Raw genomic sequence first — 126,636 nt, forward strand, 5'->3', positions numbered from 1 at the left:
CTGGCCTGGCAACAAGATATTTGCTAGTGACAAGACTATTTGGGATGGGGGATGGGGATTTATTGGGTAACCAGCCACTTTCTGCTAGAATCCAAGGCCCATTCCATGAGAGGGAATGTATGCCTATGTCTTAGTCAGGGTTTGTATTCCTGCACAAAACATCATGTTTTGTGCAGCCAAGAAGCAAGTTGGGGAGGAAAAGGTTTTTTCAGCATACACTTCCATATTGCTGTTCATCACCAAAGGAAGTCAGGACCGGAATTCAATTCCTGACCAGGAAGCAGGAGCTGATACAGAGGCCATGGAGGGATATTCTTACTGGCTTGCTTCCCCTGGCTTGCTCAGCCTGCTCTCTTATAGAACCCAGGACAACCAGCCCAGAGATGGTACCACCCACAATGGGGCCCTCCCACCTTTGATCACTAATTGAGAAAATGCCTTACAGCTGGATCTCGTGGAGGCATGTTTCTTAAGGGAGGCTCCTTTCTCTGTGATAACTCCAGCTTATGTCAAGTTGACACACAAAACCAGCCAGTTACACCTTATATAGTTGATCAAAAGCTTATGACTAAGAAGGTCACATGCCCTAGTGGGGAACTTACTACTTTTGATGTGACTTATAGCCAAATTGCCTTCTAAACACTTATGTTTCTATGCCCAGGATGGTGATGCTCTCATCCTGAGCCTGAGGGCAACCATTAATTCAGAGTCTCACAGTTGGTTAAGTGCTGGGAATGACTGTTGAGTGCTCAGCCCTAATCAGGTCATCTGCATCGCTTCTCCAAGGCTTTAGGAACATTGAGGAAGAAGGGGTGGGAAGGTAAGAGGAGTGTTACCAAGCTAGCTATGACTTGGTTGTTGCAATCACGAACACTCAGCAGCTATAGCTACCTGCACAAGACCTAAATGAAGAACAAACAAAAAAGCATGAAATGAGAGAGACTATATAGGAAGAAGTGGATCTGGGAGGGGGTAAGAGGGAATGATTGGAGTGCATATACCAATTCATATGTGTGCAAAATTGTCAAAAATTAAAAAATAAAACTTGCCGGGCGGTGGTGGCGCACGCCTTTAATCCCAGCACTTGGGAGGCAGAGGCAGGCGGATTTCTGAGTTCGAGGCCAGCCTGGTCTACAAAGTGAGTTCCAGGACAGCCAGGGCTATACAGAGAAACCCTGTCTCGAAAAACCAAAAAAAAAAAAAAAAAAACAAAAAAAAAACTTATAAGAAGAGAGTCTTCTGATATTTTGTCCTACCGCAGATGCCCAGAGCCTGGGACTACAAGGTAACAAACTCTGAGATAAGATAATAATATGCAAAATTGTGTCTGAGATGGAGCAATGGTCAATTCACACATTAGCGGGAGAAAGAAAAGCAAGGCTGCAGGCTGTGTAGCATTTGGAGGATGGAGAAGCAGCTAAGGGCTTAAAAAGGCATCCTGAGTACTCCCTCAGTACTCACAGAAAAGCCGGACAAAATGGAATGCATCTGTGTTTTCAGAGCAGAGACCCGCAGACCCCCAGAACGCAGTGGCCAGCCAGCCTAGTCAAAATGGTGAATGGCGAAGCAACTGAGGCAGTCATTAGCCTGTGGCTCCCATAGGTGCCCAGATAAGAGCCCCTGCACACACCTGTGCACACACTCATATACCACGTGCACACACTCCAAACTGTAAAAAGGAAAAGAAGGAAGGAAGAAGAGGAGGTGATCAGTCTTTGAATAGAGGGTGTGACAGAAAGTGACAATAAGAGCAGATAGGAGGAGACTGGGGATGTAGTTCAGTGTAGAATGGTTGTCCTGTATGCACAAGGCTGTCTGTACTCCTCAGTAGCCCAAATGACATATGCTACCTCTTAGCAGTCCAAGCAGAGGACATAGCTCCCCAATAGTTTCCTTCCTGACCCTGGAGTTACCTCCAGGTGGGTGTCAGGTGCTGTGATAGAATCAGAGCTTCACTATTTTTCATTTTATTCACTATGTGTGTGCGAGTGTGTGCACACCTGTCACAGTGTGCCTGTGGCAGTCAGAGAATAAACTAAGGGACACAGTTCTCTCCTTTTACCATGTGATTGCTGGGGATTGAACTCGGGTTGTCAGGCTTGACTGTGGGTGCACTGCCATCTGGCCAGCCCCAGTCAGCCCCAGCCAGCCCCAGCCAGCTCCAGTCAGCCCCAGATTACCACTTTAAAAAAAAACTATTTATTTATTGTGTATACATCATTCTAGCTGCATGTATGCCTCCAAGTCAGAAGATTATTGTAGATGTTATTACATATCTCATTATAGATGGTTGTGAGTCACCGTGTGGTTGCTGGGAATTGAACTCAGGACCTCTGGAAGAAGAGCCAGTGCTCTTAACCACTGAGACATCTCTCCAGCCCAGGTCAGACCTTTCAAATCAGTGACTTACTTGTTGGCAGTCGGTTCCTTTGCTAGCATTTATGGAGGTCTTAGCACTAAGCTCATGGCATCAGCACCACCATGGTTTGTGCCCTTAATTCTGTACAGTACATTCAGCTTGTGTGGTGTGAAGGTTTGGGGGTGCAGGAAGAGCAGAGGTGTGGGACTCTGTCAGCCTTTTGAGTTCAGTCTACATGTGACCTCTGCCTTTCAATTTCTATGTAGCTCAGGGACGGTAATTGCACCTATATGATGGAATCTCTGTGAGGATTAAATGTGTTAATGGGAAAATGCAAAGGGAACAGTGCCAGGCCCGCTGTAAGTGTCTGATGTTATGCTCAGGACAAGGCTCTTTCTCAAGGGCAGTCATGTCACCAGATTGATATGGTCCAGCACGACATAGCAATAAGAGACAAAGATACAGGGGACAGAAAGAATTCCAAGCTGGGGTGATTCTTACAGAGACCTCGCCTGTCATTGGGGCAGATTCTTTCTACTGAATCAGCGTCTTGTCGGTTTCTAAGCCTTACCAGGGTTTCATTTTCTTCCCTCTCCCACAAGAATATGTCAAACCCACCTCGATTTCCCAGGCCTTTGGATATCCTCAGAGTGTGCAAGATGCAGTGCCCCCCATGTAATTTTGAAGGTAACCTTTATCCACATCTGACGATCTGCCAGGGATTAAAATCTTTGCCTGGGACAAATGAGACTAGGTGTCTTACGGAGAGAAAAACAAAGACAAATGTCACCCCTCTCTGGACACAGATATACATTAGCCTGTGCAGCATGTGAGCCTCAGAGATACACTCTTTCTTGTTCATTTAAGGGTAAAAAATGATCAGCAAGAAATCAATTAGCATCTTCTACAAGCAGGTCCTAAGCCCTTGGTACCCATTCTTTTATCCCCTCCTCTGCATACAAGCAGCATCTGTTCTGGGGATCTCGTCCTAATTGGGTCCAACCTGTTATCATTTGCTTGGCAAAGCCCCAAGAGAGCTCTTCCTTTGTCTCCAGACCAGAGGAAGTCCATGGGGGATGCCTGGCCAAAGGAATCAGGGGTCAGATGCAGAAATGACATCCATACATCTGAGACACTGATTTGCGTGCAACAAAAATAGTTTTTACTTAAGTTTCATATGGTCAATGATTTATGTGGGCTGACCTGATCACTGCAGTGGAAATTAATTCCATTTGGTTACATTAAAGAACAAGGGCAATGGTGGCTTTAAAAGGCTAAGGACTTGCCTGAGGTAGCAAACAGAAGGGAAGCCAAAACTTAGGCCCTGACTCTCCTGCTCTGGCCTCTGCACCCAGAAGTACTGTGCTGAACAGGCACGTCTCATGTCCACAGATTCAACCCAGTAAAGACTGGAAATACTTAATTTTTCTCGACAGTGCTTAGGATGGAACCGAGGGTCTTCTTTCTTCTGTGTATGTATGTATGTGTGTGTGTTTGTGTGTGTGTGTGTGTGTGTGATATATGGGTAGATGTGATGTATGGGGGTGAATGTGTGTTTCTGTGTGATATGTGTGTTCATGTGTGTGATTGTGTGCATGTATGGGTGTGTGTGATGTATGGGTAGGTATGATGTATGGGTGTGCATGTGTGTCTCTGTGTGTGATATGTGTGTGCATGTGTGATGTGTGGTTGTGTGGGTGTGTGGATGTGTGTGATGTGTGGGTAGTTGTGATGTATGGATGTGTGTGTGTGTGTGTGTGATATGTGGCACTGGTATGTGGAAGTCAGAGGGGTTTGTTCTCTTCTTCCACCATGGGGTTCAGGAATTGAACACAGGTCTTTGTGCTGATACAGCAAGTGACATTTTGTTGGCTCAGAACCCCAGGATCTTATGCAAGCCAAGTAAGCACATTACCACTGAGTTATACCCACAATGATCAGATTGAAAAATACTTGACAAAATTCACTTGAACTAAATACTAAATGTGTTTGAAATTTTTTTTTGTTGTGTTTACCCCACACCACTATTTAATTTTGTATGTCTCACTTGGTCCCTCCCTCTCCCCCTCTCTCTCCCTATGCTTGTGTGTGTACGTGTGTATCATACTTCATTGTGAGGAATGCACATGCCATGGTATACAGTGGAGGTCTGAGGACAGTTTGTGGGAGCTAGCTCTCTCTTGCAGGTCTCAGGGATCGAACTCAGGTGGTCAGGCTGAGTGGCAGCCTTGACTTGCTGAGCCATCTTTCAAAGTCTGGCTTATTTAAAAATTAAAAACAATTCTAATCAGCATATAAGAATTAGGGCTCATTATGGCATTTTTAGGTATAATTTGGTTTTCTTAATCCTCACATTCCTCATCTTCTCATCCCTTTCCAGTGGCTTCTTCTCTTCTTTCCTTTCAGTGTTTTATTTCTGCCCTTCCTCCCTCAACATCTTGCCCCATCTCACAGCCCCCTCTCTGGTTTTACATCTTGTCACCATGCTTTCAGCGATACAATAAACATACCCAGTTGTTTAGCATTTACATTAAATTAGGCATTGTACGCAGTCTAGGGATAAGGTCATGGTGCTGTATGCCTGTCATCTCAGCACTTGGGAGGCGAATGCAGAAAGATTATAAGTTAGAGGCCAGCCTAGGCTATATAGTGAGTTTCTGGCCAGCTTTGTCTATAGAATGAAAGCTTGCTTCAAAACAAACAAGCAAACTAGCAAACCATGTGTATGTAGACCATGCATTATCCTATGAACTGGACACAAACATCCTTGGATGTTGTGTGTGCAGGGACAGATTTGTCATGGACACCAAGCATCAACTGACTTCATCTCACCTCTGCTGCCCCTTGGCTGCACTTAGAGAGCTAAGTTGACTGCCGCACTGGAGCAAAGGTTCAATCCAGATGCTGGTGCTGTAATAAGCCCCAAGCCTTCTCTGCGGCCTGCCTGTTATCTGCAGGGAGCTTAGATGTGCCCTAGAGACGGAGGGTCCTGATGGTGCAGAGTGAGGCTTAGCTGCAGTGGAGAAGTGCTTAGTCACAAGAGGCTGCCTCTGGGCAGCTCTGCCTCAGAAGATTCAAGATAGGTATGTAACTAAGATGCCAAAGGCAGATTAATATCGGCCATTAGAGGAAAAGGCCTGAGCCCAAGCCCAGAGTCTTAAGTAAAACATGCCAGACCTCTCACAGCAGTGCCTTGTGGGAACTCTTTTCCTGAATGAGGGCTGACATTTCCTCCTCTCAGATTGCAGCAACCATCTACCTGAGCCAGACGATTAGAGCGCAGCACTTTCCCAAATGGGCGACCTGCAACCTGCTTGGGTTCAAGTCCAGATGCCACATTGAGATTCTTCCATTTCTTTTTTTCTTTTTTCCTTTTTGGTTTTTCGAGACAGGGTTTCTCTGTTAGCCCTGGCTGTCCTGGAACTCACTCTGTAGACCAGGCTGGCTTCGAACTCAGAAATCTGTCTTCCTCTGCCTTCCGAGTGTTGGGATTAAAGGCGTGCGCCACCACGCCCGGCGATTCTTCCATTTCTTATAACCCATGGTTGCTCATTTAAATGTCCGCGAGAACCAGACAAGTGAAATTAGCAAATAAGAGAGGAAGAGTCCAAGTGAGCTGTGCAGCTCGCCATAGCCTGTGCTGCACCTTCGGCTTGACAATGAGTAATAGTAGCTATGTAATGATTTATATAGCTATATATATACTCATTTATATAGTATATACAATAGCTATATAGTGATTTTAAATAATGTAATATTAACATGTGATATATACACATATACATATATACACATATACATATATACACATATACATATATACACATATACATATATACACATATGTATATATATATGCACATATATATATGTATGTATATATTGTTTTGTTTTTGTTGTTTAGTTTGCTTTTGTTTCTTGTCCTGGTACTCTTTTTTTTTTTTTAAAAGATTTATTTATTTATTATATGTAAGTACACTGTAGCTGTCTTCAGACACTCCAGAAGAGGGAGTCAGATCTTGTTACAGATGGTTGTGAGCCACCATGTGGTTGCTGGGATTTGAACTAAGGACCTTTGGAAGCGCAGTCAGGTGCTCTTACCTGCTGAGCCATCTCACCAGCCCTTTTTTTTTTTTGTTTTTAAACTTATTTATTGTAATTATATGAGCACACTGTAGCTGTCTTTAGACACACCAGAACAGAAGAGGGTGTTGGATCCCATTACAGATGGTTGTGAGCCACCATGTGGTTGCTGGGATTTGAACTAAGGACCTTTGGAAGAGCAGTCAGGTGCTCTTACCTGCTGAGCCATCTCACCAGCCCCCCCCCCTTTTTTTAAACTTATTTATTGTAATTATATGAGCACACTGTAGCTGTCTTTAGACACACCAGAACAGAAGAGGGTGTTTGTGATGGTTTGTATATCCTTGGACCAGGGAGTGGCACCATCTGAAGGTGTGGCCTTGTTGGAATAGGTATGACCTGGTTGGAATGGGTGTGTCTGTGGGTGTGGGTATAAGATCCTCACCCTAGTTGCCTGGAAGTCAGTCTTCCACTAGCAGCCTTTGGATGAAGACAGAACTCTCAGCCCCTCCTGTGCCATGCCTGCCTGGATACTGCCATGCTCTCACCTTGGTGATAATGGACTGAACCTCTGAACCTGTAAGCCAGCCCCAATTAAATGTTGATTTTTATAAGAGTTGCCTTGGTCATGGTGTCTGTTCATAGCAGTAAAACCCTAACTAAGACAGTGTTGGATCCCATTGCAGATGGTTGTGAGCCACCATGTGGTTGCTGGGATTTGAACTCAGGACCTTTGGAAGCATATTCTTTGAGCCATCTCTTCAACTTCTGGTACTCTTCCTATAGACCAGACTGACCACAAACTCAAGAGATCCACTTGCCTCTGCCTCCTGAGTGCTGGGACTAGAGGCATGTGCCACCATTACCTGGCTTTGCATTTGATATTTTATGAAGAACATTCTGGTTGCTCCTCATCCTTTTGAAACAAGGTGGCTCTAGCTAGCACTGACTTCACCTTCTTTGTCCTATGAGGCAGGTGTCATGATCCCTGGATTATAAATGGGAAATGGGCAGAACAACAATATGAACTAACCAGTACCCCAGAACTCATGTCTCTAGCTGCATATATAGCAGAAGATGGCCATCACTGGGCAGAGAGGCCCCTTGGTCTTGCAAACTTTATATGCCCCAGTACAGGGGAACGCCAGGGCCAGGAAGTGGGAGTGGGTGGGTCGGGGGGAAGGTATGGGGGACTTTTGGGGTAGCATTTGAAATGTAAATGAAGAAAATACTTAATAAAAAATTGGAAAAAGAAAAAAAAAAGGAAATGGAGGCGCACAGGGGTCAGATGACTTGCCCATAGTCACACAGCTCAGTGCAGTTCCAGAACTTAAACCCGTGTCTTCATCATGCCCTATCTAACAGCTGTGCCCTTGCTGTGGTACCTGGCACATAGCAGTGGCATCTGCAAGCCATCACTTATATTACCACACTAAGTGCCATGGGGGAGGGGACTGGGGTGAGGACTCCCCAGGTACTGGCTGTGCAAGCCTGAGGGTCTGAGTTCAGATTCCTCCGAACCTATCTATGTAAAACAAGATGTAGAACTGCATACCTGTAGTCCCAACGCTCATACCGTGTGATGGAGAATGAACGTAGCAAGATGAGAGGTGGGGACAAGAGAATCCCCAAAGTTTGTGGGACAGTTGGCCTGGTGTACTCAGTGCTAGACAGCAAGGACCCTGTCTCAGACAAAGTGGAAGGAGAATGACAGGTGAGGTTGTCCTTTGACCTGCACACATGTGCTATAACACACATAAACATACACCACACACACTCACATAAGACACTCACACACTCACATATATACTCCATACACTGACATACACACTCACACACTCACATACATACCCCACACACTCACACACACCACAACTCATACATACACACTCACACACACTCACACCCTCACATAACACACCACACACTCACATACACAAACTCACATACACACACCACACACTCATATACACACTCACATACTCATATACACACACACTAATACATACTCTCTAACACACACATACACACACTCACATACACACAGCACACACTCATATACACACACACTCATACATACTCACCACACACTCATATGCATACACTCACACACATACACATACTCACATACTCATATACACACACTAACACATACATACTCTAACACACATACACACTCATAACACACACTCACACACACATATACACACAGCACACACTCATATACACACATATACACACCACACAGTCACACATCACACACTCATACACACACACACACACTCCCCCATATACTTTCTAACTCTCTCTCTCTCTCTCTCTCACACACACACACACACACACACACACACACACGCACACGCACACGCACACAGGCACATCTCCATGGGAAGTACAGAGAACAACCTGACTAGACATTCCTTATACCTGAAGTGGAGCGACAAGACACTCACAGGCCAGTGAGTCCACAGTGGAAAGAATGTGGCCACCGACTCAGTCGGAAAGGAGGAAGTGAGGTTTTGTGCACAAAAGATCTGGGACACACCGATCAAACAGAGAAAGCAAAGAGAAGATGCATCTGCCCTGCTCAGCCTAATCTCTGTCTATTTGTCTCCTGGACTCTCAGTCTTAGATGCTACAAAAAGTCCCCTCTTTTACTCGTGTGTGTGTGTGTGTGTGTGTGTGTGTGTTGCTGAGGATTGAGGAGTTGATGCCTAGTCTCTCTTCAGCATTCTTTGCCATTTTAATTTGTTAAGTTTCCTAATTGCCTAACTACTCCTGAGCAGCAAGCTACGTGGGAATGCTGGGGCTGGTGTGTCCCCTTTCTCCTCCTTCCCCAGCGTTGCTCCCCCCATGCTAATTCAGAGGGCCCAGCAGCCTGCATCAGACTGTAACAGCTCCATTTCCCTCCAAGATTAATAATTATGACATTAGAAGGGTGATCTGTTGCGATTCGGCCTTTCTATTTGCAGGCTGGTGGCTGCATAGCAATGGCATGATTAGGCAAATGAAATCAGATTGGCACTGTTAGGAAATATTTACATGGCCAGAATGCATATGCTTCAATCTCATTGTTCCCATTATTAAGCCATTTTATAATCTCATAACATTTAGACTCACACTTTGCATTTCTAATTAACTTGAGGAGTGACTTCGCTGGGAATTAATTGCAACTTGTGCATTCTTATACACACAAACTCGTCGAGGAGCAAACTCTGGTTGGCCATCATGTAACTCACCCCCAACATGGACTCTGAGCTGACTTCTGTTCTACACCAGCCTTACTGTCAGTTGGGAAAAGTGGCTGGGGACATTAGTTTTCATTAAAATCGGGCAGCAAATCGCATGCAGGAACAGTCTGAGCGCAAGGGTCCCCTCGGAGGAGCTCGCCTCCTCCTCACAGCCGCTCATAAACAAGCTGTCTGATGTGGGGCAGTGGATGTCAGCCTTGGGATTTAATGAATCAATAACACCGCTAAAGTAATAACAGCAGCGTCAACATCTGGAATGCCGAAATTGCTGTCCTTTGAGCCATTGATTTCCCTCCCTCCCTCCCTCCCTCCCTCCCTCCCTCCCTCCCTCCCTCCCTTCCTTCCTTCCTTCCTTCCTTCCTTCCTTCCTTCCTTCCTTCCTTCTTTAATTTTAATCTATTTATTTATTTATTATATGTTAGTACACTGTAGCTGTCTTCAGACACTCCAGAAAAGGGCGTCAGATCTCATTACAGATGGTTGTGAACCACCATGTGATTGCTGGGATTTGAACTCAGGACCTTTGAAAGAGCAGTCGGTGCTCTTAACTGCTGAGTCATCTCTCCAGCCCAATCTATCTATTTATTTTAAGTCAAACTGACTGAAGACAACCTTGATCTCCTACCTGATACTCCTGTTTCTACCTCCCAAGTGTTGGCATTACTGGTGTGTACCACCACACCCTAGTCTTTATTGATTTCTAATACAAGGGTCTAACTATTCAGCCCAAGCTAACTTAGAACACGCTATATGGAGTCTGATTCAAACTGACCGAACTCCTGCCCAACCTCATGAGCACTGGAATTAAATCCATGTACTACTACCTGGTTTACCCAGTTTGTGTTGTTTCTATTTAAAATAGTCTCTAGATGAAGAGTATGCTATACATTTCACACCTCAGGGTTGGACAGTTAACATTTGAATCTAATCAAAAGTGCATTATCCTTGAAGTGGCTTAAGTCTGCACTTTAGTGATCTTTATTTTCTTTTATCACGGGATTTTTATTAATATTCACAATTGATGTTAGATTTTCTGGCTAATAGAATGGTGTTCATGGTACACTGATTGAATAGACATATTGACAAGGACTTTTCTCTTTTGAATGGACAGAAAGCATCTTTTGAGCATGCCCAGCATCCAAACCTTCCACATCAGTGCTTGTAGTCTAACATGTTTCCTGGTCCTGTTTCAGGAGGCTTATAGAGATGTGGGTGTCTGGTTCAGGATGGGACATTTTCTGAACCCCGGGAGTGTGAACCTGGCTTGCACAGTGCTAGTATGAGTGAGTAGTTCTCAACTGCAAAGAACTGTGCACACCCTCATTGCCCTTTCAGAGATTCTGTCCACATGTGTGAGGATGCTATTGCATCTAGGGGATAGATAGAAGCCTTAGGCATTGACCAGACTACTTATAACTTCACAACAGAGAATGGCCCAGGGGTTGGAGAGCTGGCCTGGTGATAAGAGCACTGGCTGCTCTTCCAGAGGACCAGAGTTTAATGTCCAAAACCCACATGGCAGCTCACAACCATCTTTAGTTCCAGTTTCCAGAGTAATGCTCACTGGTAAGTTTAAAAAGTAATCAAAAGGGGTGTGTGTCTTAATTAGGGTTTTACTGCTGTAAGCAGACACGATGACCAAGGAAACTCTTATAATGACAACATTTAATTGGGGCTGGTTTACAGGTTCAGAGATTCAGTCCATTATTGTCAAGGCAGTAGCATGGCAGCGTTCAGGCAGGCATGGTGCAGGAGGAGCTGAGAACACCTTCATCTGAAGGCCCCTAGAAGAAGACTGGCTTTCAGGCAGTTAGGAAAAAGCCCTTAAAGTCCATGCCTACAGTGACACACTTCCTCCAACAAGGCCACACCTCCAAATAGTGCTACTCCCTTGGCCAAGCATATTGAAACCACCACAGGGGACCAAGGAATAGGTCACCTCGAAAGGCAGAGACACCTGTAGACCCAAATCCCAGCTTCTCTACTTTTTCATGTATGGCTGTAATCACTGGCCAAACCAGAGTCACTGCTGTTCAGAACAGAAAAGGCCAGAAGCATGCTCTCCAACGTCTCTGCAGGAATGACTTGTTCACACCTTTCCCCTAGCTGCTGGGGTCTTCAAAGTCATCCTTCCCCAAATCGTTCAGGACAAAGCACAGACCTCTGCAAGCTTAGCGCGACAGGCTTGCATGGCTAATATCCCATACGTTCAAAATTGCCCACCAGATTTGGGAAAGGAAAGAGAACGTCTTAAACATGGAAAGAGTCTATTGTAAGAGAGAAGAGGAGAGTGGAAGCCAGGTGGGAGGGGCAGTGGCTCTAGAGGGGGTTCCGCAGTCTAAGGTTGATGATTTGGCGCATACCCAGACTCTCCTTGCACATTCATATCGATCGCCACTCTCTTCTCGATACGAAGGAAACAGAATCAGCTTAGATGCCCATCAACAGATGAAGTAATAACAAAAAAAAGTGGTGTGTAGACACAATGGGATTTTAATCAATCATAAAGTCGAATGGAATTGTGAGATTTGCAGGACAATGGATGGAGCTAGGAAAATTTGTATGAAGTTAGGTTACACAGACTGAGAAAGACAAACATTGGAAGTTCTCTCTCATATGCCTACCTTAGCTTCTAATAGTTAAATATCTGTATCTTGGTGGGAGCAAATAAATGCAAAGGTCTGGAAAAATGGAAAGGGGTGCAGGAGACTGCAAAGGGGACTTTAAGGGCAGTGATGGGGAAGATGATAGTGGGGACAAAATTTGACAGCATCAATGGGAGGACAGAGAGATGAGGGCAGAGCCAAGTAGGGAGTATGGCTGCTGGAAATCACCTAAAATATGTGTGAAAATTCCATATGGAAGCCTGTTAGATAGGTAGACAGACAGACAGACAGATGAAAGTTCAAGGCTGGAGAACTCTGTCAGGTCCCTAAAGCCATCTCAGACAAAAAGGCCAGCATCCTCCCTCATCCTGCTCTAAGGGGTAGGGAATAAATGCCCTGCTCTATTCCGTGAGTGGAGTCAGTTTGTTTTGGGGTGGAGTAGTGGTTTTCAACCTATGGGTCACGACCCCTTTGGAGGGTGGAGCAACCCTTTCACAGGGGTCACCTAAGATCATTGGAAAACAAAAATGTTTATATTATATAACAGTAGCAAGATTGCAGTTATGAAGTAACAACAAAAATAGTTTTATGGTGTGTGTGGGGGGGGGTGTCACCACACCATGAGGAACTGTATTAAAGGGTGGCAGCATTAGGAAGAGTGAGAGCCATCAGAGAAGGGGAATTCTGGCTGGCTAAGATTTTGACAAGGCATCAGGTTTCCCCTTTGGTCTCTGAGTAGGGCTATGTCGACAGAACACCTGATGGTATCCACTACACAGGGCTCCTCTTCCTTCTCCCAGGACTGTGCAAACCCTTGTCCTCCACCCAAGCACTTGGCACGCATGTGCTTATCCTACCTTGCCTCCCACAGTCAGGTGTGGCATATGCACAGGTGTGGCATTTGCACAAGTGTGGCCTCAATGACCCATATAGTTTTCACCCACAGTGGAGTGCACTTCCAGTCACTAATACTATGGAGAAGGGTCCATAGGTGACAGAACAAAACCATGGATTGTACCAAGGTTTGGCATTTAGAATTGCTAAGTGATTTGTTTTGCTTTCAGATGGGGTCTACTTCTGTAGCCCAGGTAGACCTCAAACTGTCAATTATACTGCCTCCACCTTCTTAATTCTGGAAATTTAGGTGTTTGCTTGACATCAGACATGGAGATGCAGAGTTTGAAGTGTGCCCAGTTTCCAGTCTTGCTTTGGGGATTACAGTTAAGTGATTGGATGGATCTCAGAAGAGACTTTGAACTTTTAACATTGATGAGACTGCTATAGACTATGGGGACTTTGGAAGTTGGTCTAAATGTACTTTTTATTAGGCTATAGCTAGATTTGAATCTATGGCCTCCATAGACTCATGTGTTTGAATAAGCCTATGGGGCCAGGGAGTGAAATGTGATGGTTTGTATATGCTTGGCCCAGGCACTATTTGGAAGCCTTGTTGCAGTAGGTATGTCACTGTGGGTGTGGGCTTTAAGACCCTACTCCTAGCTGCCTGGAAGTCAGTATTCTGTTAGCAGCATTCAGATTTCAGTTCCTCCTGTACCATGCCTGCCTGGATGCTGCCATGTTCCTGCCTTGATGATAACAGACTGAACCTCTGAACTTGTAAGCCAGCCCCAATTCAATGTTGTCCATGTAAGAGTTGCCTTGGTCATGGTGTCTGTTCACAGCAATAAACTCCAACTAAGACATTTGTAGAGTCAGTTATTTTCTTTCACTTTTCCATGTGTCCTGAGGAGGATCAAACCAGTACCATCAAGCTTGCTCTACAAACGCTTTTAGCTTCCGAGTCATCTCGTTGGCTCTCCTTTGATTCTTTAGGTTAGAGTAAAAAATGAACTGGTGTCCCCAAATCTCACAGTGAATGAAAATGAAGTGGGAACTCTGGGGAACATGGCTGGGAGGGGACCGGCTTCTTTGGAATCCATAGGTCATGTTCAACATGCATAGTTGAGAGCTAATCTTTTGCATAGATGTTATCACGCGTTTCAGTTTGTGTGGTCTAGATGTCTGGTGGAGTTTCTGCCGTCTATAAATGCTGGAGTCATTAATCAGCAAGCAAACACAATACGTGTTTCTATGCACCACTGTTCAGACCATACTTGAAATATTACACTCAATTCAAGGGAAGAACGGTCTTAAACTTCATAGATCCATGAGAGACTGAAAATAGCATGTTAGGAGGAATAGTGCAAGATTTGATCATATACATTTTGACAAAAATAATACTCAGAGAAGGTGGTAGACATGTTTTTGTTTCCTGTTTTTGCTTTTGCTTTCACTTCTCAGACAAGGTCTTGCCGTGTAGCCCAGGCTACCTTCAATCTCGCCATCTTCCCCTCAGCCTCCCAGTGCTAGAATTACAGGCATGTGGTACCATGTCTGACCTCGATTGGTTGGCATTAGTTTTAATACTGGTAAAGTTTTTCTGTGATGAGTGTGGCATTATAGAAAACAACAGGTCAGAATATGGATCACTGGTTGAGGTTCTGTGAAAGTAAATTGAAGCCTCCTATGGGAGGTAGGTCTTTCGGGTGAGCAAGGATCTGTTAAATAATTTGTGTGAGAGTTGATTCTTTCCCTCTTCCTTGCTCTTTCCTTCTCTGTTTTTTTTTTTTTAAGTGGGAAGAATGGAAAAAGAGCATCTCCTGTGGGTACACTATTTGAAGGATTGAGCACATGTAAAGCTGTGTATACATAGTGGGGCTGTGATTCCCATTCAACCATTTCCCCACGTCAGATGCTACACTAACCGTGTTTTTGTGTATTGTCCCATTTAAAGCTCTCAACCACCCTTTGGGGAGGGGAAGCCATTTATTTATGTCCCCATTTCACAGAGGAGACTGAGCTTCTGGGGAGATAACATACCCTAAACCATAAAGCTAAGGACAGCTGAGGTGTGCATCCTAACTTATTGAATGACCAGCCTCATAAATTAGGATATATATGCCACTTGTGTAAGTAACATATGTCCAGCAAAGTGGACACACACACACACACACAGGCTCCTCTGCAGATGATCAGGCTGGAGAAGGGTAGCTTAGCTGCTCATCTGAGCTAGGGCCCCTCCCCTGATCCTTAGGCTTCCACTTGCCTTCACTCCAAGCGGCTCAAAGCATGTGCCCATGGTGGGTTTCTGGCCCAAGACCCATCAAGCAATATAAACAACCTTTGATTGTCTAGTTGCTTCAGTACACATAAGTGTGTTGTTTTGTGCCTGCACATGGACGTATGCTTGTGGCTTTTTTTTTTTTTTTTTTTTTTTTTGGTTTTGTTTTCCTAATGGCAGGTATGAACAGTGGAATAGCTGGACTCCTTCCAGGAGGTAGAAGCTTCCAGATGAATGGAGGTGGCTAAATGGGAGGCCCCGCTTTTCTTAATTTGTCTCAAACAATCACTTAATGGGCACGGGAGATTTCAGAGAAATGGGTGAATAGCTTCCGTCCATTTTCCCAAGTCCTCAGTGAACTAAATAAAGTCCGCTGGCTTTTAAGATTTAGACAGCACGTAAATAAATAAATAAATAAATAAATAAATAAATAAAGGGGGGGGTCTTTATCCTCACACACCAAATCTGTGCAGCAGTAAAGTGCAGGCTCTGACAGGAATTTCAATTATTTAATCAAAAAGAAAATGAAAGAGGTCTTAAGTGTTGCGATTCGGAGACAGCCTTTTCATAGACCAATCTAGCTAGCGCGCACATTGAATATGAAGCAAAATGGAAGGAAATTAAGGCAGCTCCGGCTTAAATCATGTGATTGCAAATAGTAAATTAGTTTCTCGATGTTTTCATTTAAGTGTTTAAGTGGAAGGTTTTATTCCTAATGTAGTGTAGTGACACAGAAGAGAACCCTCAGCTGACTGCAGCTTCCCCATCCTGGCAACAACGATGCATTTGCCCTGGGGAGGGCGAGGGAGGAAGAGGGAGGAAGATGGAGAGGGCTGGGGACGCAGAGCCCGCAGTCGCGTCAAGGCGCTTTTGTTTCGAATTGCTACCGAAGTAGCTTTCACAGCAAACTCATTAATCCAGCAGATGAGCAACGTCTGTTGAAAATGTACTAAGCGAAACGCATTTAATTTGGAAGGGAAATCAGGGGCCGCATTAGTCAGAGCATATAAATGGCCACATCAGCCATTCGGCTGTTTGGTCTTTTTTTTTTTTTTTTTTTAATTTTGATGTGGGCTCGCTGTGTCCTTAAAGGTTTCGGGGAGCCCTCTGCTCTCAAAGGCTTCTGGGTGGCTTAGCCCTGCCTGGAAGCAGAGTCAGCTGCTGGGCTTCTGGGGCCACAGCAACCCTGGGGAAAGTACTAATTGGGTCGGACTCAGTTGACCTCCCCGGCTGGTGCAACAAGTAACCAGGGTCATTTCTTTGTAAATGAGTATCCTTTGTGTTTGTAATTAGCTTTGATTATTCGCCTAGGAGCTTACCTACCCCCCCCCCCTCAGCGAGGAGAGCCGGCTCTCACTACCTCAAATGACAAATGAGGCGATGTGGCCCAGAGTCTGAGGGTTAGATTCTTCAGAGACCCTCACCGTGGGGGTTGGGGAGTGGGTAGGTATGTGCTTTTAAATTCTTCTTCAGTGACACCCTTCCCCCCTTCGTCCCACTTCTTTCCCTGGTATGGCTAATGCATCTTCATGCACTGCCACCTCCTCCAAGAAGTACTCCTTGCCTACGCCCTGTCAAGAAATCTTTGTTGTGGTTTTGTTTAAAAAACAAACAGACAAACAAAACAAAACAAGCTCAAGACTCCTAGGAAGGTTTTGATCTGCAGTGTTTCCTGAATACTACTTGCTGAATACATACTAATGTCTACTATTGCTTAACTTTTGTAATTGAATATTATTTTTCACATTAAAATGTAATAGTTATCAGTCCTCTGTCCTGAGGATTATTTAAATTCAGACACAGTGAAGTTCTGCTGTATTTAAGAATCTCTCTGCCTGCCTGCCCGTCTGTCTGCCTGTCTGTCTGTTTCCTTATTCCTATCCTTATCTGTCTCCCCTCTCTATCCTCCACTATTGTGGATTTAACCCAGGGTCTCATTTTCTCTAGGTACAGCCTGTACTACATCTACTAATGTGCTGGACTCTCTAGCCCTGCTCCTTCATATTTTTTCTTTGTATATTGTAGCCTTGGCTGGCCTGGAACTCTATGCAGACCAAGCTGGCCTGGGACTCACAGAGATCTTCCTGCTTCTGACTCCTGAGGGCAGGCATGAATAGGATACATACATATGTCCAAATTTTATCCTGTGCCTAATGGAGCCTTGAGCACATACTCCGTGTGGTGGTGCACGCCTTTAGTCCCAGCACTCAGGAGACAGACAGAACTCTGAGTTCAAGGCCAGCCTGGTCTATAGAGTGAGTGCCAGGCCAGGGCTATACAGAGAAACCCTGTCTTACCCCTCCTCCCCCAAACAAATAAAAAGTATCTCATGCTTTACCAGCTAAGCTAGCTGGGTACTGTGGCCAAGTCTTTGGTTGAAAACAATGTTTTTTGTTGTTGTTGGGTTTTTTTTTTTTTTTTTTTTCCTATATAAGGACTGTGGTGGTTAGAATAGGTATGGCCCTCATAGATTCCTGTGTTTGAATGCTTGGCCCATAGGAGGTGTGGCCTTGTTGGAGTGAGTGTGGCCTCGTTGGAGGAAATGTGGTATTGTGCAGGTGGGCTTTGAGGCCTTCTGTGCTCAGGCTCCTCCCAGTGCGGAAGATAGATTCCTCCTGGCTGCCTTCAGATCATGATGTAGAACTCTTGGCTCTCTAGCACCATGTCTGTCTGCATACTGCCATGATGATAATTCCCACCATGATGATAATGGACTGAATCTCTGAAACTGTAAGCTAGCCCCAATTAAATATTTGACTTTGTAAGAGTTGTCTTGGTCATGGTGTCTCTTCACAGCAATAAAACCCAAACTCAGAGAAGGACCATGCTATTATCACATCCAACATACGTGACAGCTCCTAAATTGACTACTTCTAAGTGTTTCTTAATGTGTCATTCTTATTAAAATGTTCCCATTCTTATATTTTTGGTTGTGAACCTAGCCTTTAATGGCTGAGCCATTTCTCCAGCCCAAAATTTTTCTGTTCTTAAAAGCATCCTTATCTCTTATTTTTTTTTTAAATCTTTTAATCTTATTTGTGTGTGTGTGCACATTTATGTCTCTGTCTGTGTGGAGGCCATTAGATAATTTACAGGAGTTGGTTCTCCCCACTTCCTAAAATCAAACTTAGGTCTTCAGACTTGGTGGTAAGCACCTTTACCCACCGAGCCATCTCACCATCTGTAGCTGTTTCAATGAAAGTGGCCCCCATAGCTTCATAGGGAGTGGCACTTTTAGCTGTGACCTTGTGGAAGGACATGTGTCACAGGGTATAGGCTGTGAGGTCTAAGAAGATCAAGCCAGGCTGGCCCAGTGTCATTCTCCTGCTGCCTGCCAATACAGAGCTAGAACTCTCAGCTACCTCTCCAGCACTGTGTCTACCTGCATGACACCATGCTTCCTGCCAAGACAATAATGGACTGAATCTCTGAGCCTGTAAGTCAGTCCCAGTTAAATGTTTTCCTTTATAAGAGTTGCTGTGGTCATGGCGTCTATTCACAGCAATGAAATTCTAACTAGGACACTACCCTTGACTTTAGCTCTTAGGTTTCTAGTCCTCATTGTGTTTCTGTTTTCCTCATTCCTGGCTGAAGGAGTATAGGGATTCCCCAGTGGGTATTGGACCTTCTGAATCTGTCAGGCTCTTCCCATGTAGTATAGTTTATCTTGTTCTTCTGTCCTTCGTGAGTTCTCTAATAACTTGAATTTAAGTCTAACCCTAGTCTAATTAAGATTGAACATTTCAGTCCAAATCCTATTTTGTTTCGTTTTTTGAGATGGGAGTCTTCTGATTTCTGAGGATCATGTAATCCAGGCTGGCCTTGAACTCATCACTCTAGAGAACCCCGACTAATACATATGGGTACACATCATCTGCTCAATAATACATGTGGGTACACATCTGTTCAAATAGTCTTCATTATCCCCAATATCCCTTTCTCTTCATAATTAGAGCTGCCTCTGATGATCTTTCAAAGACACAGTCATAATTCAAATACTACCTGAAGTATCTCCTGTGGTTGTGCTAATCTCAGTATCCTGCAAGCAAACTGTGTTTCATCCCACCTGTGAGCACCGGTGTAAGTTACTCATTTGAGCTAGAACCGACCCTACTCCATAATCCCAGATCTTCCCAGTCCTTTTAAGCCCAAGTCCATTCTCTACACTCATTATGTTTGGTATATAATTTAAAGAAAATTTCAAAACATAAAGCAAGAACAATGATTTACTTCTTATATTTTTGGTTGTGAGCCTAGCCTTTAACGGCTAAGACATCTCTCCAGCCAATTTACTTATTACTATAAACAAAAACATGATTCAGTTAAAAAAAAAAAAAAAAAGCCTGGTGCTTGGACCTGTATAAGCCTTTCATGGAATCCTCTTCTACTCCTAACTAGTTGGAGGCCTTGCAGGGCACCTCTCTGGTTTTCAATTTCTTGGAATGTGAAACTAAATTAATTGTGTTACTCTGCAGCCTGGATTAGTGAGAAAATATGAAAGTACCAGATACCTGGCAGAAGCTTTTGTCTTTGGTATTTACCAGGCTTCATATTTCCAGACAGTTTTAAAAGATTTATATAATCACACCCCCAAATACTTCCTACAATAAGTTGTGTGGCAGTTTCCTCTGAGACATTCCACTGTAGGGAAGCTCTTTGAGCTCAGGAAGTAAAGAAAAGAGGGGGCGGGGTGGGGGTGGGGGTGGGGCGAGATGACTTAGCTGGTAAAAGCACTGACTGCTCTTCCGAAGGTCTTGAGTTCAAATCCCAGCAACCACATGGTGGTTCACAATCACCCGTAATGAGATCTGATGCCCTCTTCTGTGTGTCTGAAGACAGCTACAGTGCACTTATGTATAATAATAAACAAATCTTAAAAAAGAAAAAGAACAGGAAGCACTTGAAACTGACCAGATACACAAGGCCCCTCCCTACCCAAGCACACAGAAGCAGGAAGGACTGCTGAAAGACACTATCAGGCTAGCTGTCCTGCCTAGAGGTGGCTTAGATGGCGTAAGCCTCCTAGAAGACGCTGAGACCAGCAGAGGCTCAGAGTACTTGGGCTGCCTGAGACAGACAGTTCCCATCCTGATGATCTGCTTGCAGGCTGTGCAGTGTGCTCCAGGAATGGAACAAGCATTAAGCTATTCTTTAATCCGGTGACTGTCAAATAAATAACCCAACAGCAGTCATGGGAGGACTTGTGTTGATTTTGGGAAGGTCCGATACCATGGACTGGAAGACGCTAAATGTATAGTATATAAGGTTATAACCTTGGTCTATGGTTGGTGATAGGATGCAAGGCATCCCCACTCTTCTCTGAGGCCTATTCTCAGCAAACATTTGTAGATAGTTGCTGCAGAAAGTACAGGGTTATTCACTTCACTATTTCCATTTGATTTTCTTCCTATCTGAATCACAAAATCAACTGGATTTGCATCATTTTATGAAGTGCACAGAGAAGTCTTTGATTATTTTGATTATTACACTTGCATGCTTGGGGCGCATGTGTGTGAATTTGAAGCAGAGCTCAGTCTTTTATTTGTTCTATAGTTCTGTTCCCTGTATTTTTCCACCTTGTGTCTCTTAACTACTTCGCACGGAGCATGGTGTGAGGTGGACAGCCAGGAAATGCCCTTTGCTTTATTGGTTTCCCTCTTCCACACCTGAAGAAACAGACTTGGTGTTGAGCTTATAGTCCTCCCCCCTTCCTTTCCTTTTTACTGAGATAGGCTATTATGTAGCCTAGGCTGGCCTTGAACTCACTATTCTCCCACCTCAGGCCCCTGGTGTTGGGATCATAAGCAAGTACTAACATGTCTAATGAGACTTGTTTTTTGTTTGTTTGTTTTTTGAGACAGGGTTTCTCTGTGTAGCCCTGGCTGTCCTGGAACTCATTTTGTAGACCAGGCTGGCCTCGAACTCAGAAATCCGCCTGCCTCTGCCTCCCAAGTGCTGGGATTAAAGGCGTGCGCCACCATGCCCAGCTCGAGACTTGTTTTTATAAGCTGCAAAACCCACCATCATCAGAGTAGACACTAATACCCCTCCTCCACCCCCCATCCCCAGCAGTAACAGCAGCAGAACACTTACTGCATACTGGCTGAGCATTGAGCAAAATGCTTTACATACATGACCTTGGTTGCCCCTCAAAACTATCCTTGAGGTAGGTAATACTATCATTTCAGTTCTGCAGAGGAAGATAACAGGGCCTCAGAGGGCAAACAGAACTCCCTGGGTCATGCTGGAAGTGCATAACAATGATGGAGCTAACCACTAACTAGGGCTCACTCCAAGTCTTGGTTTGCTAAGCACTGATACATCCAAGGCAAACAAAAGTGCACTTGCATATACATACATACACATACGCATACGCATACGCATGCGCATGCGCATGCGCACGCGCACACCATACATTCTGACCTCTACACGCTCTCTCCACTACTTTGGTTTCTAACTACTACAGATTATGTTATTGCCTTAGTTTGTGTTTTATTGCTATAAAGAGACATCATGACCAAGGCAACTGTATAAAGTAAACCATTTAATTGGGGCTGGCTTACAGTTTCAGAGGTTCAGTCCATTATCGTCATTGCAGGAGGCAGCGTGCAGATAGGCATGGTGCTGGAGGAGCCGAGAGTTCTACAGGCAGCAGGAGACTGTGTGCCACAAGTTTATGGGGGTCATACCTATTGAAATCACTACAGCTATGAATGTTTAAATCTAAAGAGAAGCAGAATTTGGAGACCAGCCTCTTAAATCAAAGTCCAAGGCTTCCGGTTTTACCAGAGACTGGAAATAAGCAGACTCTGCTATTGCTTTAGGTGTTTATTTTTAAAAAGACAATATAATTAATAGCAGAGTCAGAGACTCTAAAGTCAAGCTGAGTTCAAATTCTGACCTACAAGGAGTGTGGTCTTGACTAGAGAGAGTCTAAGAAGGTAAGAATGCTTGCCTGAAGACTTGAGTTCTGTCCTTGGAGCCCAGGGACCCACGTAAATATGGAAGAGAGAACCAACACAATTAAATTGTTCTCTGACCTCAACATGCTCCCTCTGGCTTGGGGGGCCCCACCTCACACATAGAATTCATGCACACTTGCATGTGCACACACACAATACTAATTACACATTTTAAAAGTAAACAAGCTATGTGATCTTGAACACACAATTCCCAAAAGATTCTTGTGTTTCGTTATCTGTAAAATAGAGTTATGAAATTCAAGTGAGAAGGCAGAACAGAAATATGTTGTATGATATAATGTAAAAAACCTCATCCTATAGCCAAAGAGCTACCAGGATAATACAACGATCATTATTTTATTTTTTGAGATAGGGTTTCACATAGCCCAGGCTGGCCTGGAACTTGCTATGCAACTGAAGATGATTATCTTGTCTCTACCGCTCAAGTGCTGGGATTAGACCTCCATGTCCATTGTAAAAACTTTCGGTATTTGGGGGTACTTGGGGTATTTGGGGGTGTTTGGGGATAGGGTAGGTTAGCTCTCTGCAGTCACACCTAATGCATATGAAAGCAAGAACTCCATGATCCTTACTAAGGGAGATAAGCTTAGTTAAACATAACTGTGTCCTAATTGGGGACCAAGAATTTACATAACGGAAATAAAAATTATAATATAAAATGTACTACATCTGATTTGAATATTTATGTTAAAATAAAATAATACTTTTTTCTGTGTTTTTACTTTTGCAAATTGAATCTTTCTTTTAAAAATACATTTGCATTTGTGTGCTTTGTACTTACAAGATCCAAAAGGATCAGGGGGCAGAAATAAGCCTTACCTAGTCCCCAGCACCTAGGTTGGTCACTGGAGGCCACTAATGTGAGTGTCTTGGGCATGTATAGGTAATGACATTTGTTTTTTCCTCTGCCTCTCCTTGAAATAGGAAATTAATATTTGGTGTTTGGTTTTTTTTTTTTTTGTTTTTGTTTTTTGCTTTTTCATTCATCCATGTATCTTAAATTCTTTTCATTCAAGCGTCAGTAATTTAGCTATGGTTTACAGTCCACTGGTGGTAAATAAATTTCAGTGGGAACTGGTAATTTTGATATTATCAAGTTGTTCTTCATAAAAGACTTGTGCACGACTACAAGAAAGTAAGCATTTACGGAGATGCAGCAACAGGATTCTTGGGCTGATTTTGCAAATTCAATAGATAAGGGCTGGCGAGACAGCTCAGTGCATAAATGCACTTGCTGTCCATCACACCTGAGTATCAGAGCTCTCCTCTGGGTCTCCACATGGTAAAGGGAGGAAACAGACCTTTGAAAGATGTCATTTGGCTGGGCGTGGTGGTGCATGCCTTTAATCCCAGCACTTGGGAGGTAGAGGCAGGAGGATTTCTGAGTTCGAAGCCAGCCTGGTCTACAGAGTGAGTTCCAGGACTGCCGGGGCTTTACAGAGAAACCCTGTCTCAAAAAACCAAAAAAAAAAAAGAAAGAAAGATGTCATTTGACAGCCACAAGAGAGCCTCCTCTCCACAAAGTAATTGCATGCTTGTTTTTTTTTTTTTTAAGGTAGATTTTTTTTTTGAAAAGATAGATGGAAGATTTTTCTCAGTCATGAAATTAACTTTATTATTTTAATTTTGAGTTTCCTTCCTTCCTTCCTTTCTTTTTTGATGTAGAGTTTTACTAAGTAGCTCAAGTTAGCCTCAAATTTATAGTCTACCTGTCTTAGCCTCTTAAATGTTGGGTGTACAAGAATATGCCATCATAACAGGCCAACATAATTCTTATAATTCTTGTTTACATTTTTGAAATGTTTGGAGAGAGAGAGAGAGAGAGAGAGAGAGAGAGAGAGAGAGAGAGAGAGAGAGAGAGAGAGAGAGAGATTTCATTTTTAAATTATACTTTTTTGTCTGCAAAGATGGCTCAGAGGTTAAGAGTACGGATGCTCTTCCAAAAGACCTGAGTCCAGTGCCCGTGTTTGGAGACACACAGCCACTGTCATTCCAGGGGATTTGATATCATATTTAGTCTTTGAAATACCTGCACTCACATGTACATATGTGCATGATTAAAAATAAAAATTACAAAAGTATGCTTGATCCAGGTATGGTAGCATACCTCAGCCATTAGGGAACTGAGGCAGGGGACTGAGGGTTTGAGAGTGAGTCAAGACCAATTTGAGATATGTAGAAGGACCCCTGTTTCAAAAACAACAGAACACAACACACACCTTTATATTCCTAGTGACTCATAGGAATTTATACATAGTAATGCACCCAGGTGTCCAATGAATTGAAATGAAGATACTTTCTTCGGTTTGTGACTCACCTTTTTTTATGATTAATTTTGCAATGTAGAATTAAACAAAATTAACACAGCTAATCTTATTGTTTTTTTAAAAAAATGGCTTCTAAATTGTTATGCTACACACAGAATGCTCTTCCTTGTTTTAACTGTATTTATCTATCTATTGAGTGATTAGTTGGTTGATTGATTTTGAGACAACCTCTCTCTAAGCAACCCTGGCTATCCTGGAATTCACTATGTAGACTAGCCTGTCCTCAAACTCACAGAATTCCACTTGCTTCTACCTCTGGAGTCCTGAGATGAAAGGTGTACGCCACCACTCCTGCCTATGTTTAAAACTGTTAGTTTTATTGAACAATGCTCTTTCAATATTTTTCCTTCTGCTCCCCATTTTAGGAGTATATATATTTGTGGTCATTGGAAAACAAATTCAATATTATCCATTTAGAGTGGCAAGACTTGTATTTCCTTTCTTCATCTAGCATCAATAAGAGTTGAAGGAATAAAAATCAACTTGGCTTTATGAGTAGTGTTTAACAACTAACTAAGCATTCAAAAATATGTATCAAATATCTACCTCCAGGAATGATGACTCTCTTTTGGGGGGTGTTCACAAGCTCATTTCTATTCTTAATAATAGAATTATATATATATATATATATATATATATATATATACACATATACATATATATAATATTATATAAAATATACAACATACTGGAGATATCTAGATATATATCATACAAGCCCAATGAAATAAGAAATAACAGCCCCACCATTTGTTTTCAAAGACTTGTGTAACTTAGGGTTAGAGAGATGGCTCAGTGTTAAGAACACAGGCTATTCTTGCAGAGGGCCAGAATTCTGATCCCAGCATCCACATGGCATGGCTCACAACTGCCCCCTGTAAGTCTAGCCCAGGAGGACCTGATGCCTCTGGCATACACTGGTACTCGTAGATACACCCACACACTGACTGACATATGCATAATTAAAAGTAATGAAATCTTTTTTAAAAAGATTTAAGAACAAGATCTATATAATTTAGCAATACTTTTGTCTTGTGAAATCTGTTTGCAGAACTCAGTTGTGCTTTTTGAGACAGAGCCTCATCAAACCCAGGCTGGCCTGAAGCTCACTAGCTATCTGAGGCTATCTTAAAAGTTCCCACACTCCTGTCATTACGTCCTAAATGCACCATCATGCCTATAATGGTGTATATAGAGTAGTGTGTACATAAAAGCACTTGTCCCCTTTCAAGATAGGCTTTTTCTGTGTAGTCATGGCTGCCCTGGAATCCACTCTGTAGCTCAGGCTGGTCTCATACTCATAGAGATCTGCTTGCCTCTGCCTCCTGAGTGCTGGGTTTAAAGGCATGTACCACCACCACCTGCCTTTTTTTTTCTTCTCATTAATGCCTGAACCCCAGTAGTATATTTGGTTACTCTTTTCAGGATTTAATGGAGAATTGAAGAGATACTAATAAGAGACAGACTACAGAGCATTCTCATTTCACGGTGTATTTTTTAGAGAGTTAAGACCTGAGCTTAGGTCTCTTGTATTTGAAACTGAATTCTCCCTCTCAAGCCCCCTTTTTCTAAGAGATCATGAAGCATGTTTTAAGCTGAGATGGCCAAAGACGGGCTGTCTACACACACACACACACACACACACACACACACACACACACACACACTTGTCCCCAGTGAGAGAACTGGGTGGATTTAGTCTTTGTCATGTTAGAAATGCCGGGTTTTCAATATCACATCTTTGAATGTGCGTCTCATGAGGGTTCACATCCTCACTTCCCGTGCAAAAGCATTTGTTTTGAAGATGCACTTGCTGGAAGCAGCCAGCGACTCCAGCTCTCTTTGCAGACATGTCATTCACTTTTGTAGTGCTTAAACTAAAGTACTCAGATAGAAGGTAGGCTGAAACAGACAAGCAATAGAATACAAACTGTTACAAGTAAAGTGTGTTACTCAGATCCCACAAAAATACATCTCTCCTTTATTTTGCGGGCAACTTGGCTAATGGAACCAGTTCTTCCTTTGATCATCAATAGGGCCATCTTTTTGGGAAACTAAGTCCCATCTCAGACGGCAGTTTTAGCTGAGGCTGACATGAAAGAGAGAGGGGCTGTTTAATTATCCATTCCCTGAAAAAGCACATTTTTTTTCTCTCTTTAAATTAATGATTCTCCAGCTAAAACCCAAGCAGAATGACACTGGATGCTAGATGGGGAGAGAAGCTCATTTGATCTTGATTATTATTGCTGCTGCTGTTGTTGTTATTTTCTCTTGGCAGCATCCAGGATCTGGATTTATGTGTCAACCTTACAGCTACAGCTTGCTGGTTCTAGGTGACAGACTTTTTTTTATCCAAGTGAGTGTGAATAAAATAATATAGAAATGTACTATGGATGCATTTATAAAATGTCCTAGGGCTTGGAGAAAGCAGCCTTTGTATAATAGATGTTCATTGAATTCTCACCATGATTAAAAATTGGCGGTAAACGAAGGGCAAACCTTGACAACATGTTAGGTTAGTTCTAGCAACCGCTTTCTGTTTTTCCATTTTCTTTTCTTTTTTAAAGATTTGTTTATTTATTTTATATATACGAGTACACTATTGCTCTCTTCAGACACATCAAGAGAGGGCATCAGATCCCATTACAGGTGGCTGCGAGCCACACATGTTTACTGGGAATTGAACTCAGGACCTCTCTCTATCCCTGCTTTTTGTTTTCTTTTTCTTTTTCTTTTTCTTTTTCTTTTTCTTTTTCTTTTCTTTTCTTTTTTTCTTTTCTTTTCTTTTCTTTTCTCTTTTCTTTTCTTTTCTTTTCTTCTTTTCTTTTCTTTTCTTTTCTTTTCTTTTCTTTTCTTTTCTTTTCTGTGTGTCTGTCTACATTTAAAAGAATGAAAAGAGAGGGTGGTGGTGAACTACACAGGCACTGTACAGTTCAGTAGCCTTGAATGTAGTGTGGCTCCAGGGCACTTGAAACATAGCGACTGTGAGTTCAGGTTGCAGTAAATGACAGATACACACTTCTCTTTGAAGATGTAGTTTGTGGCTTTGCATGGTGCAGACCTGCAATCCCAGAGTTTGGGAAGATCAAGAATCCAAGGTTATTCTTGGCGGCAGATTGAGTTCAAGACCAACCTAGACTATATGAGACTGTGTAAAAAACAAACAAAAAGATGCAAATAATATTTATGTTGATCACACGTTGAATAATAATATTTGGGATATTATCCAGATTAAATACAGTATGCAAATATTTTCCTATTTTATTTTATTTGAGATGGGATTTATTTATGTATCTGAGGCTGTCCTGAAACTAACTATGTTGACTTGACTGGTCTTAAACTCACTGATATCTTTGCTTTCTTAAAGGAAGGTACCACCAGGCCAGGCCTTATTTTACAATTTGACGAGTATAATTTAAAATAATCAGTATGGGTCACATGCTTTATTACTCATCAGCACAGTTCTAGGCTTCAGGGTTAAGCCAGACAACGACATATCTCTTTTTGTTTTCTTTTTCTTTTTTAAGATTGTTTCCCTGTGGGTCATAATTTTTACCTCCTACCTAAAATCTATCGCTGAGGTGGTTACCCAGATTGTCTTGGACCCGAGACAGGTAGAGTTGGAAGGCAGAGGGCGAAACGGCTGTCACCGAGTTGTACACTTTGCAATACCTATCACCTCCTTACCTTAGAACAAGCCAGGACTATGACCCCGAGGGGACTGGACACCTTGTACCCTCGCGTTCACCCCAGAGCGCAGTAGGACTGCATCAGAGCTGGTTTTGGTCACTCTAGCGGTTTTCCCAGGGTTCCGCTCAAGAGCCCGGCCAGTGGGGGAAACTTTCCCAGCATCCTGTGCCTCAGGATTTCCTCAGGGGTCTGGGACATAGTAGGGCCTGGAACCAGAGGCCAGAACAGGGCTAAAAACCCTTTTGAGAACTAACCTTATGCACACCGCCCGCCTGCATCCGGGCTTCTTTGGCGCATTGGGCTCAGGCCCCACAGGTTCCCCTATTAGGATGTGTCTGGGACTGGAGGAGAAAGGGTCTCTCTTCTGTTATGGATAAGGGTGGCGGCGGCACCGAGAATGCCTAAGAGTCCCCAGGGGTCTGCTTTGGTCCTGGCAGCGGTATTCATCCAGCCTTTTAGCATTGTTCGCTGGCGGCGCTAATAGGCAAGGGAAAGACGCCAGCGCCCCAGGTCCTGCTCCTTTCCCAGAGACCCGGTTTCCTTGTCTCTTAACTTCTTAGGTTCCTATAGCGACCTAAAGAGGTAAATTCAGGATGGCCGGATTTCTGAGAAAAACGCCTTCCAGTTTCTGTCCTTGGGCAGCTCTGCTCGAGGTTAGCCTGGGCGTGATCCTCCGCCGCTTCTGTCCTGGGGAGAGCCATAGGCGGAGCGGAGAATGCGGCGTCTATTTCCGGGTCTACAGACTATCAGAGACCAGGACCAAGAAGGGAGTCTGACACTCTTCTTCCCCCTGCGATTCCTCGAGCAATCTGAGGTAAAAGACTTGTCTGTGTCACAGCACAATCACTGGCACCGTTCTACTAACCCCGTTCCCCAAGTGACATTCAGTCTCTTCTGTTTCTAAGGTATAAGTTAGTCCCTGACCCAAGGAAGCTGAAAGCCTGCCCCCCGGAGGCCGGGTGAGGATCTACACAGTGTCTGGGAACCTAGACAAGGGCTGAAGCTGACACCCACTAAAGTCTGGCTGTAAGAAGCCCGCCCCACTATAGCTTGCCAGCCTGTGTTTGGAGATAGAGTAGATTGCTATTCTTTTGCTGCATAGGGATGATTGATATCCATTTGCTACATTCACGTTTCGAGTGGAGGTGGGTGGACTTCCTTTATGTGTGGACCATCACCCCAGTTCCTCTTCAACATTTTCTTCTATCTCCCTCAGTCCCAAAATCGATGACTTGACCAGGAAGCTGGTTAGAGAACTTCTGTAGAGTCTACTGTCTTTCCTTTCGGAGGTCATCTCCCCTCTGCCTACAATTACAAACTTTAAGACACAAGTCCCCTCCCAGACAAAGAGAAACACTTCTGACTTCATTTAAGTGGTCTCGGTCCCTTACCAAGCTCTCCTTTCACTGGCTACTGCCAGGCTTCCTTCCTCTGTTTCCTCCCCCTATCTGCTTACCAGTGTGTCCGTGTGGTACAGGACGCTCCCACTTCCTGGAGCACTGAAGTTTGGGGCCTAATTGATTCTGGTAATTAATTTGTTCTACCTGCTAGATCAGATGGAAATCCTACTGCAGCGCCCGAGGATTAACACTTGACTTCGCAGCACCTCTGCTAATTATCTAATAGCATGGGTTGTGAGGACTCAGTCTCTGTTAAAACACTTTTGCTATTAGCAGTAGTGATTGGAATTGTGATGACGACTAGATATCAACAAATTAGAGCTTAAAAATGAGGAGATGGAAGAGAAGTGGCTTCTTTTAATTTCCCCGAGTTTAACATCAATAATTAGAGCAATTTTCAGAGATGCGAGCCCAAATTACTCCTGCTGTGCTGTAGATGATCACCTTAATTTTAGCAAATTGACTCCAGGGAAATAAATGTGACAGATTAGAAAAAGACAAACAGAAAAAAAAAGGAAAAGATTGGAAAGAAGAGTAAGGAAAGAGGCAGAGGAAAAAGAGAGGGAATAAAATCTAACTCAGTGATGGGGACCCTGTAGCTGGAACTGGTGATGTGGCAGAAATAGCAAAGAACTGTAAGAATGAAGTGAAGAGCAGCCAGGAGGGCGGCAGGGAAAGGTGACTATGGACAGATTTAAAATGACCAAGTCTGTGATGCACACAGACCCCCCTCTGTCCACTCCTTAAATTCCCGATAAAGAATCTTCCACCTGTCATCTTTATTTCCCTCAACAATTCAATCATCCCTGTTGTCAATTTAATCTAACTGTAGCAACTTGGTGTAGCGGACAGAGTGCATCTTCATTTCTTCACTTCTCTTTTCCTTTTGCTTTCGATTACTGAAACTCTTTAAAAGACAACAAACTGGCTCAAATGCTTGAGTTAAGTGCTTTAATCCTAGGCTATTGGGACTCTCTTGGTGTTCTCTCTAAGAGGCAGGTTGTTAAACAACGGTGAAAAAAATCATTTCCAGTCTTTTAAAAAGATAGAACAGAGGAGGCAGCGCTTGCAGGAGAGGGGTAGAAACTGGGGTCGAGAAACCATATAGGAACCCAACCCATTGGGCTCAGCGCTCCCTGCTTGGCCAGACGCATTCAGCACCGCGGACAGATCCCGCCCCGCCCCGAGCCCACCCCACCCTCCCCTCTGCCTCTGCAGCCTCCCTATTGGTTCGCCGGGCTCCCCTCTCCAAGCTGCCAATTCTCCAACACACAGAACCAACCTACCCCGGCGCTGGAGAGGCAAGAAGACAAGCGCCGGGGATAGCCCAGGTCGGTAGAGCTGCTGAGCCTGGGCGATCAGGAGCAGCTGCAGGCTCTTGAGTAGGCCTGCCGGGAAGCTGTTTGCTTCCTGCACTTTGTCCGGGCCCTCGCCCTGTGACAGGCGCTCTGCAAGATGAATCTCAACTTCACTTCCCCTCTTCATCCAGCATCTTCTCAGAGGCCCACGTCGTTTTTCATCGAGGACATTCTGCTACACAAGCCCAAGCCTTTGAGGGAAGTGGCCCCTGACCACTTTGCCAGCTCTCTGGCCTCTAGGGTGCCTTTGCTAGACTATGGCTACCCCCTTATGCCCACACCCACCCTCCTCACCCCTCACGCTCATCATCCTCTGCATAAGGGGGATCACCACCATCCTTATTTCCTGACCACCTCAGGTAAGTAACAGAAGCCTCTAGGAGTAGGGAGTGGGCTTTTTTTTTTCATCCCCCAGAGCAGAGGCTATATCAGTCCCGGTGGTCTTTCTCCTTCTGTAGCAGTGGAAGGTTAGGGACATGGTTGGGAGCTCCCTTGAAGCAGTCCAACGGAAGGGAGCAATTTCTGGTCACTTCACAGTTTGTATAACTAGACAGGGATTGTGTCTGGCCAGAGGAAGCTGGAGTGGGTAGATGTGATCATATTCCTGGTGGGCAGTGTTTCTTCCAGGCAACTTTGGCTCATCTCTCAATGCCACTTCTAAACTTCCTCCACTTCAGAAGGGTTCCTTAACCAGCTTGTCCTAGGGAAATGGCACTGAACTTTCCAGTGCGGAAGATGAAAAGGCTTCACCTGGCCCCGCTCTCTTCTGCTAGGTTGGGTCAGGAACATTTGCAGATTCTGCAGGAGGCGTAGAAGTGAGGGAGGGCCGGGGGTAGTCTGCCACTGGCAGGAAGGGGTCGGGGCAGAAGGGAGCTGCAGTTCTCCAATGACCTTCACTTCCCGTGTTCAACATTTAACTCATAAGCAGTCTGCCTTGTTCTGGCCCAGTTGCTGGAGTCGCTGAAATAGTTCGTATTTACTGTTTGGCAATGAGTGGGGGTTGGTAAAGTAAGACTGGGCCTGCAAATGCTGGGGGATGTCTGGATTGTGTTCCTTTATTTGATTCTCTCAGTCTGAACGAACACTTTCTTCCCTAGCATTTCCAGTCCAGCCACACAGAGAAATCTTCTAGTTCAGTTGCTGAGCACAGTAGTAAGCTGATTCTAGTGGGGGCTGAGGGAAGGGGGCAGACAATGTATGAAATACAGGCACTCAAATCCAGGAAAAAAGTGCTGAAAGTGTAGGACAGTAAAACCCGCTCAAAAGCTCTAGGTTAGTGAGGAGATCTTAAGGCTCCAGGTGAAATTAGAATTGCTCCCTGGCTTTGACACCTGGCTGAAAATGTACTCTTTTCCCAGTACTGGTGTTGGGCAAAATTCATGGTGCTGAAATGCTTGATTGTCGTTTTCCTCTCCTGGGCATTGGCAGATACTGGTGTCTGAGGCCCGGATGCTTGGGGCGCCTAATAAACCAGGTAAAGCTGAGAGGCTCGCGATACGAAAGCATCCAGCGAAAAGGCGCTCAGCTCTCCTGATTCTGGGCTCGGAGTCGGAGAGAAATGATTTAGGAACAGACTAGGGAGCGGGGGTCTCCAGGGCGACCCTGCTACTGACAAGGAAATGTCGCGGGCCAGCGCCACAGTTTCTCGGGTTATGCGTCTTTTCGCGCTGTATTTGGTTGATGGAAGGATGAGAAAAAGGTGCTTTTTAGAGTTGAGTTATTAACCGCATAGCACAGTACTCAGTGTTGGTAGGGGTCTGGATAGATGCAGGTGGACAATCCTGGTCCAACTTCGGACTTTTGCAAGCAAACTTTGAAGGCCTAACAGACAACTGGAAGTGTGCGCAGGTTCTGAAGTTTCCCCAGGAAGATATATTTTTCTTTTTTTTTCTTTTTTTTCAGGGCCTCTAGATCTTTTATCTACTTTTCTTTTCTGTTTTATTTGCTGTTTTTTATTTGAATTTTGGGATGGCCTTCTAGGAAAAGATCTCCAAGTGCTATTTTGTGGCTCCTCTTCCGGCTGTTATTGAGAGATGGGTTCCAGGAGCTTTGGAGCAAGTAGGAGAGAGGGAATGCTGGGCGTCGGGATGGAGTGGAGCGGGAGGATGGAGGTTGCTTCCTCCGAATGCGGGCTCTGTCCCTCAGACTGCTCTTGTCTCTGTAGGGATGCCGGTCCCGGCGCTGTTCCCGCACCCGCAGCACGCGGAGTTGCCCGGGAAGCACTGCCGCCGCCGCAAAGCTCGCACGGTGTTTTCTGACTCGCAGCTCTCCGGCCTGGAGAAAAGGTTCGAAATCCAGCGCTACCTGTCGACGCCAGAGCGCGTGGAGCTGGCCACTGCCCTCAGCCTCTCGGAGACTCAGGTGAGCAGGAGTCGGGAGGATGCCCCGGATTCTGCGTCCTGCTCTTCCCTCCTCAACTATGAAGTAGTTCCAGAAGGATCAAGTACAAATGATCCTCCCTCCTCGCCTTTCAGCATGTTTCCAAGATCCGACAGAATTTATACCCAATTTTTACATTAGATTTCTCTACCCGGCTCTACTGGAGAGGGAAAATCACTTTGATTCGGCTGTCACCTCCAAGTCACACCATGGTTCTTTTTATTTCTCTTCTGCCCTTCATCCTAAGGGTGTAACAAGCTGTGTTAGAGAGGGTCTTGTTTGTGGAGGAATTTGAACAATTTACTCTTTGTTTTGTTTTGGAGAGGGTATCACTATGTAGCCCAGGCTGGCCCAGAACCCAATCTTCCTGCGTCAACCCCTGTGTGTGGGCTGCCAGTTCACACCACTCCTCGGTGTTCCTCTTACCCCTCCTCACTGCACCCCTGCATGTCTTATTTCAGTCAACCTTACACGCACCGCAGCAAGTCTTCACAGATACCTGAGGGCGCTCCACATACTAGTTTACCTCTCCTTTTTTCGTTTTTGCGCTCTCTCTCTCTCTCTCTCCTTTCCTTCCTTCTCTCCTTTCTTTTTCTGTCTTTTGTCCAGCCCCCCCCACCTCTTCCTTTATTTCACCTCATGATCTTGCTTGATTAGAGCTAAGACTAAAATCCCCTCCAAAGAAAACCAGTCAGTTCATTCCACTCGTGACTACTAATCCACGAGTCCCGTTGGACCCGGGATTTAGGTGTTTTCATCACAGATCATAAATTTAGTGTAAAGGAGTCCCCAAGTACACAGCGCTTGCCCCCATTAATTACCATTGACCTTCGTCACTCTTCTGGGGCAATATCTCCTAGAATTCAGCCTAAAAGGATAACGTGTGACTTAATCAAAACGCGGGGCGACCATGGCGGTAGGACCGAATTCGATTCAGTAGACAGCGAGCCTTTCCCCCCCCTAAGCTCCACCGATCACCCAGACCTTTCAGTCACCGTTTGTGTGAGGAATGATATGATCTTGTTTGTCTCCCCGACATCAGGTGAAAACGTGGTTCCAGAACCGGCGGATGAAGCATAAAAAGCAGCTGAGGAAAAGCCAAGACGAACCGAAAGCCGCAGATGGGCCGGAGAGCCCGGAAGGCAGCCCTCGTGCTCCTGAGGGCGCGCCTGCCGACGCTCGGCTGAGCCTGCCCGCCGGTGCCTTCGTGCTTACTGAGCCAGAGGACGAAGTGGACATTGGGGATGAAGGCGAGCTCAGCTCAGGGCCGCATGTGCTCTGAGTGGCCAGGCTGGGAAGGGAGACCGGGGCGAGGAGGCCGCGGGGCCAGACCTGGTTCTTCCTGGGTGGGAAGACTCGCGGAGACTCCAGACTGCTCCTGCGACCTGGGCTGGAAGAAAGAAAGGCAGGCGCAGTCCATTTAGCAACTTGCATCCGCCAGCGACTCGTTCCCATGCCTCCTCCCCGTCCAACGGGTCCCCGTCGGGGATCACCGATGTGATCGCTGGTTCCCGCGCCCCGCGTCTCCAGCGCCCCGGGACCTGCCGAATGTCGCTGCTCAAACTAGCAGCTGGGCTCACGGCGGTACAATTCGACCAAGCGCCTCTGGCTCCGCGCGCCGCCAAAGCAGAACCCCTCCATCCTCATGTCTCAGCCACTTGTCATCCAGCTCTGTCACTCTGTCCCCGCGGCCTCTCCACCTAGGCGGTCGCTCTCTCTAAAGCAGTTTAGTTGACCACAGATAAAGGGACCAAGTGTCTGGGGCTATGCCGGGATCCAGGCTATGCCGGGATCCCATCGGATTCTCTAAACCTTCAGAGCCCTTACTGTGTCGTTGGCGGCTGTTGACTACGACTGCTCACACCCCTGCCGGGACCCTACATCTCTTATTGAAATCCTTAGGCGAACCCCTTCTTCTGACTGCGCTTCCATCCTCGGGTGTCCCAAAAGTCATGGGTGCGCTCGGCGTCATGGGTGCGCTCGGCGTCCCCGGGGCGCTTGTAGCGCTGAAGGGCCGGAGGGCTCCACAATCCCCTCTCTACAGAACTGTGGGCAGAGAACGTCCACAGCGCAATTTCTGCTTCCTGAACTTGTTGCACTCTTGTCCCGCAACCCTTCCATGTCCCAAAGACTAAAGAGATTTTAAGCGATTGTCCTCGGGTTGTTTGCGGGTGCGCTCAATTCCGTGCAGTGTTTTAGCAAGGCTTAGCCTCGCGAAGAACGCACTCAACCGCCTTCCGAATTAAAGCCAAGGGGGATGTGGGAGCGCACCTGTTGGGGGGGCCATTGAAGCTGTCACTGTCGCGTCCCTCCCTCTCCTCTGCCCCTGGCAGGTCTTCTATTCTCTTACTAGTCTGCAGTCTATTTAGATAATAAAGGACTTGTGGGGCAAAAATGGAAAGGAGCGCAGGTTTCCGGGAACCGTTTGTTGCCACGTCCCGCTGCTAGCACGTCACCTCTCTCGTCCCAGACACTTTGTTATTCCCAGTAGAAATGAATTTGGCTAATGACCTTTACTTAACAGATTCCGCCTCCCTGACCCCGACTTTCCTGTTTTCAATCATTTGATTAATAGAGATTAATGAATCTCATCCACGTGAAAAAGGTCACCGCAAACAGCACCTTTTCACCGCAAAACGCTGAAGGGAGCCGGGCCTTTGGTATTTGGAATGTGTAACTATGCCAATGAACAACAGAGCAACCCTGAGGGTGGGGACTTCCGACCTGTCTAGGCTTCTGGCTGTCTTTAGGTTAGTGAGCCCTGAAGACTGGAAAGGAGTGAACTTAGCAGCGTGTTCCTCCTCCTCGGGACCAGAGATAAATAATTACAGGACTGCAACGGTGTGAGTTTTGGTTACATTTTATTCTTTTGTTTTCTCTTTTCTTTTTCCCCAACGAGGAAAACAATCAAGCGGCAGAAAGAGAGCTTTATCTAGTTTGCATCATTTTGGAGGCAAAGGCACCATCTTTAAAACAGAAGCGAACGTAGTGTATGTAGCCTTTGGACTGCCCAGAGTGTTTGCTCTGTAATCAAAGGGGGTGTGAACCACAGAGCAGGAAACTGAGGCTTGCGGAAGTTGAGGAATGCAGCCATGAAATCCTGACTAGCTAACAGTGGAGGCGGAAACAAATTGATCTCCTTTGACTCTGCTACCTTCTTTCTGTTTGCTCTCTTCTTCTGTTTATTTACTTTCTGGTGCCGGTGCCTTGACTTGCAGTTTGCCCCCCCCCCCTTATTACAACGCTATCATCTTTTCTTTAGTTTGTGTAGTTGTGGCCAATGCTACAAATCCAGGGTCAGATTTTTCCTCTTCTGTTTACATAATGATAGCTTTTTTTTTTTCAAATCCAGACTCTCTCCTGGCAAGCCCTCTACTTCCAAACCATACCCCCAGCCATACCGAACCTTTTCAAAGGAAGTAGTTTATAGAAAATTGTAGGTTTGGATTTTTCAGAAAATGCAACACACACAGAAAAATAAACCAGCACAACAAAAACAAACAGCAAAAAAAAAAAAAAAAAATCCTTGGGTTAAAGGAGAATGATTTATTAATAAGAGAAAGATGCTCTTACATGAGAACATGGAGCCAAGGGGGGAAAAACTTAAATTGTTCCAGTCCTGCACACAACTGATAACAGGTTTGAAAATAATCTTTAAAATGAGTTAAAAAAAAACATGAGAGAGAGAGAGAGAGAGAGAGAGAGAGAGAGAGATTGATTTTAAATTAGAGGATGAACAGAGAACACAAATTCGAAAGCATAGGGCATTCATTTATCTTTTCTGCCCTCAGAAGATGCAGTTGACTTACTCTATGAGGAATGGAGTAGGGCATCTCATGAGTTTTTGTCTTGAATGATCAGGTAAACAGAGAAGCTTCTAGCTTAAGAATAGCTCTTCCTGATTGGGGCACAGTGAGTCTGGAGCCTTTGGAACTCCAGTCTGACTTAGGAGCATTGCCTACTTGGGAAGATGTCCCTCCTGGCTACCCTGGACTTTACTACTGGAAAGGCTGGGGTGGGGTGGATTCTGAGTGCAGAACCAGATGTGTGACCAAGACAGGGTTTTCTTACCAGCCCCACTCCTACCCTGGAATTGTGGTAAATAAAATAATAGCTAAGCCCTGTCCTGTCCTCTCCTCTTCTCTGCTCTTCTCGCCCCCCCCTTCCTTCCTTTCTACCAGATCAGAGATGACTTTAAAAGACAGATGCAATTTAGTCTCAACTGAATATAGCACAGCAGCCGGTTTTTGCTTTTGACTTTTGAACCGGATTGAGTCCTCAACAGTCTGAAAACGTACCTTGTTGAACTGGTCCAGGCTTTTGTCTCAACCCAGTTCCACTGGTTAGTAAAGATGCAACAACACTATGTTCATTATATTATAGAAAGACACATGGGCCTGATTTTGAAGAAACAAATATCTTTGAGTAGCTGAGGAAGGCAAACAATTTCTCATTTAATCCCAGATGGGGTCCGCCCTCCCCATTTTTGTCTCCAAGACTCTAATTTTGAAGGACTTGACTTCAAAGCTTCTGAGAAAGATGTCTGGTAACATTTCTCAGCTTAGTGTTGGCTGACTGTCACACTAAGACGTGCTTAACTCGAATGCATGACGCCACTTAGAGAGGATTGATTCTCTGAAAAGCACCTGTGTGGAGAGGGACACTAGCCGGAACTTCCTGGAACTGAGGGACTCATGCAATAAACATGTTCGTTCGGTTGAATCAGCAACTCCCTGGCTCTGACTGAATTTGACTCAGTTTACAAAATAATGAATTAATTGACATACTTATATGTTTATGTGTTCCTGCCACTGCACTTCAAAGAAAATATTGACAAGCTAAAATTCCCTGAGCATGCAGAAACCTGGGTACGTATTGCTGCTAAAAGACAAAACAAAACAACCCCCTCCAAAAAATACCCCATAAATAAAGAACCATTATTAGCTGTTTGGCTTGTCAGAGGAAGGCTTTAGGGAGGGGGGAGAGGAGAGGGCTAGCTGTGGTAGCTGTAGCTGTAGGGGCATCTTTTCTGCCATTCTAAAGATAAGACTGGCTCTAGGAATAACCGAGTAAGTCCACAAGCCACTAAGCACATTCTCACTAGGGAGATTTAGGCAGCAGTAACAGGACAAGTCCAAGGTATTTTCAATGTGAAGCTGGGCTAGATACCTCCTCCTGGGAATCGAACCCACAGCCTCGTGTATTTTAGGCAGGGCAGTGCCCCTGAACACCATCTCCAGCCCTTATGTATGTGGTTCTGAATCTTTAAGCTCTGACATCATAAGTCCTCTTTCTCCAAGAAAGAAAGCACAGGTTTCACTTTATTTAGATGGTCTGCCATTTCATGAAGACTTCAGTTTATGCATCCTAGTTTAAATAAATAGATCCACAGCAATTAGAAGACTTAGGAGAAATGGAGCAGGAGGAGAGTGCATATTTTAATCCACTAGATTCCAGTACTTCATTCTAGAAAGTGGATGAAAACAAACTAGCATTTTAGTAAATTAAGGACAAAGCTACTCTCAGGAAGAAGTTATCAGTATTAGAAGACACAGTTAATGAGTCTAAGCCCTTCACTCTATACATAATATGTGGGAGAAACCAAGTCTCAGATGACCACAAAGACAGAGTGGCAGGCTTAGACTAGAAACTGGTTTCAGTAATACCTCACAAGCCACTCAGGTTGTTATGGGACTGCAGGTCTTATTGTAGCACGAGGAGGAAAGAATTGTAGCAATTTTGGATGTAAGACTTAAAAAGAAGTTGCAGTTGGCAATTGTCTATTAAAATCTCGGGTCAACTTTTGAAAACTCTTCTGACCAAGAGTGATCTGAGCTTGAAATGACTTTCCCTGGGGGGTTCTGAGTCCCTTCACACTCTTCATTCAAGCCAAGGTTGGGCAATCCCTTACTGAGGTATTTCATCTAAAGGGATGAGATAGATCTTCCTGAAGAAGCCTCATGTTTACACCTCTCTCCTAAACAAAACAAAACAAAACAAAACAAAACAAAACAAAACAAAACAAAACAAAACAAAACAAAACAAAACCCAGCTAATCTTATTACAAATGAGTCAGTTATACATACACACAGAGAAACATGCTCAGCCATACAGCTTGTTTTGGGCATAGAGTTGGTACATCTAGTTGGTCAGAGAAAATTCTAGTAAATATTTATGAGTGGGAAGAAAATTCCAAGTGGTGCTCGAATCTTTCTCCAGTGTATTTTGTAGTCAAGTCCCACCGTGTAGGGCAGACTGGCCTTGAGCTCATGATTCTTTTGTGTCAGTTTCTCAAGTGTTAGGATTGCAAGCTTATGACCCATGCCCAGGGCCCTTGCATTTTTGATTGTTGTTACCCCTCCCCTCCTATCTCTTAGAGTTGCTAGAGGATGTACCAGATAGTCAAGCCTCTGTGATTTTGTTTGTAGTTACCCCTTTCTCTTTATCTTGTGCTCTTCTTGTGGTACTGGGGAGTCACAGTGGGAGTTCATAGCCCTTGTCTGGATATGCCCCATAAAGGAGTCAAGAACGGTAGAAAGACTGAGGGGTAAGAGCTGTGCAAGGATCTACTATGCCGGCTCAGCTAGAAAAATGTAACAGATTACAATGTGGGTCAGAACGTATCAGTTATAAAGTCCCTGACATCCGACTACATAGGATCTTGACCTGTTTATATGTGTCACATGGTTCAGTAGATACCTAACCTTCACTACTTCATCACAGAGGGGCTAGGAAGTCCCCAAGGAGCTGTGTGTGGGGTCCTTTCACATTTCATCCTAGTTTTTTGTTCTTAGAGAAGAGTTTTATTTCCACAGCCCAGAAGGCATTAGTAAAAATGGCTTCCTGGGCTGGAGAGATGGCTCAGTGGTTAGGAGTAGTGACTGCTCTTCTAGAGGTCCTGAGTTCAATTCCCAGCAACCACATGGTGGCTCACAAGCTTATGTAATGGGATCCAATGCCCTCTTCTGGCGTGCTGAAGACAGCAACAGTGTGCTCTCATGCACAATATAAATAAATTTAAAAAAATGGCTTCCTTACACTGTGCCTTCCCTTGCTTTACCTATCCCCGACCTGTTCTGCCCTAGGGTTTCTGGTATCTGGTTTGGTGACAGGGCATATAGAAAGGGAGGTTCAAATTCATAGGGACCTTTTTAAGTAACAAAGAAGTGCCTACAGTCTTCAACCTATGAAGGGAAAGACAGAATTTAGGTTCTAGCTGAATCTTTAAGGTATCTCCTAGGAGTGCAAAACCAAAAACCAATTCCCTCCAAAAGCCAAAACAAACTTGGGCATAATGGTCCACATCTGCCATGTTGGCACTTGGGAGGTGGAGGCAAGAAGATCAGGAGGAAATTCAAGTTCATTGTTGGCTTGACATATGGATAAGAGGCCAGACTGGGAGACATGAAACTCTGTCTCAAAAAAAGAAAAAGAAAAAAAAAAAAAAAAAGAAAGAAATGAGGATAGAGGAAGGGTGAGCCTGTGGAGGCTGGAGAGATGACTCCACCGGAAAAGTGTGTACCATGCAGGCCCAGAGACCTGAGTTCCAACTGGGGACCCATGTAAAGGTGGAAGGAGAGAAACAACCCCACAAAGTTATTCTCCGACTCCCACATATCCACCATGGCTTGTGTTACCTGCCTCTCCCCTACACACACATACACATTGCCATCTTTTTAAAAAGAATGATTCATTTTAAAAATTAGTTGAAATATTGATGAATATATTCTTTAAGGAGCAACTGAATTTCCCTCATTCCTTGTCTCTCTAGAGTCCACATTATACTTCATGAGGTAATAATTTGCTTCAGTGTAAGCCAAAGAATAGCCCACCGATGTTTTATTTTTTTAAGATTTATTTTTATTATTTTAGACTCATGTACACATGTGTGGTTTTGTGCATGTGTAAGTGCAGGTGCTTGCAGAAAGAATGTGGGATCTTCCGGAGCTAGAATTACAGGTGATTACAACCCACTCAACACGGTGCTGGGAACCAAGCTCGGGTCCTCCATAGAGCAATGTGTACTTTTAACCAACGAGCCCTCTCTCCAGTCCCATAGTAGATTTCTTGGAGACAGGGTTTTGTGTAGCCCAGGCTGAGCATGAACTCACTATATAGCTGAGGATGGCTTTGAACTTGTAATCTTCCAATCTCTACTTCTTTAGTGCTGGGGCTACTGGTATACACTGCCACACCCAGTTTATGCAATGCTGGAGGCTGAACCTGAGGTTTCATGCACACTAGACAAGTTCTGTACTAATTGAACCACACCCCTGGCTACTCAGCTAGCCTTTATTCTGCTACCACAGTGCTTGATTTAGGATTTCAAATGGGAATTTATAAGCTAAGGGCAAACAAAACAAAATAAAACTAAAAAAAACCCAAACAAATACAAACAAACAAACAAAACTCCCAAACCATATGTGTGTGCACGAATGTGTGTGTATGTGTGTGTGTATGTGTGTGTGTATCATAGCATATGTGTGTATGTCAAAGGATAACTTATGGGAGTTGGTTTTCTCTTTCTACTATATGGATTCTGAGGGTTGAACATAGGTCAACGTTCACCCACGGAGTCATCTACTTCACTGACCAAATCTTTCCATTTTCTTTACTACAGAGACAACTAACCATTTTCCATCTTGGGCTGATGATTTTGGTGTGCCTTCTTATTTCTAAGAGATGCCACTAAGTCGGTGCTTTTTAGTATTTCTGGTCTAAGTACCTCCTAGAGCATCAGGACAGAAAAGATGGAAATAATTTTCTATCTTTTCTGCTTCTGCTACTCATGTGTCTTCTGTCCTTCTCTCTTCTTAGTAATGTCACGTTAGGTATGTCACGACGATGATATACCTCTGCAATATCCAGCTACCCAATGACCTTACTGTGGGGCTTTCCTTTGACTGAATTATCTCATTGTTTTAAAACTTATTGTGTTTGTGACTCATTTACTCTTAAGCTCTCCTGTCTGTCTCCCACTCCTGAGGTAGTCACAGACTTCTAACATTTTGTTTCCCTGAAAAAAATCTCTCTCTGAGACCCTTCTGGGATGCAATCTACTCTATCCTCAGGGTCAAAGCACCGTCCTTCTCTGTCACCCTGGGGATTCCTTTCATTTTCTTCTGTTCTTTCTCATACTATCTTCTTTCTTGTGTTTCCCTCTCTTGTTTGGGTTTTGTTTTATGCTTGGGACTAAGGATCAAATGGCAGTCAAGACCTCGACTGTGGAGCTACAGCCCTTGCTTTGGGAAACGAATCTCCTGTGCTTTCTGAAAACGGGTGCCTGGTGGGTAAAAATATGGAACTCATCCTTATCTAAAGCAAATCTTTATTCTGAGGTCGTGACTCTTAGCGTTTCTAAGTAGAGATAATTTATGAGTAATTCTGACTTCTAGACTCCATTGGTTCAGCTGCCAATTGCAGTTGTTAATCCAAATCCCCCTTTGTTCTTGACCGTTGCTGGGCTGTTTCTCTGTGTCCTTTCTGGAGCCAGCAAGATCCTCTCTTTGCAGCCAGTGTATTGAAATTCAATTCTGCATCTCTCTTTACCTCTTCTTCTGCACACTCAGTGGGCACCGACCATCGGTGTGTCCATTTGGTCTTTCAGTGAGAAGCAGTTTGCTTGAGTCGTTTCTTTGATGACTCTCTTTCTGTTTCCCTGTTCCTTCCTTATCTCATGCTCATGCTGTGGATTGTTACCCACCAGATTCAGTCCCTATGCTTCTTAATCTCTTTCCTTTATTCCTGTCCCTTTGCATTTCCACTCTGATCGCTGGGGAAATTCTTTTCTGTCCTTTTCTAACCCCATGCTTGTGCTGATTTCTGCTGTCACTCTGTCCCTTGTCTCTAACTCAGATGGTCTCTTTTAAGGTCCCTTGTTCTCCTTCTTTTTAAAGGTGTCCCGTGTAATATGCTCAGACGCTTGGAAATCCCAACATTGTCACCCTATTTAAATGAAAGATGGACATGCCGGTGAGAATCTAAGAGTTCTGGGCTGGGGTGAGACAGGAGCTCTATCACAGGCAGCTGAAGAACCTCTGAGGCCAGGATTTTTAGGTCTTGACAGAAGAGTCTTGTGTAACTTAAGTGGAGTATATATTTGAATGACGATGAATTTGAACTTCTAGCCCTCTGCCTCTATTTCTTCGGTGCTGAGATTATAGGCATGCATGACATTTCCAGATTCTGTGGTCCTGGAGATATAACTAAGTATGCTGTGCAGGTTTGGAATCACTCTACCAACTGAGATACATTTCTGCCCCCTAAAGTATGGTCAAAACAACCCCAAGTTAATAGCTTCCTCCCCTCCCCTCCCCTCCCCTCCCCTCCCCTCCCCTCCCCTCCCCTCCCCTCCCCAGTCCTAGGGATTGAACCGAGGGCCCCCTGGATGCTATGGGATTGCTCTACCATTGAGCTCCAGCCCCAGGGCTTTTCTTGTAGGCTAGTCAGACTCCCTAAGGAAGAATTTTCTAAACTCTTCCTTGTGAGACGAAGTCTCAGCTTCCTGAAAGCCAACTGAAAGAGGACTAGGTGCCTCCATGTGTGCACACATGCCTCCTGCAGTGTCCCTTTTTCCAGAGGCCCTCTTCTGACATCTTCAGAAGGTGGACCATTCCTGGGACACGAGAAAGCTGTGGCTTAGTGGCATGGAGGGTGGAGGATGACACAGGTCTACCTGCTTTTGAACACATTTTTACCCAGTCCTCATTTACCTCCTCATATATATTCCATTCTCTTTCTTCTTCATCTTAAAAAATACCATTATTCTCTTAAAATATGTAATCTTAGTTTATGCATATGGGTGTTTTGCCTGCATGTATACGTATGTGCCACATACATACAGTGTCCCTGAGGGTTGGGAGAGGGCATTGAAATTGAACTGCTATGTGGGAGCTCGGAACCAAATTGAGTCTTTGCAAGAGTAGTAGGTCCTATTAAGTCCCTGGGCCATGGCTCTAGCTCCTCGGCCCTTGTTCTAGAGATGATCGACCCTATCAGCTCTTGCACAGCCTTGCTGTTTACTAAAGTGGGGCAGAATGATTCAAGGCTTTTTCCAGTGCTAGTTTATAATATACTGCTTCTGAAGCTTGTTAATTTTTCTGAAGTGTGGCACGCATCTGTTTTTCCTGCTTTCAAAATTTCATTACTGCTGTCGATTCTCCTCCTTGGGACTTGTTAGAATTATTGTTGTGTAGCATTTTCCTCTAAGATTAAAACCTTCCACCTTGAAGGGAAGCTCAAGATACAAGACGTTTACAGGGAGGTAAAATTGCTCTATATTCTGATGAGAAGGTGAAACGTTCCATCCTACAGGGAAGCTGCTAAAGACATAAACACCTCAAAAGACATGCAGGAAGTCCCTGAAACGGATCAGATTCACTAAGTTCCTCTTGTTCCAAGCATGTGCATGGGCTGTAAAGACAGCTGAGAATCACTCTCAGACAAGCTGTGCTGCTTAGATGAGCTCATGCTGAGCAACCTGGGGGAAACAAAGACAAGACAAATGACAGAACTGCTCGAAACAAAAACAGAAACAAAGACAAACAAACAAACAAAAAACAAAACAAAACCAGAGACCAGCTGAGCTGGCTGGAAAAGGCTCAGACCAACCCCTGTACTGCTGGGAAAGGACACCCTCAAACCTGTTGAGCTGCCTGAAGACTGTGCAGTGTGTTTCAGGTTCCCTCTGTGTGAGCTGTCACCCATGCTGGGGTGCACCTTAGTGATGCAGCTGTCTTTGAGTCATTTCTGCTCCTGTTAAATAACCCTCACTCATATTTCTATAAATAACCCCAATGAAATTCATTGGCTCACTGAGTTTGGTAGCATCTGTACTTTGATCTGTTGTGGGTTCCCTATCTGGGATTAGTGAACTTGTTCATATTTCCCCAGGAATAATGTTACACAGCTGTTTCTTAGGATTCATCTTGAAAATGAAATGAGTGTGTGTAGTGTGTCTACGTGTGTGTTCAGTCTACCATATTTATTCAAAAGTTTTACTATCTGAAATTTTTTGTTACTTTTGGCCTTTATTTGTCCTGACATTGGAATTGAATTGATTCTTCATCTTTATTTCTTGAGAATGAAATAAATTGGCTGAGATATGGGGGAATCACTTTATCAACTAGAACAGATTTAAATCTGGGGACATGGGGAAGCTCAGTAACAAGGTTGGGGCAGGCTAGCTGGGCTCATCAAGGTGATTTTGACAGTGCTCTAGATGGCCAGGCTAAAGTACAAAACTAAGATGAGGGATACATTTGTCACCAAAAGCAAGTATGTAAAGAGCCCAAAGAATTTTAGCACATACTGACATTCAGTGAATTCCCTCTTTTGTGTAGAAGGAAGGAAACACAGAATAGCCCTGCTGACATCACAGTAAGAGATGTATACGCACAGCTTGGGAGTTATGAGGATAAGAGCAGAGAACCTCAGCATTGTGTCTGTGGAAGGCTCTGAATAGCTCTGCGTGTTTGTGGAAATCGCAAGAAGTAGATTGGAGACATAACTCAGTGGGTAAGGGCACTTGTGGCTATTCCTGGTAAACTAAGTTAAGTCCCAACCTCAGGATTCACATGGTGGAAGGAGAAAGCAGACGCATGCACATAGATACATGCAAAATAGCTAAATGTAGTTTAAAAAAATTTCCTAAACATGGTTCTCTGCATTCGTATGAGGGGGTCCACAACTGTGGAACCAATCACCCATTGAGAATATTTGAAAGGATATGTTTTCTGTGGGAACACGTTCAGTCTCTTGTTGTCACCATTCCCTGAACAATGCAATCTGACAGCCACATTTATGGCATTTACCTTGTGCTATGCTAAATGTCATAAATAACCTAGAGTGGGAGGATATGCAGAAGTTACACACACACACACACACACACACACACACACACACACACACACACTCCACATCATTGTAATCAAGGGCCTTGAATAGCCACAGAGCTTTCCTAGCTGTGGGGAGTCCTGGATCAAATTCTGAGGATGTTGGCTTGCCATTTTCTTGAATCAAGCTTAATTTAAAATCTAGGAATGTAGCTGAGTGAAGAGAGGGGAGAAGCAGGAGAAAAGAGAAGGTCTGACAGGACACAGACAGATGGACGGATGAATGGACAGACACGCTTGCATATGCAGGCTCTCAGGAGAATGAAATGAACAGGACAGGCAGAATTGGAAGGTGACCAATTAAGACATTAAGTGTTTTGTGACACACGGACGCGTCTGTATTGGGCGCTGATAACAAGGCCATCAGCTCATTTTCAGGGGGCTGCTGCCTTCTTCAGCTCAGTCCTCAGATCAAAGCGGAACTGTCCGCCCGCATTTTTCACCCAGAATGGGGATGCTAATTTATACTCCTTAATGTGTGACGGTGAGAGACCCCTTCAATTAACTGAATTCTATAGCCAGCAAAATAAAGGGTACACAGAAAAGAGGTGCAGGCTGGAAGAGCCGAAATTCTCATTAAATCAAAAGGTCCAGTATTCATTACCTCATGCATCTGAGGCTAAACACTAAATATGGGGATCATCAAAGGAGATTTAATGGGTTAAATTGAGACTATAATCTAATTAAAATATTAGACACTGCTAAATAGTTCTTTGATATTCATCTAAAGCTTTCATTAAAAATAGGTGCTTGAGGTTTGTAACATAGGAGATTATCAATTTTAAGTAGGGACAACAAATTTAGGGACCTCATCTGCACCACTTCAAAGTGTCACCACTGTGTGGGTGCAGGGAAAACAGGGAGGGACCTCACTGCCAGGTGACAGAACTGCAATGAGAGGCAGGGCCAGCCAGTCTTTATGATGCCAATTTTCACCACCACTTGGATGTGAAAGACCATCGTGAAGTACTAAATGGGGAGAGGGGTTGCCATAAAGGAAAAAAAAAGGGCTCCAAATTATTCATTGTAGTTTATTCAGCATATTCTCTGCCTTTCTCTGTGTAGTTTTTCAAAAGACTAATTTTTTGAGGTTTTTTTTTTGTTTGTTTGTTTTGTTTTCTGTCATATTCAGAGTATGGGTATAGACTTGGGACCCAGGGCCAGGGAGACAGCATGGTGGACAGGAGTGCTTGGTTTGTAAGTGTAAGGGCCTGAGGTGGGATTCCTAGCTGGCTGCCTAGGTCTGTGACCTCAGCATTAGGAAGTAGAAACAGGCAGCTCAGCAGAGCTCACTGACTCCGTACCTTGGCCAAAACATCTGTGAGCTTCTGGTTCAGTGAGAGACCCCATCTGAAGGCAATAAAGTAAAAAACAGCAGAGAAAAACACCCAACGTCTTGTCCTAGCCTCTTGCATTGAACATGGCTGTAGATACATAAATTTACACAGAGCTTGGGACTACAACAAGGATGATCAACCAAAAAGCAGGTTAGCGATCCCCTGATCATGGCTGGCCTCTAGGAACTGACATTGCAATAAAAGAGTCTGTATGAAGTCTTCGGAGGAATGCCAAGGCCTTACTAATAAATTTGCCTAGAATTCTCACATTGCTGTTATTCTTCCAACCTGTTAGAGCGATGTAATAGCAAAGACCATTTATCCAGCTTATTGAAAATTAATTACTTATGTGACCCAGGTTTGCAAAGGGGAAATAAAAAGGCAATGGAGAGGCAACAAGAGACATAAACCTGTCCACCAAATTTTTTTTTCTCTCGTTTTATGTTTTCTAAAGAGCACTGCTCGACAGATAGCTGGAAAAAAAATACCCATTTATTTTACACCTTATTGAAGCCCCAGCTTTCCAGTTAATTTACTGCACAAAATTAAGTCGTCAACAGTAAAATCTGTGGATGTCTCAAGCTGCGTCGTGATTTAGGGAGTGAGCTGAGCAGATGAGAAACTGGTTGCCGAAAGCTGTTAGCCTGAGAAGTTGGTATCTATGTTTTCTCAGTCGCTTTATGAGAGGGGCGTGTGCTGCTGCTGCTGCTGCTTAAGGAAGCCACCGAGTGGAAATGGACACGATACTCAGTATGGAAGCAGTGGGCAGGGGACAGTGCTGAATGCCACTGGCTTTCAACCGTGCTGAGTTTTAAAAGTGAAATAAACTAAACTTAACTTTGAGTGTGCTTGCAGGCACACATACTCCTGCGTGTGTGTGTGTGTGTGTGTGTGTGTTTAAGTGAGGGTCAAGGGTAGATGCTGGGTATCTTCCTCAGTTGCTCTGGTTTCTTGTGGACCTCGGGGCTCATTGAGTCTGCTTGGCTAGGATTACAGATGTGTGGGTACCGGGGATCCAACCTCAGACCCTCACATTAGGACTAAGCCATCTCCCCTGGCCTTAAATGTAAGCTTTTTTCTCTAGTTGTAAATTGTCAAAGACTGCATGTTTCACCTTAATTTTTTTCCTTTATAGTATAGAAATAGTATTGCTTTCTTTGACATGATAGACAATTTCTTTTTCTTTTTTCTTTTTCTGTTTTTTTTTTTTTTTTTTTTTTTTTTTTCCCGAGACAGGGGTTCTCTGTGTAGCCCTGGCTGTCCTGGAACTCACTCTATAGACCAGGCTGGCCTCGAACTCAGAAATTCGTCTACCTCTGCCTCCCAAGTGCTGGGATTAAAGGCGTGCACCACCACTGCCTGGCTGATAGACAATTTCTTATAATCACCAGTGTAGAGTGAGCACCATGGACCAACAAAATCTGTCCCAAAGCAGAGATTCACTTTGTTGCTAAAGTTTCCAATCCTTTCCTCCCTGGGAAAATAATGAAAGAGGCAGATGGAGTATTTTGGTACTCTTGTCTGTTTCTATCCACTGGGAACAGAAACTATGGAACCATACTGAGCCGTAGGGATGAGATGCACTCACTATGCCTATGAATACTTGAGAGTTGGCTAAAATTTTTATTATCCATGGTTTGCTAAATTAAGTAACAGTAATACTAAAAAGATCATACTGGGAGAGCAATTGTAATTCTTTCTTAAGAAATTCCTATTTCCAAATGTTACTTCTAATGCAACTATATATATATATATATATATATATATATATATATATATATATATATATATGTATGTATATATGTCATCATTATGTATACGACACATATTTATATACCAATAACATCTTAGGGAGATTTAGCTAAACTTGGTATCTGCACACTGATGGCCAAATTCAATTTCCTTCCGTGCTATTTTTCAATAAGTAATTAGAAAAGAAACCCCGTCTGAGTTGACCGAGTCTGCTATTGGAGGCTGTTTGCTGTCAACTCAAAGTTCTCAATTAGCTCCAGTGTTGGTATAATTACTGGACGTGTTTTCAAACAACTCCCAGTTAATAACAGTTGGGATGAAGAGTCATTTTCTCACTGTAGATGGGACTGTGCACGCTCGTGCTTGCTGTGATGTTTTGACAATGATTCATTAACCAATAATAAGCCCCAATTGGACCCATTAGGCACCATTGCCTGCGCTAGGCTTACCTTTCATTTGGTTCCTCAATATTGTCTTTCCTTGACTTGGTTTCTGGATACGTCCCAAGAGACTCCTTACTACACAAAACAATATCAAGAAGACAGCTGTCATTAAATTCAGCTACTTGTAAAAAAAAAAAAAAGGCTCCATGTGAGAGGATGCTCTTGTTGAAACTTAAGATGAACAAAGCACTGTGAAAAGAAGGCTGTGATAAGGAGAATGCACGGCTTAAAGAGCCTTTATCTGGACCAGCTACAGAGACTGGGAAGCCTTTCAGCAGCTCATATAATACCTGGTCAAATACATCCTCCCCCCACTGCTGTTTTCCTCACACTACCACTCAAGTCTGAGCTTCTCCTTGCTTCTTTCCTTCTTTGCTTACATGCCTCTGCTCTTTCATTCTAGGAGCCATATCTATCTGTGTGTCTGTCTGTCCATCTGTCCACCCACTTGTCTATTTATTTATTTATTTATTTATTTATTTATTTATTTAGTGTATCAGAGGACAACATGCAGGAGTCAGTCCTCTCTCTCCACTCTGGGCCCCAGTGGTTGAACTCAGGCTGCAAGGCTTGTGTGGCAAGCACCTTGACCTGCTGAGACTGAGACTCTTGCTAGTCCTCCATGTGTTCCAAGAGAAGATTTTGTGCCATGTTGGTCGATATGGTAGTGTTCATGGTTTCCTCTTTTTTTTTTTTTAAATTTCTGAAACAAATGCTATAAAATTAATCACTTAGGCTCATGAAATCAATATTATGCAATGAAAAGAAAGAGAGACAGAGACAGAGCATTAGTCCTTCGCTGTTCTGGCTCCTGTCTGTGTCTGGACGATGGTAGCTTAGCGACATTTCACTGAACGTTTTTGTTGCTGTTGTTGTTGTTGTTTTTGTTTTTCGAGACAGGGTTTCTCTGTGTAGCCCTGGCTGTCCTGGAACTCACTTTGTAGACCAGGCTGGCCTCGAACTCAGAAATCCGCCTGCCTCTGCCTCCCGAGTGCTGGGATTAGAACATTATGAGCATATATCGAGGTTACAGAAAGGCCGTTGGGTTCGTTCTTTGGCTTCAACCCCAAACTGTAAGCAGCTGTTGTATTTCTTTAGCTGAAGTATTTTAAATGCCATTTGGCTGTGAGTAAAGAATTGTGGTGTCCTAGGACAGTTCTCAACCTTCCTATTGTGTCCACCCTGTGATACAGTTCCTCATATTGTGGTGACCTTTAGCCATCAAATTATTTTGTTGCTACTTCATAACTGTATGAAGTATATTTTCTACTGTTATGAATTGTAATGTAAATATCTGCAATATAGGATATCTGATAAATGACCCTGGGGTTATGACCCACAGATTGAGAACCACTGTTCTAGGGTCGGTGTGGGGTGGGGGGGGATCCTGTGAAATGGTGTTTATAGTCTGCCAACCCATTTCCCTTTCTTCAGCTAAGCATTGGCTCCTGAATATGAGTGTGGAGGTGGTGGGAGGAATTGAAATTCGTTAACATCTTTTGGCCACAAGTAAATGAACTTGGCTATCGGCTCTGTTTGCAGCTGTGAGTGGAGGATTCACACAGGCAGTGTTCATACCTATCAGACACATGCAGTGCAAATACAACTCCAAAGTGAGTTTCTTTTGTTGTTGTTGTTTTTGTTTGCTTGCTTGATTTGTTTTCCGAGACAGTGTTTCTCTCCGTAGCCTTGGTTGTCTAAGAATGAAGAAATCGGCCTATCTCTGCCTCCTAAGTGCTGGGATTAAAGGTGTGTGCCACCACTGCCTGCTACATTTAGAGTGAATTTCTAAAGTTAATCCTTCTACCATGTGCACAGATTTACCTTTGGTTGTTAAAATAACCCGTTTCTGCACATACTCATCAAAGGATGCAATGTCCAGCGAGAAGTAAATCTTTTAGTAAATGTGTTGTTGTTGTTTTGAGACAGACTATCACTATTTGTTACTATATATCCTCCACCTTGAGACACCCCCACCCCTACTTCCTCAACTCTCCAAGTGCTGAGAGTACAAACACAAGCTGACACTCCTGACTCTTCAGTAATTCTAAAACTATGAATCTTGATAATGCTTCTAAAGAGAAAGAAATAAAATGAATATGAATATTTACATTTGTCGTAAACTCTGAAGTGCAGGCATTTAATAATATTTGAAGATAACCACAATGATAACAAGATGCCCCATAAATTTATAGAAGTGGAGTCAGTGGCTTTGACCATAAAGTGATCTGCGGTGGATTTCCCTACACTTGTGGGATTTATGATTAATGCCTTAGTCTGAGTGATGTGTTAGAAAGAAATCAGGATTTTTTCTTATTTCAATCTGCACATCTAGATGTATTTTCAAATTGTCAACTTTATATATAAGACTTTTTTGAGAGTTGAAAGCAAAAGTATTATTTTGGACATGTTACCTCTGTGACGAGGTCAGCCAAACTCATTTTAGGAAAAACTGAAGTATGTACATATGTTATGTCATGCTATGCTATGCTATGTCATGTCATGTCATGTCATGTTATGTCATGCTATGCTATGCTATGTCATGTCATGTCATGTTATGTTATGCTATGCTATGCTATGCTATGCTATGCTATGTCATGTCATGTTATGTCATGCTATGCTATGCTATGTCATGTCATGTCATGTTATGTCATGCTATGCTATGCTATGTCATGTCATGTTATGTTATGTTATGCTATGCTATGCTATGCTATGTTATGAAGAAGCGCAAAGGTAGTTTGACAAATCAGAAGATCCAATATAAAACCAAAGGCTTTATTGTCTAGCCATCTACCTGTCCAAATTCTAACAGATTTGAAATAAATAATTGTATGTATTTTTCTTTCCAGAAGGTTAAACACACCACCATTAACTTCTGCGCAGAGCAGACAAGGGTGGCGGGCAGGCGGCAGTGCCAGCTTACCACTCTCTGTGGAATTGTTTACTTTCTTTTCTCCGTGTCCCTTGCATAGCACTTTTGATCCCCGCTAAATGCTGTCTAGACGATGTGAAGGACTTTGAAAGCAGCCACAGCCTGCTTTTCCCGCTCGTGTCTGCTCTGCAGGATCTCCAACAGGGAAATTTCTGGTAAGCTTCCTTCTTTTTCATTGTGCCTTGAGTTCTTAGTTTTCTTTGCTGATTGATCAGGTAGATTTGGTGGTTTGGGTTTGGGGATGGTCTTAGCATAGTCCAAAGCCTAAGGGCATAACAAGGAAATAAAAACTTCATTTACACTGGGAAGTTAGTCTCAGGAGAGGTTTATGATACATAGATGGAGAGAGTTGCTGTAATCTGGGCAGAAATAGTGATCATAGAGAAAATGCAGGCGACACATTGTAAGGCATAGGCTGAACAAAATAACTTAGTCATGGCCAGCATGCAATGAAGCAAAACGAAGCCGGCGAGGGATGTGGACAGCTGCTATGTCATTTGGACGTTTTATACAATGAAAGATTCTTGTGTTTGCAAACTGATTTCTCATGTGTTTAATCTGCCACCTCTCTGAAAGTCTTGCTAACTCCAAACTTCTAATAGAATCAAACCTTCAGTTAAGCCTTTCCACGCAGCAAAGACTTGTAGCTGCAGACTGAAGGCATCACCTGTAGTTGATGGAAACTGAACTTTGTTCATTACATTGGATCCTCTGGAACTGACGTTACAGATGGTGGGGAGCTATGATATGGGTGCTTGGAACTGAACTCCCGGACCTCTGTAAAATAGGGAGTATTTGAAAGCCCTGAACTTTGTTTTGTTTTGTTATTTTTGAGACAGTTTCCCTATGTATCCTTGGCTGACCCAGAACTCCCTCTGTAGACCAGGCTGGCCTTGAATTCAGAGAGATCTGCTTGCCTCTGCCTCCTGTGTACTGGGATTAAAGGTGTGAGCCACCACTACCTGCTTAAACTTTGTATTTTAAGAAGGATTTATTGAAAACTTATATGGGAATGGGTAGTAGTTTCAAGTATCAGAAGGGGAGGGGGAACCCAAGTCATAAAAAGTTCACATTCTACACATGAATGAGATAGCTATGGGAAATTCTGTAGATTTGTTGCTGGTGAACAACTTTATGAAAATGTAATTGGTTGGAGAAAGAATGAAACGGCGCCATGGGCATTTGGTGAGGAAGACGAGGTCATCAAGGTCTGAGGAAGAATTGATAAGATGATTGGCAAAGGAGAGCACGCAGCACACGTTTCTAAGGGCAGCATGTTCCTCCTGTGAGGAGTCCCCATGGCAGTATAGGAGTAAATCCACTGAGGCAGGGGTTTGCAGTGTGTTGCCACAGTACACATTTCACTCACATCCCCACTCTTTGTTGGATGGCATCTCGGAGGACGGATGCTCTGTATTTTTTAAAATACTCCCTCCCCCCCACTGGAGGAACCCATACAATCCCTCTGGAAAAGCACAGAGAAATGAACTTAAAAATCAACGGTTTGTTTGTTTGTTTGTTTGTTTGTTTGTCTGATGTGAAGAGCAACAAGAGAGCTCTGTTCCCTTGAATGTTGCTTAATGATAGAGAATGAAACCGAGAATTAATTTGACTGCTGGCTCTTACCGAGAAATCACTTTGTTATTTCTATGTGTGACAAAATTAAGACAATATACTGACCTGTGTGTGTGTGTGCGTGTGTGTACTCATGAGCATGTGTGTGTGTGTGTTGACATCAGTATTTGTGGATGACCTGTAAGTGTAGGAATGACTGTTTCTGAACATCCAAGCCCATCTCTTGAGGTGAAGAGGTGACCAAAGTGTCCCTTTTAGTTCTGACTGAAGCAATAAATGCCCCGCACGAGCTTCTTACCTTCTTCCGAGAAATCACAGATTTACTCTCAGTTTTTGATGTCTGTGGTTTGGACAGAACGGACAGGGCCTTCATGTTGTATTCCTTGACTTGCTGTGCATATTCTTTTTGCTGCATTAACATTTGCATCTGCTCGGAGAAATGGAGGAGAGTGAGCGACTCTCTGCTAATTCTCTCAGTGACATTGACTTTGTGGAGGTGGGTGGCTCAGGAGGGTGACCCGTGTACGGTGGCAGCAGTGAACTGGTTAACGTTTCCCTGGAGAATCTGCTGAGTGCAGCCGCACCCCCCGCGCCCACAGTGTTCTCTTGACAGGGGCTGAATCCTATTCAGCCTCTTCTTTGTTGCATTTACCCAATTTATTTTCATTTTTGCTTCCAACTTTGAACTAGACTCTTTTTATGCCTGAGTGCAACTGTAGTTCAAACACATTAAATGAAGATCTCCTTTCACCAGAGGAAAGGGAATAAAGTGGATGCACTTCCTAGGGCTTGGGGAACTCGGATCCTAAGTGTCTTCTCTGTAGCCACTTCAAAGTTATCAAGACAACTCTATCAGGGAGACAACAGCCGCACAACACACACATCCACACTCATGCGCCCCGCTCTTCTGGGGGGCGGCTTTCAAATCTAACGGAAAGGCAGAGCATAAAATAACACAGGCTAAGAAGTTTTTTTTTTTTTTTTTTTTCCAGCAGAATCTGGGACCCTATTATGTCTGCATGGCTGTTTGTGAGGGCTGTTTACTCAGTGCCAGAGGTTTGCACTGGCGCTTGATGCTGGGGTGCATCTTTACCCACCCTGCTGAGAACAGGTAGAGGATACTGAGGCTGAAAACCCCACATGCTGCTTACTTTGTCTCTGACGGATGCAAAGTCAGGTCCCAGGCCTCCAAGCTTCACGTCTCTTTTCTGATAGCCTTTCAGCTTGGAAGTCTGAAAATACAACCACAGAAATGGTCCTTTCCAAGGATTGGTGTCCCTTAAAGAACTCATTGGGGCATAGGGAAGGAAGTACAATGAAGACCAGAAGCTCTGGTGGGAGGTGGGCGAATGAGTATATTTCTTGGCAATGGTGCTATTTCATGGCAGTTGCTGATCGTAGTCTATTTGGCATTTGTAGCTGGTGAGCTAATGTGTTCTGAGCTTTCTACTTCTGAGATAAAAGAAATTGAAATTCTGAAATAATAAGTAATGTCAAGGAAATAATTCGCTCTTTGGCTAACATTTTTAGCTGATGCATATATATATATATATATATATATATATATATTACAACTCTCCCAGGCAGCTGTCACCATGAGCAGTTAGAAAAATCAAAAGAGCCCTCACCAATGGCAGGCAGCCAATACACTGATTCAGAAAGTCCCTGTCTATGGAGGTGAATCCTGCCTTCCAGAGACAACCTCAGAAGATAATGAAACTGCAGTTCACTGGTAGAACAAGAGATAACGCTGAAGATGAAGGTCAACTGTCATGCATTGATAAGACTCAAAAGAGAGCAGTTGAGTCATGGCAAGACCTGCTGAGAAATTCATTTCGCTCTGTTAGTTAGTGTGACTTTGGAAAATTTGACCGGCACCCAGAAGTCACAAGAGCGTGTTGGATCTCCCAGAGCTGGAGTTACAGATGGTTGTGAGCCACCGTATGGGTGCTGGGAACCAAACCTGGATCCTCTGTAAGAACAAGTGCCCTTAACCGCTAAGCCACCATGCCATTCTGATGGGCTGTGTATCTGGTGAGCCTTTTCTGAGGTGCAGTTTGGCAATGATTATCCGATGAATGAAAACACACTTCTCAGTTAGAATTCCTTCATGTAACTCCATGATCCTAAGAATGAACTATGCATACATTGTATCAACTGTCCGTCCCAATATGGTTTTTACTTACAGCTCCACTGGCTTCTCCCTGGACCCCTCCCACTGCAGAAGCTGGGAAATCCACTACAGTTAGTTGTCTCATATCACCTGTGGGTATTTGGTTTCCAGGGCACACTGTGGATACCGCAGGCTAAGATGCCCAAGTCCTTATACAACGAGCAATATCAACCTATAACCTGTGTACACTGCCCATATGTTTGCTTCCTCTCTGGATTACTAAGATGTAAGCACCACTTGGAGATGCTATAATGACTTGGAAAAGTCAGTTACATTCGTTAAAAGGTACACTGTTTCCAGAACCCATGGATATGGTCCAACTCTTCCCCTGAATTCTCCGCAGCACAGAGTTCTGGTCCCATGAACTACATTTGAGTTTGGTAGGGAGGCTGGCATGGTCCCTCCCTTCTCATTTTTATTTTTTATCTCCAACCCCAAAGTGGATGGGATTCCTGGAGCTGGAACAGCTCTCCTTCAGGCAGGGGGAGAAACAGGAGAATCACATAGTTCTTGGTTCTGATGGTTTGAGCTGTGGACACCCTAGTGTTAGCAACTGCCTACCTCTGGGTTAATTGTATGAAAGAAGAATGAACCCATGGTTTTGAAATTGCTCGGCAGCCTGTCACCGCTGTGAAAGGCAATATCCCCAGCACGCCGGGGGCTTCAGTGTCACTGTTCAGAAGGAGCAAAATAATGTACCACTCAGGTGCAACACTTCTGCACTTCAAGGATTAAAGGCTCTGTCAACAGAACTGGCCCTGTCACGATGCTAAACATTTATGCTCAAAACTCTCTCAGTGCATCAAAGTCTAAAGAATGAGAGAAGATATGATTTTATTTTAAGGAAGCCTTTGGTCTGAAATCATTAAAACTAACATTAAAATAGACAGGGGAATTATTGCTTATTGAAGGACATTCTAAAAGTGTAAATCTTTAGGAAAACAGTCGTTCCCAAGATAAAAGCACCAGATCTGCCCATGTCGACTGTGTGTTTGTTTGTATCTTCCTTTTGGGAGGGTTGGGCAGGCACTGTAACCCTGGCTGTCCTTGAACTTGTAGTTCTTCAGCCCAAGTGTTGGGATTACAAGCATGTGCCACTATGTTTGGCTTCTTTACACTCTTGTTTTTAATACGAAAGAATATTTAGTTAAAAGCATTTATTTATGTGTGCTTGTGTTCTTATATTTATAAAAGCATTATATACTACAATTATTTTAGTAATTTTACTAAACCATTTTGGTACTATACTTACCTGACACCAAGCAGATTTCAAAAATGTGAATTTTAGGCAAATATTCTATCATCGAGTATCATTAAGTAATCTAGTTATTTCTCTAAACGTTGACCATTGAAGATACCCTGAGGTAAACACTGTATGTTATTTTACTTCTTTGAAATAAATTGATTGAAGTATGGCTATTAAGATCTAATGAACACTTACGGCCACCAGTCAGCATTTCTGCCACCACGGGAGTGGGAAGTCGGTTCCTTTTTCAAGCCTTGGTTACAAAGTTGGGCATTAACACTCCTTAAAAACTTCAGTTGTTTTTAATAGTTGACTGAGCTCAGACAACCTATGCTTATGACTACAAGTCTAGTCCTCTTTCATGTGCCTTCTGTGTCACTGTCTTGAAATCCCTAACTTATGATCTATTTGCCAAAGTAAAAAATAAATTACTAAAATAGGTTAAAAAAATAACAACAACAAATAAACCACCACTCATACCCAAGCCATAAATCCAATTTGTTCAGAGATGATGAGAAAGAAATGATCACTGGGCAGAAACCTCATCCTTAGCCTGGTGCAGCTTAACTTTTAATCATGCTACCAATTCACAAAGGCCGTGCCAGGAAGCATGGATAATTGTGTGTTGCTCTTCAGCCGTGCTTCTTGCTAGCAACTTCAGTAAGCATCAAGGTTGGGGGTGAGGGTGGGGGCAGAGCCAAGGATCTAGCATTCCATACAGACTCAAAGGGAGAGCATGTGGCCCAAATGGGCCATCCCCATGGCTGCTGATCCCTTTACAGGATGAGCTGCCCACAGCACTGCGACATTTCTCAGGGGACAGGGGGGTGGCTCCTGGGGGAGTTTGTTCCGGGTGACTGGTGGTGAGAATCTTGGATCTGCTTAAGTTTGGCGCAAGTAATCAGGGAGAGCCCAGCCCTGTGATTCTGTTTGATCTCCCTCCACCTAAAGCCTTAACAGCACTGTTGAGGTGTAATTCTCATATCACAAAATTCACTCATTTAAAGCTGTTCGATTCAATTTTTTTTTTTTTTGGACAGTCACCGAATTGTGTAAGCATCACCCAATCTAATTGTACAACATTTTCATTATTCTGAAAGAAATAAAACAAACAAAAAAAATCCTCCAGGCCCCATTAACCCTCATTTGCCCTGCCCAGTCCCTACATGTCCAGCCCTAGGTAGCTAAGCCACTTTAAGCTTCTTCAATAATCTTTTACAACCAAACAATCCCCAACAATGAAGATATTATTTTCATTTACTTCTTGGTTTTCAAAAGACTCAAAAACAGCGTAATGCCAAAACAAAGATGCTGGTGACATTGGGATAATGACAGTGACACTGACAATTCTAAGAAATCAACATTTACAGTCCTGCTGAGTCTCTGAATACAGAGATCAGACAAATGACAAATGTCTAAGCACGGGCTTCACTTATCTCTGCATAAAGCTCACAGGAACCCAGGCTCGGTGGCTTTCGCCTGTAATACTAACACATGGTAGGTTGAGGCAGGAGGACCACCAAGAGTCAGGTCAACTTGGGTTAGAGAGTGAGTGACACCCTGTCTTAAAAGATGTTCCAAAAACCAAATGAAAACAAACAAGCAAAGCCACACTCTAGCTGACATCTACTGGTGTTGGCCCCTCAAGGACGCTGCATGGGGCTTTCCTGGGGAAGAAGTCCCTGCTAATCATTCATGATTCTCTCAAGCAAGGTGTATGACCGTCACTGTGTGCTTCAAAGAGTATGGCTGAATTGAAGGGACGCCAGCAGGTCTGGAAGCGTTTGTTTCGGTTCAGAAATGTTAAACCCTGCTGGGGGTGGGGAAAATGACTGCAGATCTATTCTCCAGAAAATTCCTCAGATGCGCAACACTGAAAGTTACTGTAAACAAGATAAAAACAACGCCTTGGATGCCGGAGAGCAGCCAGCAAAGGAGATGTGCTCTGCGGTTACTAGAATTAATCCAAATAAACCTGTTCTCAGGTGCAGCCAAGCAGCAAGCCCCAGATTGTCTGTGACAAGAAACACCGGTTAATTACAGAAGCTCAACCCTCATCTGCCAGGGAACTCCTTACCAAGCTCTTATTTAGTGGTGGCTGGAGCCAGCAGAAGGATATTTTGCTACTTTGGTGTCCGCTGTGCTGTGTTGATTTCTTAGTCTTAAGCCTGGATTTGATGATGGGAACAATGCCGTACATTCTGAAATCGCTCTCAAACTGCACTGCCAGAAGAGGAAGGGGGCCTCAGGCCTATTATCTTTACAAATCCTCAAAATTTTTTACTGTGATTCGGGACGATTCCCTTGGAAACCAAGAGATTTGACGTGGTCAGCAAATGGGCGTGATGTGGATAATGACTCCCTCTGTCTGGTGCCCGGACTACCCGCTGTCCTATACAAATCACTCAGGTCCAAGTCACTTCAGCTTCTGGAAGGGCTTAAAGGATAAAGAGCACTCCTGTGTGTGTGTGTGTGTGTGTGTGACATGTTGACTAGAGGTACTGGGTTGGGAAAATGGATATGTATGGATTGAAGCCACCCTAGCAGAAAGTGGGGAGGGCTGGTCAAGAGCAGGAAATTACCCCTGCTCTCCTCATCTTTCCATGGCCTTAACTTCCTGGTATCAAAACACTTCTACGAGGGCATTTTCCTCTATCCTTTCTTAGCACAACATGGACTCAATTTGTGAAGAAGGAAAGGGAAATGGCATTTAATTAATGTGTAACCTTTGCCAGGGAATAAGCTGAGGTGTTAGTACATTATTTCATTTACACTTACACCACACCTGAAAAAAAAAAAGTAAGAGTAATTCTGATTGTTCCTATGAGTAATCAGGGACTGTGGTAAGTCAGTAACTCTTCAACTGAGAAAATCCCTCCATGAGATGTGGCTGTAGGCAAGACATTTTCTTAATTAGTGAATGATGAGGGAAGGGCTCAGCCCACTGTGGGTGGTGCTGTCCCCTAGGCTGGTGGTCCTGGGTTCTCTAAGAAAGCAGGCTGAGTTAATTGGTGAGAAGCAAGCCAGTGAGCAATACCCCTCTAAAGTTGCTATGAGATGGGGCTGGACCAAGGACTGCCGCTGGGAATTCGGTTCAAAAGCTGCTGTTTTCAACCATAGGAAAGTTCTCTTCTGAGAGGCTGTGTACCTTAGGCCCTGGTGATCTATCTATACGCTCTGGAGTGATCAGGCAGTTGCTGTGCTGTCAGAGGTGTGGGTTGCAAAGGCTGATTGCATGTCTCCATGGAAATGATAGGAATGATGCCTGCTTCCCAGCCTGGTCTATCTGTCTTGGTTTATTTGAGAAACACTTGAAAGTGGTATAAGCAGTACATTAGAATGGAACAGCCATGCAATGATGTTTTTCTGGGAGAAGAAGTGACCTGTGAGTCCCAGAACTCAGGCCTCCCTGTCTACACTGGAAGTGGGGTCTTCCGGTGCCAGGCTAATAGGAAGGGGCTCTTTCCATGCCCCAGAATAATGAGCCAAATAAACTTCATCATAAAATAACTTGCCTTGGGTATTTTATTATAATAGTGAAAAAACCAAACATTATTCTACCCTGGAAGCAAGTGGTCTTCCTGAGAATTAAAAAGGTAGCTGTTAACAAGATATGAAGAGACTGAACTGTGCAAAAGAGCTCACTACTTTTTGACCCAAACTCTAGATAAGAATTCAGTGAAAACCCAGTGGTCTGGATATTTTGCTGTCGAAGATGAGTTAAGATGCGCACCAAGAGGCATGTCTGATGCCGAGGAGCCAGTGGTGGAGGGTGAGAGACTGTGGCTTACACTCAGCCCTACTCTCTCTCCAGATAGGAAGACATGGGACTCAGTTTAGAAGTGGGGTTGGGGCGAGGAAAAGGGATGGTTGAACTGAGGATAAAAGCAGGATTATTATTGCCTACCTGCAATGTAGACTCTTCCGAGAGAGGGCATGAAAAGGAAGTGGGAGTAGGTAACCTTGGCAACAGGAACTTCTGGAAAGGTGGGGAGGGAAACTCAGGGAGTAGTTTGGACTGGAGGGGAGGAGGGTTCTCAGTTCCTGGACCACCTTGCTGTGTGAGAAGCTAAGTAATGACCAGCCCTATTCCAGGCCTATCTGTGTCATCAAAATTCAAGAGCGGCTTGGCTGACAAGCATGCTTTTATCACCTTTGTGCTGCTTCGCTTCCTGCGTCTCTTTCCTCTCTCCAGCTGAAGCAGGTAGCCTTCCGAATTACTACGGGCCATCTTCACCTGGTGTCTGTGGTTTCTCTCTGAATGGAGCTGCGATTCACTTTCTACCCTGGACAGGATAGGTGGGAGTACGATGCTGGACATGGAGCCCTCGCTGGGCTGCACCTCTGCCAGCTGCATCAAGGCTTGCTGGTGCTGTTCCATGATCTGGGCAAGCCGGGAGTCTGGCGAGGCACTCTCGGGTTCCATGTCTGAGGAAGAGTGGAGTTTCCTTTGGAGAAAACACAAGTGTTTTTTTTAAAAAAATAAAACTTGAGACAGAAGATGGCCTAGTCGGCCATCATTGGAAAGAGAGGCCCCTTGGTCTTGCAAACTTTATATGCCCCAGTACAGGGGAAACACCAGAGCGAAGAAGTAGGAGTGGGTGGGTAGGGGAGTGGGGGTGGGGGGGGAGGGTATAGGGGACTTTTGGGATAGCATTTGAAATGTAAATGAAGTAAATACCTAATAAAAAATTGGAAAAAAATAAAACTTGAATCCATAACACTGCTTTCTGTTAGGAACCTTTAGGAACCATTAATCTTTTCAGGAATACCTTGACTTCTTGTCTTCAAATCCTCCTCTTTTTCTTTGGGACATTCTAATTCCTTTTTTAAAACGTTTATCTCATTTACTTAAGTGTCTCTCTCTATGTGTACATGCACATGCAGGTGCCCTTAGAGTCTAGAAGAGGATGTCAGATCCCTACACCTGGAGTTACAGGCATCATGAGTGAGTGCTAGGAACTGAACTCAGGTCTTCTAAAATCATATTCTGCTCTTACCTGCTAAACCATCTCTCCAGCCCCTAACAGAAAAGTCTCCTTAAAGACTTTCAGTTAATGCATGAAGCATAGGATAACAATCAGGTAAGCAAGCAAGCAAGCAAACCTATCCAGACCACCACAACAAAACCCGACACATCATTTTGAAAACCAAAGAGCTTCCCATTACACAACAACTAGAAATGATGCATTCAATTGAACAAGCATCCTTTAAATACACAGTTGAATGTGCCAGGGAAAGTGGGAATCTCCAGGGGTGGAAACAAAATGGAATTAAAGCCAATCAGGTTCTGGATCCGCTAAAGACATGGCTTTTGTGAGGGATTTTTGGGTAAGAAAATTCAAGTTTTAAGAGTTATACTGGCAGTCTGGGAATGTAGCTCACTTGGTGGACAAGCCAGCAAGCAAATCTTGAGATTTTCTTCTCAAGTTGGGAGGCAACTGTCCTTTCTGATTCTGCACACCTTTGAGATTTGCATTTGTGAAGACAGAAAAATGTTCTTATATGTATCATGGATAGAAATTAATTGGGCTGCCTAAGGAAAAGACTGAGAACTGGCAGGAGGAGCCTTCAGCCGGTCCACTGACTATCCCACAGAAATCCAGTGTCAGTAGGGCTTTTCTCAGCTTTCTTTAAGATTTTCAGATTGCCAGACAAGTAAGACCAGTCCTAACACAAATGCAAAAACAGGTAGAGAGAGAGAAAAAAATCCCAACCAACCAACCAACCAACCAACCAACCAAACACAACCTACCAGCACCAACCAAAACCAGGAGGAAAGGAAATTAACAACATTTTTAAAAGTGCCAAAAAAGGCCCTTACTTGCCATCTCCCTGGTTGAGAATGGAGGATGCCAAGGTCTGATGCTGCCCGCTTGGTGAGAGGCTTGCCAGAGGACAGTCCCCAGCACTGGGAAACCCAGCCAGGAGGATTGCCAGGAGTTTGGGGATAGCCTCGGTAACACACTGACCATTTTAGGCCCTAGCAAGTACTCCAAACTTAAACTCTGTCCCACAACCACTCAAAAGGAGAAAAAAGGAATAGCAGGAAATAAGAACGTGACTACAGATATACAAATGTGAAATAATAGGAGCCAACGGCGTGAAAAGTTTAATGGTAGCACTTCATAAAACCGGAAAAGTATTAAGTTTTCCTAGAAAATGTAACTTATCAGAGACTGACTAAAGGTGAAACAGGAACAGCGTGAATGAAGTTGAAAACCCATGATGATAATGAGTAGGGGGTTCAAATCTGCTCACGGGCAGTAACTGAAACAAGGCTGGACACAACAACCTTGATCCAAGGGAAAAAATCTATTGTACTTTTATGTAACATGTGCTTACAGCCTGTCCCAAAGGATATAAAAGAGTAAGAGAGCCCAGTCTTCAACATATGCATAGAAACGTCCCATGCTCAGGTCACCCCTTCCTCAGATAGCCCAGTCCGACCAGACTGACCAGGAACTCAGTGTTACTGAACTCCTCACCTTGACATGACCTTGAGCTCCTGATTCTTCTGCCTCTATCTCCCAGTGCTGGGACTGCAGACCTGTGCCACCCTACCTGGTCTGATAGCATATGGACAACACATCTGGACAAGCCCAGTGGGAGATAGCAGAGATGTAAGCCTATCTTCCTTCATGCCTATGAAGGTCATTAAATCCTAGACAAGTAAATTAAGCAATCTAATCCAGTATGAAGCGCTGGGGATATAGCGTGTGGTGGAGTCCCTGCTGAAAATGTTGGGTTCCATCAACAGCACCAGGAACAAAGAGAAGACCAAGATGACAACAAGGTGGGCTAATTTTAGGAACAAAAGGACAGCTCCACAGTAAAAGCCTGGAAATGTATTTTCTTACATTATAGAATTGATGAAACATTTGATTAAGTTACAAGTTCATTTATAACAGAAGTGCTTTGCAAAGAAAAATAGGAACAGGCAGGAATTTTCTACTAAAAACTAAAAATTATTTACTTTTATTTTGTGTATGTGGGGGTAGTGTGTTTGCATGCATGCACATGTGTGTTCATGTATGTTCGAATGAATGATGACATTCACGTGTGTGTTCCAGGGTAATGTGTGGAGGTCAGAGGGTAGAGTGTGGGACTGGAGCTTGAGGCATTAGGCTTACAGATGTACTTGTTGTTTGCTGTCAGGTTAACACTACCCAGCCTAGGCTGTCCTTGAACTCAGTATCCTCCTTCCTCAGCCTCCTGCGTGGTGAGATATGACAGGGGTGCACACAACCACACCCAACTTAAATATTATTTGTAACTATAAAAAGGTCAGAAGTCATTACTCCAAAGCCAGAGAGAAGACGACGAAAGTGTTTGCCAACCATCGCTGACTCTCCAGGAAGCAGAATCTGAACCTTACTAAATGTATATCCAAGACTGTCTGGTATGGAATTGATCTCCCTTCTAATTTATAAAGTTGTGCCCCACTCTATTTTTGAAAACAAGTCCCTTGAAGGTGCCCCATGGTATCAGACTGCGTGTGTCTTCTGTGTGCTTTAAAGTCAAAGTCATTACATGTCAAGTGTCCAGAAAACACATTTGATTAAGGAGCATCAGGGATGATGTCCTGAAATTTCTTTTAAAACTTGACTTTCTTTTTCTTGCTTATAGAAGTAATGGATCTACACTGTAGGGAACTCGAACAATTCTAACTCTAAAGAAAGAATGAAAAATAACTTGATTTCTCTTGCCAGAGATAACCACTATTTCTTTTCAAGGTTTTAAAAAAGAATTTAGTTCTCATTTATTCACTTATTCATTTATGACAGGACCTTACTATGTAGCCTTGGCTGGCTTGGAGTCTGTTATGTAGGCCAGACTGGCCTTGAATTCATAAAGATATGCCTGCCTCTGCCTCCTGAGTGCTGGAATAAAAGTGGTGCACCATCATACCTAACAACTTTTATGTGTCTGGATATTTTGTTTACATGTATGTCTTACACCACATGTATGCTCGATGCCTTCAGAGAGCAGAAGATGGCATCAGATCCTCTGGCACTGGAGTTACAGATCGTTGTGAGCCACTATGTGGGTGCTGGAAATCAAACCCAGGTGCTCTTAACTACTGAGTCAGAAATAACCATCACTCACCATTGGGTGGGCTTTCCTTCCATGTGCACATTAGGATGGTAGAGTTTATAGCCCTTGGGTGTAACCCTGCACCTCATTTCCTCCTTCTCCTCCTCCTCCTCCTTCTTCTTCTTCTTTCTTCTTTTTTTTTTGGTTTTTCGAGACAGGGTTTCTCTGTGTAGCCCTGGTTGTCCTGGAACTCACTTTGTAGACCAGGCTGGTCTTGAACTCAGAAATCCGCCTGCCTCTGCCTCTCGAGTGCTGGGATTAAAGGCGTGTGCCACCACGCCCGGTCATTTCCTTCTTCTTACAAGAGCATTTCCTCAGAGGCATACTTGTTAAATGGTCACAGGAGACTAAATATCACAATTTCCCTTAAACCTTTTCCCACCATTGGATTTTTAGGTAATTTCTGTTAAGTGATGGCGTGTCTGTGTCTACAAACTCTTTTCTAGGCTATGCCACTTCAGGATGGAGATAACTTTCTCCAGCCATTACTCAAATCTTTCTAAGCATGTTAATTTACTTTGCCTGGGTCCCTGTACCCCCCTCCCCCCCTTGCTCCAACTTCTAGCTTCATTACCATGGAAACAGTAGAGGGAATTGGAAGAGAATGAAGACTACCAGAAGTCAGGCAGGAACCTGAGGCAAGGGAGGGTTTAGTTGGTTAGTGGCCTCACCTGCCCAGGGACTCCACTGTCCCCTTCTTCCTCTCCTTTCTTCCTCCACAAGCCTCTTATTTCTCCTCGAGAAAACCACTTGAGATAAGGAAATTCCAGGCAGTTGTGATGGCTCTGTGTAAAATCACTTACACAAGTCCTAATGTCCCTGAGCTAATCCCCAGATACACACATTGTCTCTGACCTCCACATATGCTCCATAATGCATTCTCTCTCTCTCTCCCTCTCATGTGTGTGTGTGTGTGCATCATTCATATGCATACATGTGCACACATTATGCACAGGTGTGCACACACACACACACAAACCTATGTACATTAATAAAAATAAATTAGGGCTGGTGAGATGGCTCAGAGGGTAAGAGCATTGACTGCTCTTCTGAAAGTCTTGAGTTCAAATCCCAGTAACCACATGGTGGTTCACAACCATCTGTAATGAGATTTGACGCCCTCTTCTGGTGTGTCTGAAGTCAGCTACAGTGTACTTATGTATAATAATAAATAAATCTTTGGGCCGGAGTGAGCAGGGACTGAGGGAGTGGATGAATGGAGTGGACCAGAACAAGCAGAGGTCCTAAAATTCAATTCCCAACAACCACATGAAGGTTCACAACCATCTGTACAGCTACAGTGTACGTACATACATAAAATAAATAAATCTTTAAAAAATAAAAATAAATAAAAAGTTTGAAAAATGTAAAGAGACTTCTCACCAGAGCATCTCTATGTTCTTGTATTTCGTCTCTGCCTGCGGTTGTTTGGCTGGCTTCTTTGTCTTCGTTGACCTGTGTGTGTTCATGTGGTGATCAGACTGAGGGGCTCTCTGGCTCGGGGACTCGTGTCTGTGAGGAAGTTCACTAAAGTCCTGCAGATCTGCGTCAGAAAACACGTCGATGGGCTGCCGCGGATACAAAATTCTCTCTTCCTCACGTCTGTGTCCTCGTCTTTTATTAGCGTTCAGTCCCGAGATGGAGTTTTTATATAAAGCTCTGTCTAAAGCCTGCTTGGGTGGAACGAAAGAGTCGGAGGTGACTTTGGGATTGTGGGTGAGCGTTCTGGCGTCCTGTGCATTGGGGTTAGAACCGTTCGCTTGTGCAGCCAGCTCATGCTTTGCTGAGACATCTGCAGTCTGCCTTTGGTTCTGTGGTTGCTGGAAAGGGTTATTCTGATTATTTTGACTGACAACAAGCTCTTTTGTCCCAAGAGATTTCAGGCCTTTCTGGTGTTTCCTCTGTTTCCGAACCCTGGCCTTGGCTGTTCTTCTGGAAGGTTGCTGGCCATTGGCTGCATCGGAAGACTGACCTCTTGGGACATTGCCTGATTTTGTATCTTCATACTGAGACAGATGTTCTTGGTAATTCTAAAAAAGATATAGTTAAGGCAAGATCAGAAGATGAATACTCTTCATAAATTTTCAATTAATTCTTTTTTTTTTTTAAAAATTGGGGTCAAAATGTCTAGGAACATGACCATGGATGGGAAAGAAGAGAGTACGGGAGTTCTCTCCTAATTGTAGGTGATTGGAGGGTGAGCAGTCGAGATGTTAGATTGTGAGCCCAGACAGAGCTTGAGAGCTTAAAACAGCTCTGTATTAGGTCTCTGACTGGCAAGCTATATAGGGAGGTGCCACCAAATGGGGAATTAGATGCAGAGAAACTTCACCTCCAAAGAGATGCACAGAGAAAGAATATAGATCAGTGCCAACAGGTGCAGGCTTATGAGTGTTTCCAGAATCCCACCCACATGATGCCAGAGGTGTGCCTGTGCCAACCAGGAACAAGCTCCATCTGACTCACAGTTCGGATCATCAGCTCGGCGTGCACACACAGGTCAGCAGCTAGAAGTGACCTCTTCACCCGATGAAACAAATCAGATCTCATTCAGAGGATCATGAAAGAGCCAGAGCCGTGGTGGGGCGGCCGTGAAAACCACAAGAGTTGTTTTTGCTTTCTGTTGCCTAATATAGCCTGCACTTAGGCAATCAAACATCTGGGGGAGGGGAGTTCAATCTCAGAGCTTTTCTAAAAAAAAAAAAAAGTCTTCAGGCTTTTCTAAGTCCGATAACAACAAAATGTACTCCCGGAACAATAGATACACTGTGTAACTAAATTGTGCCCTGCAGCCATTTAAGAGTATTTCCCGAGGAATGGCACACTCATTACTTTGTGGAAAATGAACGGGGTAAAGAGACCTTTGGAACGAATGATTAACTGCTTATTGAAGCAGTAAGATGACCACGTGCATCAGTGTGTTATATAACTGCAATGTCCCTTTCCCCCTTTCAGGGCTCACATGTAAAAAAGAACCCTTCACGACCCACATCTGTGCAATGCTAATTGGAAAATGCAGCCGTCAGGTAGCAGCTCTCTGGATGCCAGTGAGGATCCTCAGACTGGGCAAAGCATGCCTTTTCTTGTTTGGATTTGTTTTAGTTGATGGGGAAGAAGGATCGTATCATGCAGTTTTAGGTTTTCTTTTGCTCCCCCGATATAATCTGCAAGGCTGACAGCACGAGCTTCTGCATATCCCCAAGTGATAGTCACGCCCCTTGTTTCTTTTCTTTCTTTCTTTTTTTTTTTAAAGGTGAACCTGGTCTTTTTTTTTTTAATGTTAATTTTTTTATTACATATTTTCCTCAATTACATTTCCAATGCTATCCCAAAAGTCCCCCATACCCTCCCCCCCCGACTCCCCTACGCACCCATTCCCACTTTTTGGCCCTGGCGTTCCCCTGTACTGGGGCATATAAAGTTTGCATGTCCAATGGGCCTCTCTTTCCAGTGATGGCCGACTAGGCCATCTTTTGATACATATGCAGCTAGAGTCAAACACCCCTTGTTTCTAGTAGAACCACATTAGGATGCTAAGGACAAGACTGTTAAACTTACAACAGCAATATACAGTATTGCTTGTAATATCCGTGTTTATAAAGAAGGACTGCTATTTGAAATGCAGCATGTTTTCTTTGGGACTTGAGCCATTTGAGGAATGCTTTGACTCTCATTGGCTCTTATAAAGGGTTAGTTTTCAGCTGCAGTGCCCCGACCCCTTAAAAAAAACTGACAAAAATAACAAATAAACAAAACCCTCTCCTATGCATCCAGGTAAGAAACAGGTTTTCTTCCACATGGTTTATCAAGCTGCACTGAGGAGCACATGGGTAAAAAAGACTCTCCAAAGACATGGCCCCAAGTACACGCTTCCTTGTGGTGGGACCTCAAAAGTGTTACTTGGATTTTGTTTTTATTACATTTATTTGTTTGTGTGCATGTGGGGACATCAGTTCTCCCCTTCCACCAATTGGGACCCAGGGAGAGAATTCATATCGCCAGACTTGGCTGCAAGCACCTTCGTTTGCTGAGCCATCTTGCTGGCCCAGAGATTGCTATTCGACAGATGTGTTACTAAAACACAGTGGCTCTCCTCATGCTGTCAGCATGCCAGTAAAGGTTGAACAAGCCTCTCTTGGTTATGATCTATAAACTTTAACTCAGACTGATCAATCATGGCATTCTTCACAACATTTGTTCAGCCTTTCGCTGAATACTGGAGTAATAATGAAGTAATGATGGAATAATAATGGAGTAAGTAGGCAAGCTTTCAGTCATCACCTGGCTTACATTTCCCCCATTTTTCTCCTTTTATTCCAACTAAAATAACCAACCAACCAACCCCAGGAGAGATTCCTCTTCTGGGAAGTCCTGGTAGCTGCTTGACTCTCTCCATGTTGTCTCCTTTGTTGCAGCTGATTCAGAGCACAGCAGCCCTCCTAGTGCTTTGTCAACAAAGGCCAAAGAGCCATCATTTTACCAAACCTGAATTGTCTTGAGTGTTAAATCCTCTATTCACACAGACTGAAGTGCCTGAAGATGTCATTTCAGTCCTCAGAAAGCAAGACATTTCTAGACTTGATATGATTTCTTTCACCTTCCAAGTAGCCTCCTTGAGATCTCTGCCCTGTCTGGAGATTTATTACCCTACAATTGAGGCATCAGGTGTCACTCTTTAGGTGGTGAGACCTGAGTCCCCTGAAGTTAATATACAAAGCCATTCTCAGGCTATTTAATCCCCATCAGCACGGAAATCCGCAATTCCATTCTGTTCTCACTAGGATTCCTTTGTTACCCACGCTGGCAATTGGTACACCCTCCATGCACCCAGACTAACGGCTTAATGGCAGTAGGTTTTCATGTCACATGTGGAGTCACAGCTTTGGGGACTCTCCATGCCTAAAGCTGAGATGAGAGTGGTACTGTGAGACTCATCCTTAGTCATCGGGTGTCACCCATAGTGTGCCATCACAGTGTGCCCTGTGAAAGGCATTGCCTGCCTGCTTCTGTCTTGTGGTTCTTCTGCTCATGTGTCATAAGTAGAAAGCAGAATGCACACTCTTATCCCCATCTCCTCTAACATAAAGTCCGCTGTTGCTCTTAGCTGTCCTAGCTGGGCCCTGGGGTCCTGAGAGTTCTACCCAGGCTCCAGGATTACCTCTGGCCCCGGGGAACTTTCTGTTGTACCCTGTTTATCTTCTGTGTTTGTTAAAAATAAAATATGAGGGCTGGAGAGATGACTCAGTGGGTAAGAGCACTGACTGCTCTTCCACAGGTCTTGAGTTCAATTCCAGCAACCACATGGTGGCTCACAACCATCTGTAATGGGATCCAGTGTCTTCTTCTGCTGTGTCTGAAGAAAGCTAAAGTGTACTCATATAAATAAAGTAAATATGTTTTTTTTAAAAAATGTGACCTTAGGTTCCAAATTTTATCTAATATTATTTTATGTATATGTGAATTTTGTCTGCATATATGTCTATGAACCGTGTGTGTGTGTGTGTGTGTGTGTGTGTGTGTGTGTGTGTGTGTGTGTGCTGTCTATGGAGGCCAGAAGAGGATGTCAGATTCCCTAGGACTGGAATTAGAGATAGTTGTTAGCTGCCATGTTGGTGCTGGGAATTGAATCCCGATCCTCTGGAGGAGCAGCCATGGCTCTTAAACACTGAACCATCTCTCTAGTCCCTATCTAATATTATTCAGAAACATCCAGGGGGCTGGAATGATGGCTCAGTGGCTCACAACCATCTGTAATGCGATTGGAGGCCCTCTTCTGGTGTGTCTGAAGATAGTTACAGTGTACTCATGTACATGAAATGAAAAAATAATTATTTAAAAAAAGAGAAACATCCAGCATGAATTATTAACTAAGTCGCTCACTGCCAGCAAGGAAGAACTTCAGATAAATGGAAGCCTGTGTTAACCAGACCAAAGGTACAGCTCTTTAGAAAGATGAGGAAAGGGAGGGTCACAGGGACTTGATGGTGGTTAGTGAGGCCTCTAAGCCATTTCATGATGCCACTGCTGCTGCTTTTGTTCTGGGTCTGGGAAGATCTTCTCTCTTAGGCCACCTGGAAGGGTCTCCTGGCTAAGGACATACCTCAGCATGGCTTCTGAGGACCTGATGCCTTCAGTTTGGGCACGCCAGTGAAATGGGACCTCTGAAGCCTGTGAGACCCACGGAAGAACACCGAATGCAGCAGGACAATACAGTCCCAGGAAAGGTCCATGAAGACGTCACAGCAGGATGTGAAGCTCTTAGTGGACATAGGAATCTGACACGAGAACTGTGATGACCCAAGGCTGTCTATCAGATCGACTAGTGGACCCTGTTCTCCACACCCCATTGCCAGGAGACACTTCTGCCCTCATCTTTTTAATGTTTTGATGTGGTCTCCCTGAGATCAGCTTTCAGGAAACTCTGAGTGAGTGACTTGATTTATTAACTTATTTCAATTCTATCAGTAGCCTGGAGACCTGGTGAAGACAAGAGAGAGTTTAAGATGTCTGCCTTTTCTAACTTCTCTGATGCTTGGAGGAACTTTAATGCTTTGAGCTTTACAGTTGCTTCATGTATGACTTTAATTGGTGATGCCAGCAGGTTCTTTAGGCTTGGTGATTTCAAAAGGCTCACCACCCCACCCCACTGCCCTTGAGACAAGGTCTCACTGTGTAGCATTGGCAGGCCTGGAACTTGCAATGTAGACCAGGTTGACCCCTGACTTGCGGCCATCTGCCTCCCTATGAGTGCTGGAACACAGGAATTAAAGATGTGCTACCATGCTCACCCTTAAGCAGGGATGGAGCCTGTTCCAAGAATGACTCCGTATAATTCCATGTACTGACCCAGGAAATGATCAGCTAAGAATGACCTTTCTATTTCTTCTAGGAATAGTGGGACAATTACCCATGCCCCAACTACACGTATGAGTGTCCATGGACAGGAAGGAAGCCATCATACTGAGATACCAGTTGGTAAGCTTGGTAGGGTTCTGAGGGATCTTATCCAGCTTCAGGGACAGTGTCTCCAGAGTCTACTGGGTACCTATTAATGCCCAAAGGAAACATATTCTTTTTCCTCTGCACATCCCCATCCCTTCCTTCTGTGAGGTTTTGACTCTGTATGTTTGGAGTGTGAAATATGGTGTTCAAGGACAGGGGATCTTTCAAAAGCAGTTAGGGTTGCTGGCGGAGCGAGCATACAAGGTATGGCAGAAGGCAGTCTTCGGCATATGTAGGTAGGCATTCTAGGCTTAAAAGAACCCTTAAATAACAAGAACTCAGTGACAAACATTACTCCTCATATCCAGCAGTCTCACTTGAAGCACACTTAACACACAATCTAGCTGGTGACCTTGAGCTGCTTTGCTCTCTGATGCCATTTGTCCTCAGGATCCATGAAAGTGTTTTCGACTTCTTTGTCATTCTGGACAGTCATCTTGTCAGTATCTCTGATGGGGTAGGAAATCTAAGAGGATAAAACACACAGGATGGTAAGTGGCGTATACTGCATCCTAAGTGGGTTCATTTCAGTCTTATAGCCATGGGGCCCCGCTCTCTGTACTCTAGGGAGAGGTCCCGCAGAGGCAGGCTTTATGTTTGGTTTATTGCAAGGGTCAATTTCAGTTCTCGGGCACTTATGTCAGTCAACCTTTCGTCTTTGCGACAAAAAAAAAAAAAAAAAAAAAAAAAAAAGAAAGAAAGAAAGAAAAAGAAAACGAAAAAAAAAAAACCAAGACAAACAGTTTCAAAGGAGGAAGCATTTATTTTCGTTCATGGTTGTAAAGAGAATATAACGATTGCAGAGGGTTCAGCCCATGGTCACTTAGCTCTGTTGTTTTGGGGCCTGGGGTAAGGCAGAACATCATGGTGGAGAATGGTTTAGCGTACAGCAGCCTGGAAGCAGTAGACACAGGGGAAGGGGCTGATATCAAAGTGTGCTCTTCAAGGGCACAACCTGTGGCTTACTTCCTCAAACTGGTCCCTAGCTCCTAAAATTTACACCATCTCCCAATGGCACCATTGTGTGGGGACCAAGCCTTCAATATCTGAGATTTCAAGGGCTACCTGGGATAAAAGTCATTAGAGGGAACTGGGCTTCTCTCAGGGAAGATGAAAATAAAGGGTTCTCTCTTGCAGGCATGGAGAAAGAAAGGGTGACTTGAGGTCCAAATACTCCTTGTTTAAATGTCCCATACCTTGTCAGTAATCACCTTAGGGCAGTCATTAGAACAGAATACTGCAAGGAACAAGTGACCCCATCAACAGACACATGATGCCATACCCTTTACCTACAATGGGGACTATGTCTTGATAAAGGTATCATAAATTTTAAAAAATGTATTTAATATCCATGCCGACTAGTTTTAGTCAACTTCATGCATAAGCTAGAGCCTTTTGGAAAGAGAAAATCTCAGTTGAGAAAATGCTCCCACCAGATTGACCATTTTCTTGCTTGATGATTGATGTGGGAGGGCCCAGCCCACTGTGAGTAGTGTCACCATTGTGCTGAAAGTCTTAAAAGAAAGCAAACTGAGCAAGCCAGAAAGCAGGATTGTGCTGTGGCCTGTGCTTCATTCCTGCCTTCGGCTTCTTGCCTTAAGTTCCTGTCCTGACTTCCTTTGCTGACAGAGAGTTGTTGGTCAAGGTGTTTCTATCATAGGAGCGTATACCCTAACCAAGACATACACCTAAACACCACAGCTCAGCTTAGCCTACTTTAATTGTGCCCACACAGTTGAGCAGCTGCGGTGGGGCACACCTGTCATTCCCTGCTTGGGAAGCTGAGGCAGGGGGATGGAGAGATGGTGGGAGGTGGTGGAAACTTTAGGAGGTGGGGTCGTAGCTGGAGAACACAAGGCACTGGGAGTTTGCCTTTGAAGGCCACACTGGGTCCGCTTCCTGATTACTTAATGTAAATAGTATTTTCCTCCATATGCTATCACCATGATATCCTGGGCCATCAGCGCGGGATCAACGGACCCAAATTAACCAAAACTATTACATAACGAACCTCTGAAACCATACGTAAAACAGATCTCTCCTTTTCTATCTGTTTTCTCAAGAATTTTGGGTCTTTGTTTCATATCAAGATCCAGCCATCTTCTATAATCGGGCAAGGCTCCCTGCAGTGGGAACTGGGACACCAACCCAGCCATAAGCCCTTCCACCTATAGTATGTTCTGCCTGCAAGATGTGCAAGGCTAACAGTGGAGCAGAAGTTGTGGGAGTGGCCAACCAATGACTGGTCCAGCTTAAAGCCCACACCAAGAGAGGGGAGCCCACACCTGACACCGTGTAGACGAACAAGAACCAGAGGCTGGTCAGCCCAGAGTCTCAAGATAGAACCAAATATGACTGGCTAAAAAAGCAAAGTCACCGAAATGATTCCTAATGACCTGCTATACTCTCAGATCGATACTAGCCTTGTTGTTGAGGGACATCATCCAGCAATTGATAGGTGCAGATGCAGAGACCCACAGCCAAACACTAGATGAAACCAGGGGAACCCTAAAGAAGAAGGAGAAGAAGGATTCTAATCTAACTACTCTAATTCTACTCTAATTCTATTCATCCAGTCTGCCCGCATCTCCTGGCTGGCAGTGTCCAACTGACTCAGAAGTCTCTCTTATACATTCTTCCTACTGTTTCTGTCTCAAGACTGGTCATCCATTCTCACTGTGACACACCGACCACTCCAGTTAGGTTCTGGTGACTGCTGTCTGCTTCCTCGCCTATAATATGCCAAGTCTCTTCCCTTCTGAATGGATGCAATCCAGTCTTTAAATGTAACTTTAGGGCTTTGCACTTTCTTATCTTGTTCAATTTCCTGTGGTGGCTGTGGAGTGGGGGGTGGGGCACGTGCATGAATGCAGGATGGTAGGGACTGGATCTGACAGGCTTGAGTTCAGATTCTCCCTCTGCTGCTTGTGTTTATCAGTGGGGGGCGGATGCTTATTGGATACCAAGAGGGAAATGTGTTTGTTGATTATTTTGTGCTAAGGGAACATTTGACATTGAAGACAGTCTCACCCCTTTCCATTCAGGATGGCACATTTAGTTCAAGAAAGGTAAGCATTGTTTTACCTCATCTCTCTCTAATAAGTTCATTAAATTAGAATTACCACACACATACACACACAGACACACACACACATATAAACATACACACACACAGACAGATACATACACATACACACACACACACACACAGACAGACACACTCACACACACACACCAGGAAAGGAAGATAGAAATGTGGAAGCTTAGAAATTGAAAGTTGATCTGGGACTGGTGAGATGGCGCAGATGCAGTGGCTCTCAACCTTCCTGATATGGCAACCCTTGAATACAGTTCCTCATGTTGTGGTGACCTCCCCAGCCATAACGTTGGTGTCATTGCTACTTCATAACTGTAATTTTGCTACTGTGATTAACCATGATGAAAATAGTTTTGGAGCTAGAGGGTTGGCAAAGGGGCAGCGACCCACAAGTTGAGAACCACTGGTGTAGTGGGTGCCATTTGCTGTGTATGTTTAGCAACCTTGCATGTAAATAAAGGCGGAAGGTGAGACTTACCTTGCAAAGTTCTCCTCCGGCCTCCACATACATGTACACGGGTGCACACATGTGGCATACTCATTCATCACACACATACATACACAATAATAATAATAATTTTTTTAAAAAAGTTGATCTGAAAGTAAGAAGAAAGGAAAAAAAAAACAACTTTTAATTTTTAATCCTAAAATACAGATGGAAAAAAAATGTACTGTTCAACTATGGCTACCTTCTAACTGGGCATGATCATCTACTTCTGAATGAACAACCTCTTCTGCAAGTGGATGCCCTCACATCATGAAATAGTCTAAACTTTAGAATGCTCAAAGAAGGCTAAGAACTACTCCCCAAATTTGCATCAGGGCTCCCCTTATATAACTGTTCCCAGAAGCACCCTGAATCACAGTTAGGGCATCATTGCAAATGTTTCTGGTTTTTGTTTTTTAATGTTTGAGACAGGGTCTTGTTATGTACTAGGCCAGGCTGGCTATCATCCTGCTGTCTCAGCTTCCAGAGCACTGGAATTTCAAGAACGTATGTCCGTGCCTGGCTACCATTATCATGATGTTAAACAGAAACCTGACTTGGTTAAAAGAAAAATCAACTCTGATGAGAAATGAAGAGAAGGAAAAATTCTAACTAGGGCGACTAAGCAGGCAAGGATACTCTTTTAATCTTGAAAAAAGGCTTAACATGTCTTCTGGAGGGAACAGGAGAGATGACCAATAGGAGGCAGATTCTCTAGCTTTTGCAAAGGCAAAGAGAAACATAAGATGTGTTTTAGGTTATGGGGTTTATCATTGGTGACATTAGTTTTCTATTGACAACTGTGATGGTTAGTATATGCTTGGGTGAGGAGCATACACTATTAGGAGGCGTGCCTTGTTGGAGTAGGTGTGTCACTGTGGGCATGGGCTTTAATACCCTAGTCCTGACTGCCTGGAAGTCAGTATTCTGCTAGCAGCCTTAGATGAAGACATAGAACTCTCACTTCCTCCTGCACCATGCCTGCCTGGATGCTGCCATGTTCCTACCTTGATGATAATGGACTGAACCTCTGAACCTGTAAGCCAGCCCCAATTAAATGTTGTCCTTATAAGAGTTGCCTTGGTCATGGTGTCTGCTCACCTCAGTAAAACCCTAAGACAACAACCATGCTTGCATAGTTCTGTCAAAAACTTCACATATTGCTAATCAAGCATTGGCTGCCTCTTTTGCCAGGGAGTGAAGGACACACAGTGTTTTTGTGCACAATATTTTGGTGAAGCTTGGCTGAATCACCCCAGAGAGCTCGCTGGGCAGGTAAAACATACTTCTACATTAGCTCTTTGAAAGTGGAGTGGGACACAACCTCTGCCATCTATTTTTTTCTTTTTCTTTCTTTCTTTCTTTTTTTTTTTTGTGAACCATTCTATTAATACCAATCAAATCGAGAAAATGATCAAATGAAATTGCATTTTGAGCATCGTAAGCTGTGTAATGTCTATTCTGTTAAATTGGGGCCTATAATTGCTTCTGTACTGAAAAGATACAACAAAGACAGCAATCATGGCATGTCATTATCCCAGACTAGAAAACCGGCCTTTGCAGGGAGGACTTCAAAGGCTTGTGGTTCTCAAATTGCATTTGGCTGCTATTGTTGAAGCGCAGGCAATCTTGATTAGGTGTTTACACTGAGGTAAGGCGAAGAGCAGAGAGTCTGAGTGCCTGGGTCTAGAGCCATTAAAAAATTGTACATTATGTTCCTTGCTTTGAAGTGAGGGTTTGTAGGGAGGAAAGCAACTCAGATCGAGGACAGCTGAGCTAGACTGGGCTGCGGCTTCCCTCTCAAAGAAACACATCGGGTTCTTAGAGAATCGGATGGCGCCGCTGAGAGCAGAGCCAAGGCTTCGCCCAGAGCCGTGTGACACAGCAGATTTGCATAACACACATCAACACATGCTTCGCAAACACACTAATATTAGAAAGTTATCACTGCAGGCTGTGCCCTTGTCTCCCCTTGTCTCCTGCCTTTGCTACTGTCTATATGGCGTGATATCTGCCACAGGAAGCTTCGAGTTAGTTGAGAAGGCTTTGCTATGCATGCTCCTAGTACAAATGTAACTGGCAACTAGCCACATGCCCAAATTAAATAAGCCAAGGTGTCAGATCAAAGAAATATTTTATTATTGTATGTAAATGTGTCTGTGTGTGTATGTGTGCATGCATGCATGTGTGTGCATGCATACATGTGTGTGCATGCATACATGTGTGATATGGATGCTACAGTGCACATGCCAAGGGCAGAGAACAACTTGAGGACTTTGTCCTTTCTGCTCACCACATGGACCCTGAGTGTCAAATTCAGGTCATCAGGCTTGGCCGGAAGCCTTTTTACCTGGCGAGGCACCTTGCCAACCCACAGTCAGGGTTTTTGTTCGTTTCTTTGTTTTTATTTATTTTTTAAATGTTCTGATATATCAGCTACTCACACTCCCACTTTGGGCGTAATCACTGGGTCTAGTGAGGGTTTCATTATTTGTTTGGCTAACGAGTGCTTGCAAGCACTTACTCCTGGCACATTCCTGATGCCTTCACCCTGCGTTGTTTTACACCTGATCATGTTTCCATGGCCAGCAAAACAGAGACTGATTGAGATTCTACTACTAGGAGGTGACTTGGCTGACACTCAGCATGGCTGCTTAAATTATCAAAGGGTTTTGTGTTTTTCAGCTGCTTAGAGACAACACACACAGAATATTTGGACTCTGTCGCCAGCCTGCCTCTATTCTTTTTTTTTTTTTCAGAGAAGAAAATCACTTTATTTTTCTTTTTTTTTTTTTTTAGATTTATTTATTTATTATATGTAAGTACACTGTAGCTGTCTTCAGACACTCCAGAAGAGGGCGCCAGATCTCGTTACGGATGGTTGTTAGCCACCATGTGGTTGCTGGGATTTGAACTCTGGACCTTTGGAAGAGCAGTCGGGTGCTCTTACCCACTGAGCCATCTCACCAGCCCCCACTTTATTTTTAAAACTACAATGCTCAGCAGTTAGCAGCACCAGCTACTATTCCAGAAGAGCCAGGTTAGATTTCCAGGAACCACATAAGGGTTTACAATGGACTGCAACTCTAGTTCAAGGGAATTTGATGCTTTTTTTCTGGCATCTGCTGGAACGAACACACGAGTGTTGCCTGGACATACATGTAGGCAAAGACCCATATACAGAACAGTCAAAAATAATAAATAATGATCTCCGCAGAGTACAGTGGCAGCGTACCTTGTGATCCCAGCACTCAGGAGGTAGGAGCAGGAAAAAAAAAGCCACTTTGAAGATAGCCTGGGCTAAAAGTACAAGACCAGCCTGGGCTACATGACAAGATGTTATACCAAAGTCAAACACAGCATACACATAAAGCCCAAAACAATTAAAAAAAAAAGTCTTCAATCTTCTCATTTGAAGGAACCTCAGAACACTAAACACACTCAGGACAATATTATCACACATACAGAATAAAATGTTACCATCTTTGTTTTGGCTTCTTTGGAGACAGGGTCTGGCTACTAAAGCCAGGCTGGCTTTAAACTGCCACTCTTCCTGCCTCAGCGTACAGAGAGCTGGAATTACAGGTCTGTGTTTCCAATGTGATTAAATGCCTCTACCTGTCACCCCAACTGTCATTAAGGATACGCCTTAATGTCTGCGGGGTGCTGAGCACTCCAGGGGCACGCTGCAGCTGTCTCAGGAGCTGGGACCTGAAGACCTGCTTCTGCACCATGCATCTGGCACCTGCCTGACTCCTACCCTTGCTTAGGTGCCAGATGCATGGTGCAGAAGCATTATTCTGAATGAAATCCATCACTGAACCCAAAGTCACTAAGGGAAGATAGAGAGGGGGGAGGGGGGCTGCATTATTTTTTAGAGGCTTCCTCTGTAGATACGGAAAGAGCTTACACAGTTGAGCGTGAATTGAGGATGGACACCCTAGCCACAGCACAGGCGTGTGTGTCATACATGACAACAGTATGACACCAAGAAATGATAATGGAGTGTGTCAGTAAGGACATAGTCATAACAGACTTGGGTTTTCCCTGCTTATATCTCCCTCCATCTTCCTTCCTACACATACCGTTTGACTACTGGATAACGTTAACACATACAAGCCCTTCACTACTGTTTCCACACCGGTCAGCTACCACCACTGTGGCTCCGAGGTCCACTCAGCCTGTCGTTTAACTGTACCTGAATCTTTATGGCTACGGGATCTTCTGACACTGGAACAAGCCCTTCTTTGACTTCCATCATTGTTATTCAGAGGCCAGGGGGAATGGGAGGGGGTGGGGAGGAAACACTTAGTTTCCACATATGCCATGGGTGAGGAGGAAGAGGGCTTAGAATCATGAAAGAGACTAGCCCAGGACTTTGCAGGCTGGCTAATGGGGATGGCGCCAGAGGCAGGGAGCACATTTTCGGCAGGAGGTGACTGGCTCTGGATTCGCAGGCTCCAGGTCTGCACCCTTGTCAGTGTGCAGTTCTACCCCATTGGCAGCAGTGTCCTCGCCCGGGGATTCAAGTATTATCCAATAACAACTGAGAGGTTCTCAGTAGTATTGGTGCCAATGTAGGGCTGCATCCCAGCTGTCGTTAGCAGGCTCTGCAGGGAGGCAGGGTTGCTCAAAGACAGCTTTATGGCAACCCTCATGCAGCCCTGCAGTGCTCGCATCACTGTCCAGTGTCCTGGGGAAAGGACTATCAGGGACAGACGTGTGTGTGTGTCTGTGTGTGTTTCTGTGTGTGTGTGTATTTTTGTTGTTGTTGTTTTGTTTTTTGAGGCAGGGTTTCTCAGTATAGCTCTGGATGTCCTGGAACTTGCTCTGTAGACCAGGCTGGTTGTCCTGGAATGCACTATGTAGACCAGGCTGGCTCAAACTCAGAAATCCACTGTCTCTGCCACACACCCAAATTCTGGGATCAAAGACATGTGCCACTATCACCAGAAAAAAAAAATATATATATATTGTTCCTTTTCTTTTTTTTTTTTGGTTTTTTGAGACAGGGTTTCTCTGTGTAGCTCTGGCTGTCCTGGCACTCACTTTGTAGACCAGGCTGGCCTCGAACTCAGAAATCCGCCTGCCTCTGCCTCCCGAGTGCTGGGATTAAAGGCGTGCGCCACCACGCCCGGCTATTGTTCCTTTTCAATAGAAGACTCTGGAGCTGTTAAGACCCACAAAATCATCACTGTCTCTTACTTTAAAATACTTCCTTACTTTCTATTGCCCTTAATCTTTTCAAGTGCGCAAGACGTGTACCTTGGGTTCCTAGCCACTTCTTCAGGCTGGAGTCCTCACTCCTTCCTGAGCACTTCGAAGTCCCAGTAATGGTTGCATGGACCATTATTTCTGGTTGGGTGTGAAGACCATTCTCTGCTTGGAAACTACCCTTCACTTTGTTATCTACATTTATTTATTTTAAAAGAGATTTACTTATTTATTTATTTACTTATTTATTATGTACACAGTATTCTGCCTGAATATATGCCTGCATGACAGAAGAGGGCACTAGACCATGCTATAGATTGTGAGTCACCATGTGGTTGTTGGGAATTGAACTCAGGACCTCTGGAAGAGCAGTCAGTGCTCTTTTTTTTTTTTTTTTTAATTTCCTTTATTTACATTTTAAATGTTTTCCCCTTTCCAGGTCTCCCCTTCAGAACCCCCCTATCCCATCCCCTCTCCCCCTGCCTCTATGAGAGTGCTCTCCCACCCACCCACTCCTGTCTTCCCTCCCTGGCATTCCCCTACACTGGGGCATTCAATACCCTCAGGCCCAAGGGCCTCTTCTCCCACTGATGTCCAATAAGGCCATCCTCTGCCACATATGCCACCGGAGCTATGGGTCCCTACATGTGTATTCTTTGGTTGGTGGTCCAGTCCCTGGGAGCTCTCGAGGGAGTGGGGGTCTGGTTGGTTGACACTGTTGCTCTCTCCATGGGGCTGTAAATCCCTTTAGAGCCTCTTCAGTCCCTTCTCCAACTCCTCTATCAGGAACCCCACGCTCAGTCCAATGGTTGGCTGCGAGCATCCACCTTTATATTTGTCAGGCTTTGGCAGGACCTCTCAGGAGACAGCCATATGAGGCTTCCAACAGCAAGCACTTCCCAGCATCCACAATAGTCTCTGGGTTTGGTAGCTGTATATGGGATGGATCCCCAGGTGGAGTAGCCTCTGTATGGCCTTTCCTTTAGTCTCTGCCTCACACTTTGTCTCCATATTTCTTCCTGTGTGTTAGTGCTCTTAACCTCTGAGCCATCTCTCCAGCCCCCTGAATTTATTTATTTTATCAAGGATTGTACCTAGGGATTTGTGTATGCTAGAAAAGCTAGATCCTTATCCTTAATGTTTTTTTTTTTTTTTTTTTTCTGAGACAGCATCTCATGAAGTTACCCAGGCTGGCTTCTAACTCACTATCCTCTTGCTTTAGCTTCTGGAGTAGCTGGGATTATAGATGTGTACTATCTATTTACAGTATCAGCCTTGGTCCAAATGTAACTTTCTCCTGAAGTCTTCCCTGATTCCCAAATGAAGCAACCATGAACACACTTTGTATTTTCCCTCTCCTAACAGAAACCACTGTTTGGTTTGTGTTTTTTCCCCCCTTTGCTTTACTCAAGGTTATCTATCATTGCTGCAAGGAAACACTATGACCAAAAGCAACTTGGGGACGAAAGGGTTTATTCTGATTACAGTTTCACAGCTGCTCATCACTGAAGGAAGTTAGGACAGAGATTCAAACAGGGCACAAACCTGGTGGCAGGAGCTAATCCAGAGGCCATGGAAGGGTGCTGCTTACTGGCTTGCTTCCCTTGGCTTGCTCAGCTCGCTTTCTTGTAGAATCCAGCCACAAGCCTAGGGGATGGCACCACCCACTATGGGTTGGGCCCTCCTCTATCAATCACTAATTGAGAAAATGCCCTACAGCTGGATCTTATGGAGGCATTTTTTTCAATTGAGGTTCCCTCCTTTCAAATGACTCTAGCTTGTGTCAAGTTGATAAAGACCTAATCATCACACCCTTCTTGACTGCAGTTCCGTGAGGGCAGAACAGAGGGGCTATGGCAGGACTGCCCTCTTGTAAAGATCGCGGCATTGTGCGTTTGTACTTCCTAGTGGTTCTGAGTGTGCCTGGCATAGAGATGGCCAACAAATGGAACTAGACGACAAATTTGACCCGTGATGTTCCCTGAGCTATCCCAGCTTCATTAGAATAGATACAGTCAGCTGTTTACACAGATTCCACATCCATGGGTTAAATCAGGGTCGGGCTTGGCTTAGTCCTTCCTTAGCATGGGTTTAATCCCTAGTACCTCAAAGAAAGAAACGCAAAACAACAAACAAGACCAAGCAAATATCCAGCTGACCATGTTTTTTGTTTGTTCTGTTTAAAACACATACAAACACACACAATACACCAACACTGAGCATGTCCAGACTCCAGACCCAGACCCTATCACCCCCAGAATAATACAGCATAATAGCGATTGTGAGGTGTGTAGTGTAAACAAGAGCTGTCTGACAGTTCACATGAGGACTCACACAGTGTTCACACAAATACCTCACCGTGTAATAGAGGGACTGGAAGATTTTAGTGTCTGACCAAGGTCCCCCTATGGATATTGAGGGACAGTTAAAATTATTTAATTACTCAAGCAGGTTTGTGGTTTATATCAAACCCAGGCAGTGAACTGCCAATAAAATGGGGGTGAAGAGTAGGGCTCCGTCTTGTCTCCCACTCTTGCTCACTGTGCCCCGGGGCCACTGGTCCTTCTGCCCCTCAACCTCTCACGGTTATCCCTTCCCCATGTATCATCATCCCCATCATCATCCCCAAATATGTGTGGCATGTTTTCTCATGGCCTCCATATCCTCAGAGAGAGAGAGAGAGACTGCCACGTGACCTAGTTTAAATTGGGATTTCCCCCACCTTGGCAAAGCTTTTGATATCTTCTCTGCTTCATTTCTCCCTTACTGCTAATGCATTGTGTCTATTGTCCACCCCTTCTACTTACATAGTCAGTCTCTGTCTCTTCCCCCCGACTCCCATCCCTTCTTTTCTCTTTTCTCTTCCCCTCACCATTAGAGATTAGGTGTAGAATTTTCTGGTGGCTCAAACGTTTTGGATTTGGGAATGTTTCAGAATTGGTGTCTGGGATTAGCGATTCCCAGTCTGTAGACCAGTTTCTAGAGAGTTCGGGTTGATTACCTGTCTGTCTCCTTCTCTTCCATAGGATATCAGGAGGAGACATGCACACAATGCCATGACATGTCCACAGAGTCCCGGCAGCCTGGGTCATTTAATACAAATGACAAAAATGTCATGTACACTGCTTCTGACTTTGATTCAACTCATGCAGTGTGCCCTGTGATGTAAGACATCACAGAATTAGCCAAAGTGATGGGGACATTTTTGAAAACTTAGAAGTGACTAATCCTTAAGAATGATTAATTGTGTGCGATTTCCAGTTTGCAAATGGGCATGCCTAAGCTACATGGGAAGTTTCCTTCTGCAGGGATCCATCTTTAGCCCCGTGGATTTAATGAAGTGTCACTCTAGAGTGCTGAGCAGGGCCCACCAGAAGGATGCCTCGGAAATGTCTCATATTGAAAAAACTATAAAGTTCAATTGGAATTACACAGTCATAAGTAAGTGCTCTTGTGTTGGTATAGGACAAAATAAGAAAATCTATCAGTCAATGAACAGCCCTGGAGTCCCTGCTGGGCGGAAGAATAGCTTCTGCAAGCACCGTAGAGCCAGATCTCAAAAGCAGCGCTAAATGGAACTATTCTATGAGTGGAGTCCATGCTTCCAAGTACAGTTATAAAAAGGTGATCACAATTTAAATAAGAGAAAGCTAGATCTTACAGAGAACTCAATGCTTCCCTTAATTAGCACCCATGGAAAGAAGAGCAATTTAGTACTTGGATGCTAGTCTTCTCAATAGGAAACTGTAAGTTCATCTTAGCATTCAATAACAAATACATCATATAGGGACTATGTGACATAAAAGCTTCCACACATGGAATGTCCATTTGGGCATCCCAGTAACCCTGAATCTGCTGTAGAAAGTCAATATTTGTGGGGTCTTGTTTTTGTTTGTTTTTTGTTTTTTTGGGGTGGTGGTGGTGGTGGTGAGACATCATCTTCTGTAGCCCAGTTGGACAAGATAGCTCAGGGTATCTGAGGATGGCTTTGAACTCTTGACTGCTTATGTCTCCCAAGTGCTGGGGTAACAAGTGTGTGCCACCATGCTGGGTTTATACAGAAGCAGGTGGATCTCTGTAAATTCAAGGCCAGTCAGGGTAATACAGTGAGACTTCAAATAAACAAAAAGATAATAGAGAAATAATCAGAATTGTAGCCAAGCAGACCTCTAGAGAGGTCAGATTTGAGGAGGGGAAATGTTGAAAGGATTATGATGCAAAATTATAATTTAAAATCAAAGTATTAAATGCTGTGTATATGACCAAAAGTTATGTATAAGTTCCTTATCTTAAATCAAAGCTCAACTATTAAAGAGATGTGCCAACTAGGTGGATATAAGATTGCAAAGTTTGAAGGCCAGTGAGACGCTTGGTGGTACAGGTGCTTGTGGCCAAGCCTGACAACCTGAGTTTGATTCCTGGGACCCACATGGTAGAAGGAGGGACTCTAGCCCTACAAGTTGTCCTCTGACCTTCACATGATACAGTGGCAAAGCACGTGCCAAATCAATCAGTCAATAAGTGATAACCACAATAAAAAATGGTAGGCATTCCATAACGCATGGGCAGAGTTTGATTGAGGATAATTATGAGACAGCATTTTCCAAGAGATTCAACTAAGAGTGACAGACAGACTCGCCTGGAGTATGAATGTCTTGATCCCATAGGCTGGTTGTCTGGGTGAAATAAAATGGGGGAAGGGACATATCCCTGCCCCCATTTCCTGACCAGCATAAAATGAGCTTCTCTGTTCTGCCACACCCTCTCCTACATGACAAGACAGAAACTGGTTTCATAGAAACCTCTCTTCCTTCAAGCCGCTTTTCTCCTGGATATTTTGACATACCACCATCAACAGCAAAAATGCTGTCTAAAATGGGTCCCCTTTATAGATGATCTTTAAGTAGCAATACCACAAATGTCACATTATACACAACAGATATCATGTCATACTCAACCACACCAGGTATGTCCTATTGTGTCTTTCTGTCGCCTGAGATCCTATCTTTATTTCTGGGCATTGTTGCTCAAGATAAGAAAAGATCCTTTAGGAGAGCCTGTGCCTTAAGTAGTTTCCTTTCCTACAGCAAAAGGACTGTGAGTACATGTACACACATGCATAGACATTTGTGCACGTGCATATGCAGGTGTGAATGTGGAGGCCAGAGAATAGCCTTGGATGTGTCCTTTCTCAGCTCCCTCCTTTGTTTGTTTTTATTTTGAGACAGGGTTTCCCTGTGTAGCTCTGGCTGGTCCTGAACTTAGAGATCTTCCTGCCTCTGCCTCCCAACTGCTGGGATTCTTTCTTTCTTCTCTCTCTTCTCTTCTTCTCTTCTCTTCTCTTCTCTTCTCTTCTCTTCTCTTCTCTTCTCTTCTCTTCTCTTCTCTTCTCTTCTCTTCTCTTCTCTTCTCTTCTCTTCTCTTCTCTTCTTTCTCTCTTTCCTTTCTTCCCTTCTCTTCTCTTCTCTTCTCTTCTCTTCTTTCTCTCTTTCCTTTCTTCCCTTCTCTCTTTCTCTTTTTTCCCTTCCTTCCTTCCTTCCTTCCTTCCTTCCTTCCTTCCTTCCTTCCTTCCTTCCTTTTCTTTACATAGGGTCTTTCACTGGCCTGGAAGGTCACCAATTAGGCTAAGCTGGCTGGCCAATGAGCTTCAGGGACCCCCTATCTTCTCCTTCTCAGCACACACTACCATCACCAGTCCTCCCCACCCCCAACAGGAATTCTGGGGAACAAACTTAGGTCCTTGTACTTGCTGGTTGAGCCATCCCCCCCGCCCTGTGCCCTAATATCTTCCCTTTACTGCTGGTCCACCATATGTCAGGAGCTTTGTATAAAGTGTTCAACTAGTCTTCCAATGGAGAAGTTGTTGACCCTATAAGCAAGATAAGGTTTCAAAGAGTCACTTGCTCAAACACCTGGCAAGGACTTATGCTGAGATCCAGCCCACGATTCTCTGACTTCCCCTATAGTGTTTTACTTCAGTTTTATGGTTTTATTTGACAACCCCACCCCCACTCCAAATTGATTTGTTCCTCATGCAAGGGTACTGCTACACGGTGGGGCAAGTCAACATCTTGGGAGATCTCTGATGTGTCTGTCTTTTGGATTCATCCCTTTGGGGCTCAGCTCAAGTGATGCGTCTACAAGAGACTACTTTGGTACATGCAGCTTGTTTGGTTTTCAATGAGATGCTACCTGTTTCTGGTCTGGGTCACATGGATGGAAATCAGGCTCCTGGAGAGAGAGGCTCTATATGCCTTATTTTCTGCTGCATCCTTAGTAAAGAAAAGAGAACCTAGGGCATAGTTGGTGCTCAGTAAATACTCAGACTGATTGGCCTGCTGTTGGTCCACAGATCTGGGCAGTGGCTTCAGTTTATGGTTTTACATGGTCCTGAGGACTACAGACAATTGATAACCCTTCTGTATTTACAATTGTAAATTACCTGTAATTTCTTTTCACGATGTTAGTAGGAAAGAGCCAAATCACATGGATGAGGCACTTAGAGCTCTTCTGAACTCAGTCGAAACCTCACCTTCATCTTCAAAGTCTATCGAAATCAAGATAGAAGGACAATTTCTGAACACAATTCCCGTTAATGGTAGGTCATAAATTTGGGACTCCGATGCTAATGAGTTTCAAATACTCAGTAGGTGCAGACAGAGCCCAAGCCAGATGGTGATGCTCAGGTGCCCTCTAGTGTGTGCTGCCTCTCACATCAGCTCCTAGCATCACACACCACATGCCTAAACCCGTATTTAAAAGTGTGTGCATGCCTTTAATGCAAGCACTCGGGAGGCAGAGGCAGATAGAGCTCAGAGTTCAAGGCCAGCCTGCTCTAGATCAAGTTCCGGGACAGCCAAGGGTGCATAATTATGGAAAAACCCTGTCTCAAAAAAAAAAAAAAAGAAGGGAGGAAGAAAGTATGTGGGTGTGATGGTTTGAATATGCCTGGTCCAGGGAGTAGCACTATTTGGAGGTGTGGCCTTGATGGAGTAGGTATGGCCTTGTTGGAGTAGGTGTGTCACTGTGGGTGTGGCTTTAAGACCCTCATCCTAGCTGCCTAGAAGTTAGTATGCTGCTAGCAGCCTTCAGATGAAGATGTAGAACTCTCAGCTCCTCCTGCACCATGCGTGCCTAGATGCTGCCATGCTCCTGCCTTGATGATAACGGACTGAACCTCTGAACCTGTAAGACAGCCCCAATTAAATGTTGTCCTTATAAGAGTAGCCTTGGTCATGGTATCTCTTTATAGCAGTAAAACCCTAACTAAGACTGGGAATGTGTACCAACAGTTCTATAAAAAGAACAGTGGGAAAGACCATGAGAAAACTGAAGTTAAGGCTTGTGGTTCCATTCTGAATCATGTGTAGGCAGAACAAAAAGAGCAACTGTGGTGACTGTATGCAGCTACAGGGTGAGAACGTAATCAGGGCTATTTCAAAGGTGATATTGTAATTGACCCTTACCTGACATCCCTTCCCCTTTTTTTTTGAGAACAAGATCACATGCATCCCATGTTGGCCTCCAGTTGCTATGTAACTAACAAAGACCTTGAACTTCTGGTACTCCAGTCTCCACTGTCCATGTGCTACCATGCCTGGTCAATATGGTATCAGGGATGAAACTCAGGGCTTTGTGCATGTCAGGCCAGCACTTGACCAGCTGATTCACAGCCCTCAGCCTCCCCTGGCCCTCATTTGTTGCTATTTTTCTATTTAGTTTTTTTTTAAATGATGATTACAGTATATAGGTAGGGTTCAAAACCAAAGACACAGCCAGGTGTGGTGGCACATGAGCTTAATTCCAGCACTCCAGAGGCAGAGGCAAGCAGATCTCTGCGAGATCCAGGACAGCTAGGGCTATGTTGTGAGACCCTACCTCAAAAAAAGAAAGAGAAAGAATAAGAAAAGCCCATGGGCATAAAAAGGCAGATGGTGGAAAGCTCTGCCAGCCCCCCTCACTCCTTCCTATTTATCACCTATTCAGTGGTCCACAGTGTCACCTTATCGTCTAGACCTAAAACTTATCATCTTCCTGCATCAGCTTCCCATGTGCAGAGGTTACAGGTGTGTGTGTGTGTGTGTGTGTGTGTGTGTGTGTGTGAGTGAGACACATCAATTTGACAAGCATTCTTATTCCTTCTGTTTTGTTTTGTTTTTTATATCTGCCTGTTTTGCCCCTTGAATTTCTCCTACTGATAGCTCCTGTTAAACTGACCAAAGCATCTCAGAGTGAGTCTTCATTTCTTAAACAGTCACTACTTGCTCTTTTGTGAAGATCTATCATAACTTCCGTAACTACTCCCTCCAAGAGGATGGCTATTTGGGTGGCTTCTGATCTTTTTATGTCACAAACAAAGCTGAAATGAATCATCCTGTATAGGTGTTTTTTCCAAGACTGCACATATCTATCTAAGATAAATACCTAGGACTGGAGTAGGTTGCGTCAAATAACAATACTAATGACAAAATCATACGCAGCCCTTACTGTGAGTCAGGCACTAAGGTAAGCCCTTTCTGTATACCAGCCTACTCATTTCATATTCTTAACCACCCTATGAGGAAAAGACTGTTATTATCTCCTTTATAGATGAGAACGCTGTGGCACAAAGAGGTTTAATAGCCTGCACAAGGTCACAGAGCTAGCACAGGGCAGAGGCAAGCAATGTGGCTGTTTTTAGACATCATGTTCTAGTTTCCCTGGGAATGTAATTATATTTTATGTAGCCATAAATTGTCCTTTATTTTGCTTCTGCTGATTTCTTCTCTTCCTGGCGTTACTGTGCAGTTTTATCAACAGATCCTCTGCTTATTAATTATAGGTGGAAAGGAATCTCGATGTAATGTTAACTTGTTCTCTTATAGTGACAGATGCTGAGTACGTTCACAAGCACTCAGTAGCCACGTTTTAGCTTCTGTGTGACTCTCCATCTGAGCTTTTATGTATGTTTCTATGGTGACTTCAGTCTCCCTCTTACTGACCTGGAGAAGGCTATCTTTATGTATTAGAGATAGAGCTTTATTTGTGGTATAAATTAGAAAAAAATTCTTCCTAGTTTGTTTCTCATATTTTATATTGTTTATACTTTTCTCTGGTAGATTTTTTTTGACACATTCAAAGCCAAATTATTAATCTCATAGGCATTCTTGGCTTTTTAAATAATTCAGGCTCTGAAGAAAACCTTCCTATGTTTTTTTTTCCCTAGTGTTCTGATGGTTGATGTTTAATAATTAAACGTCAGACCCATTTGGAATTTATTTTATATGATGGGCATATGAATCCAGTTTGCTTCCTTGGGGTTACCCAGGCTGCTGTTTTGATAAGGGCAGCATTTCCTATTGCGCTGCATGTATAATTAGGTTCTCTTTATAGACCTCCCACTCTATTGTGGTCCAATTTTCTGTCTATATATGTATTAAATATTACCCTATGAGTTGAAGCCCTGTAATATATCATCCAGTAGAACTCCATCATTCATTCATTGCTCACTTGTGTGCTGTGTCATGTGTGGCTGTGTGTGTGTGTGTGTGTGTACCAGTGTGTGCACATGCAGTTGTCAGAACAAGGCTTAGAGTGTTTTTCTATGTTATTCCCATCCTTATTGCCTTAAGGCAGGGTCTCTCATTGAATTTAGAGCTTGCTGTCTTGTCTAGACTGGTTGGCCTACAGTGAGCTCCTGGGGTCTGTCTGTTTTTAGTGGCTTACATGCTGGGTCACAGGAACACATAGCCTTGCTGGACGTTTTATGTAGGCCCTAGGGATTTGAACTCAGGTCCTCAAGCTTACAAAGCAAGTGTTCTTACCCACTGAGCCATTGGCCTCTTCCCAGGCTCAGTAGAACTCTTAATTTCCATAGCTTGCTTTATTATGCCTGCTTATTATGAACTTAATAATCAACCTTTTAGCTTTGATTAAAAATACAACCAACCAACCAACCAAGATCAAAAATTCAAGGCCATCTTCAGTTACAACAAGAGTTCAGGACACGAAACTTGTGTCTCAAAATCCAAAACAAGATAAACAAGCAAGCAAACAAAAACCCAACAGGACATCAATGGGGGAAGCTGTCACATGTTTATATATGACAATTCAGAAAGAACACACATTTTTGTATTACTGACTGTATTCATTAAAACAAACGATACATATCATTATGGCTTTGTTAGGTCAAACATATTTCTATGCTTTAAAAAAGAATAAGAAGAATAAGAAAAAAAATCCATCTTAGAGAAATGGTTAAGAAATGGCTTCAAATGGTATAAGCAGTGAGAATGAAGACATTTGAACCCAGAGCATGGGTGGGCAAAGTCAGTATCTCCTTCAAACAGCAAGTCAAGAGCTCGAAGTCAGAAAATCTAATGTAGATTTAAAGTTTCCTCTGTGAGAAAACACAAGAAAAACCAGTCTATGAGAACACTGACAACCGAAGCACATCAGGTAACTCCTACAAAAATTAGCAATTCAGCTGGGCGTGGTGGCGCACGCCTTTAATCCCAGCACTCGGGAGGCAGAGGCAGGTGGATTTCTGAGTTCAAGGCCAGCCTGGTCTACAGAGTGAGTTCCAGGACAGCCAGGGCTACACAGAGAAACCCTGTCTCGAAAAACCAAAAAAAAAAAAAAAAAAAAAATTAGCAATTTATGGGTTAGCCACAGAGTTGATGGTAAATGTTTTCTCTCTGTATACTGAAAAAAGATAATTCCTATTTCTGCCTCACGATGGCCTCTCCTTCATGAGCAGCGTGTCTAGGGACACTTGAGGTGAATGTCATCTCAGCACCCAAGAGTTGAAGCAGGATGATTGCTGCAAATGTGAGGGTAGCCTGGGGCAGCCTGAGCTACCAAGCAAGACATTGACTCAAAACAGGAAACAGACTAGCAATGGAAAGTGATATATATCCTAGGATTGGAGAGATGACTAGCAATAGATATTGTCACTCTTGAATTCATTTCTATTTTAAGTAAGCAATCAAGTGAAATTTCAAATTTCACAGTTTTGCTTGTTAGCTTCATTGTTTGTTTGATTGTTTTGAGACAGAGTTTCTTTGTGTAGCCCTGGCTGTCCTGTTACTCACTCAGTAGACCATGCTGGCTTCAAACTCAGAGACTTACCTCCCTCTGCCACCCAAGTGTTGGCATTAAAGGCACATGCCGCCATTGTCTGGCTGACATTTCACAAAGTTTTATGAAAGAACAACAAAATATGTTTCCATTTAAAACAGTAAGAAAATGTTGAGAACTAATGATGTTTAGCTGTCTTGAGAGTTCAGTTAAGCATTCTATACCCATTCCTGTGTTTTACTGTTAGTTACAAAGGCAATGATGTCACGTATTGCTAATCCTTGAAAGGGACTCCATCCTCTTAGGTGTTCTCCAGCAGGGCTGTGGAATTGCCGGTTCCCTTGAGCCCATAGTTCAGATGGCGTATTCACTAGGAGGCAAGCTGATAGGGACATCTTTATTTGTGTCCATGAAATAAAGCTTTATTTACTTGTTGGAATAGCATGATTTTTTGTTGTTATTGTGTATGTAAATGTGTTTATGCAGATATGTGTGAATTTTGTGTATTTGTATGTGTGTGTGAATGTGTGTGTGTGAATTGTGTGTATGTGTGTGTGAATTGTGTGTATGTGTGTGTGAATGTGTGTGTGGTGTGAATATATTTGTGTGTGTGAATGTGTATGTGTGTGTAGTATGAGTGTGTTTGTGTGTATGAATTGTGTGTATGTGTGTGTAAATTGTGTGTGAATTGTGTGTATGTGTGTGTGGATATGTCTGTGTGTGTGTGGTGTGTGTCTGTGTGTGTGGTGTGTGAATGTGTGTGTGGTGTGTGGATGTGTTTGTGTGTGTGGTATGTGAATGTGTATGTGTGTGGTGTGTGAATGTGTATGTGTTGTGTGCTGTGAATGTGTATGTGTGTGGTGTGTGAATGTGTATGTGTGTGTGCTGTGAATGTGTTTGTGTGTGTGAATTGTGTGTATGTGTGTGTGAATGTGTATGTGTGTGGTGTGAATGTGTTTGTGTGTGTGAATTGTGTATATGTGTGTGGTATGTGAATGTGTTTGTGTGTGTGGTGTGAATGTGTTTGTGTGTGTGAATTGTGTATATGTGTGTGGTATGTGAATGTGTTTGTGTGTGTGGTGTGTGAATGTGTATGTGTATGTGAATGTGTATGTGTGTGGTGTGTGAATGTGTTTGTGTGTGTGGGGTGTGTGAATGTTTATGTGTATGTGAATGTGTGTGTGTGTGTGGTGTGTGAATGTGTTTGTGTGTTCCTGTTTCCGACAAGGTCTTGCTACACTGTTGAGGTTAGTGTCATATTTGCCATCCTCCAGTCTCAACTCCTCAAGTGAAGAGACTACAAGCGAGCACCACTGTGCCCGGTGTCCAACATGCCCATCATTTGGGTAATAACTTATTCTCAGAATGATCAGATGAGGAAAAGAGGGCATTTATTAGTTTTCTGATTTTACATAATGGAGTGTCTACGCTGTAATCATTTCATATTGCTTGTGCAGGACAATGAGGGACAGTGCAATGATTAGCAATGGGAATTGGTAAGATAAGAGTCATTTGAAGAACTAAAAAAAAAAAAATCTTCCATGCTGGGCTCTGCTTCATAATACTACCCCATGCCACCACCCCCAGCTCAGCACCCAGGACTCAGCACCTACACAGAGTCTGGATGTAGAAGCACTTCCTATGCAAGCTTGGTTCTGGGGGTGAATGCGTCAGATAAATGCGGCAGGCACGCTACTCCAATGTACTGAGGTGCTTAGGAAGATTGCAGCCAATGGTAAGGCGAGCACAGAGAATCATCACAGGGCGTTAAATGCTCGGCCCTGTGTTTCATCTACTGGAACACACAACATAAATAAATTCCAGGGTCCACACTTGGTGTATAGACATCCATGCAGGAAAAATACTCATGCACACGAAGTAAACATTTTAAAAATTCTATGGGTCTTTGAATGAAGACATTTTAGATATAGTGATTGAATTGTAGCAGTTACTGCACCGTGAACCAGGTGAGCTTTATTTTGAGCTTAAGAACGTATGGCGTTATAACCTTCATTCTACAAGAAGCACCTGGTCTTGCAAGATGATGCAGCAGCTAAAGGCACCACCAAGCCTGGTGACCCAAGGTGGATCCTTAGGATCCACAAGATAGAAGACAAGAATTGACTCCTTCAAGTTTACCACATACACAACCACACATAAACATACGCACGCACCCTCCCCACCGCCACAGACTAAATAAAATGAAAGGAAGAGGAAGAAAAAGAAAAAGAACAGGGGGAAGGAAGAGCAGGAGGCAAGAGCAGGAGGTGGCAGAGGAAGTCGCAGCAGCTGGGAGGACAGCCTGTAACACTATGGAAACATTTGCTCTACCCGGGCAAGTGGTAACAATGGCATCATTGCCCAGAAGGAAAAGACACTCGGCCATTCAAACACACGGGAATCCCAGGGCAGCTTCAGAAGAGATGTTTAAGCAGCGACTACGCACCTGTTCGAGGCGAGTCTCTCCTCTCTTCTTATTGTGAAGTTGAAGGTAAGAGTCTGTTTTAGGCGTAGGTAACCCCAAAGTCAGCTTGTTTTTTTCCACAAAATATTGTTTGGACTTCCTTCTGCGCGGGCCACGTGACCCCGGCAGGAAAACGTCGTTGTGTGAGCTTGAGCTCTTTAGGTACTGAGACAGGCCGCTGGATTTCTCCTCCTGGTCACTGTCACTTAGTTCTGAGAAGAACTCGTTTTGACGGGTGCCACGTTCATACTTTGGGCTCAGAAATTCGCTTCCAAGTAAGGAGGCTTCGCTCTGAGGACTCTTCTTTTCTTTGCCTTTCCCCGCGGAGAGTCCCATGGATGGCTCTCTGGAAGGGTAGAGCGGAGCCAAAGGCAGGTTTTCTGAAGAGCTATCGGCAGAGCCTGGTAATGCTTCTCCAGCCAATGGCTGCCCTTCCTCTCTTTTGTTCTTCCAGTTGGGATCATATCGGAGGTCTGAGTATTTGTCTTCTACCTGATGTTGGCTGTCCGAAGCAAAAAAGAAAGAGAAGTCCTTGATTAAAGTAGATTCCCAGGGGAAAAGGGGGGGGGTCGCCTTCAAATGACAACCTCCACCTGTAACAGACCTAATAAAAAGATTACACACACACACACACACACACACACACACACAGAGAGACAAACACACACAATAAAAATAAACTCACACATTCGATTCACTTCACCGTTTCATTTAAATTCAATCTCAGAGCCCTTCCTCTAATTTCCTTTCACTATGTAGATGGTGAGGGTGCATCTAAGTCTCAAATTAGAACCACAGAAAAGATCTAATTAGCCGAGTTCACTGAAATCTGTAGTCAAAATGTTTGCCAACTAAATTCTAAAAGCAAGAAAACAAAGATGAAATGTCTTCGATGTTCAAGCAGTGTGCCTATACGGTTCCAAGATGCCTATTGCTTCCCAATACCAACGGCGATCTGGGACTTGACCTGTAGGATTCACACTAGACGGCTGGGCTTAGAGTTCAGTTGAGAGTGGCTTGCCTGGCGTGCACGAAGCGCTGTATTTAATCACCAGCATTAGTCCACCTGTGGTGCAGTCTTGTGGTCGCAGCGCCTGGGAGGTGGACGGGGGCAGGTGAGTCGGAAATTCAAGGTTATCCTTCACTACAAGATGCACTGACAGTCAGCGTGGACTACAATGAAACCCTGTCTCAAAAAAGAAGGAAAGAAGAGAGGCTCTAGGGGAAGGAGAAGAAGGAAAGGACAGTTTCACCTTATAAGGTATAATGTTGTTATAAGGTACAACAATTTATACCTTAGCTGGTTCCCTTAGCTGGCTCTATGTATATTTGAATATTTGTTTATTTCTAGGAAGGGAAGTACCCCTCTTGAGAGGTGGATAAGGTTTTTTATCCCAATTGAATACCCACACACATAGGCTTTTCTTGCTCTTCAGGAATTTTGGGTTTCAGTCCTTTTCTCTATAGATGTTTATCAAACATGCTACAGGGAAGTGCACAAGGCTTAGAGTCAGCCTGTGGCTCGGAGGGTTGTCAGAGCCATGCCTACAAGGCTTAGTAGACAGGTCATCGTGGGCCTCAAGTTTTAGGACAGTCTCTCTGAATTACGTTTAAGCACGTTATCCTGTCTGAGGAAGTAAACTAGACCCCAAATAAAGTCCTCCCATCTGCCATGACAGTCTCAATTCGTAAAGTAGCCCGTAGTCTTAACTGGGGAGGGTGGGGTAGGGGGGGAAGCTGGTAATATGGCATACTTAATGGCCTCTTTGATCTTCAAAAGCTAAATGGGAGAGATTTTTCCTTGTTGAGGACAGTGGATGAAATCCTCTAATCAAAAAGAAAATGTAAATCACCTAGCTTTTTATGCTATTTGATATTCCCGTTTACAGAGGACATAATTTTATCTGGGTAAACAAACTAATGGTACCTATGATGCCAATTTACCTTTCTTAATGTGGACCTGGATTTCTTTGATTCAATGTAAAGCAAAAAAATCTCATATGCTAGTCTAAGTTGTCATTGTGAATTTTCCAGCTCTCTGAAGAGGGTGGGAAACTTTCCAATGGAGGGGGCTCTTCCTTTTCCTGGATGGAATTTCCCCAGCAAAACTGTCAGGAAATGGGACATCACTGTGTCCCCCACACAGATACCACAGCTGTCCTGTCTTCAGGGCCACGATGGGCAGGCACCTCCTGTGGGCTATCTGCCTTACAAACTTCAGTATTTGGACAATGGGCCTTTCACCATTTTCATCATTGAGGCAGTTTGTCTCAAATGGGGATTTTGTATTTGGCCCATTTCTCATGGCTGACTAAAGATTGGCAAGAAGACACGTATCTTACAGTGCTCTGCACATGTCTTCATTAGCTTTATACTGGGATTGCATTGTCACTTAACTAAGGTCACAGACAGCAGGGGCTGCAGTATGCCCTCCTTCCCTAATTTCTACCTTAGTACACTGCGGTGCTCTATGGGCAGACAAGTTAAATGCTTCTAGAATAAATAACTGGATCTCCATAAATACTCCAAAGTAAATACAGAAGTTGATATTTATTTTAAAAAGTAGCTACATAATTATAATCTTAACATGAAGCTGCTTCTTGCACTGGGATAAATTAGTGACTGATTTTACGGTTTATCTTATTATATTAAGTTGCCTAAGGTTTAACTGCAGCTGTTTACATGGAGAAGAAAGCTCAGTTATTATCTTTAAGCAAACATGACGTTTTAAAAACAAAAACAAGCAAACACAGGATGTATTCCCATATCCATAGTTCACTGGAAGGAAAAACTGAATTTAAGTTTACACTTTTCTTCAGTAGTTCACAGTTGTTTTAACAGGTGTTTGCTGAGCACTTAACTAAGCTGGGGAGTCGCAGTGTGCTAAGAGCACAGTGTTGTCTTCACACACTGGTGTCCCCACAATTAACACTGTGGAGTGATGCCTGTGCTGATGGGGACCACAGGGGACCTCGAGTGTGTCTCAGGAGGTTTCGGAGAGCTTTGCACAGGAAGTCATGGCCATGACCTAAGGCTGAGAGGACAGCAGGAAAGAGGAGTTAAAGGGACAGGGCAGCTTTCCTTCCCAAGAGCAAATGCTCTGCAGTTGGTGGAGCCTGGGAAGAGGAGAGCTGAGGCTCACAGCTCAAGACGAACCAGAGTTCAGATAGGCAAGGACCTCAGTCAGCTCTGGAAGAGTTTGGGCTTAGCTACATTATATGAGGACTTAATTTCAGAGAGAAGACTGGCCACCAATGAAGAATAGCCAAAGGCATGAGCTGCAGGATGGCCGTACACACACATTCTTTTGAAGACACTTAGAAGAGTCTTCTCAGTTACTGAGCTGGGCGTCACTGGGCTGGAGGGATGACTCATTGGTGAAGGGTACTTGCTGCTCTTCCAGAGGACCTGGAGTTGGGTTTCCAGGACCTACATGGTTTCTCATAGCCACCTGAAACTCCAGTTCCAGGGGACCCATGTTTAATTGTTCCATAATATCTCAAAATCCATCCACCCCCCGCAACCCTGTCATTCTGTTAGCCTAAGATAACTCAGTTCCTGGTATAACTAAGTAACATCAGAAAGATATATATATATATATGTAATAGAGACCCATGTATTGAAGGCTTGGTCTCCAGCTTGTGACAGTACTGAGAGGTGGTGGTGGAACCTTTAGAACATGGGACCTTATGGAAGGAAGCTAACTTCCTTCAAAACCATGCCCTTTGGGCCAGCAGACCTTTGCTCTCTGTGTGTTTCTTGGCCTCCATGGGGGAACAGGCCTCCTCTCAGAGATGCTCTTGTCTTCATATTGCCACAGGCCTAGAGAAACAGGGTCAAGTGCCCATGGAAGTGTGAGCCCCCGAGAGATTGTTGTTCCTCTTACGGTGTTTATCTCAAGCATCTCATCACAGTCATGGAAAGATAACCACAGAGACCTCTGATATTTGAAAGTGTATGCATGTATTCTTATCCTTGAGATAACATTAGGAAAACTGGAGCATGCTTCTGGTCACTGCTCTTAATTAGCCTCAACCAGTGATGGCTGGCAGCCATCTATACATTCACTATGCGTTGTTTCTCTGCATAATTTCTGGTGCCACAGAGTAGTTGGTGAATAATTTTTGGCAGATTATTTTGGCAGGTAATTTTGGCAGATAATTTTGGCAGATTATTTAACGTCTGTGCCCGGCACAGAGAAAGACTGGTGTAAGCACTAGCTCTGGGCGAACATGTCAGTGAGCCTTATAGCCCGGTTTTGCTCACTGCCTACTGCACTCAGTCTCTAGGATACAACATGGTTGTTATGTTCTATGCTTCCTGCTGATGAAGCTCAAGGGATTCTTCTCCCTGCAGGCCTTAAGATATTTCAAGAGCATCAGGCTCTAAGTGGTACCCTGGTGGCCTGAAAGATATAACACCCATTAAAAAAAATCCAGTTTTTCCAGTCACAATTTAGGGAGTGGAATTAAGAAATATCAGTTAATCCACATAAAATATTTTAATCACCACTAAACCGAGATAAGGGAGATACAAGTAAGAGAATTAAATAATTATGTTGTGCCTTCCAGAAAGCCCATAAAGTCAAGGCCCTAGTGGATTTCCTTTCTTTAAGAAATAGCTGCTTGAGCCGGGCGTGGTGGCGCACGCCTTTAATCCCAGCACTCGGGAGGCAGAGGCAGGCGGATTTCTGAGTTCGAGGCCAGCCTGGGCTACAGAGTGAGTTCCAGGACAGCCATGACTACACAGAGAAACCCTGTCTCGAAAAACCAAAAAAAAAAAAAAAAAAAAAAAAAAAAAAGAAATGGCTGCTTGAAAGGCCATCTTGTTCTAAACAGAAACTAGACCAAAAGGAAAGGGCTGGGAACAAACGAGAAGAGACGTTTCTGAGACAGCCTTCAGAGGGAAGCACTAAGGCAGGTGTATTATCTGAAAGTGAAACCGAGACAACCACAGTCCCTAAGAGAGTGAGCGCTAAAAACAGAACACCACCTACCCTGGCAATGGCTGACTCCAAACGTCCCCTTCACCAATTCCAAATGGAAGACATGTTGAAGCTAATGAGGGGCTTTTTTCCCCCCTTTCAAAATCATGTGCATGGAAAATTGTAATGCTTCCCAGAAATAAATCGAGTTGTTGAAACAGAACATGATACTAAAGCACCCTATTGTACCGAGCTTGGGTGCTAAGGAGCCCAATTGTGTTTTGCAGTCTGGGTCAACACACGGGGACAAAATGAGTGTGAAGTGCTCTTTCACAGGCAATCGTCTGCACACAAAACACGCACCTCTTCTCCTCCTCATCCGCTAGGAAGGTCACGCGGACAATGAGAACACAACTCCTTTGTTACCCTTCAGACAACAGATGTCGGGGCTCCTCTTCAGAGCCCCGGGTTAGAAATGGATGCGGAGAGGAGAGGGAGTGGGGCCGGGGGCGTTCAGTGGGGTATTTGCTGCGTTTAATGGACCGTGTTTGAGTCCGTGCTGTGATAACTTCAAACAAAATAAAATCAAATCTCCATTTAATGAAGAGCCTCATACTCAGTTTGTATTCAATCAAAAAATTACTAAAATTAGAGCATGTTTCTAGTTCAATTAACATCCTCTGCACTCAAATAAAATATTCAATAACTGGCCATTTTGCCTGTTGAGGAGGGGAAATAAAAGCAGAGCCCCCGTCCGTTAGCTCTTATTTATTTGCCTCTTTATGTTAAGCAGCCAGTTAGATTGAAACTGCACATATTATTACTGATTTAGGTTTCATTTAATCCTTTGAAACAGAATAATTATTCCCAATTTATATGCCATTAAATCTTTTATGCACACGAGAAGCAAATTCAATTTCTGCTTAAGTGTAGAGTTTGTGATGCTCTTTAGAGGAGCCTCAAAACTGACAGTTGTTTCTGAGGGTTCCTAAGTCCCATTGCACCTTGTTCTTCTTATCAATGGCTTTTAAGGAAACAAAATGGAACAAATCTAAAAACGATCAGAAATTCACTTTTGCAGGAATGAAATAAAATGTTTCCATAGACACACTTAGTGGCGATCCCTGGTAACCCATACATTTTCATTTAGTGGAGGCATTTATTTTACTTAAATAATTAAAGGTTTTAATAGAAAAACAATAGCTTAATGAACTGAAGGTAAAAACCTGTCTACAGAAACACACTAAAATGAAGGGGGCGAATTGTTATTCAGTGAACTTGGCTTACGGCAATAACATCATTTGGATAATTCTGACTCAAATCCCTTTCTTTATTTCAACAATAGATTTGCAGTTTTTTGTTGTTGTTTGGTTGAGACAGGGACTCTCCAAGTAGCCCTAACTGTCATCCTAGCATTCATTCTGTAGAGCAAGCTGGCCTCGAACTCACAGAGATCTGCCTGCCTCTGCCTCCTGGGTGCTGGGATTAAAGGCGTGCGCTGGACTTCAACAACACATTTGTGACTGTTATAACCAGGTATTTGTCCCAAGTTGTTGTTCAGACCCCACTTCAATTCAGGATAATCTGGGAGTAAAGGGAAGTAAATTATCTAAAGTGCTAACACTAGAGACCACAATGTAAGTCTAGCTTCTCACTTTTATTGCCATGACAGTTACGCAGGACAAAGGCTATATCCTCACAAGAACTGCTGTGTTGTTATAGCAGCCTTGAACCCCACCGAGGAAAGGCTTTCTCCTTCTGGTTAAGGGAACGGAGTCTACCGCTGGTCTAGGTATGAACCTAACATTCCAAGCTACTCAAAACGCAAGAGTCAATCCAATTAGGTCAGTCCGTCATCTGGCTAAGGAACCACCACCCCTCAGGGAGGTGGATTCCCTTACTACAAGTCTTGCCTTATTGAGATAATGTACCTTTCCTTCCCAGAAATCTCCATGTCAGTACAGTAACTACAGGTCTGCCAGGATGCTCTGCTAAGTCTGTCTGCATTTCTGAGCCCTGACTCAGAAAGGTGTAATTCCTAACCCTTCTGTTTTTTGGGGTGTTGTTGTTGTTTGTTTGTTTCTTTTTTCACATGTTGGCCCGAGGATAAGTACTTTTTCTCTGGCACTTTGTGCTTCCCCCCTTTTTCTCTGAACCTCCCTCCCATTTGCCCTATTTTCTCCCTGAACCTCTATGTCTAACTCAAAAAGGTGCAATCTTTTTCTCTTATTAGTTTTATTTATGTATTTTTTATTTCATGTGTATGGGTGTTCTGCCTGTATGTATATACATGTAACACTCACACGCAGCGCCTTTGGAGGCCAGAAAGAGGACATCAGTTCCCTTGGGAGTGGAGTTACAGAGACTCAGGTACTGTGTCCACCCTGTGACCCAAACCTCAGATCCTCTGTGACAGCAGCAAGTGCGCTTAATCACTGCGCTCTCTCTCCAGGCCCTCTCCCCATATTGGTTAGTAAGATGGGGCTCTCCCAGATTTCCAGGAATTATGACACAGCACTTGGAGCCAAAGTTTTTTCTCTCTCTGTGAGTGTCGATGACATGACTTGCAGAAATTTTCTATGTAAGTTTCGGGTGCTCTCTTCATTCACCACCACAGTGGCGAAGAGTGGAGAGTTTTTGTTTTGAGATGGGGTTGCTAGCCTTGAATTTCTTATGTAGCTAAGGATGAACTTTGAAAGCGCCTTACTCATACTCCTTAACGCTGGGATTGCAAGTATACACCACCATGCCCAGTTTATGCAGCGCTGGGATTGAACCCAGGGCTTTGTGCATGCTGGGTAAGCTCTCTACCTATTGAGCCGTGTTCCTGGCCCAAGACTTCAACTTTTAAGATTTTTCTGTTCCTCGTACCTCCTTTACAAGTGTACATTTTATATTTTAAATGTGAGATTAATGGTATTAGAATTTGTATTTGATATCATTGGAAAAACAATTGACATGGCTTATACCCCTGTGTGATAGTTTGCATAAGCATGGCCACTGTAGGCTTGTGTGTTTGGATGCTTGCTCTCTCGTTGGTGGAACTGTTTTGTGAAAGATTAAAAAGTATGTAGTCAGGCTGGAGAGATGGCTCAGTGGTTAAGAGCACCGGCTGCTCTTCCAGAGGTCCTGAGTTTAATTCCCAGCAACCACATGGTGGCCCACAACTATCCGTAATGGGATCTGATGCCTCTGAAGACAGCTACAGTAGATTCATATACATAAAATAAATAAATCTTTATTTTAAAAAAAGTATGTAGCTTTGTTGGAGGAAGTATGTTGCTGGGGTGGACTTTGGGGTTTCAAAATCTCATGCCAGGCTCTCTCTCTCTCTCTCTCTCTCTCTCTTTCATGAACTTGTGGGGGTGTAAGCTCTCAGTTATTGTTCCTCTCTGCCAGCACACTTCCCACTCTGATGATCATGGACCCAACCTCTGAAACTGTAAGGAAATCCCCAATTAAATTATTTCTTTTATAAGTTCCCTTGGTCACAGTGTCTCTTCATAGCAATAGGGGAGTAACTAAGACCCCGGGTTCTGCTACTGATCAGTGGTGTAAGCTTGAGCAAGTCGCTTCATTTCTCCAGGCCGTGGCTCCCTGTTGTGTATAACAGGACACTGGCCGACCTGCTAGACTCTGAAGGTCCTAATAATCTGGCACTTTTTGAGTTAGGGTGGGTTTACTGTATAAAACTTCTCAATGTTAGTAAGTTTTGGGAAAACTCATTTCATTTAAATGCAATACACTAAAAAGTATACAAATGAGATTGTAATAGTAAAACTAAAACTGCATTAAACTGGCCTTGATGAAGCACAGTGGGACTCTCAGCACTTAGGAAGTACTCTGTGAGTTCAAAGCCAGACTAAGTTACACAGTGAGACCCTGTCTCAAATGGCCAGACGGTGCCTCAAAGAAAGGTGTCCTGTCCTCCTGACCCATGTGGTAGAAGGAGAAAACCAATCCCCCAAAGTTGTCTTTTGATTTCCATGACTGCACCATAACATCTGTGCTCCCCTACACAAATTAGTTTTCTTTGAAGAAAGGTTGTTGAAAAAATATAGTTATCAAAGTTTTCTATATTTCCCAACTTGCTAGGAATTGGGATCAGATGAGGTATAGGCCATAAACTGAACTAATAGTTTAGTACTTGCTATCATCTTCTTGATAAATGCGAAGAATTATGGGTAATAAATTGTACTTTCTATGTTTTTTTTTTAAACTGGAAGTTACTGACTTGAACAAAAAAACACACCCCAGTTTTGAAATAAATGAGGAAGAAACTTGTATTTGTTTCTGGGGCAACAGTGGAGAGCCTCCATGAACCTTCATGGCTTTAGCATTTCTGGCAGGAGCTTGGCTTTTAATAAATACAATCCATGTTCCCACACACTTTTATATGACAGCCTGCCCATCATGATGGCCCCACTTTTGCTCTGAGGACTGCACAAGAGTTTAACTAAGACATGGTTAGTGAGAAAATAAAAGAATGTAAAGCAAAAACAGCTAGTACCTACAACAGCTAGTACCTACAACAGCTAGTACCTACAACAGCTAGTAACTACAACAGCTAATACCCACAACAGCTAGTACCCACAACAGCTAGTACCTACAACAGCTAGTAACTACAACAGCTAATACCCACAACAGCTAGTACCCACAACAGCTAGTAACTACAACAGCTAGTACCCACAACAGCTAGTAACTACAACAGCTAGTACCCACAACAGCTAGTAACTACAACAGCTAATACCCACAACAGCTAGTACCCACAACAGCTAGTACCCACAACAGCTAGTAACTACAACAGCTAATACCCACAACAGCTAGTATCTACAACAGCTAGTACCCACAACAGCTAGTATCTACAACAGCTAGTACCTACAATAGCTAATACCTACAATAGCTAATACCTACAACAAAAAGCACCACTTTCATATAACCATTTTTACAAAGAAGATTTTAGCTGCTATCCTCCCAAATTGTTTAAGAGTCCTAAAGCCCATGGTACACAGTATCTATAAAGAAGTTGGCCAACCTATTAATGGTCAGTAGAAACTGACATAGATGAGTAACATTGAAAATGAACAGGAATGAAAGTTAATTCCCAGAACCTTCTGGAATGGTCTTTGAAGTTCTAGAACTTTAGAACCAGTCTCGATTGTTTTTCTTACTTTCCCAACTGCTGAAGGAAAATATCCACAACCGTTATAATGGACACTAGTCTAGTCTCAGCTTAAATATTTTCCAAGTGTTCTAGAAAGCAGCTGGAAGGAAGAAAGAAAGGAAAACAGCTGGAGAAATTTGGGGGGGGGGAAACGGGATCTCCTGATATATGATGAAAGAAAGAAAGAAAGAAAGAAAGAAAGTCTTTCTAAGACTTTCTTAACATCCATCCCCCCGCCCCGTGTTTGTTTAGATTCTTCAATACTCCTCTTCAAGCACTAGAATCCAATACTTTTCCTGATTCGTGTATAATTACTAGAAGCAATATGTTTTCAAGTACAAGGAGGGGAGAGGGCTGTATCCTATAATAAAGTTAAAAAAAAGTTGATTATTACAAGTCATTTCCCCATCCATTTCCAACAGTTTTTGAATGTCAGTTAGCTAACAACTGGTTAACTAAACTATAGTGCCTGACTAGGCAGCCAGCCTCCCGCTAATAGCTAATAGTTCACAGTGCATCCTTACACAAAGTCCAACCCCTCCTTTTGGATACTGATACTGTGGTTTCCAGGCGATATGAGAGGAACTGCCATAGAACATTCTGGAAGAAACATAGCTGTGTCCTAAGGGAAGTGGTCAAGAATAAAGGCTAATGTGACCCCTGACCTCAGTACTCAAGGAGAAATAGCACAATACTTATACTTACTCTGAAGATTCAGTATTCTTCAGACAAATGGGTTACTACAAAAGCGTATAATTCTGTACATACATTTAATCTGGCTTCAGTTTAGCCCACCCTGAGAGTGTTCTACTTCAGTCTTTACATTTCTGTTACTAGTGTGTGTGTGTGTGTGTGTGTGTGTGTGTGTGCGCTCGCGCATGCGCACATGTCAGTCAGTGCTGGTTTGGAGGTCAGAGGATAACTTGAAGGAGCTGGTCTTCCATTTCCACCATGTGGGTCCAGAGGAATCAAACTCAGACCCTCAGGCTTGGTCATTGGTGCTTCCACCTGCCAAGCCATCTCAACAGCCCCTCTCTTTAATTTTCTACTACTCAAGTAAAATGCAACTCTTTATCATATCATTCTACAATTGCATATTGCATTTTACTGCATTCCTTTATTGATTTTATGTGCATGAGGGTGCACACGGGGAGGTCAGAGGGCAACTTGTGGGAGTCAGCTCTTTCTTTCTCCTCGATGAGTCCTGGGGATCAAACACAGGTCTCCATGCTTGGCGGTGAGTAAGTACTTGATGGTAAGCCATTTTAGACCCATGATTACATTTTTAGATATTCACAATTAGAGCCTTGGACTGAGTCACTTAGCAGCTTATGGTCTCTGCACAGGCCCTAGAGATTCAGTTTCTTATCCACAAAATAACGGAAACGCTTCAAGACAGGGACTCACATGTGGGGTTCATATGTGTGAAGTCCTGAGTTCACTCCCTAGAACTACAATAAAAACTAATTTTTTAAAATTAAATTAAGCTTACCTAGAGGCTTCAACTAAGATAAAGGAAATAACATATGAAGCTAGTAGTTCTACAAATGGAAAGGGTTGTGTAAGTATTCCTATAAACAAGACCTTATTAAGCACACATGCTAGGTACTGGATGGCTGCTTTCTGATCTTCTTCTTCCTTTTTTTTTTTTTAATGCACAAGACTTCAGAAGGCCTCAGCACTGAAGATGTTATTTCTGACGCCCTTGGCATTACATTGATCTGCTTCTTCGTGAGTGCTAAGTGTCACAAGGCTCGTTCTGGAGTGGGGCTTAAGGGTTATCACATGATGATCCTCTCTCCACTCATGATTCATTCACCACTGTCAACGCTGCTCCAATTTCCATTAAGTAAAGGGTTTCCTCTAATCCATAGACACTGAACTGCGGCTTTGACTTCTGGAGATTCTAGTAACATCAAAACACAGGTGTGGGGCTAAGTGATTTGTCAGGCAGCTTTTAAAACTATTGCTTATAAAAGCGAGAAGAAAGGTTTGTCTTGGTTTAAGGCCAAGGCTTGAACTAATTTTTTTTTTTTTGAACTACAATCCCCAGAATGCCATCTACCTTTGGGAAATGAAAGCCTGCTTCAATTTTATGTTGAGAGCTTGAGATCAATTTATTTGTTTCATGGCTCATAACTACTTAGATTTGAGGGACAGAGCACCTAGGAACTGTGTAACTAACTCGAGGCAGAGAAAGGATCAATATCCAACCATACTCGAATCAAATTTTTGAGACAGTATTTGGATGAGTCCTTCAGTTTGGGAAACTGGTCCTTTTACACCCAGTGAAGGGGGTACTATATTCTAACAAATTCGAAGGATGCAGTCCATTCTAACCCTATCCTGCAGTTTACAGACTATCATTAAACATTACCACAGCAGGGCAATCAGAGGGAAACAGGATTACTTAAGGGTTTCTGTGCCAGGAGATGAAGAACCTAGTGATAGCTTTGACGTTTGGAAGTACAATCCTTTATTTTGAGACTCTGTGTCATAATCAAATGATCCCTTGACAGTTTGAACAAGGTTAAAGTCTGGTGCCTGCTAAGCATGGTATCAAAGGAAGAAACATCAAACAACTGGGGGAAACAGGTGGAGTCTTGTCTTTTTCTTTTTGTCTTAAAAGTCAGACAAGAAAATTTTGTACAAGGCAGAAGGTTTTGGGAGCTGGAGAAATGGGGGCTTAGTCATTGGCTAAGAGCTCTGGCTGCTCTTGCACAGGACCCATGTTAGAGTCCCAGAAGTCACATGGCAGCTCACAACCATCTCTAGCTCCAGTTCCAGGGAACCTGACATCATCTACTGGGGTTCTGTGGGCACTGCACACATTGGAGTACACACATACATGCAGGCAAAACACTCATTGTACCGTCTGGTTTTGTGTGTCAGCTTGACACATTCTGGAGTTATCACAGAAAAAGGAGCTTCAGTTGAGGAAATGCCTCCATGAGATCCAACTGTAAGGCATTTTCTCAATTAGTGTTCAATGGGGGGAGGGCCCATTGTGGGTGGGGCCATCCCTGGGCTGGTAGTCCTGGGTTCTATAAGAGAGTAGGTTGAGCAAGCCAGGGGAGGCAAGCCAGTAAAGAACATCCCTCCATGGCCTCTGCATCAGCTCCTGCTTCCTGACCTGCTTGAGTTCCAGTCCTGACTTCCTTTGGTGATGAACAGCATTGTGGAAGTGTGAGCTTAATAAACCCTTTCTTCTCCAACTTGCTTCTTGGTCATGATGTTTTGTGTAGGAATAGAAACCCTGACTAAGATATTCATACACATAAAAAATGAAAAAACAAAAACAAAAAGACTTCCTTTATGATGCCCTCATTTCTATAAGTGAAACCATTTCCTATCTTGAAGAGAACAGATCTCCCACATCAGAGCCAGGATAAGAAAAACATAGAGCATCAAGTCAGACTGCATGAATGGTCTGCTCCAGTACCCACTAGCTACAAGTGGGCATTGAGGCAACTTCATGAAGCCCCCGTGGCAACCTTCAGGATGGGCTGACTATAATATCTACCTCCCAGGACTGCCATTAGACTACACAAGGTCACATATATCCAGCGTGTAGTATAATTATGGACTCACAAGAGAAGTTCTATACATGGCAACTGTTATTGCCCTTCATTTGTAGCTCCCTTTGTTCTTCAACCTCTGTAGCTAATCTGTCACCAAGCTCTATTCTTTCATTTACACACATGCATATAGATGTAATGTATATATTATGTATGTATATGAAAGAATACATATTATATATTTCAGTTAAAACATTGTTTTAAAAAAAGTCAACTGGGACGCTAGTGTCTACCCAGGGTGTTAGACAATCACACAATAACACTTCTAGGTACTGGAATACTGTGTGTAGCATGAGACAAGTCCATAATCACAAGTACAAAATATATGTTTTGTTAAGTGAAGCTAATCAGGCATTGAAGAGTATGTCTAAATTGATCTATTTTGGCTAAAAACATATAAGTCCCAAGGGACTAGCAGTTAAACTTTACCAAAAACAGAATGTTAGAACCTCTCAGAAGTTTAAAGTGTCTCGGCAACTGTGAGGTCTGCAAAGCTGCAGGCACTGGGCATCTGTTCCTCCTTCTAAGATTCGGTACTTCTGCATACATACACCCTAACGGAACTCACATCTCCAACAAGCCACAGAAGGATGCACACAGACACTTGTGGGAAACAAGAACTGGAGCAGCCTAAATATAGCCATCAGTAGACAGGGTGGTTAATGCCATTTGTCAGTGCCACAGGAACTAGAATCAAGTAGGAGACATGCCTCTGGGTGTACTTGTGACCCTACCCGCTGGACAAATAAGGAGAGCGAGCTGAGAGGTAGTCTTACCCTGCTGGGCTTCCTGACCACAAGATGAGTGTCTGAAACTCCTGCTGCCTTGAGGGACTGTATCCTTGGAACTGTGAGCCAGAACACACCCTTCCTTCCTTGGGGTGCTTCTTGTCCAGTGTTTGATCACAGCACTGAGAGAAGTCAGTTACAGTAGGAAGTGGGCAAGCTGCCCTTCTGCACAATGTCACTTGTTTATAAGATAAGCCAAGACATAACAGGAAAATGTCAAAAATGTAATGTTGACTGAACAAAATAGGGATGTTGTATATGTATGTGCATACATCATCAGTGATTATACGCACCCATGAACAAGTGAAAGAATGTTACAAAGGGTGTACAACCACATCAGTATGTTTTCATCATTTCTGAGGAGGAACATGGAGAAATTATATGAAAAGGGCACAAGGAAGCTAGTTTTTGTTTTCTTCTTAATCATGTGTATATCTGTGTATCTCTGTCCAGGTGTGTGCAGTTGAATGCAGGTTCCTGCAGAGGCCAGAGGTCAGGTTCCCTAGAGCTAGAGTTATAGGCAGCTGTGAGCTGTCTGTTGTGACTGCTGGGAACCAAATTTGGGTCCTCTGAAAGAGCAGTACAGACTCTCAACCATTGAGCCATCCCTCTAGCCCCAACAAAGAAATGATTAGATGATATTTATGATTGTGACTTTAAAATAACCCAATATAAATACAATTTGTGTTATTATTCCCTTCTAATTTTTAATAGGATAGACTATTTTTTTCAAAATTAAAAAGCATTTAGGTGTGTATCTGGCTCAATGGCAGAGTGCTTGTCTAGTGTGCCCAAGGCTCTGAGTTTGATCCACAGTAACAAAAAACAATAAAACATGGCATTAATAGCAAAAGAAAAACATGCCTTCAAACCACTATGACCTTTGACAAATGATCTCTTCTCTGTTAGCCTTGTTTCTACCAACTTTAATGTAGTAACTACAGCCTGTCCCTGTAGAATTACAATGAAGAAGTGAGAAAAGGAAAAAAAGAAAGGGGCCTTTAAAAATGTCCACAGGAATACCAAATGGCAGAGAAGCACCTGAAAAAATGTTCAACATCCTTAATCATCAGGGAAATGCAAATCAAAACAACCCTGAGATTCCACCTCACACCAGTCAGAATGGCTAAGATCAAAAATTCAGGTGACAGCAGATGCTGGCGAGGATGTGGAGAAAGAGGAACACTCCTCCACTGTTGGTGGGATTGCAAGCTTGTACAACCACTCTGGAAATCAGTCTGGCGGTTCCTCAGAAAATTGGACATAGTACTACCGGAGGATCCAGCAATACCTCTCCTGGGCATATATCCAGAAGATGTCCAAACCGGTAAGAAGGACACATGTTCCACTATGTTCATAGCAGCCTTATTTATAATAGCCAGAAGCTGGAAAGAACCCAGATGCCCCTCAACAGAGGAATGGATACAGAAAATATGGTACATTTACACAATGGAGTACTACTCAGCTATTAAAAAGAATGAATTTATGAAATTCCTAGCCAAATGGATGGACCTGGAGGGCATCATCTTGAGTGAGGTAACCCAATCACAAAGGAACTCACACAATATGTATTCACTGATAAGTGGATATTAGCCCAAAACTTAGGATACCCAAGATATAAGATACAATTTGCTAAACGCATGAAACTCAAGAAGAATGAAGACCAAAGTGTGGACACTGTGCCCCTTCTTAGAATTGGGAACAAAACACCCATGGAAGGAGTTACAGAGACAAATTTTGGAGCTGTGATGAAAGGATGGACCATCTAGAGACTGCCATATCCAGGGATCCATCCCATAATCAGCTTCCAAACGCTGACACCATTGCATACACTAGCAAGATTTTGCTGAAAGGACCCAAATATAGCTGTCTCTTGTGAGACTATGCCGGGGCCTAGCAAACACAGGAGTGGATGTTCACAGTCAGCTATTGGATGTATCACAGGGCTCCCAATGGAGAAGCTAGAGAAAGTACCCAAGGAGCTAAAGGGATCTGCAACCCTATTGTTGGAACAACATGATGTACTAACCAGTACCCCGGAGCTCTTGTCTCTAGCTGCATATGTATCGAAAGATGGCCTAGTCGGCCATCACTGGAAAGAGAGGCCCATTGGATTTGCCAACTTTATATGCCCCAGTACAGGGGAATGCCAGGGCCAAAAGAATGGGAATGGGTGGGTAGGGAAGTGGGGGGGCGTATGGGGGACTTTTGGGATAGCATTGGAAATGTAATTGAGGAAAATACGTAATAAAAAAACAAAACAAACCAAAAAATGTCCACAGTATTGATACTGTTGTAGTCATCATTGCTGGCCAGCTGTTTCTTTGTCCATAGTTGGTAGTACTCATTCTCTAACTTGAGGGCACAGCTTCCAGAAGCTTTGCTTTGTCACGCTGTCCCCTCTGCCCTCTCCCAGTTGGCTCAACCAGTCTGTTCAGCTAAAGCCACCCTAAACTCTCCTCTGCCTTCAGCCTTCCAATGACAGCATTTATCATCTTTTCTTTTCTCCCCCCCCCCTTTATTTTTGGTGAGCATTTATGTGTTCATTTCTCTTTGCTTTTTTTTTTTTTTTTTTTTGGTTTTTCGAGACAGGGTTTCTCTGTATAGCTCTGGCTGTCCTGGAACTCACTTTGTAGACCAGGCTGGCCTCGAACTCAGAAATCGGCCTGCCTCTGCCTCCTGAGTGCTGGGATTAAAGGCTTGCGCCACCAGGCCAGGCTCTCTTTGCTTTTTTTAAATTAGGTATTTTCTTTATTTACATTTCAAATGTTATCCCCTTCCCTAGCTTCCCCTCTGAAAATCCCCCATCCCATCCCCCCTCCTCCTGCTCCCCAAACCACCCACTCCCATTCCCAGTCCTGGCATTCCCTTATACTGGGGCATAGAACCATCACAGGACCTAGGGCCTCTCCTCCCATTGATGACCAACTAGGCCATCCTCATCTACATATACAGCTAGAGCCACGAGTCCCACCATGTGCTTTCTTTGATTGGTGGTTTAGTTCCAAGGAGCTCTAGGAGTACTGATTAGTTCATATTGTTCCTCCTATGGGGTTTCAGACCCCTTCAGCTCCCTGGGTACTTTCTCTAGCTCCTTCATTGGGGACCTTGTGCTCCGTCCAATAGATGATTGTGAGCATCCACTTCTGTGTTTGCCAGGCACTGGCAGAGCCTCTCAGGAGACAGCTATATCAGGCCCCTGTCAGCAGGCTTTTGCTGGCATCTTCCATAGTGTCTGGGTTTGGTGGTTGTTTATGGGATGAATCCCCAAGTGGGGCAGTCTCTGGATGGTCAGCGTTTATCATTTCTACTGAAGTTCTGAGACTCCCTAACGTGCAGACATGTTTCTTTTACCTTGATATCTCCAGTGAAATGAAGGAGAGGAAGGAGGACTGGGTGTTAATTTTTACTCTTAGAGACCTCACTATGACTCCCTGGACAAGTTCTTTAAGATGTGAAATGTGCCCCCTATAGGCTTGTGGTTCTATTTTGGGAGCCCTTGCAAATGTGGTCTAGTGAGGAGAAGCAGCAGGTCTTTGCAAGCCAGACCACTTCAGGGTCCATTGGACTTGGCTTCCTGTTTGTGCTATGCATGAAGCTGCAGCTGCAGCTTCCTCCATCATAGACCAAGTCTCCTCAGCTTCCATGTCTTCTGCACCATGGCAGACTGTACCCTCAGAACCATGGGCATAAATGCATTGCCCCCACCTCTGTCTTGTTGTCACAGCCACAAGAAGACTAAGACAGATGGTTATATCTGATGACCTACCAAAGTGTCTTCTGGTCCTTAAAGCATGTTCTTGACGCTCCTACACCCAGTCAATAATGACTGTATTGGTAAATTAAAGAAGAGGAGGAAGAGAGGAAAATATGCTGAAATTGGGGAGCCACACTGCCCTTGGTTGCTGGGAGATCTGCTTTTGCACAGTGATCATTAAGACATCCATCCTTTCTCACCTAGCAAGGTACCAGGAATTATTTCACAAGCCAGCTCCTTACCTGTGATTCACACCAGCATCACGAGCACTTAGGTCTTCCCTGTTAGTGTTGTGGGCTGCTTTTCTCTTCACTGCCTCTTCTGTCTCACTTGGGCTGTCCTCCTCCAAGCTGTCAGGCTCCATATCTTTGTCCTGGATTTGGTCCTTAATATCAGACCAGGACTTAGCCTCTTGAGGGAGGCTTTCTGAATCCGATTCTAAGGAGTCTTTTGAAATCAGGTTTAATAAGTCTTCTTTCTTAAAGAGTCTGCCCGAAGGCGGGATCCTCAAGTTGGTGTGATGGACGGGAGACTGGCTAGAGAGCTTGGGAACAGGTTTATATTTATTCATCCTGAAAAATAGAAACATGAACAGGAACACTCTTGTTAATAGAAGCAGTTAGCTGATATTTATAATTGTGGCTCTCCAAAGCATTGCTTAAAAAAATTTATGTTACTCTGCGGCTACTGAAATCATAATGGCGATGTTTATCAAAAATGTCAATGAGCAAGAGAACCTTGTCATATTATCTGCAGGCTTTTGAATGCACCCTTTTGAGTGTATGAGCAAGGAAGGCCTATTGGAAAAATGATTGTTTTTCTCTCTGCAGAAACACATCTGATTTAGGGCTCATAAGCAGCCTGAGCAATCGAATGAGGTTTTATTGAGGAAATCAAATGGCTGCTTGAAAGCCGATTCTGTTTCCAGCTTCTAAGGGCTTCTTACAAACAAGCCGGAACAAAGCCAAACAGTTAATTGTGAGCAGTGCTTTTTGGTGGCTTTATTTCAAATGCTCAGGGCAAGTGTGTGCGTGTGTGTGTGTGTGTGTGTGTGTGTGTACATCTTGTTCAGCAGCAGCCACAGATGCACTCAGACAGGTTCATGGCTTACCATTTACAAAGTAAAGGAGAGAAAAGCATGGCTGCCCCACTGGAACTGTAATATGCAGACTGTTTCTTTCCTAGACCGATATAAGCAGGCTCCAGCATTTAGAAAAGGCTTTTGCTATCCAGGATGCTGATAGAGAGGAGTGTACAACCAGGTGCCCATTATATGGAGATCAACCTCAGCTCAGGGTTAAACAACAACCATGTGACAATAACGGTTTAAAATGCTCAGTAAACAAGGTGTGTTGGTGAATGCTGGTAAGCTAAGCACTTCAGAGGGGGAAGGAGGAAGACCAGGCATTGGAGGGAGGCCAGTTTGGGCTGCATGAGACCTTATCTAAAAAAAACAAAACAAAACAAAACAAAAAAACAAAACTGAAACTGTTTAACAAAAGGTCTGTGAATCCTGTCTCAGAGTGACTCAAAGCAGAGGCTAGATGTCACCTACCTGGAATAGGTGCTACTCTTGAGTAGGGGAGGCTGGCCTGCATTTCAGCTAGGAGTCGAGGTGTCCCTTGTAAAGTATGTAGGAGTGTGATTCCAAGGGAACTCTCATGGTCTCCAGGGGCTCCTCTAGTGACCCATGAGATGGTTTACAGAACAAGTGCTCTGAATCAGCACAGGATGGGAAGGTGATTGCTTTCCAACGCTACCCAGGGTTTCTCTTTCGGTTTATTTTCTCTCTCACTGCCTTTATGCTGTAGTGTGTGTGTGTGTGTGTGTGTGTGTGTGTGTGTGTGTGTGTGTGAGAGAGAGAGAGAGAGAGAGAGAGAGAGAGAGAGAGAGAGAGAGAGAGAGCGAGCTTTACCATTGGAGGCTATGCTCAAATTTGTTTTGACTGGCTTGCTCATGTTCTTTTGACAAATCCAGTTTTTAATTAAAAATACCTTGACCCGATTCCTGTTCCTTGAATTATTATTATATTGACCTTGTTGCTAGGGTTTCCAAGGACACAGTCTGCTCCTTGGATGAAAGCACCTTTACAAACATGACAGACAAAGGGTAGTGCTCATACTTAAACAAACATGAGCCAGTCTCTGCTGAACTCCAAGCTCCCTTAGTAGACCAATATATCATTGCCTAATTTTCAGTTAGTTTGCCTGCAATCAGTCTCTGGTTTAGTATACACATTGCGCTCTGCCACATTTTAATACCAATTTCCTTTTGCAGGATGATTTTTAGAAAGCAGCAAGCATGAAAACATTTAAAATCTAAATCTCTATAAACACCAGCTTTGTTATTTAAAAGCTAACTGTACTTGGAGTCTTGAAAAATAAGCTGTAAAAAAAAAAACTGAAAAAACAGGGAATGGGCTGTAGCTCACTGCTAGCACATTTATGATGAATGGGGTTTAATCTACAACTCCAGCAAATCGAGGGTGGGGGTGGGGTGGGTGGGGTGGGGTGAGGTGATGTTGGGGAGGGAATCTCAGTTCATTTAGAACTGTTTTTCATACAATAATTACAATCTTTCATTCTGTCTTTTCTTAAAGGAGAACCCAGGATTTCTTCGTAGTAATAAAGTAGTGTTAATAATGTAGTTGTTGAGAGAGTAGAATTTGTGAAGAATGTGAAAGAACAGAGCGAAATATTCCCCCAAATTGGGGTTTCTGTGGCGGCCTGACCTTAAGGGGGCTAGGGGGAGGAAGAGAGTTATAAAAAAAGAGCTGATTACTCGAATAAATTTAGTAAGTGGGCTATATTTCACGAGTAACTAACTCTCTAGTGATGCTCCGAACCAAAAGAAAAAAAAAGAAAGAAAGAAAGAAAACAACGGTTGGGCCTTAGCGATTCCTGACCAATCCACTTCTTAGTAAACAAGGAAGGCATGGGGCAAGTTCTCTAGGGACTGAGAAACCACCAATTCTCCTGGATTCTGCTAAGGTCTTCTGTCTCTGCCACTGGTTGGGGTCAAATCCGCTAGGGCAGGGAACAAGGAGGCCCATTTAGGATGAACAGTGGATCCAAAGTTGCCCTTTTTGGAACAGGTTGGGTACTGCCCCATGGGGATCGCAGGGTTTTCGCCCGTTGTCTCTTTCTAAGGGTCAGGAAAGCTGCAGGGGGCGTTTGAAGGTCCTTAGGTGGCGGGTTGGAGACCGGGACAAGGGGCTGGGGATAAGGCTGCCCGGCCTGGGGGGTCGCAGCCCTGTCTGGGCGCGGTCCTTCCTCCCAGACCACAGACTGTGCCGGCTCCCTCGCGCCCACCCCGGAGTTCTCCGTACAGCCCGCCCGCGCGGCCCCTTCCCACCCGCCGGGAACCGCCCGTCACCTGCCGGCACCGCTGGGCAGCCGCGCCCCTGGCCCCCGCAACCTCCGCAGCCCCGGCTCCCCCGGCGGCTCCCGCCCCGCCCGCCGCTGCCTGGAGACCGTGGCCAACACCGCTCGCTCGCTCGGGGCCGCGGGCCCAGCGCTCCTCAGATCAGCGGCGGCGCGGGGGACCCCGGCTCGGGATGTTCAGGTCTTGCCACCCCAACTCTGCGGAGGAGGAAAAAAGCAGGGAGAGAGCCCAGCATCAGTGATGCTGCTGGGGTAGGAGAAAGGAGCCAGTTAGTGAATGGAAGGGAGGCAAGAAGAGACAAGGAGAGGACGGAGGGAAGAAAACAAGTGGCCAGTAAGCATTTGCCCTTTATTGGAAAGGAACTTAATTCGTTAATAATCAGAAGAGGGGAAATTAAAGCCACGCAGGCGAACACACTCACCACACAGTCATCTTAGGGCGAAAAGTTGGCCATGTGTTGGTGATGCCACCTAGGAGTCTCAGCACTCAGAGGGAGTGGCTGAAGGATCTGTACTGTGAAATCCTGCCCTCAAAGAGCCAAAACACCCGTAGGAACAGAGAGTAGAGAAACACGCCTGCTCCAAGGGCCAAGTGTATAAAAGACATAAGGATGAAGGACTCTCGGGTGTGTGAACTGGCAGCATTTTGGATTTGACATTGTCTGGGCTGTGCAGGCACCCCTTAGTTCCTAGTGACTCAGCTTTAGACATTCACCCAAAGGAAGAATGTGTTTTTATGCATCTTGATAGCATGAATCTGAAATGTCCTACTCAGGTTCTTGGATTTGAACACCTGGTTCCCAAGCTGGTGGTGGTTTTTGTATGGTTGGGAGTCTGGTTTGTAGATGGGTCACTGGGCCTGGCCTTTGAGGCTTAGAGCCTATTGCTGAGTTCTCCTCTTTCCAGTGGATCCAGGATGTAAAGGGCTTGTGCCATGCCGGTCCCTTAGATTTGGCCATGCCTTCTTCACCTTGATGGACTGAAACCTTAAGCCTAAATGAGCGTCTCTTCTTACTGTCGGGCATTTTGTCACAGCTTTGAGGAAAATATCTCATACGGCATCCAAGCTGGAGAATGTGGGAACATAAAAATTAAAGACGAGTTTACTAAAAATTTCCTGGGTTTGTAGGCGTGCACACACAGCAAAGCTAAAACTTAAAAAAAAAAAAAAAAGGCCAAGAGGCCAAGTAGACTAGAAATTTATGTAAGATTAGGATTTGATCAGCTGCAGAAGGTATGGGGAACAGTGCTTTTGATACAATATTTCTTGACTTTAGTGGCTGGTGCTCCTTTTAAATACTTCTTTAAGACACACATTTATAGTGTGTAGGATGCCTCACTGTCAAAAAATATTTTCAAAGACAAAGAAAGGACATGGTGGACATTATAGTCCCATTAAAGACACAAGTGAATCTAAATAGCTTACTACCTTCCAAGTAGCAAGCTATCTACAGACCCATTGCTTCACTGATAACAGAAGACAGGAAATTGGAGAACAACCTCATACCTAATGTCACCACCTTTCAAACTCGTTATTATAGCTGATTTTCTGCCTTTGCTTTGACAGCAGGGACCTTTCCTATACATGCACAGTAAGACCCTGTCCACTGACAAAATTAAAACGAGCTATCTGAAGAGTTTGTGTTATTCTGCCCACTCCGCTGCACAACTTATAATTACAGGAGCTCCAAACATGCAGAGGAAAGAAACCCACGCTAAAATATTCATTCTCCAAGGCAGATTCTGGTGTGCGTGTGCGTGTGTGTGTGTGTGTGTGTGTGTGTGTGTGCGCGCTCGTGTGCGCACATGCGCGAGTGCTATTCCTAGGAATCAAGTGAGAACCATTCACACCTGCCCACCCTCTCAGCCACTGGTCAGCGTAGGTCGCTGCTGTGATTCTTCAGGTCCTTCAGTTGCTTTCTGCATCACCTGGAGAATGTTCCTTCTGGCTTTCTTTCTGCAAGTCAGGGACCTTGTGGGAGTCACAAGTGCTGAGATCCAGCAGTTATTGGAAGAGACACCCCACCCTCTTAACACAGGACCCCTGAGCTTGGCCCACCTCCCCCCTCTGTAGCAGCTATCCTGCTTACTCTTTGGTGTAACTAAAGGAATGAGGAAGGTTGAAATAGGAAGTACCAATGACAGGCTGTACCGGGAGGTCAAAATGGCACCTGTTGTTCTAATGGAGATAATTTAATATGAAGATATATTACGGAGAGTTGAGAAGGAGAGACACTTCTCATGGGTTCAGTGACCATAGGAAGTATCTCTGGCCTTTATGGCTGGAGGAGCCCAGGGATGAACCTGAAATCATTATCCTTGAGAAGCCAGGAGCAGGGCTGCTTGGAATGAGGATCCAGGCCTCTGGGGGATGAGGAAGGACTAACAGAGCTGGCTCTGGGAGGGGCAGAATGGGAATCAGGTGCTGCTACTGAAGCATGCTGGGCTCCACGAGGATGGAGAGGCTCGGTCAAAGGGTCTCGGAGGAAACAGTAAGAAAGCAGAGCATCGGTCCCTGTTCCTCCTTCACCATGACCACCACCAGGCAAGCCAGCAAGAGCCTGCTGGGAAAGGGACAGTTATGGTTTGCCTAGTGATCACAGTGTGTGAGTCGTGTGTGTGTGTGTGTGTGCAGTATTTGTGGGTGATTATGTCTGTGACTGCAAGAACTGAGGAGGAAAGAGGCAATAGATTTCTCCTGGAGTCAGAGTTACAGATGGCTGTGAGTTCTTGGATGTGGGAGCTGGGAACAGAACTCCAGTCCTCTGTGAAAGCAACATGCACTCCTAATGGCTGAGCCAGCATCCCTCCAGCCCTGAACTTTCCTGTCTTAAAAAAAAACAAACAAGGGCTGGCAAGATGGCTCAGCGGGTAAGAGCACTGACTGCCATTCAGAAGGTCCTAAGTTCAAATCCCAGCAACCACTTGGTGGTTGAACCACCCATAATGAGATCTGATGCCCTCTTCTGATGCACCTGAAGACAGCTGCAGTGTACTTATGTATAATAATAAACAAATCTTTGGGCCAGAACAAACGGGGTTGACCGGAGTGAGCAGAGGTACTAAAAATTCAATTCCAACAACCACATGAAAGCTCACAACCATCTGTACAGCTATACTGTACTCATATACATAAAATAAATAAATCTTAAACAAACAAACAAAAAGTTGGGCAGTGGTGGCGCACGCCTTTAATTCCAGCACTCGGGAGGCAGAGACAGGCGGATTTCTGAGTTCGAGGCCAGCCTGGTCTACAGAGTGAGTTCCAGGACAGCCAGGGCTGTTACACAGAGAAACCCTGTCTTGAAAAAAAAAAAAAAAAAACCCAAAACCAAAACCAAACAAGACCTATTGTTTCACAGAGCTGAAAGACCCTTGGCAGAATTATTTTCTCTTTTTAAATATTTTCTCTTCTTAAATATGAATACCGTTGTTCAGGTGTTTCCCCGAATTTAGGCTTTTCTAGAAATTAAGTAGGATGGCTTTAAAAGACAAACCCGTAAGTTGTGCACTGCATTTGGGATGATTACAAGTCATTGCTTCCTCTGAGTAGGCTTGAGGGGGAGGAGACAAGATGGGGAAAATTAACATATTCCAGCCCTGATAACAGACCTGCTCATGAGCGCATTACAGGAAGGAAGAGGCTGTCTTCTCCCTCAGAAGGTTCAGGATGGGGTTTAAAAAAAAAAAAACCAACCCACCGCGTTTCATCTAGATCAAACTCCCTTTATGAATATAGCAAATTGCCATGACTTCAGCCGGAGGAAGTGATGGGAGATTATGTTGTTGGGTTAAATTAGTGGGCTCATTAATGGTCAGCAGTTCAAACCACCTTCTTCATCTACAGGGAGTCTCGTGACTTCAGGATGCTCAGCCTGTTGGGTGGTTGTCATTTTCTCTGTTATTTTCACCTAATAACTGATGGTATGGGTGATGTGTGGAGCCAGAATCTATCTATCTATCTATCTATCTATCTATCTATCTATCTATCTACTTACTTATTTAGGGCAGTAGAATGAGCATTCTTTTGACTTACTTCATGAAAGGCAGCATGGAGCAGGATCTGTCCATTCTTCTCTGACTCCATCTTGCAATGAATGAGAGGTCAAGAGCAGGAAACAGCCTCTTCTGTAGGAAGAAGGACAGCATCTTGCCTTGGGCTAAGGTCCTATTCCCAGGTGTCTTATTCACTGGTTACATTTGTCTCTGCTTGACTGTGTCTGTGTCATTATAGTTCCACCAGTAGAGTGGATGACGTGGGACAGTCTTCCAGGATAGTGGCTTCACAAACCAACCTGCTCTAGGACTTAAAGCTGCTCCATTAGGGAATTAACTGCAGAGCCAACTCATCTGGCTTGAGTAACTGTTGGGTCTCAATGTTCTGACACAGCAACTCAAGACCAGTGAGAACACAACATTTCCCCTTCTCCTCCCTATTATGTCCTCTCATAGTAGTCTGGCCCTTGAAGGGTTAATGGTGGCTCCAAGCATCATCTGCAATTACACTTTTCAAGAAGGATGTTTTGAGTCCGAAGGCCTCTTTGATCACTAAGTGTTTTCTGTGTCAGGCACGAGACAGGAACTTTGTACATTGGAGGCCATCTTGGGCCATGTGGCAAGATCCTGTCTCAAATATGTAAATAGCCAGACAGTGGTGGTGCACACCTTTAATCCCAGCACTCGGAGGCAGAGGCAGGCAGATCTCTGAGTTCCAGGCCAGCCTGGTCTACAGATCTAGTTTCAGGACAGCCAGGGCTGCACAAAGAAATCTCGTCACAAAACAACAATGATGACGATGACAACAACAACCTTCTGAAATATGTTAATAAACAAAAATATATTCCAGAAATCTATCAAGAACAGTGTTGTTTTACGGCATTGCATTTTTGCCACATTTATTCTACACCCACGGATGTAACAAATCTTAGGTGTAAAAACAGGTTGCCTCTGTGCTGAGCGTGGACAGACAGCTCTTGTCATTATGCCAAAAACAATAGACTGCAAAGTGTTATCTATGCACCATTTATATTACACTAAATGTCACTCATAATCTGGAGGTGATTTACATTTTCAGAAGGACATATGTGGTTTATAAGTGAATCTCACACTGTTTTATACAAGGGACTTGAATAGAGTCTGGTGTTCTGGGGGATGGTGCCAGGGAGGTCCTGTCCCCTCTCCTCCCACATACCACAGGGGCCATTCTTTGTGATTAAGGTACATTTGAATATAACTGGGTTAAATCTAGCTACAGAGACTCCATTATGGCAACTTACATCATAAAAAAAAATTACATATATTTATTCTCTCTCTTTCTCTCTCTAGATGAGTGTGCCATGACACACATGTGGAGGTCAGAAGACAGCTTTCTAGGGTCCATTCTCTCCTTCCACCATGTGGGTCCCAGATCCTGAACTCAAATGTTCAGGATTGTGGCAGAGACCTTTACATACTGAGCCATCTCGGCAGCCCAGGAAACTTTTCTTTCTTATACAAAACTTCTACTAATATTTGTAGGATATCAGTTTTCCTCAAAATACATTTTAATGCTTGACATAAACTCTCAGGCCCTAATTTGAATATTCTTTTTTTTTTTAAAGATTTATTTATTTATTATATGTAAGTACACTGTAGCTGTCTTCAGACACTCCAGAAGAGGGAGTCAGATCTTGTTACGGATGGTTGTGAGCCACCATGTGGTTGCTGGGATTTGAACTCCTGACCTTCGGAAGAGCAGTCGGGTGCTCTTACCCACTGAGCCATCTCACCAGCCCTAATTTGAATATTCTATCTGTAAAATTAGACCAGGAATTACTGGCATGTGAGAAATCGATAAATATAACTGTTTTCTTGGTAAGTTTCTCTGCAACACATAGATGATATACTCGATTGGATAATACAAGGGATTTAATAAACTAGATTCAAAGCTATGAGGGAAACAAAAAGTTGCCCAGGATCCTCCAATGTCTACTTAAACAGATGGGAGAATGAAGCAGATAAATTTCAGAACCAGAGAAAGAGAAAAACACCTGAGTTGTAACTAGAGTTGAGGAATGCAGTCAGTCCTGCTAACCCTGGACATTTGCTGCTCTCTCAGATCTGTTGGTACTTCACACTCTCTCCAGGGAGATGGAAAGGGGTCACATTGTTGTAGCCTGAATCATCACTCTCCCAGGGCAAATAAAAGATATTAAACACAGCTCCCACCACCTCATTCCATTCTAAATGTCCCCCACAGTCCTTTTACTACAGCAATAGAGGGGCCATGGCCTTGAGGCCAGGTAGTCTTGGATTGCTGTACAGTGTCTATCCTTAGTTGTTCGCATAAGCTTGGCGTGAATGTTTTAAAGTGATAACCAGGAGACCATGATCACCTCGACCGCAGTATTCACAGTTCACCTCCCCTTTGAAAATGTTTGGTTGGTGCTCCACCAGGGTTCCCCTACCAGGTGGCAGTAGACTCTTTAGAAAACACTGATTCCAAACGCTTCCCTGAGTCTTCTGACACCAGCCGCTGGAATTGAACTGGGGAAGCCCCTTCTTAGGAAACCCTGGCAGGGGAATTCTGACAACTCTGGCTCAGGGCTCTTCTCCACTCTGCATGCTGCTGAGCTGTTGGTACATTCACTTGATTCCTGACAATGGGCCTGGAGAAATTGGGGGAGTCACTGGAGGCAACCTGCGGGAGGCTTCGCTGCAAACATAGACTCAAAATTGGCCAATGTATGTTTAATCAACAGTGATTAGCACCACTCTGAGGTAAGAGTGCTTCCCTCTGTATTGTTTAAAAACTGCTGTTGGCCTGATGGATAACGGGCACAGAGATGCTACAAAACTATGAATGGCATGCCACGTCTAGATGTCTTTGCACACTGAAACTCCCTTGGAATGCAGGGTACCTGGCTCACTCCCTTCCACTCAGCCCCCTACAGGTACACTCTTCCCAAACAGTTCCATCATGAAGACAAAGCAGGAGGCCATACGAGTGTGAGGAGGAACAAGTGGAGCTCCAGAGAGAGTATGAGAGCCCCAGTCTAGGAAGGAGGCAGTGCTCCACATAGAGCTACCCCTGCCCATACTTTCAGTTTGAATGGGTGAGAAGACTGGCACACAGCAGTGTCTGTGCACCTGTATGCACGTCAAAGGCTTCCACACAGATGGGCCACACATGTGAGGTCGCAGAACCCATGTTCAAGGAGGCAGAGATTCTACATGGAGGAAGCAAAGACATGGAGCCTTTGCCGGAGAAGGACATCTAAGAGCAATGGGCACTGGTGGAACTGGGAGATGACCTCCACGAAGGGAACTGATAAATTGGCAAATACACTGGGGATACAAAAACATCTCTCAGAGGATGGAATTATGAATACAAAAAGGGAGATTCTAGAATAAGCTCATGGTTTCAATAGACAGATCTAAACATACACCAACATGCACACACATATACACATTACATACACGTGTAGAAATAATCCAAAGCTCTGTCCATTGAGAGGACCCAACAATGATGATACCTCAAAAGCAATGGCAACTATCACAAATCCTGGGTCCTAAATGCCAGAGTCCATTGCAGACTCTCTTCGAGACTTGTCATCTCCCCACAATCAGCAATGCCTCTCTGGGATAGAATTATAAGGCTGTGCCATTCTGTGGCCTTGCAGCTCATCCCCCTAAAAGCTGCAAGATAAATGTATGGTCCTGGCTCCTTGTCATGTAGACTGTGTCAGACCAAATCATATAGTGGAGAACTTGCCACCAGCCCACCGAAGCACAAAGGTTAGGTATCGGCTTTGTTCAAGTGATTTCTCCGAAGGCACACCCCTCCTTCCTTCAGGTCTCCCCCATTGTATTGTCCACAGTGGCTATCTTTTCTTCTCTTCAAGCTATCCTTAATAATACACAAGAAAGTAGAACTCAACAGGCTTCCTTGAGAGCCCAGGACAAGTGTTACTTGAACCTGATTTCAAAAAAACATTGGATAAAACCCAACTGAGAGCTGCTCTGTGAAATAATTACCCTGTATTGCAAACACCTAGGCCTTGAAAACAGAAACAGACAGATAAATAATTCCAAACAGACAGAGGTGAAGATGAAGTGAGAAGCCAGCTGGAGCCTTCAGGACAGTTGGGACAACAGGAAAAGCTTGGTTGGTGTTTGCCTTAGTCACTGTTCTATTACTATGAAGAGACATCATGGCCAAGACAAGTCTTATAAAAGAAGGCCTTTAATTGAGGCTTGCTAATAGTTTTAGAGGGTTAGCCATTATCATCACGGTGGGAAGCAGACAGACACCTTGCTAGAGCAGTAGCTGAGAGTTTTACATCTTGATTGGCAGGCAGCAGGAAGAGAGAGTGAGGCAGGGCCTGGTTTGGGATTCCTCAAAGCCCATCCCCAGTGACACTCCTTCTCCAATAAGGCCATACCTTCTAATCCCTCCCAAGCGGTTCCACCAACTGGTGACCAAGCATTCAAACATGTGAGCCTGTGGTGACCATCCTCATTCAAACCATCACAGCATCCAAGGACCATGAGTGGAAGACAGCGATGCTGCTTTCCTGACTTAGAGGTTTGCTTTGCTGTGATAGGTGTCTTTCTTGGGGTAATCAAAGGGCTTAAGAGGTGTGCAGTATCAGGCCCATTCACTCTCAAATAAGCGAGGAAGGTCTATGCTGTCTTTATATTTTGCTACAATTTTGTGATTGTTAAATGGAAAAAAAAATATCATCGGAGGGATAGGACCAGGAAGAGCTGGTGTCTACAATAACACATTCATGATATAGGTGTGTGTGTATATATATGTTTGTATATAGGGGTGGGTACAAGCAAGTATGTATAAGTGTGTTCATGGGTGTGTACAGCATGCACAGGTGTGTTCATGTAACACTTGCAAGCTGTTTTTTTCAGATCCAACTAATGAGAAATGTTTCATTTTTATGAAGTCAGTTTGCTATATCGTCTAAATTTTTCTTTTCTTTTCTTTTTTCTTTTTCTTTCTTTTTTTTTTTTTTTTTTTTACAAAAAGGACTTTTCCCACAGATAATCAATGGGCATGACAGCCTCTAAAAAGACACATTCTGGTCTTTATTAAAATTCTAAAAGCCATTCACAAATTCAACAGTCTGTCAACCAAACTCACGGTTTGCTTCTGTCCCTACTTTTGCCATGGTGTAATTAGGATAAAAGTGGCCCGTCAGGTTGGCTCATGGTTAGTCAGGAAGCCTCTTGTCAGTTGAACTCAGTTGAGACTTGTGGCTCTCTGGGGCATCATGTCCACCGCATGCTGCGACATCCCACGTTTCTCTGTTGCCCATCAGACCTCTTCTGGGAGGCTGTCTTGAAAGCAGGCTGCTGGCATCTCAGGTCTCCTTGGGGTACTTCTCATGCTTAAGTTCTCCTTGACCAGAAGGAAAGATTTTAAACCAATTCAAACAGTTCCACTCCAGCCCCAGGTCTAAAAAGCTGTTCCCTTCGAGGTCAGCTGCTCACTGGTCATTTTGACCCTGATCCAAAAAGACTTAGCAGAGTTCTCCAGCTCTGAGGTAGTGTCAGTCATAATAGGTTCTTTCTATGTTTTTCTTTCAGCGAGGAGCTTTCTGTCCATGGCTTGGTCCTCATGTGGCTGCCCTGGCTCAATGGACACTGTCTTGAATTGTACTCAATGGACATTCTATTTTTTTCATGTCACAGTACTTATGATCCTTTCCAGGGCCTGATG

General features: G+C 43.9%; 3 protein-coding genes across 7 annotated transcripts in view; 1 reads left to right on the forward strand and 2 right to left on the reverse strand.

Moving 5' to 3' along the window:
* Positions 1-31,275: 31,275 nt before the first annotated feature.
* On the forward strand, positions 31,276-34,839 carry Bsx (brain specific homeobox). The gene is made up of 3 exons (XM_021173370.2): positions 31,276-31,537; positions 33,343-33,539; positions 34,600-34,839. Exons 1-3 carry the CDS (start codon positions 31,276-31,278, stop codon positions 34,837-34,839), a joined length of 699 nt encoding a protein of 232 aa, XP_021029029.1.
* A 17,904-nt stretch (positions 34,840-52,743) lies between these two features.
* On the reverse strand, positions 52,744-121,032 carry Jhy (junctional cadherin complex regulator). 4 transcript variants are annotated; one of them, XM_029481170.2, is made up of 9 exons: positions 120,958-121,032; positions 113,781-114,110; positions 95,310-95,829; positions 73,360-73,473; positions 67,389-68,035; positions 62,062-62,356; positions 55,641-55,721; positions 54,788-54,916; positions 52,744-53,178 (listed from the first exon to the last, which is right to left on the reverse strand). In XM_029481170.2, exons 1-9 carry the CDS (start codon positions 120,990-120,992, stop codon positions 52,981-52,983), a joined length of 2,349 nt encoding a protein of 782 aa, XP_029337030.1. In that variant the 5' UTR covers positions 120,993-121,032; the 3' UTR covers positions 52,744-52,980. The 4 variants fall into 4 exon arrangements, with proteins under 4 accessions (XP_029337030.1, XP_029337031.1, XP_021027948.1 ...); XM_029481171.2 differs by lacking the exon at positions 120,958-121,032 and adding an exon at positions 117,344-118,054; XM_021172289.3 differs by lacking the exon at positions 120,958-121,032 and adding an exon at positions 116,914-116,983.
* A 4,849-nt stretch (positions 121,033-125,881) lies between these two features.
* Positions 125,882-126,636, reverse strand: part of Crtam (cytotoxic and regulatory T cell molecule) — an 18,584-nt gene continuing 17,829 nt past the window's right edge. For both annotated transcript variants that reach the window (XM_029481756.2, XM_021172556.3), the window contains one exon: positions 125,882-126,636. This exon is cut by the window's right edge and continues 163 nt beyond it. The gene's annotated coding sequence lies outside the window, so the exon portion shown is untranslated.

This window comes from Mus caroli, unplaced genomic scaffold (genome assembly GCF_978045245.1).
Source record: "Mus caroli unplaced genomic scaffold, Mus_caroli_1 scaffold_11, whole genome shotgun sequence".
In the NCBI taxonomy this organism is placed as follows: Eukaryota; Metazoa; Chordata; class Mammalia; order Rodentia; family Muridae; genus Mus; species Mus caroli.

Coding starts and splice junctions, on each gene's coding strand:
- Bsx (XM_021173370.2), top strand. CDS start 31,276: ATGAATCTCAACTTCACTTCCCCTCTTCATCCAGCATCTTCTCAGAGG. Junction 31,538..33,342: donor TTATTTCCTGACCACCTCAG/GTAAGTAACAGA, acceptor TTGTCTCTGTAG/GGATGCCGGTCCCGGCGCTG. Junction 33,540..34,599: donor TCAGCCTCTCGGAGACTCAG/GTGAGCAGGAGT, acceptor CCCCGACATCAG/GTGAAAACGTGGTTCCAGAA.
- Jhy (XM_029481170.2), bottom strand. CDS start 120,992: ATGGACAGATCCTGCTCCATGCTGCCTTTCATGAA. Junction 55,722..62,061: donor GGAAGCGAAGCAGCACAAAG/GTGATAAAAGCA, acceptor TTGTATTTTCAG/ACTTCCAAGCTGAAAGGCTA. Junction 53,179..54,787: donor CTGTGATTTCTCGGAAGAAG/GTAAGAAGCTCG, acceptor TTATGCCCTTAG/GCTTTGGACTATGCTAAGAC.